Source organism: Monodon monoceros, unplaced genomic scaffold (genome assembly GCF_005190385.1).
Source record: "Monodon monoceros isolate NGI ecotype Baffin Bay Population unplaced genomic scaffold, NGI_Narwhal_1 Super_Scaffold_18, whole genome shotgun sequence".
Classification (NCBI taxonomy): Eukaryota; Metazoa; Chordata; class Mammalia; order Artiodactyla; family Monodontidae; genus Monodon; species Monodon monoceros.
In genome coordinates this window covers 73209629-73339620 of record NW_021703774.1, presented here as the reverse complement: position 1 = coordinate 73339620, position 129992 = coordinate 73209629, and the positions used below count along the sequence as shown (strand labels likewise).

At 38.7% G+C, this 129992-nt stretch overlaps 4 protein-coding genes across 7 annotated transcripts in view; all 4 read right to left on the bottom strand.

Moving 5' to 3' along the window:
- Positions 1–20984: 20984 nt before the first annotated feature.
- On the bottom strand, positions 20985–27928 carry ENSA (endosulfine alpha). Its single transcript, XM_029230087.1, has 4 exons — positions 27722–27928; positions 25930–26055; positions 24466–24632; positions 20985–21720 (listed from the first exon to the last, which is right to left on the bottom strand). The coding sequence occupies exons 1-4, from the start codon at positions 27776–27778 to the stop codon at positions 21705–21707; spliced, it is 366 nt and encodes a 121-aa protein (XP_029085920.1). The 5' UTR covers positions 27779–27928; the 3' UTR covers positions 20985–21704.
- A 12968-nt stretch (positions 27929–40896) lies between these two features.
- GOLPH3L (golgi phosphoprotein 3 like) lies at positions 40897–78363 on the bottom strand. Of its 2 annotated transcripts, XM_029230545.1 has the most exons (5): positions 78184–78363; positions 75965–76159; positions 54439–54570; positions 52866–52980; positions 42389–43326 (listed from the first exon to the last, which is right to left on the bottom strand). In XM_029230545.1, exons 2-5 carry the CDS (start codon positions 76145–76147, stop codon positions 42899–42901), a joined length of 858 nt encoding a protein of 285 aa, XP_029086378.1. In that variant the 5' UTR covers positions 76148–76159; positions 78184–78363; the 3' UTR covers positions 42389–42898. The 2 variants fall into 2 exon arrangements, with proteins under 2 accessions (XP_029086379.1, XP_029086378.1); XM_029230546.1 differs by lacking the exon at positions 54439–54570 and having other exon boundaries at positions 40897–43326; positions 78184–78355.
- Positions 78364–79220: 857 nt separating this feature from the next.
- HORMAD1 (HORMA domain containing 1) lies at positions 79221–96128 on the bottom strand. Of its 2 annotated transcripts, XM_029229897.1 has the most exons (14): positions 96072–96128; positions 95222–95366; positions 93781–93844; positions 93308–93344; positions 91107–91127; positions 90814–90840; positions 89187–89254; positions 88166–88317; positions 86474–86733; positions 84923–84989; positions 84769–84845; positions 83950–84033; positions 81561–81632; positions 79221–79880 (listed from the first exon to the last, which is right to left on the bottom strand). In XM_029229897.1, exons 1-14 carry the CDS (start codon positions 96102–96104, stop codon positions 79800–79802), a joined length of 1188 nt encoding a protein of 395 aa, XP_029085730.1. In that variant the 5' UTR covers positions 96105–96128; the 3' UTR covers positions 79221–79799. The 2 variants fall into 2 exon arrangements, with proteins under 2 accessions (XP_029085730.1, XP_029085731.1); XM_029229898.1 differs by lacking the exon at positions 91107–91127 and having other exon boundaries at positions 79775–79880; positions 96072–96104.
- An 11498-nt stretch (positions 96129–107626) lies between these two features.
- Positions 107627–129992, bottom strand: part of CTSS (cathepsin S) — a 39973-nt gene continuing 17607 nt past the window's right edge. The window contains exons 6-9 of one of the 2 annotated variants that reach the window (XM_029227913.1): positions 129417–129644; positions 128408–128573; positions 127424–127526; positions 107627–108576 (exon numbers count right to left, since the gene is read on the bottom strand). In XM_029227913.1, coding sequence (XP_029083746.1) covers positions 108477–108576; positions 127424–127526; positions 128408–128573; positions 129417–129644 — 597 coding nt within the window. In that variant the 3' untranslated portion in view covers positions 107627–108476. The remainder of the gene's footprint in view (positions 108577–127423; positions 127527–128407; positions 128574–129416; positions 129645–129992) is intronic. The other variant, XM_029227914.1, reaches the window with a different exon arrangement.

The following is a 129992-nucleotide window of genomic DNA, read 5'->3' as shown; positions in this document are numbered from 1 at the left end:
CTCTCGCGGCCGGTTACGTAACGGCGGCTCAGGCGCTTGGGCTGGTGGGTACGCTCTCTTGCCGCGCGCTCACCTGGGCCTGCTAATAATGGCTCTCTCTGGGCTTCCCTGAACCCTGATTTGCGAGCCCCTGCTGTTGTTTTTGTGCCAGAGGTTTTTTTCCCACACCAAAGTCTTAACCATCTAGTCTCTCAGACTTTGAGGAAAGGGAATGAGTAAATTCTGCCACGGATGGGGAACAACAGTCTTAGATAATACGGATAAATAAGAGGGCACTGTTTGGGACCTGTAGTTATTTTGCACATCTTCAGCTCTTTGGAAATGGGGACGCTCCATGGACTGCCCTATAGAATCATTTTATGTAAGTTGAAAAAACGAAATTGTTCTACTCCACCTAAATTTTATTCTTGTCTCCCTGTTTGCTTTCTCCCATTCCCCATCTCTACCCTCTGGGGCTATTTAATACAAGCCTTGCTCTGTCAGCACCTCTTCTGAGACATTTGACTCTAGCGGTCAATCCCTTGAGGACAAGGATCCTGGTATATACCGTATGTATGAATTAACATTAATTGAAGCAACCTCTTTTTGTTAAAAGACCTGTAAAAATAATAATAGCTAAAATTCAAGAGCAAAATATTTGAGGGACATAAGCAGGAAAGGTGAGCAAGGTTCCTATTCCTGAAAATATCAATTTAGTAAGGAAATAGGGCATCCATACCACACAATTATGTATTTGGGCAAGACCTAGAACCATGGAGATTTATATGTGGCAGAGAGGATGGAGAGAAACATCTTGTGGCTGTAGTGAATAAGAAATGGTTTCTCTATTTAAGGAATTTCCAGTCTTGCACAGCAACTAACCATAATGTGAGATGGAATTTATGCTCTATAGGAGGCATCAACAACTTAATATTGGAGTTGAGAGGTTGGAAAATTCACTTTGGGCTAGGAGAGCTAGAGGAAGAAGACTATGGAAGAGGTAGCTTTTTCTGCTTTGCTTTCTAGAATGCGATTTTATCAAGGGGAGAGAGGTTGAGCAAATTTGCATGCAAAAGCATTTTCTTCTTCAGAGGCTGAAAAAAGAAATGCGTTGCAGGTTTCACCTTAATTATAGCCAGAAATCTCAAGTGCTCAGTAATCCTAGTGCATTTCCTTAATCAACTCACTCTCCTGTGATCCAAGGTGGCTAGTGCACATCATCTCTTCTATCCTTAAGCCTCCATAATTCCCTCCTCCCTTCCTCACTCTCAGCTGTTAACTTACTTCACTGAGAAAATGGAAGCAATCAGAAGAGAAAAACTTCACTTCTCACCACCAAATCTACTAATTTACTCCTTCTGTTTCCATCCTTTCTGCTATTCCTGCAGTTAAAATGATTGAACCTTCTCTGCTATCTCAGATCAACCTCTTGTGCACTGGATCCCATCTTCTTTGCCTACTCAAGTACTGGCAGTTATCCCTTGCATCATCACTTTCTCCCTATGGAATCATGTCATCAATCAGCATACAAACTTGATATTCTCTCTCACATCTTTAGAAAGCCTTCCCTAGAACCTAAATTCTTTTTTTTCTTTCCGGCCGCACTGCACGGCATGCGGGACCTTAGTTCCCCAACCAGGGATCGAACCTGTGCCCCCTGCAGTAGAAGCGCAGATTCTTAACCCCTGGACCTCCAGGAAAGTCCCTAGAACCTAAATTCTTGATGTTCTCCTTTGTAGCAAAAATCTTCAGCCTCCTTACTTTCTTTTCTCTCTTGAACCCACCCCAATCAAGCTTTCATTCCCCCCACTCCACTGAAACCATTCTTGTCAGTGTCAGCAATGACCTCCACATGACTAAACTCCAGTGGTTAATTTGCAGTCCTCATTTTACTTGACCTCTCAGCAGTATTTAACATGTATTTAATCATTCCCTTCTTGAAACACTTTCTTTATGTGCCTTTTAGGGAACAATACTCTCCTGGTTTTCCTTCTTCCACGTGGGCTTCTCTTCAGTTTTATTCTTTTCCACTGGCTGTCCACTTGATGAGGACACTTATCGTGTTTCCCTTTGTAATCCTAGCTATGCCTGACCCATGGCAAACACTCCATTGTTGAATGGATAAATCTGAATATTTACTAATATGGGATATACAAAAGCTAGAAAAGCAGGATGGGGTCATATTATTGAGGGCTTTGAAAGCCAGTTGAAGAGCTTAGAACTTTTCTGGGCAGTTGGGAACCTCTAAGAACTAGAGTACCATGATATATGCTCTAATTTAGGTTCATTACTCTAATTGTTTTAGAATGGATCGAGAGAGAAAGGATCGGAAGTAAATAAATTAGGAGGCTACTGCAATGTGATAGGCAAGAATTAGGGACTTCCCTGGTGGCGCAGTGGATAAGACTCCACTCCCAATGCAGGGGGCCTGGGTTCATCCCTGGTCAGGGAACTAGATCCCACATGCATGCCGCAACTAAGAGTTAGCATGCCACAACTAAGGAACCCGCCTGCTGCAACTAAGATCTGGCGCAACCGAATAAATAAATAAATATTCTTTAAAAAAAGAATTAGTGGTGACCTGAACTCAGGTGGTGGTAGTGGAAATGGAAAAAATAACATGACACTGTGGAGGCAGAGTCTACAGGGCTTGATGACTAAGAGGATGAAAGAACAGAGTGTGACATTATCATAAAACAGGCATCCATATTATACACGATCAACAGGTAGACCACCTTCTAGACTACTATGGACTGCCCTAGAAAGCCACTACTCTTACCAGTGGGGGAAAGGATATATGCAGCTTAGAGGCAAGGAGTCAGCATGTTTCCAGGAGTCTGGGAGGTCCTGTCCTCAGCAAATTTTACTTCACTTAGAAGGTCTTCTGATCCGTAACATTATTCAGAGTCACAGGAGCCTCTGGATTTGTACACACTGCATATCAAGAATGGCTCTTGTTCTTAGGATAACTATATTGGCCACAATCCTGAACCGGAAAAGGAAAGCATTGTTGACATCTTGATTATGTCATTCTTTTTTGTAGGCATGAATCCTTTGAAATGTCCCCAAATTGTGAGCACATTTCCTCCTTAAAATGTGCCTTTGTTTCAGAGAATTCATTTACATAATTTCTTTCAAAATAGACAAAGAAAAGGTCTTAATATAGGATCTAAGATGTACTCCAATAGTCTTTTTTTTTTTGCCGCACCATGGGGTATGTGGGATCGATTATTTATTTATGTATTTTTGGCTGCGTTGGGTCTTCGTTGCTGCACATGGCCTCTCTCTAATTGTGGCAAGTGGGGGGCTACTCTTTGTTGCAGTGCGCGGGCTTCTCATTGCAGTGGCTTCTCTTGTTGCGGAGCACGGGCTTAGTTGCTCTGTGGCATGTGGGATCTTCCGGGACCAGGGATCCAACCTATGTCCCCTGCATTGGCAGGCGGATTCTTAACCACTGCGCCACCAGAGAAGTCCCGGCATATGAGATCTTAGTTCTCCGATCAGGGATCAAACCTGCCCCCTGCAGTGGAAGCACGGAGTCTTAACCACTGGACAGCCAGGGAAGTCCACTCTAATAGTCTTGTTCTCCACTCTTTGGGGCCTGAAATTGGGCATACGTAATATCTCATGTTGCCTTCCCTCCTAATTAAAAATCTCTTGCTCTTGGGCTTCCCTGGTGGTGCAGTGGTTAAGAATCTGCCTGCCAATGCAGGGCACATGGGTTCGAGCCCTGGTCCTGGAAGAGCCCACATGCCGCGGAGCAACTAAGCCTGCGAGCCACAACTACTGAGCCCATGTGCCACAACTAGTGAAGCCCACGTGCTTAGAGCTTGTGCTCTGCAATAAGAGAAGCCGCTGCAATGAGAAGCCTGTGCACTGCAACGAAGAGTAGCCCCTGCTCACTGCAGCTAGAGAAAGACCACGCCTGGCAACGAAGACCCAATGCAGCCAAAAATAAATGATAATAAATAAAATAAATATTTAAAAATCTTAAAAAAAAACTCTTGCTCTTATCCTTACCGTCTCTCTTAATTACTCAACCCTTTTATTCCTCAGCCTAATAAAGCAGTGTTTTTGTTTTTCTTTTGTTTTGTTTTGAGGCCCTATATGTAACCCAAGTTTGGGGAGACTCTCTACTCAACTGATAGAAATTTCCAGAACTACTGGAGCACCTTGTTCTCTTTCTCTAAATTGAGGCTTATAAACTATTTTGCTTATAAACTATTTCTAAGGCTTCTTCATACCGTACTCAATCACATTATCCTCTAATTTTTGAGGGTTGTAAAACTCCTGGGTGCTAATCAAATAAAATCACATTCACCAAGGTAATCTAGTAACCCTCAGGTGGACTTATTTGAAAATGCTCTAACATGATATTAAAAGATCATGTAGTCATCTTTTTGCCTTATTTCTGAAATGTACACAATTTTTTCCCAAACATTCCTCCCTGTGACCATAAATAATTTCTAAAGATTATTCTTGATCACACACTAAAAAGTTGATCTCATGTTTTTATGTCAAAATCATTAATTGAACTTCTTGCTTAGTTGGACATTTCTTACACTTCTTACTGAATACCATACTCTTTCATACTGTGCCTTCAGTATCAGTATCTTCCTACCTTGTCATCACAACACTGTAATCTATCATCTTTGCCTATAAGATTATAATTTCGGGCCCTAGTCTCCACAGGTAACACTAGCATAAAACCTAGGGTTCAGTAGCGTTTCATAAGGTGTGACAGACATTGCTAGTTGCCTTATCCAATATTCATTCTTATTCCTTTCTGACAAACCCAGAGTTGGCATAGTGGTTCCATAATGATCGGGAACTCATACTTCCTTCTGTTGTGTTGTTCTGCTATCCTCATACATACTTTTCTACCTCATGGTCCAAGACGGCTAGCTTTACCCATCTTATCTGCATTCCAACCAGCAGGAAATACAATAGAAAAGGGAAGGCAAAGGGTATCTAGCTTTCTTTCTTTATTTTTTTATTTTTTTTGCGGTACGCGGGCCTCTCACTGTTGTGGCCTCTCCCGTTGCGGAGCACAGGCTCCAGACGCGCAGGCTCAGCGGCCATGACTCACAGGCCCAGCCCCTCCGCGGCATGTGGGATCTTCCCGAACCGGGAGCACGAACCCGTGTCCCCTGCATCGGCAGGCGGACTCTCAACCACTGCGCCACCAGGGAAGCCCTAGCTTTCTTTATTGACACTTCCCTGAAGTTGCATACCTTTTTTTTGTTAATATCCTGTGAGCTAGAAATTAGTTACATGGTCTTCTACCTGCAAGGGAGTCTTTATTCTAAGAATACAGTCTTTATTCTGAGTGTCTGTGTGCCCAGCTAAAAACTGAGGATTCTGTTACTGTAGAAGAAAGGAAGCATAACCAACAGTCTCTACCACTATGTGTAAAGATATATGGAGAATGTTATAAAATTCTATTGAAATACATTAAGCAAAACCCAATAGAGACACAAACCATATTCACATATAGGAAGACTCAATTGTAAAAATGTCAGTTCTCCTTCAAAATGATGTATAGACTAAATGCAGTTCTAGATAAGGAAATTGATAAGTTGATCCTAAACCTTACATGTAAGACCAAAGGGCCAAGACTAGCCAAGAGGCTCTTGAAAGAAAGAAAAAAAAAAAAAAAAAAGGAACAACAATGAGGGGACTAGCCATGAAAGGGGTAGTAAACTTGGTTTACTACTCAATTTTAATTTTTCTCCTCTTGGCCTGGGATATGTAACTCAGACTTCTCCTCTGTGAAGTCTGACAGTGGAGCCTGCAATTGTTCAATTCAATTTTCTGTGAAACATTGTAATAGCAAAAAACTGGAAACAATCTATATGTCCAACAACAGAATGGTTAGATAAATTGTGATACATTCATACTATGGGATCCTTACTATAGCAGCTACAAAGAGTGAGATAGCTTTATATGTGCAGATATGAAAAGGTCTCTGAATCATGTTAAGTGAAGAAAGAAGACGTAGAATAACACAAACCATCTGATACCATTTATGTTTTAAAAATCCTGTACAACTACGTATTTCTACATGTAACTGTATATCCATGTAAATACATAGAAAAAAGTCTGGAAGGGTACATAACTAGAGGACCAGGATTTGGGGTAATGATCAAGGAAGACTTTGCCTTTGTCTGTAGTTTTTTTGAATGAAGGTTTTAATCTCTATTATTTACAAGTTTTATAAAGGAATTGTATTCATACATTATTTATAAAATCAAAATAAATCAAAACAACCCTATCTCATCCCCAAAATTACGTCTCTAGGTTTTAGTTAGTTTTAATGAGTCAATAGTGTGATAGGGTTAGTACTGAACAAAATCTAAGGGGACCTAAGGCTCTCTCACAGTCCAAGTCTACAACCAGGAGGTGATGATTTATTTCTACTTGATTCAGGTCACATCTGGACCAGACTTAGAGAGGTACATTGACACAATTTGAGCTCATCTAGAAAATAAGGAGATGCCAGGAGTCCATACCATGTCAAGGAGCAATAACTGAAGGAAGGGAGAATGTTTAGACTAGTGAAATGAGATGTAGAGAAAAGTGGTCCTCAAATGAAGAGTGTTTTTTTTTTTTTTTTTTTTTTTGCCAGGGTGAGGCTTTCTCTAGTTGCTGCTGCTTTCTAGTGGGGGCTACTCTTCGTTGCAGTGCATGGGCGTCTCATTGCGATGGCTTCTCTTGTGCAGAGCATGGGCTCTAGGCGCACGGGCCTCAGTAGTTGCAGCACACGGGCCCTAGAGCGTGCGGGCTTCAGTAGTTGTGGAGCGCAGGCTCAGTAGTTGTGGCGCACGGGCTTAGATACTCCACAGCATGTGGGATCTTCCTGGACCAGGGCTCGAACTCGTGTCCCCTGCATTGGCAGGCAGATTCTTAACCACTGCGCCACCAGGGAAGTCCCTGTTTTGTTTTTTATAATGAGGGTTGATTGATGTATTCTTTTATTTTTTAAAATTATTTGGCTGTGCTGGGTCTTAGTTGCGGCATGTGGGATCTTCGTTGTGGCATGTGGGATCTAGTTCCCTGACCAAGGATGGAACCTCGGGCCCCTGCATTGGGAGCGCGGAGACTTAGCCACTGGACCACCAGGGAAGTCCCTCGAAGAGTTTTAATGAGGGTGAAGATAGTAGTAAATTCTAAGACACTGGAGTTATTCAAGAAAAAACTAAATGATCACTTGTCAGGGATGCTCTGGAAAAGATTAATTCAGGAGGAATTAGAACTAGATGATCTTCAAGGTTCCAACTAACTCTAAGAGTCTACTTTAAATTCCCTTGGTCTCAGCCAGATTTACCAAACCCCAAATCCCTAAAACTCCCTTGTTTTGAGTTGTTTTATGGTGGAGAGCATCTTAGCCTTTCAAAGGCTCTTTGGACTACAAACTGGAAATCTCATTCCATGAGTGCCAATTAAATGCCTCAGAGAATATAAAGATGATAGTTGGAATGTTTAACAAGGACCAATTGAAGGGATGTAGTAAAAATTAAAGTTTAATTTTGTCTCCTGCCACTGAAAAATTTATTTCAGTAGGAGATGTTTCCCTCTGACCTGGACGAAAATTCCAGCATCCCCCCCTAACATTTCTTCACCTTTGGGTAACAGTCTTGCGATCACTTTAAGTAGCAGAACAGACTCTTCACCCCACAGCTAGGATTGGTATAGCCTGCAAGCTTGCCTTTGTGGAATAGTGGTAGTTGGCTTCTCCTCTACTTCCTAGATGCTGACACTGACACCTAGAATGGGGCAGAAGGAAGAGGGAGAAATATTCTTGGTGGCTTCATGCTCTCCTCATGCTGATGTTGAAAGCTGACTGTCTCATGGGCATTTGTGTGGATCCATCAGAGGCTTCCCTGCTGGGCCTTTCAATGGCAATATCAGCTTCCCTTAAGTGACATGATGCATTGTATGTCTATGGCCACCACTACCCCCTCATCTTTCTGTTTTCCAGAGGTCCATTCTACATGGAATCTTTTGTAAAGAGTCCCACTATGTGTCCAGGAAGTTCTCTTGAGCAGGATTTACCCTGGCTTCATACTTGGTTCCCAGGATTCATGTATATTTGACCCTTTGTCAGAAGGAAGTGCAGTTGATTCCAAGATGTAGCTGTCCCATAAGACCCCTCCTTCTAGGCTTGAGAAGAGGGAAGTACTCCCCACACCCTCTCCTCCAGATTGGATGTGGATCACAACACAGTAGTAGCTCTCTCCAAAGAAATCTCATTTGTAAACCCTATCCCCACTTTTTATACTCTTGAAATGAGGATTCAAGACTTGTGGAACTGGTCCTTGTTAATTTCCTTTAAACCTTTGCATTTCTGTCTGGTATCTCCCTTTGGAATTTCATATCTATTATATCTTGGTACCCCAGCTGAAACATCCAGTTAAAATCTTAAGTGTAAAACATAATCTCCTTTATCAACCTGCTTTACATCCTTCCCCATTCCCTACCTTCGAGTCTATGTGATTTAGTCATACTTCACAGGCCAAGTCACAGGGTAGTCATCAAGTTGGTCAGACATGGTTTGGTTACGCCTCCCTTTAGTGATAAAGCTAATGTCTAGGGCCCACTACAATGATCCCACTGCCCATGAGAGGGAAAGCTCAGGACTCCCTCTTGGCTCCAAACCTGGTTCTCCATGAGGGTGTACCTAGGACATTGTTGTTTGGGGGGGCAGCCATGGACCCTGGAGTCTGTCAATTACCAAATGACCTTAGATAAATTACCTTTTCTGAGCTTCATTAAACGTCTGTAAAATAGTCTTACCTTCTAATTCAAAATTTAATTTTAATCACATAATTAATGCATAAATACTCTCCTTATAAAAAAAGCAAACCATTAAGACGAGACTAACTTTCCTTTGGTTATCACCTTCAATCCCATTCCCCTAACTCCCTTCCAGATGTAACCACAATTCTTAGTTTATAAAGTATCTTTCCTTTTTCAATCAAATCTGTTTTAACCTGTAAAAATAGGATAGTGATATCTATTCTGTGAAATAGGACAGAGGTGAAAATGCAAGGCGCATAATGTTTTCTTCTATTTTCTCAGTGTGTTGGGAGGAACTGAGACCTCTTGCAGGAACATAGCTGTACACTAAATTCAAGCTGAAGAAGAGAAATCTTACCTATTTTCAGGGTTGGAAATACCTGCCCTTTATCTGATATTAGAAAGTTCCAGGTTTTTTTGTTTATTTTTTTTTTCGGAAAAAATTCAATAGACGTCATGCACAGAATCTACAGTAGGAATAAGCCCCAGCCTGTTACACCAACACAGGCAGCCTGCTCTTGGATAGGGGTCTGCTGGAGAAGGGTAACCAGGGCCAAAGGCCCAGAGAGCACTCTGCCTCCATTATACTCTTCCATTTCAGCCAGGCAATGATTTTGTGTATTGTGTCTTTTCTTTCATCTCAAACTACAGAAAGGAAGAGATCATATACCCAGATTTTCCTTCCCAAAACAGCTTTCCATCTGAGTACAACAAAGGCAAAACACAAAGCAATCTTCCCACACAATTCTGCTCTTCCATCATTCTACAGGACAAGGGACACTCCCACAATAGCTTTTTTCTACTATCAGAGAGGACACACAAGCCAAGATTTCCAAAGGCACCTGTGGTTGGTTCCCAGGTGCCCCCGAGCAGGCTTTTATTTTAGCATAAGAACAAATTCCATTTATTGAGCACGTACTTTGCCAGCCATGATACAAATTTCTTTACATATATCCAATTTAATTCTAACAAAATCCATATAAGGTTTGTATTATAATTATCCTCATATTACAGATTAAGGGACTGAAGTTCAAAAAGGTTAAGTAATTCTGTTTTTAAACTGTGACTTCCTGAGGCAAGGGAGATGTTTAAGAACAATACTCGTCCGTGGGAAGTGTCATCTGGGAGCAGGAATGAGAAGCATGAAAATGTGGGGAGAAAAGAAGAGGTAGGACAATAGCAAATTAAGAGAAAGAAAAAATGCATGTCCCAGTAAGAAGTGCCATTCATCTCCACTGCTCAGCCTGGGCCGTACCCTAGGGTGTGTGTTTGTGTGTAAACCTTCATAGCAACCAGCTGGTTTATGTCTCTCTATGACAACATAGGTTTGCAGTGTGTAAATATGGGCACTGGTGAGGATGAGTGTGGGCTGGGGAGGGGAAGTAGGACCGCTGAGTCAAGGGGAAATTGTGCAGAAAGGGCAGATTCCTTTATGCTCTCATCTCTCCCTCCCAGCCCACCCTCAAGATAGGAAAGGGGCTTAAAGCCCTGCCCTCTCCTTGATTCACAGCAGTTACAGGTAAGAGCTAAGCCTTGCATACATGTTGTCTTATTTTAACCAATTATGTAAATTCCTATCCAGCGAGGGGGATCCCCTTGGTGCAAGAGGGGAAGGGTAGAAACTTTTGTTTCCCATTTTCACCCCAGGTGCCACTTTCAGGGCCACTGAGGGTAGAGAGAGGTCGGAGGATCCCATCTGATGAAGGCATGGTGGCCCCAGAGGGAAAGGTGAGGGAGAAACCAGGCAAAAGGGTGTAGGAATAAGAATAGACACTGCTGAGAGGATTACATAGCCCCAGGCTTGAGTTACAAGAACCTCTTCCTTTAGTCAGAACAGTGGTTCCCAACCACGGGATCCCAGGGAACATGTGGCAATGTCTGGGGACTTTTTTGATTGTCCTGACTGAGCATCTAGTGGGTAGAGCACAGAGATGCTGTTAACATCCTAAAATACACAGGACAGCTCCCATAACAAAATATCTAGTTCAAAATGTCAATAGTCCCAAGGTTGAAAGTTAGAATATTCTGGTCCTACATGAGTCCTCTCCTCGGTCCATTGCAGGAGCACCAGTGATAGGTCAAATTACTTGAAGGGAATACCATGGGATGCCAGCTTGTTACCCTGGGCCCTGAGTTCCTCTCAAACTTCCAACTCAAGTATTTTCTTTGTTTACTCCTAACAAAAACAAACTTAAGCTGGAGTCCCAAATTTGCTGTAAAGTCAGCTTCTAGAGAAGAGGGCCTTCGGTATCGGAAAAGCTGCCTGACAGAGGCTGTGCGACTGGACAAAAGGCATGATCTCTTGGCCAGTGTTTCACTGAACTCAGTGATCTCAAATGTTTCTTTAGTTCTAAACTCTGTACTTTTGGATAGTTCTTGCATGTAGCTGTACACAATTTGGGTCAATGGACAAGGCAATGACTCAGAAATGCAATGGAGAGAAGTCTGAGGGTGTTTTCAGACTTTCCTAATCATAAAAGTTGCTTCAGACATGGACTTTACCAGTTTTTTTTTTTTTTTTAGTCTATTTTCGGCTGCGTTGGGTCTTCGTTGCTGCACACGGGCTTTCTCTAGTTGCTGGGAGCGGGGGCTACTCTTCGTTGCAGTGCGTGGGCCTCTCATTGCAGTGGCTTCTCTTGTTGCAGAGCACCGGCTCTAGGCACGCAGGCTTCAGTAGTTGCAGCATGCGGGCTCAGTAGTAGTGGCTTGCGGGCTCTAGAGCGCATGCTTAGTAGTTGTGGTGCACGGGCTTAGTTGCTCTGCGGCATGTGGGATCTTCCCGGACCAGGGCTCGAAGCCATGTCCCCTGCATTGGCAGGCGGATTCTTAACCACTGCACCACTGGGGAAGTCCCAGACCTGGACTTTAGTGTCAAACCAGGACTCATGATCGCTGAATGATTCCAGGTCTTTCCTTTGTATATTTGAGTAGGTGGTATCTACGTGGGGTGATTAATGGTGCTGGTGAAAGACAGTTCAAGGAATCCACCTGATTCAGACTGGGTAAGAAGATAGATTAAGTTGTCTCTACCCGCCCCCCAACCTCCCCCCAACAAAATTTCCCCCATAGGTCTGATTATGTTCAAATTTCTACCATGAGAGTTTTATATGCAGTTAAAAATATAAATATTTTAGCGTAAGTATCAGTTTGACGTTACTAATTGGGTTTGGGACTGTAAGGTAGGTAGGTGGCTGGCACTTGATCAAGAATGATGCTTCTTGATGGGTATGTAGCTCTAGCAGTTAATGAATAACTTGAGAAAAGTTCTTGTACTGTGTAAATTCTATTCAGTTCAATCTTTTCAATCTAAATATAATAATAAAGATTTAATAACTAAGAGTTCATATTTTGCATTAATCTCTAATATCCACCCATGATAAATATATGTCAAAAGAAGGTTCAAAAAAAGTCCATCTAAAAACACTAAGTGCCTCTGTCAGTAAACTTCCGTTTATACCAGAACTTTTCTTTTACCTGAAGAGGCCACTTTACCACAATGTTGTTATCAGTATTTAGTGCTCTCTTCCTGTCATAAGTTAGTGTTTTACAGAAAAGCTATCCTTGGTTGACCTTCTGAGCACTCGGCCTTTGCCTGTACTTTCTTAGTCATGTGGCTCATCTAGAAGTTTTCCAAAAGAGAGACCCAGCTTTGTGTGGGGAGTACCCTTCCAACATTGTTCTCTCATTTACAAGTCTCATTTCCCTGCTTATCCACTACTGCTGCCATTCAGAGACTGCTGAAAGAGGTCAAACTCTTTTTATTGTTTTCTGAATACTTATAGATTAATCTGAACATGTTAGTGAACAATTTATTCCTTCAACAAATACTTATTGAACACATATGTGCCAAACACTTGATGCTGGGGATATAGCAATGAACAAGACAAAGCCCTGGTAGGAGTTCAATAAATACTTGATAAAGGTGTGAATGAAGGACCCTCCTCCAGTTGTTCACTTTAGTCTAGCTTCTTGTTCCTCTTTGTAATCATTGTTCAAGCTACTGTTCCATTCTCTTTCTCCTAGAATGTCTTCTCAGAGGTGGAATGCTTGATCTTCCCCTCAGAACCCTGAGAGGGAGGCCTGAGGAGACTGGATTCCATAGCCCTGTGGGGCCTTCAGTCAAGACTGGTACCAAACAACTTTTGAACCAAAATTGGGAACCTTAGGCTAATTCACTGCACAAGTGGTTCCCATCTCTATAATCTTTGGACCCTGCCCCAAATACAGATCTCTCCTACTTATACTTTCATCCCTGGTCCCCTCATTTCTCTGATGCCTCACACAGAAACTCCTCTTTAGAGAATTTCCCTCAACCCACTCATTCAAATTACACTGAGGTTATCCCCAAACACAGCTTTATTTGCAGACCTAGAGGGTTTTTCCCTCCTATATCAGAAAGTGGGGGAACAGAGATACTCCTGGTTCCCTAATGTCATTTTCAGGCCCTTATTTTTCCAAGATTATTTGCATGCTACCCCTCCTGCTTTGGAGTTCATCCCATCAAGCTAAACTCTCCTTCATATTCTCTGCTGTTCCTGGTCACTCCTACACCAGGACTGGCAGCTGGCTTCATCTTCTCCTCCCCAGGCTTGCATAATTCTGGATTCATTTAAACACCTTGATTTACTGACCCAACACTCTAAGCCCATAATTCTTTTATTGTTGCTGTTGTCATTTACTAAGCTAGACACTTCCATTTTCCTTTTATTAAAAAAAATACAGTTGGGTCTAATAAGAGATAACAGTACAAAATCTCAAACACATGAGCCACCTACCCTGGCAGTTGGATATGGAAACTCCCTTAGTTCTTTAACTCTCCAATGATCTTTATCTTTACTCCACTTAAAACACCCATTCCTATTGCCCTTGCATTATATGGAAGAGTTCCAACTCTGAAATCATAAACTCCAACATCATTCTGACACCATGTGCTGCCTGGGCTTCCAGTTTTACCACTTTCACTTCTAAATCACCTGCTCTTTGACCTTATCAAGGCTTCTCTTGACCGGAGTTTAACGTACCTCGCCAGTCTGAATTGGGTGGCTTCCATCTTTCACCAGCACCTTCAATCGCCTTGTTCCTTTGTCAATCCTCTTCATCTGTCTACAAATCATGATCCAGGATCTATACGATAATATGTCTTCTCTGCTCTTGTACCCAGGCAGCTGGGTGTTGCTAGAGAAGACAGCAGAAATATATGGATTGATACCATTCCAATGGATGATGCATTCCAAGGATGACACATTCATGGTTTCTGTTATACCCTCAACATTGTTTCCTAACTCTTTTAGTTTTTTCTTTTTTTAATTATTTTATTTTTGGCTGTGTTGTATCTTCGTTACTGCACACGGGCTTTTCTCTGGATGCGGCGAGCGGGGTCTACTGTTCGTTGTGGTGCGCGGGCTTCTCATAATACTATTTTTATCATCGCTCTTTCATCCTCCTCCCTTTCATCCTCTCTCCAACACTATGGCCACTCTTCTTAAGCCCCCTAACTCCCACTTCCCTCTCAAGTATCAACCTCACATCCTATTCCACAAAGAACAAGGAAGCTGTCAGACGAGGACTCCCATCAATTACCTACCCCTATTCACAAACAGCTGTGAGTTTACCCTTTGTTACATCTTCACCTTGAGTCTCATGCAGGATAAGGTATATATCCTCCTGCTTTAGACCAATTCCTAACTGAGCTGTCTTGCTAACTCAGCACCTCACCTTGTACAGTGGCTGGCACATAGTAAGTGCTCAATAAATGTTTGCTGAACTCTTGTTTAATTAACCACATCCACCTGAGCTCCTTCTTGCCCCCCAACTCCCCGTTTCTTTTTGGAACCCTGCTTTTTGGTTATCATCATTCTTTATTGAGCTTCTACTTTTACTTGTTCCTTTCACTTGGTAAATATACATGCCTATCATTACCATCCTAAAACAACAACAGCAAGCAACAAAACCTTCGCACACCACTCAGTTTTACAAGCAAGATTCTACCTCTACCAATCCATGGAAACTGGTTTCAAAAAGGTTACTAACTGGCAAATCAAATGGACACCCTTTAATTGATTTTTTTTTTTTTTTTTTTGGCTGTGTTGGGTCTTCGTTGCTGCGCGCAGGCTTCTCATTGCGGTGGATTCTCTTGTTGCAGAGCATGGGTTCTAGGCGTGCGGGCTTCAGTAGTTGCAGCACACGGGCTCAGTAGTTGTGGCGTACGGGCTTAGTTGCTCCGTGGCATGTGGGATCCTGCCGGACCAGGGCTCGAACCCGTGTCCCCTGCATTGGCAGGCGGATTCTTAACCACGGCACCACCAGGGAAGCCCCTTTTAGTCCATTTAAAAGAAACATTTTGTGATTTTATTCTTGTGATTTTATTTTTATTCTAGAATTAAAATAGAATTAAAATTACCTCTAGTGGTCAAATACATGCTCACTGCCAAAACCCTGAAAAGTACAGATAGTGGACACGCACACATACACACCTTAGACCATAATCCTGGCAAACAGTTATTCACGATTTTGGCACACTGCTTTCCTGAAATTTGGGGGCACTTTTTATTACATAGGTGAGATAGTCTCGTTTTTAAACTTAACTTCTAATAGCATTTTACACTATTGACTGAGTTTCTCCATTAAACTCTGTCCTTGGGCATGACATCTTCCTGATTCTCCTATTTTGTTGGGCCCTTTTCTCTATTCCTTTCAGATGTCAGCCTTCATCAGGATCAGTTCTTCAGTCTTTCTGCTCTCTATATTTTCACGGCCATGGCTTTACTAGTACATCTTAAAGTCTACAGAATCTGTATCTCCTATTCTGACTTTTTATCCAACCTCTAGACTCATAAATCCAGTAACTTTCTAGTCATCTACTCTTGGATGTTCTATAGGCACCTCATATCAACTCTTCGGCAAAACTGAACTCATTGTCTTCCTTGCTAAACTTGCTCTTCCAGCTGTATTCTCTCTCTGGATTATGGCATCATCATTTACCCAGCAACTCAGGCCGGAAAACTCGGAATTTTTTATTGGAGTCCTGTCTCTTCCCGAGTCCCACCCCCATGAAGTTCTGTTGATTGTACTTCTCATATATCTCTTGAATCTGTTCACTCTTCTTCATCCTCACTATCACTACCTTCTTTATTTCCCAGTCATATCTAGCCTACAGTACTGTAGCAACATACAGTCTGTCTCACTCATAACTCAACTAACCCATGGTAACAGTTTACTAAGTGTAGTACAGAATTCTCCACTTAGATGTTTCATTGTTACTTTAAACTTATTATGTCTCAAATTGAATTCATCATCTTCCTCTTCACAATAGCCTTAACCCTTCCCAACTTTTCCATCCCATTAATAGCGTCTCTAATACATCCATTATACCCTCTCCGATCTCTTCCTGACACTGCAATCAGAAAGATTATTCTAAGGAGCCAATCTGATCATGTCATTTCCTTGCTCAAAACCTTTATTCAGCAGCTTCACATTGCCTCCAGAATAAAGCCTAAAGGGTCCTTTGTGATCTAACCCTTGCTTCCCTCCACCGACATCTGGCCTCATTCCTTGCATGCTATGCTACAGCTACTCTCAATTAAGTTTCCAGAATGTAATACCTCTACATCTTTTCACATACTGTTTCTTCCACCTGGAAGACCTTTCCCAATCTAATCCCTTTACCTAAGTCCTACTACTCCATCATATTTCAGCTTAGACGCTACCTTCTGTGAAGGGATTTTTCCTGACTGTTCTTCTCCCACCTGCCCAAATTAGGTGTGTATTCTGTGCTTCCAGAGCATTTTGTGCTTATCCCTATCTTAGCACCAAATCCTTGTATTCTAATAATTGTCAGTCTACCTGTCTTTATTATATCCCCCAGTAGTCTTTAAGCTCCCTGGGGGCAGGAACCATATCTTAGGCACTGTTGTAGTCCCTGAAGTAAGGGCTTTTCATGCTTTATCTTGTTTAATCATCACAACAGTCATTTGTGGTGGGTACTACATCATTCCTATTTTACAAAATAAGTAAACTGAAGCAAAGAGAGTTTAAGAAACTTGTCCCAAATTATCAAAACCAGGAAACCTGACACTAGAACCAGTCCATCACTAAATCTATTACCTTTAAATCCCTTCTCCACACAATTTTGCAGTGACCTGTCTAAAACATAGAACTGACAAGATTTCTTCTTTGTAATCCCCTCAGTGGTTCCTATGCCTGCCTGCAAGTCATATCCTTGTCTACCTTCCTGGCCTGGTCTCCAGTGCCTCCCCAGGACTCACTTGATACTGCTACTGCAGAATCACCAGATTCCACAGTTTCATCCTTCTCTAAGTGTTGGTCCCTGTACAAAAATGCCCTTTCTCACCTTACCTTTCTGGAGAAATCCTGTTCCTCCTTCAGAATTTGCTCCATGAAATCTTTCCTGATCACTTTTTCTTTAAAAAGATTTATTAATTCATTTATTTATTTTTGGCTGCATCGGGTCTTCGTTGTGGTGCGCGGGCTCTTCGTTGTGGTATGACGGCTTCTCTCTAGTTGTGGCATGCGAGCTCAGTGGTTGTGGCACACAGGCTTAGTTGCTCCGCGGCATATGGGATCTTAGTTCCCTGACCAGGGATCGAACCCATGTCCCCTGCATCCACTGGACCACCAGGGAAGTCCCCAGATCACTCTTTTTTTGTTTTTATGGCTGCACTACGCAGCCTGTGAGATCTTAGTTCCCCGACCAGGGATTGAACCGGCCCGGCAGTGGAAGTGCTTCCTGATCACTCTTTTCCCCATCCCATTGCAGGCAGTGGAATCCTGCCTCCACTCTCGGAAGCTATGTGACTTGGCCAAGTTACTGATTTAGTTTTCTCATTTGTATAATGGCAAGACTAAGACTACCTACTTTGTAGAATTGTTGTGAGGACTAAATGAGATGATGTCAATTGAGTACTTAGCAATGGGCTAGGTGCAATTACTATTAAATACTTGTTCCTATTCCTCTATGTAGCTGGGCTTCTACTGCTGCAAGTTTAACACTGCATATGATTTCCTCATGTGTAGTTTCCCCACCAGAGTGGAATCGCCTTGAAAGAAGCACCCACATATCATTTATATTTTAGCACAATGCCTGGCATATTACAGGCACTTATTAACTGATAATTGAACTAGACAATTTAATACTACCCATCTTTCAAGGCCCAGTTCAATCTCCATTTCTTCCACTAATATTTACCTAATGATTCCAGCCCTCTGAATTTCCCCTTCTCAGAATTCTTTTACCACTGACATGTATTATATGTAGAAGTGTTGTCTCAATGAGGCTTCAAGTTCTTTCAGGGCAGACACCATTTCTTATACTGTTTATCTGCCCAACAACTGCTAATATTTCCAATCGCAAAGAGTTCAACAATTATTGGGGTTGGCCAAAAAGTTCGTTTGGGTTTTTCCAAAAGAGCTTATGGGAAAACCCGAACGAACTTTTTGGCCAATCCAATACTTGTGAATTAAAATATTGCTGCCCAAGCATGGGCAGCCTCATCTTATCTTTATTAGTAAGTCACCCATCTCTAAGAAAATTCAGCTAACAACTCATCTCCTGATCCTCCTTCTCTTAGCTTGTGGGAATTCTGCTTAGAACTGCATTAATTTGGAGACTTCCCTGGAGGTCCAGTGGTTAAGACTCTGTGCTTCCGCTGCAGGGGACATGGGTTCAATCCTTGGTCAGGGAACTAAGATGCCGCATGCCACGTGGGATCTTATTTATTTAGTTGCACCGGGTCTTAGTTGCCGGAGGCAGGCTCCTTAGTTGTGGCTCGCCGGCTCCTTAGTTGCGGCAATGCAAACTCTTATTGTGGGCATGCGAGTTGCGGCATGCAATGTGGGATCTAGTTTCCTGACCAGGGATCGAACCTGGGCCCCCTGCCTTGGGAGCACGGAGTCTCATCCACTGCGCCACCATGGAAACTCCCGCCACTCGGGATCTTACATTAATTTGCTTTTATTTGTATGCCACTGTCAGGTCTTAGCTTCCAAGGGAAGAGATCTTCCCTTTCCTTGTTAACCTCCCTCAAGGCCCAGTAGAGGGCACTATACACACAAGGGCTGCTAGTGTGGGTGCCACTGGCTGACTGTAGATATCGTCAATGGCAATTCTACGGGCTATTTTTCTTTTGCCTGTGTTTTCCATGCTAGGGCCACAACAGCTTAAAATAAATGCTGCTGGACAATAAAAATGGTGACTTCATCCCTGCCACCCTGCATATCAGATGGCTCAACTGAGACGCTTGTCAGCACAATTATCACTCAACCATGTTGGAGTAGAAGAACCCTTGAATCCACTCTCTGGAATAAAGATTTTAGAAAACACCAAGCTAAAATAATGGGCAGGAACAGCTATTTGAAGCACTGCAGAATCAGTCTTCCCTGACTGCCTAGCCCTATAGTATGGGAGTGAAGGAAAAGAAATGGCACGTTTTAAACTGAAACAGAAATAGGAACAAACATTTCTTGGCACCCCAGGATCCCTAATGCTATGCTTAAACCTAAGGGCCAGGGAAGCCAAGAATAATGGAAAAATCATATAAAAGCCTAGATACTAACTCAAGCTCTTCAGTAAACTAGCACTGCCACCTTGTAAGTAACTTATTTCTGTATGTCAACTTCCATTACCTGTGTATTAACTTCCGTTACCTGTATATTAAATGAAACTGCACTAACTAGATGATTCCACATCTTGAGACTTGCTGGCCTCATTCCCCAGCTGTAGCCACCTGGCAAACATAAAACTAGGGACAACATGCTCAAAAAGAAGTCATGGGACTGGTTTAAGGGGAATAAGGATGAAAAGGCTCAGAAACCCCACCACAATAAACATTCATATATCTCCTAGCTTTAAGATATAAAGTTTAGGGAAGCCCCTGGCAGTCCAGTGGTTAAGACTCCGTGTTTCCAATGCAGGGGGCGTGGGTTTGATCCCTGGTCGGGGAGCTAAGATCCCATGTGCTGCGTGACCAAAAAAAAAAAAAAAGAAATGAAGACGTATCTAAAAACAACCCCAAAACGTGGAGACCTTTAGAGAAAAATGGCTCTAATCGCTAAGTAAAAATTTTAAATGTTCTCTGTATAAAAAAAAAGATATAAAGTTTATACCTTTTGAAGTATATGAACTTTTTCATATATTTTCTTCCAGTTAGACAATAAACCCCACAAAGGTAGGGAATGCCTTTAATATATTTCTCCAAACCAGCTGGCTCACTTAGTGTCTAGCATGCTGTTCAGAAAGGCTGATGGTTAGGAGGCATCACAATCCGCTGGCTAAATCAGGAGAGAGCAAGTCAGCATAACATCCCGAGTAGCTGAAAACTTATTGGGAAAGTTTCTGATTAAGAAGAATGAGTTAGATACTGAGAACAACATTCCTTCTCTAGTTTAGAAGTACTCCTCCCCCTCAATATGATAGAGATTTCTCTGGAATATCTATGTCTCGTGGACCCTGTTTATCTTCCTTGATGCACACTCATTTGAGAAGCCAATCACATTTGGGAAAATACCATGATAAATTCTCCTAATCAAACTTGGGCAAATGGGCAAGTTTCAATCTTCACACATGGTAGATTGGTGTGAGAGGAGACAAGTGAGTTTGTTTCTCCTTGGGTAACATTTCTTTTGTATATTACACTCACAAGTAGTTTTAAACTTTTTTCAGTGGCAGGATTCCAGTGACGGTTAGGACATCATGAGGAAAGAAGTGACTCTGCCCCCTGCTGGCCACTAGCAGAAAGGCTTGAAATCCTTTTGGCTTATTACTAGAGGTCACATTTCTCCTTCACAGACATGAGAGCTTGTGAAGGAATGGAAGACTGAAAGGGAAAAGGAAAAGCAGGCTTCCTTTTTTGCTTAGCCTGTACTGAGCTTTAGGTGTCAATAAACCATTTAGATCAAATACCGCAAACCCCTTATTTTGTGAGTCAAAACCTGAGGTGGCTGCATCTTCTGCATTAGCTACACAAACAGTAGCTTGGACAGGAGTCAGGAAAAGTCCTGGTCTATATGCCAACGTCCCTGCTCCCTCTCCGTAAATTAGGGAAACGGGGAACCCAGACACATCCCACATGAAGGACCCCTGTTCCTTAGAAACTCAGGCTCCACACTGGCTTCTCCCCTTGAATGGTGTCTTCAGTATTGTTTTCTTCCCTTTCCCCAAACCCCAATAAAACACACCAACTGCTTCAGAGTATTTCTGGGTTGGGTTTTTTTTGTGGGTCTTCTTTTGTTTTTTATTTCAAACTGAAAAAGTCCCCTGGGCTCTGTGGAGCTCCCCACGCTCATGGCCCCCTTCTCCCACGCTCACTGCCCTTCTTCCCGCAGCAAATCTATTTCAAGGACAGCACTTTTTTTTTTTTAATGAATAATTGAGTTCTCAGCTTGCTCTGCAGAACCAGAGGAGCTGTCTGCATCTTTCATATTTAGATGGTCAGTTTCTTTTATCTGACACCAGGTCCCCAGCCACATCCAAGCAAACAAGGCATTCTTCTACAGAGCTGAATTAGAGCCTCTCATCTTTTGTCCATTTTACTTCCTCCTCCTCACACCCACCCACCAGCCACATGGTTAAGGAGGATAGTCAAGAATGTTTTTATCAACTCCAAGCCCTAATTCATATTCCCCCAAATCTCCCACTCCACCCTCCCAACCCCCCACCCCAACCCCAGGATTTCACCGAGATGTCTCCCAACAATTATTTGGAGAAAAAGGAAAAACAAAAAAGGTTCAAGGTCTTGGTGCTCAGCCCAAGGGGCTCCATGCGCTGGGACACCGACGGGCAGGGGCTTCTGCCTCTCCAGCCCGCACCCGAGCCACCTCCTGACCCCTGGCTGCAAAAGCAGGGAGGGGCAGGAGCCAGCACAGGACCCAGGGGGGCAGCGTCTCAGGATCTGGCGGAGCCCCGGGCAGCATCATTCAACTTGGCCACTGCAGATGAACACAGAAGAAAAAGAAAACACTGTCAAGCAGTAAGGGAAAGAACCCTAAGTTCCACCCCAGTCTCTACCCCATCACTCTTCCACACTTAACAATCATTAGGGCTACCTGGCACATGTCTCAATCCTATCCAGCGAGTTGTTTAAAAAAAAAAAAAAAAAAAGAATTTCAGTCTTTTCCTGTCTTCAAAACAAAATGTTCTCTGTCTTTTTGGAGATACCCATGAAAACAAAAACAAAAACAAATTCTTTAGACAAGATCAAAATAACTGGAGGTTTTCAGGGGTGTAAGCTGCCTGGCTCAGAGCAGGCTTGGTTTCAGAGGCATGGCCAGAGCCACTTGCAGCAGCAGAGACGGACTGGGAGCACACAGTGATCAGGTGGTAACTGCACGGAGGTCAGGGCCAGACAGCACACATGTTGTTCTGAGTGGACTTAATAATCTAGGTTTAATCAAAGCAATTTGGATTTGGATTTTGAAATGACCCTTCTTTGCCATGGAAGCTATGTACTTCACGCTGTGGAAACAGGTGGCATATACAGAACGTAGCTTGCTTCTTTGTTTTCTTAGCCTTGAAGATGACCAGGTGGAGAGAGAGACCAACAGTTTTTCTGATTTCCCTATTTCTTCTATTCCTTCCTAAAAACCAGACTCACTGTGGCCTCAGTCTTGAGGAGTCATACTGACCGACAGAGAAAGCAGCTCAGACAGAAAAGAAAATACAAAATTTGAGAAGATCGGAGGTGAAGAAAACGTACAAAATTATATATATATTTATATATATAATAACATGACATATCTATGTACAACATGTCTGGGACAGTTGAGGAAACTATACAAGGATGTTCAGCATTTTCCCCTTCCCACATGGACTTTAGACTAAGGAAGACAGCATGAGGAAATGGAGCAAGAAACACAAAAATTATATACAATTACAAGTGACAGCCAAGGAGTTTGGGGGCCAGGGAATCACAGGATCCTGCTCTCTCCATTCCCTCCTCACCAACTTTTTCCTATCCAATCTGAATGATGGCCTGAAAAGTGAATGGCTGGTCAGGAAAGAAGTAGAGACACACCCTAAACCACCCCCCGCAACGTGCATTAGCAAGTTCACCAGTCGTCCTCATCAGGTCAGATGTGTGGTACATCAGAACTGGTGAGCTGAGAGGGCAAGAGAGGATTATAGAATCTTCCCCTCCTGAACGGCTAGTTCGCACCCTGCTCTCTCTGTGATAACTAGCAGGCTGCTGCATTCAGGCCAAGCCAGTGATAACTAGACTGATGATGCTGGCCACCTGCAGCCCCGTTCCCCCACCTGGTTCACGATCAGCATTGCTACTTCTCAGAGCACAGGAGCTGGGTTACTGGGCTCTAGGAAGGCAGAGATTTCTCAGTGCTCCTTCTCCTTCTCCCTAACCACCTTCCCCAGCTTCCTCCAAGGTGATTCATCTCCTGAGAACCTGCTGCTCCAGCCCTGCAGTAGCACGAAGCCCTGGAGGCTCGCTCAGTTCATCCCTTTTCTTCTTGTCTCCCTAACAATACACCTGGCAGCTGATAACATCTGAAATATGGGACTCCAAATGTGCATGACTGAGCATGTTTCTTCAGGCCCACAGCTTGGCTGCCAGAGCAGCTTTTTAGCAGCAAGGGCCCAGATTGTAGGAAAGCAGGTGAGGGCAGAGGCAAGAGCTTTCACGGCTAGCTTCTTAGAATTTTTTTTCTTGACCCTCAAGACCATGATACTTATGAGGCCCTCTTGCCTGAATTTATAACCCCCAAACCTCAACTTCTCTCCCCGTGTAGTCTTCAAATAGTTCCCCTCTGTAGGCTCACCTATAGGCCTTCCTCACTTTTGGCATTACAATGAACAGCAGTTTTTTTCAGGATTTTAGAATCAGAATCAATCTTATCTATATTCAACTGTTTTACAGAGGCGGAAATAGAAATCCAGAGAGGTTAAATGCCTTGACCAAGGTTACATGTCAATTCTGCCTAGACTGAGTGGGACTAGAACCCAGATACCTTGACTCTTAACCCAGTGTTCTTTCCACTATCCCACGATACTTTCAAAAAGCAACATGCTGGAAGAGAGAGAGAAGGTGCCCATTTTATGTGAATTATATCCTCCAATCTTTACATTATTTAAGAACCAGGGTAAACTGTAAAAGACACTGACTGAGTAAAGGAGGTTAAGTGGGCATTATAGTTTTAGGCAAGCAAATCAGTTTTTCCTTTTGAGGCTTCTCTACACCTGCCATAATGGAAACATGAAGCAGTAGCAGCCCAAGGGACAAAACATTTAAAGCACAGAAAACAGATCCCATTCAATCTATCTTTCCCAACCATGTCAGGTTAGCCTTGGGATGTTAAACCTGTCATATTATTCCCAAGGCCTAGCCTAACCAATTTTGGGATATTCTCTTCCAAAAGGAGAAGTCACATCTCCCCAGTTTTTTGTACAAAAGAAAAAGAGTTTGCAGCATTATCCAATCCTAGTCTCCTATTTCTGAGCCCCTACCTGGGCTACATGAGGGTGTGGAAATCTCAATTTATCCAAAGAAATGAACTCAGAGCCTCTCTTCAGCCCACATTACCTTCTCAGCAGCCCCCAGGAGAATCACAGTCATTTCTGGCTAGCAAGCTGAGAAGATATAACTAGGTGCCCATTCCATCCCTGCCTATGATATACAAAAGTCCAGTGGGTGAGGAAGGGGAGCAGAAGGGGGCCCCGGTTACCCCGCAAGCTTGCTGGTGACGAGTGAGGACTTTCTCTGGGGCAGATCCTGTGGGGTGGGGATGTGGTCACCAGTCACCAGGTTCTTGTCTGGTCCTGCACTTGGCAGCTGCTTATTCTTCATCTTGGCTTTGGCCATGTTGTAGTCTCCTGAGTCAAAGTACTTTTGCTAAGAGATAAGAGGGAGGTTTAGGTGAGTGAGGAGCTCTGGTCTTCCTCAAAAACAAGGAGACTCACATCCACTATAAACCTTCATCCACGCTCAGACCTTTCAAGTCTCTTTTGGATTAGTCTCATGCATACAGAACTTAGCATTAATTACATTTACTTACGTCTTCTCCCCAGTGTGTTCTGACTTTTTCAGGTATGGAAGCAGTTTCCCAACTAGGGTGTTATTTTTGGAGTTAAGAGATAGCTCCTACATCCTCTGTACCCACATCTTTTGTAGCCCCATGAGTACAGGATGGTTCAACCAAATTACTGACTTTATTCACTAAGGCTTATAAGGACCTATTAGCCTCCAATGGGCTTGGTGCTGGGGAAACAGAAATGAATAAGATACAGAGAAGGGTCGATCCGGGGCTATCAGCAGGAGATCAACCTCAAGCTAACAACCTCAAAATTAAAAAATATTCTCTCAGACTATGAATAGAAACTGGGCTTGTTCATGAGAATGTACTTTCCTCTAACTGCAAGCACTCCCACACACGTTCCATGGCTCTGACAGCCTGCCCACGCCTGCCTTGCTTACAGCAAGGTAAACTGCAAATCAGCATCACATCATCATCTGTGACTAAGACTCAGTAACCGGGATTCTCCACAGGAATCTGCTTCCCTCTCCATTTCATCCACATAGATAAACACACTCCAGGTTAATGACATACAATCCCTCAGTCAGCTTTCAGTACCTCTGAGGACTGAGAAACCTGATCAGGAGCTAGATGGCTATGAAGGTAAGACTCTGCCTTGGGAGAAGGACCATTCTGGACAGGAAAAATAAGTCTCTTCAGGGAGCATAGGTAGTAGTTGGTGCTAACTTCAGGGGTCTAAAGACATCTACTATTCAAGTTGAGGAAATCTGTAGGACAGATGGGCTGATCTTTTTCTGAAATGACACACCCCAAAATTTAGCTCTAATCCTAAATGTGCAATCCTAAAACTCCCACCATCCAAACAGGCAAATGCCTGGTGACTGTCAGCATTCCAGACTCTAACATCCTTCCCTCACTCCCCCAACCCCATACCCAAATGCCCCTACATTAAGCCTTAATATCCTACGTGGGAAATCAGAAGATAACTGATACCATTTCAGGGATTTACAATATTTGCCTTGCTTTTTACAAGTTTCTAATTTTTCTCTACTACTGCCCCACAACAAAACCTTCATATTGGTGTTCAGTAGAACTTCCACAGATCTCATCCCTAAGGCCCCCTTTGGCTCCGAAGTAAGAGATTGTGCCCCGTACCCCTTTCTGGAGTCTCTTCATGAGGAAGTCGGAGCCTCCAGGCTTTTGTCCTAGGCTTGGATATTTGGCCTTTAGCTTTGCCTCCTCGGCTCTCTCAGGGAGCATACCTTCTTTCTCCTGTGTGTCCTGGAGGAAACAAACGGGCCAACAAAATTAAACAATAAGAAGCAACTGCTTCTAATATCTGATAACTTTTATACTATCACCTTTTCCTGGAGGTCTACCTGTTAGTAAACATGCTATTTCCACTCTGTTCTTAAATAAAGCTAGACCTTTGTTCAGATCCCTAAAGCTCAAGATGACTGTACTGTGAGAAGAAAAGATAACTTGCTTCTCACACGAAACCCAGGGAACCACCCCAGTGACCTGTGAGTGACCTATACCTAAACCTAAACACAATACTTCACTCAAAGAGCAAGCGATATCTCACTCAGAACAGAAGCTAGGAAAGACAGTGAAAAGAGCTAACAGGGCTTCTGGTGATACAAAATTAGTACGAAAGTTTCCTAGCTGTCCCTAAAACACAGTACAGGTCAAATGGGAAATCAAGGGGGATAACTGCTGAGATGTACCCTCCTAAGCTAGTCAGCAGATAAGTCTCTCTACGGAGGAGGCTAGCTATGTAGCCATCTCCAGACATCTCCACCTTAGTAATGGGACAGCATTGCTTCCATAAACACTGTAGTAGGAAGGTGACAGGTAAACAAGAGATTAAAATGACACTTTTTAACCTCAAGAAAATTAAGGTACAGTAGGTTCACTAGTATTTACCTACCAGCTTTGCCAAAAAATCAACACCTTCCCTAGTGACGGAAGTTTGGGGAACATGCCAAGAGCTCAATTAGCTTGTGGGGGCTCTTACTGTTGCTGTTACTCCCTGCTTGCTTTTTGTAGGCCCTGCAGCACTTTTCTTTACTGACTTTTTAAAAAAGGACACGAAGCCAATTTGTGGCTCTTCTTAGTGGAATTACATTCCCTTCCCTTGAAAACCTGGCACAGACATAACACCGGGTGTATTTCATGAACCCGAATCCAGTACTAAATGTTATAAGTCAAATACAAACCCCCAAAGAGGGTGGCGTGTTTTCATCACAGAATTGCGGGTTAACTAAGTCTCACTACCTTGGAAGTCTGGGGGGAATATGGTGGCGTCTTTCTTGTCACGACTCTGTCGCCGTCTTTTCTAGGTTTAACCTCCATTATTCTGTTTGGAGCTCTAGTCCTCTTCAATTTTGTAAGGTCCTCTTTGAAGGTGGGCAACAGACCATCTCCAGCGGTCAAAACAGGTCTCTCTGAGAAAGTTGCCGCCTTAAACTAGCCATGATAATAATTACTCTTCTCCCTTCCCCCAGTGCTGGTCCTTTTTAAACGTCTTTACCTCTACTTGTATCTTTCTGGGGATTTAGAATGCAAGCCCCAGCCTAGTGGTTGGGTCATTTTACCCCTACTAACCAGTAACACACATCTCATCCCGGGACCACCAACCCCTTTCATTCACCCGTCTTTCTAAACACCCGCCCCGCACCCAGGCTCGGCCAATTATAGCACAACTTCAATGAGTTGAGCGGTAGGTCTACTGGCCAATCAAGAAGAGAACCGCATTGATTGACAATCCACCCAGCTAACCAGCGCCAAAGCAGCCCTCCGTACTGAAGCTCACCCTGCATGACGCAAGAAGTGGCCAACCCCTGCAGAGCCCGAGACCATGGCGACCAATCCGCACTGGTGGGAGACCGTCTCCCGCCCCATCACGGTCGACCCCAGCTCGCCCACCGCACCCCCTCCATTTCACCTGCTTCTCCTCGCCGGTCTCCTCCGCAGGGTTCTCCTCCTCTTGTTTCTGGGACATGGCGGGACCGGGACTGTGGAGTGTAGGGGACTCAGGAAGTCACCCGGAGAAGGGAAGGGGGAGGGGAAACGGGACAACCTGCGCTGCTTCTTCGGCTCCTGTCACTAGGGTTGCTCAGTCAAAATGGCGGCTCTTGCCTGTGACGTTGCGGCCGCCCCTTCCTATGGGAGCCAATGGGAGCGGGGTAGATAGGGCAATGACGTAACGACCTACCAATAGTTGCTGGCTAAATGTGGGTTCTATGGAGGCGACGGGCAAGCTGGAAGGCCAACCTGGAAAGAGAGTGACCCACAAGGACCAATTGGAAGCCCTTGGGAGATGTGAGGGGGTGGTGCTGGTAGCTCTGGCATTTTGCTCCTTTGATGGAGTCAGACTTCCTTCGGCTCCACCGCCCCGCGCCCAGGAGGCTTTGCTGAGCTTCAAATTGGAGAGCGAAATGATGGAAACCTTTTATTTCCAGGTGAAGAGGATTAAGCTTTACGCAGTGTTAGCAGAAAATTATCAATCACCAGAAAATAATTAAGAGGTCAGACACACTATTCCAATGTGTCACTTGGGGTCTGGAATGGAGAGACTGAGTCATCTTGCGGAACACAAATGGCTTACGTTTCATGATTTAACTCATGTACAGTTTTTTACTTGTTCACAGTCATCCCATGGAGACTTGAGCTCTTTGAAACAGTACAGGTCTAGGTACCTGGTAAACATTTAGCAAATACTTGCTAACGTATCCTGAGTCACAGTTCAACAATATTTTTTGAGCGTCTATTTGAAGACGGTACTGTTTTAGTTTTAAAGGGGATACATATGTAGTAAGGCAGTCTCTGCCATAGAAAGTTTAGTGGGCTTGTAAAGTTTAGTGGGCTTGTGGGGAGGGTTTTCACAGTGTGCCAGGTGTACCTTAAATCCTCAAGATTAAATAGACACGTCTTCCTAGAGTGTTAGTCAAAAAGCACTACATTTTTATATTAAAACAGTCTAATACTAATAACACTGAAAAATTCATATTAAATTTTAATTTTCCAGGCAGCCTGTTGTGACAGATAGCCTTGGGGCTGTTCATTTTCCTGTATAATTAGGTACACTTCTAATGGAAAAGTTTGAGAAGCATAGAATACACAGATTATTATCATACAAGGCAAAATCTGGTCAGCATTGAAGTAAAAGTATTAATAAAGTGGTATAGGGGTTCAAATGAAGGTTCATATTCAGTTTAGGGTCCCCCCCACAAAAATAGACTTTGTGATGGAGGTGGGTATTTGAAATCAGCTTTAAAGAATTTAGGAGTTTGCCAGGTAAAGGTGAAGGAAGGGTATTCTAGGTGATGGGGTCAGCATGAAGGCTAGAAAAATACAACTGAGTCCAGAACATGGAGGACTCTGAATGCCAGGATAAGGAACTAGTGAATAATTTAGTTATCCAGGGGAGACATTTAAGGATTTTAGGCCAGAGAGTGGCAGATCAGAACTGTTCATTAGGAAGATTAATCTAGTGGTAATGAATAAAAATCATTCAGAATTCCAAGCAGAAAGATAGTGGGGGTGGACAGTCTAGCCAGGAGTCCACTGCAATACTCTGGGTAGGAGATAATTAGGATTTAAACTAGAAACGTGATAGTTTAGAATGGAAAACAGTGAACCTAATTGAGTCTGTGGCAATGTAATCTACTAGATTAGCAGCTGACTGAATATAGGGAATGAGGAGACCATGTGCCTCAAGGTGACTATTTGTAGAAACAAATTCAAGAAGAGGAGTCGATTTGGAAATGGAATTGGAAGCAGACAGAAAATGAGGTGTTCAGTTTTGAAATCATTGACTTTTTAAAAGCCAGTGAGCCATTTGGTGGAGATATCCAGGCAATGAAGATTTAGGTTAAATGACCTCTGAGGTCTCCATAGCTGAAATTTTAGCATTCTAGGAAATATAGATCTGGAGTTTGGAATAAAAGTAGTAGCCAAATATGAATGAAATTTGGACTTCTTCACATAATTATAAGTAAAGTTGTGGAATTAGATGGGATCAACAAAGGAGAAAGTAGAAAAAAAAAAAAAAAAGTCCCAAGACAGAAACCTGGGGAAAAGTTGGCAAGGGACACAGAGACAAATGATCAGAGTGGTAAGAAGAGAGAAGTAACAGAGAAGTTAAAGTTGAAGGGGGCAAAAGCTAATTGCAAGTGGTTAAAGAGTGAAGAGGTGGTAGCAATATTTAACAATAAAGCAAAGAAAGGAATGAGGACAATGAACAGAAGAGGAAGCAGCAGAGGACTTTCTTTTTTTGGAGAGTAGGAAAGATTTAAGCAAGTTTTAGAAAAGGGGAAGGGCTAATTGAGAGAAAAACTAAAAATATAATTAACTACTTTAAAGAGGAGATAAATAATTAAAGTCTCATAGAAAACAAACTTACGGTTACCTAAGAGGAAAGAGGGGGGAGGGATAAATTAGGAGTTTGGGACTAACATATACACACTACTATGTACAAAATAGATAATCAACAAGGACCTACTGTATAGCACAGGGAACTATACTCAATAGTTTGTAATAACCTATAAGGGAAAAGAATCTGAAAAAGAATATATATATATATATATATATATATATATATACACACACACACACACATGCATAACTGAATCACTCTGCTGTATACCTGAAACTAACACAACATGGTAAATCAACTATACTTCAATTTAAAAAAAAGTTAAAGTCTCAGAGGAGATCATTAGATCAGGAGAGAGAGAGGCAGACAGGTTGGCTTTGGCCACTGAAAAGGAAGAACGGGAAGGGAAATGTACACAGAGATTCTGAGGTGGCTAAACATTTAGAGAAGTCATATTGAATGGACTTGCTTTTCTGAGGTTAATCTTTTGAGAATAAAAAGGATGATGGGTGGGATAGAGGATCTAGGAAAAATGGGGTAGAAACTCTGCCATAGAAAATGGCAGTGATGCAAAACAGCAAGAAAGATCTACCTGAGATTAGATAAGAGTGAATGTGTAGTAGTCCTAATCAGCATGGCTTTGTGACTTTGGTCAGTAATTCCTGGCTGCCTTGGGATGGAGAAAACAGACAGCCTGAGTTAATTAACCAGGACGGAGGACTGGTAAAGAAGGAACAGTGGAGGGAGGACAATGAGGAAGTCTAGAATGGTTTGCCAGTTTGTTAAAATAGCTGACTGTGGCATCTAGGCTCTTTAGGAAAGACAGAATGAGATTGATGAACTGGGAGGAGTAGAAAAGAGTTGAAGAACTGGTTATGAGACAGATGAAGCTCAGATTTGGTGGGAATGACTGAGAGGCAGAGGAATAGGAAGTTGCAGTGAGAGGGAAATTTCAGTTTGTATCTGGGAAGGTGGAGACATTGTAAGTTATGGTGAGCTCTAGCCTATAATAATTATAATTGGTGCCAGATATGGCTATAGTAGTCACTGTTGATACAATCAAGCAAATGTGAAGTCACAAAATTTGAAGTTCCAGAGCATGATAGGGAAGGTGGTTAGGACAGGGTGTCTGCGACCCATATGTTGGAATGAGCTATAGGTCACCAACACGTGTATTTAAGTATATAAGGTACCACATTGTGTGGAAGTAACTATAATATTAGGTAATGTATGACACTTACCAAATGAGTTGTATTTATAAGTGTTTCAAAGATCATTTCTGGCTGAGCTGGCCAAGGAATGTTTTAGATGTTAGAGAACCTAAACTGGGACTATGAGGATGAGTAGGAAAATTGGAGATTAGCAGGAGGGAGGAGGAAAGGAAGACAGTTTAGAGGACCACTCTATCTTATAAAAGTTTAGAGGGTGACTGACCCCTGACTGAGGAGAAAGTATCTATAGCAAGAGTTTCTAGAGGGAGTGAGATCCTGCTAGCCCAGCAAGACTCCCCTTTCATCCAACAAATTTCATTGAGCACCCATTACGTGTTATGTATTGTGCTGGGCATGTTACCGAACAAAACTTGGGTCTGCTGTGCTTTGGGATGCACAGCACAGCCTATATACTGACACTGGGTTGTGATGAAGAAAAGAACAGTGTTTATTGCAGTGCACCACACAGGAGAATGTGTAGTTAGTGTCCAAAGGACCCAAACCTCCCTACCCCCCATGGCTTTCAGAGAAGAGTTTTAATGCCAGTGTGAGGGAGAGGGTCATAGGTTGTGTGATCAGCTCCTACACAATTCTCTAATTGGTGATGGTGAGGTAACATGGTGATGTTTTGTGAATCTCAGTCATCAACCTTCTGGTTCCAACTGGTCTGGGGTCTGTGTGCTGGTGGTCAGCATGCAGTTAACTTTCTCTGCCTGGTGGGGATTTTAATATCTGAAAAAGAACTCAAGGATATGGCTCAGGATATTATCTACAGCCCTTGAGGAGGAACTAAAGGTCCTTGACTTTATGGCTAAACTATTATTTTGTCTTGCTTGACTGATTTCCTTTGTTTCTGCATTTCTCACTTTTCTTGATTAAATTTGCTCTTTGGAACTTGGGGAAGGCCTAGGAGGCTAAAGCTTTTCTATAAACAAGAGGTGAGGGACACAGTGGGATCTGTCCCTGAGAAGGCCCTGCAAGTTCCTGCTCGATTTCAGGCACCATGGATGGATGCAAAGATAAAGGTCAGTCCCTGCCTTCAAGCTGTTCACAGATGACTAAGAAGATAAGAGATGAAGATGGTTTATACCGGCGAAGACTATTAAAAGCAGTTTCTTGGAGGAGATGACATTTAAGGAAGTATAGGAATACTCAAGGTAAAAAAAAAGGGAGTGTGGAGAAGACCTTTTCAAGCAGAAGGAGCCTCATGTGAAAAGACATAGAGCCATAAGAAACTCCATGTTCTGGATCCTTGGTTCTCAGACTCGGTTGATTAGAAGTTCCCAGAGAACTTTATAAAAATACAGATTTCCTCAGCCCTCTTTCACCCCAGTTGAATCAGCATCTCTGGGCTGGGGCCTGGAAATCTATACTTTTAAAAAGCTCCCTAAGGAGAGACTGCAAATAAGGCTGATTTGGAACCCCTGTGGAGCAGCAAGACATGACACTGTTCAGGTTGCTGGGGTCCTGGGAAGACTTGTAAGTCATGCTAAAGTGTTGGGGTTTCATGAAGCCAAAGGGGGAACCTCTGATTTCAAGCAGGGAAATGGTATTGTTAGACTTGGGATTTGGAAAGATATAACTGTGGTAGTGTTGCAGCAAGAAGAGAAATGAGACTTTTCTGATAAACAAAGAAAACAAGAGGGGACTTTCCTGGTGGTCCAGTGGTTGAGAATCTGCCTTCCAGTGCAGGGGACACGGGTTCGATCCCTGGCCTGGGAACTAAGATCCCACATGCCGCGGAGCAACTAAGCCCGTGTGCCGCAACTACTGAGCCTGCTTGCTCTGGATCCTGCGTGCCACAACAAAGAGCCCGTGCGCCGTAACTAAGACCCGATGCAGCCAGATTAATTAATTAATTAAAAAAAAAAAGAAAACAAGGGAACAGTGAACAGGCTAGAGAAGAAACAAACTGGCCTGAGTCAATCACTCCTAGTTTTATTTTAACTGTTACTAATCTATAGTGTCTGTAACTAGATTTGTACTTCATGAAGCTAACCTATCACTCCTTAACACTATGTGAATTACACCCTGCACTCCCCTGTAGCAAATCACTCCTTGTAGCATTTGCATTTCAGAAAGAAGGTTGCAGGCGGATAACCCAGAGACAAACGGACCCAATTACCGGGCTTGCCTGAGCCAGCTGTGACTGTTTTGAACTAACTCAGGAAGAAGAATACAAGAGCTTCATTACTAGAGCCTTATCACCTACCATAGACTATGAGCCTTGGCTATATAACCTCTCTCAGTTCCCCAGGGAGGGGGGCACAGTTCTTGAGGCGCTAGCCTGATCTGTCTTCCCTTTGCATGGCAGAGGAATAAAGCCTTCAAAGCCTTACCCTTCAAAATCTCTACCTCCGTATTTCTGTTCAGCGTCGGTGCACAGAGAGCCAAGGTTTTTTGACAACAGTAGCCATGTGGAGATTGGACTGAAATGGAGAGGGAGACTCCAGGATTGCAGTAATCCAGGCAAGACTTGAAAGGCCTGATCAAAGGCAGGGCCGTGTGAATGAAGAGAAGCTGAAGAGACAAATGATATTGGATGTAGGGAATGAAGGTGACGGAGAATTAAGGATGAATCCCAAATTCCTGAGTAAATGGTGGTGCCATTTACCAAAAAGCAAATACAGGGAGAAGAGCAGATTGGAGGGGGGAAAGTGAGGAGAGAAGAGGACCTGAACTTCTTGTTTATTCCTAGTCTGTTGGTCTTTTTTCTTGTTTATGTTTGAATTTTTCAGGGGAAGACCTAAATCTTTTCAGAGTATGAGAGATGAGATATCTTGGAATAACACTGTAAAATTCATCAGTGCTTAAGCAAGGTTCTACAGAAGAATGGAATATAAAAAGAATATAAAAAGTGAAACTGGGGACTTCCCTGGTGGTCCACTGGATAAGACTCCATGCTTCCAATGCAGGGGCATGGGTTCCATCCCTCGTCGATCCCTGGTTGGGGAACTAAGATCCCACATGCCGCACAGCGTGGCCAGAAAACTGCAGAAATATCTGGGTTTAAGACACATGCCATTAGCAGTCTCTGATGGGCCAGACTTAGAATACCAGGGAATTAACCAAGCTCAATCCTCTCCTTGTCTCTTTTAGAAATGTATACTCTTAGGGCTGGCCTTAAGTGTAGCCTAAGAAAAGTAGCTAAATGATCAGAATAACACAGTGTTAAAGATAATTTTCAAAAAAGTAAAATCATAACTCATACAAATGAGGGAACTAGTAAGATGTTAAACTGGTTCAAAAGAGAATCTGAAGACAGACACATATATAGGCAATTAAGAATGCTGAAATTGCTAATAGATATAAAATTTGCCAATATCTACAGGGCATAAAATATTATGTTTGGAGTTATCTTTTTCACAGGGTGTTAATTGTATCTCACTGGCCAAAATTCATTTGTCTCTCTATGTATAAGAATCATTTGCACTGCCATCAGTTTTCTCAATTTACAAATTGTAAAGTAGTTCAAAGACAATGAAAGCCATAGATCGATTATGCCAAAGACTCCTCTCTAGACAATACCCAATAATGTTTTTTCCCATTTCAAAGTTTTAAAAATGATTTCCCCCCTGAGAACAGAAAAGCCTCTCTTATCATAAATATCTCACCTCTGCCGTACACTGCATTGAAGTGGAAGCAGCAGCAGGACACCAATTAGGAGAGATGACAGTGGTTTGGACTAGGAGGTAGTAGCTACAGAGAAGGTTGAAAATGGCTGGATGTGGAGTTTTGAAGGTACAACCAACAGAATTTGCTGTTATGAGAATCCAGGATAACTTCAAAGCTTTTGGCCTGAGCAGCTAGGTGAATGATGGCACCATTTACTAATATGGGGAAATATGAAAGTAGGAGGTTTAGGAGAAGAAATATAGATTTTGTTTTGGACACATTATGTTCTCTAAAGACATCATTTAAAATGTGGTATTTCTTTTTTTTTAAGAGGTTTTTTTTTTTTTTTAAATATCCACATTGCTTTATTTATTTATTTTTTGACACACTGGTGAGGAGAGCACTTTTGTTTTGGAGGCATCATACGGACTGTGGAACTTCCCCGACCAGGGATTGAACCCATGGCCCCTGCAGTGGAAGCATGGAGTCTCAACCACTGGACCACCAGGGAAGTCCAAAAATGTGGTATTTCTATACAGTGTAATATTATTTGCCAATAAAAATAAATGAAGCACTGATACATACTACAACATGGATGAACCTTGAAAACATTATGCTAAGTGAAAGAAGCAGTCACAAAAGACACATATTGTATGATTCCATTTATATGAAATGTCCAGAATAGGCAAATCTGCAGAGACAGAAAGTACATTAGTGTTTGCCTAGGACTGAGGGAAATGGGGAATGACTGCTAATGGGTATGTGTTTTTTTCTAGGGTGATGACATGTTCTAAAATTGATTGTGGTGATAGCATGATGCTGTGAATATACTAAAAAACCATCAAATTATTCACTTTAAGTAGGTATGTTATATGGTATGTGCATTTTATATCAATAAAGCTGTTATAAAAATAGTTATCAGGGGCTTCCCTGGTGGCACAGTGGTTGAGAGTCCGCCTGCCGACGCAGGGGACACGGGTTCGTGCCCCGGTCCGGGAAGATCCCACATGCCGCGGAGCGGCTGGGCCCGTGAGCCATGGCCGCTGAGCCTGCGCGTCCGGGGCCTGTGATCTGCAACGGGAGAGGCCGCAACAGTAAGAGGCCCAAGTACCGCAAAAAAAAAAAAAAAGGTTTCAAAATATGTAGTTATCAAAACATTATGAAGCTATTTTAATAAAGGATTTTAACCTGCTAAAAATAAAAGGAAAATTAAGTGGTCAAGGGTGCTAATCCTTCTCTGTTAACCACAGGAAACCTGCCTATTCAGACTGTCTATGTCAATGCACCATAACCAACGTAGAACAGTTTGCTAATAGCAAGCAAATAGCTTCTTTTTTTTCTTTTTGCGGGCCTCTCACTGTTGTGGCCTCTCCCGTTGCAGAGCACAGGCTCCGGACGCGCAGGCTCAGCGGTCATGGCTCACAGGCCGAGCCGCTCCGCAGCATGTGGGATCTTCCCGGACCGGGTCACGAGCCCGTGTCCCCTGCATCGGCAGGCGGACTCTCAACCACTGCGCCACTAGGGAAGCTCGCAAATAGCTTCTTGATTGCTGGGCTCCCATAAAGCAATCATTCTTAACGTGTGTGTGTGTGTGTGTGTGTGTGTGTGTGTGTGTGTGTGAAGGATTGGATTATGATTAGCTTTAGTATACACAGCCACCAGTTTTCCAAAGTATGGAAAATCTGATCTTTGAGAATCTAATACAAGCTGTGTTTCTTCTCTCCTCAAAGTGCATGTATACACACATGCATACATGCAAAAATATTGTATATATTTTCAGGGTGTACAGAGACCCACTGAAGCCCACCAGAGAAGTTGTTTCCATAAATTAAAGCATTGTCACAGGAATTTACAGTGACCTTCATTTATTCAGATTTGTGTTCAGTTATGTGCCCCAAATTTATGATTTGACAATTTAAAAGCTCTGTAGTATGGTTGGTGGGAGTGTAAATTGGTACAACCATACTTGGGAAAACTGGTGGCACTATATACTAAAGCTAAATGTAATTGAAACCCTATAGTCCAACAATTCCACTCCTAGGTACATATATCCAACTGAAATGCATTCTCATGTTCACCAAAACAAGTATTCACAGCAGCTCTATTTATAATTGCTCCAAACTAGAACAACCCAAATGTTCAAAATAAAATAATCAACCGTCACAAAAAAATACATATTGGATGATTTCATTTATATAACGTTCAAAAGCAAAACCAATCTATTGTATTAAAAGTCAGGATTGTAGTTAGCTTGAAGGAGGGATATAGTGACTGGGAGAGGGCATGAAGGGGGCTTTTGGCGAGCTGGTAATGTTTTGTTTCTTGACTGGGGTGCTGGTTACATAGGAATGCTCACTATTCATTACTGAGTCATACATTTTTATTTATTTTGATTAAAGCAATTTTCTCTGGTTATGATTCCATAAAAAGTTTTAAAAGGTATCTAATGTGAAGAGTAAGATGGAGGAGAGAAATGAAAGACTGAATTAGGTCATCTAATTTTTAAAACATGAACATTTTAAAATAAAAAGTGTTTGTTCAGTCTTTTAAATGTTCATAATGTTAAGAATCTAGTCAACTATTCTGTGACCTTCTCTAGTCTTCCCCTCTTTGATCATAAACATCTCTTCCTCCCTGCTCTCAGATGAAAGGAATCCAATTTAGTTTAATATAAATCAGTTTAAACTAAGTTATCTAAGACCCTTCTGGCCTCCACTTGGGAGTTCAAGAAAGGCTGGGGTGACAGAGCTAGGGGAAAAAGTTTTTTTAAAAAATTATTATTAAGGCTAACCCATAAGTATTTTGAGGTGTTGTATTATGGCTTTAAATGTCCAGAAATCTTTGGAGAAGTACTCATCTTTAGATTGGGAGTGGGATCTCAGCATCTCTGAAATATATGAGAAAAACTTTGGCTTTGAATTTCTTCCCATCAAATCAGGAGAATAACATACATCTATTGGGCTTGCATATGGGGCAGAAACATGGCGATTTGGTCAAGCAGTCCTTCTGACGGGGCAGAAGCCTCTAGATTCCTAGCTGAGTTTCTAAAGTAAGTTCAGATAAAATATGCTATTATTCTTGGGGATGTTCACTTAGTTGAGAAAAACAAAGTGGTGGGCAGAGTACTGATATTCAGGGAACAAAAATCTACACAAAACACATCTATCTGAAGAGTTCTTATGGAGTATTTGCTCCCCACCTTCCACCCAAATTGAATCTACTTTTTTACAATCTGGAATGTAAAGAAAAACTAACAGCAGTGAGTGGGGCTGCTAGAAAAAGATTTCTGCCAGGAAGTGACCCTTGCTTTTCTGACTTGCATTCCGTAGAATTTTATTGCTTTCTGGGAGGGACGGCTCCCTTTCTCACTTATCAATAAGAAGTCATGTCTAGTCTGTCTCTTTCCAAATTATGTACACACCTGGAACTCACTGAGGAGAAAAGGAAGGCAGACCAAGGCCTTGAGAAGAACTGGGGACACAGGAACAAAGATTCATGTACACATGTAATAGGTAATAGGAAAATATAAAAAATCCATTCTACTTAACTTATTTCAGCATTAAAGCAATTATTTTTATTCTTTAGGGAGTAAAACACATTCTTAGAAATTATATGAATATATAATCTGTGCATTTTAGCTGTATGGAAAAGGTAAAGAACATTTAAAAAATCTTTCAATTAGAATTCTCCTTATAGTTTTGTTAAAAATTTTTTAAATTAATTTATTTACTTTTGGCTGTGTTGGGTCTTCGTTTCTGTGCGAGGGCTTTCTCTAGTTGGGGCAAACGGGGGCCACTCTTCATTGCGGTGTGCGGGCCTCTCACTATCGCAGCCTCTCTTGTTGCAGAGCACAGGCTCCAGACGCGCAGGCTCAGTAGTTGTTGCTCACAGGCCTAGCTGCTCCGCGGCATGTGGGATCTTCCCAGACCAGGGCTCAAACCCGTGTCCCCTGCATTGGCAGGCAGATTCTCAACCACTGCGCCACCAGGGAAGCCCAGTTTTGTTAAAATTTGATATCAGAAAACACTCATGCAAGAAGTGAGTACAGTGAAATATTTAAAGTGTTGGGGACTTCCCTGGTGGTCCAGTGGTTAAGATTCTGCACTCCCAATGCAGGAGGCCTGGGTTCGATCCCTGGTCAGGGAACTAGATTTTGCATGCCGCAACTAAAAATCCCTCATCTGGCATGCTACAATGAACACCCGGCACAGCCAAATAAATAAATACATATTTAAAAAAATAAAAAATAAAATAGTATTGTAAAACAAAAACAAAAAAACACCCAGCAATCTAGAATTCTATATCCAGTAAAATTACCCTTCAAAAGCGAAGGATAAATACTTTCTCAGATAAAAACTGAGGGAATTTATGTCCAGCACACTTGCCCTGTAAGAAGTGTTAAAAGAAGTTAAGGGAGAAGGAAAATGATATGCCAGAAAAGTTTTATATAAGAAAAGCATCAGAGAAGGAATAAATGAAGGTAAACAAAAACAGATAATTTGCTAGTTCCAAAAACCCTTCTTTAGTCTACAACTTGGATATACTCTCTTAGAACAATCTCTTTTGAGAGATAGATATGTGAAAAGCACACACATTCATGAAATTCTAGCACATAACAAATTACTTTGTACATTCTGTATTTTGTTTCCCTAGCCCAGCATAGTCTTGGCTCTTCCTTTTCAACCTGAGAAGATTCTTCAAGATTGAGCTTAAATGAAGGCAGGAGAGAGTAGTGGTTAAAAGCCTGTGTTTGAACTCAAGCTCTGCACAGTGTCCTTAGGTAAGCCTCACTACCTCTCTGAATTTTCTTTAAAATAATCTTCTATGGTTTTTTAGTGTTGAGGACTAAATGAGAAAATATATGAAGTGGTTAGAATAGTACCTCACAAGAAAAGTACTCAATACATGAAAGCCACTATAATAAATAACCTCTTCTAAGTCTTTCCTAGTGTTCCCAGGAAGAATGCTACTTCTTTGTGCTTCTAAAAATTAAGTTTGGGCTTCCCTGGTAGCGCAGTGGTTGAGAGTCCGCCTGCTGATGCAGGGGACACAGGTTCGTGCCCCGGTCTGGGAAGATCCCACATGCCGTGGAGTGGCTGGGCCCGTGAGCCATGGCCGCTGAGCCTGCACGTCCGGAGCATGTGCTCCGCAACGGGAGAGGCCACAACAGTGAGAGGCCTGCGTACCGCAAAAAAAAAAAAAAAAAAAATTAAGTTTCTACTTCCACATGAGTATTTATCACAAAGTATCTTATCTGCCCACTTAAATGTGAGTTCTTGGGGGCCGAAATTGTGTCCTACACAATTTTTTATTGTCACACCTAGCAAGTGCCATTTAATTTGTAAGTACTCAATATTTTTTTGGATGAATGAATTATAGGCAATAAAATATAAAGCAGTGTTCCCAAATTTTAACGTGTAAGCTTTTAGAGACTATGTTTAAAATGCAGCTTCCTAAGCCCCCAACCCCAGAGACTGATTTACTAGGAACCTGTATTTTGGCAAAGTACTCACCCCCACAAAGGTTATTTTGATGCACCACATTTTGAGAAACATTGTTACAAAGGATGACTTATGGGAAAACAATACTTTTTCTGAAATAAAAATAACAAGTATAAACAATCCTAGTAAATACATTTCTTATTGTCCTTTATGCTGTAGACATTATAAAAGAAGAACAATAAGCCAATTACAAGCTCAATTATCTTTCTTTTCATACATTGTTAACTCTGTTATAGTTAGGTATGTTACCTACACTTGCAACCTAAGACTTTCAGCTCTTCAGTAAGTTCAGGTGTCACGTGCAAGTAGTTATTAATAGGATAGAATATACTCATTTTCATGGTAATAATGGTGTAATTGGGTAACTTATTTTGCTCGAGATGGAGACACTATTCAGACTTTACATTAGCTGGTGTTCGGGTTAGACTTAACATGCCCTGCCCTCCAGTATATATATGTTACAATTGTAATATTTGTGTATGCCTAATTTTCCACACAGGATGAAACAGAGGCTAGTATCCTAGTGTAAACCGGGAGTGTTACTGGCCTTGTGTGAAAAGTTCTCATTTCCAGTTAAAATAACTGAAGTTGTAAAACTGCACAGAGATACCAGAGACAATAATTGATCTTTATTATACAGAAATGTGAAGGCCATATGCATTAAATGAAAAGGTGTTTTGCAATGAACATTATGCAGATTCAAACTGAAGACATCTTCATCTTATTGAGATACAATATAAAAATAAACACTGACCAAGAGTTGCTAGAAAGAACTCAACTTCTACTCTCCCAATCAAGCTGAAACTTTCCACAGGAAAACCTGGTTTCAATTCATGCTGAATTGTTTTCATATGGAAAGAAAAAACTAAGTCAGGTAGAGGCAACCAGGGACTGGTTTTTATACTTTTAGAGAGCCAGACTGAAGCTCTACTCAGTTTCACATTTAAGAATTTGTTTCACTTTAAAATTTATATCTCTAGTCACCTAAGTGATACCTAAAAGTGAAAAAAGAAAGTTAATTGAGTTGGGAATTTTGTGGAGCTAGACAGGTTTAGGGGAGAAGATGAAAGTTACAATCATTCATTTAATTACTTCTGATCAGGAAGATTTGATGTCAGGTCTGGATCGTCTGTATTAGACCTTTGATAGCCCGTCTCTCTGTAGCTGTCAAGAGGCAAGATCCATTAAAAGTATCAGCATAACAAATGCTTGACATTAGCACAGTTTGGTGCCTGTCCTCTTTATATTCCCAAATACTGGACTTTATATCAGGATGCTTTTAAGATCAAATTGCCCTTCTAAACAGGATTTTTCTTAATAAGCTTCTGTTTGCATTCACTACTGAATTAAAAAATGTTTTAGCGATTTGGTTAGACAGATGGTTGTGTTGAGACAAGACTAATGACTAGAAGGGTATCTGTGGATTAAATATAGATAAAACTACCTCCAGAACCCTTAAATATAGACAGAATCTATAAATTTATGTAGGAAGCCAAAATAGGGAACAAGAAGATCTAGAGTTTAGATATATTGTCTGGACTCAGGATGCTGCTTTCTGCAATTGAAATTTACAACTCCCTAAATTCAATCAGAGTAGGGACATTTAAAGTAGTCAGGAGGAATCAGGATAGTCATGTGCTAAAGAGAGGAAATTCTGATGCCACCTCCCTTTGCAAATTGTATTGCTGACTGCTTGAAGGAGGTGGTTGAGAGATACATTTTTTTCATTTAGACTTCTGTTCTAATGAATGATGGAGTAGGATAATGCTGAGAGAGAGTAGAGAATGTATTTCTGGTTCTAGGACTGTGAGAACCAGGTAATCACATTTGGAATATTCTCATTAGGTTAGAAAAGGAAAAATGAGAAAACCACTAGCGGGACACGCATTTATATCCCAGAGACCATATGCTCCAAAAATTAGTTTTGTTTCCATTGCCCCTTATTCAAAGAGATGGTTACTTCAACAAGCTACATTACTTAGCAGAGCCTGAGAGACAGACTGAAAACATATATTTAAAATGGAAAATAAAATTTTAAAAATATGATAAATGGTTTGCTCTACATCTCATTCACATTCTGTGGCTAGAGAAATCCAAATCTCACTTAGATATTCCTGCTAATGCAAAAGCACACTAGATGGAAGTAAACCAAGAAATGAGAGAAAATGTTTATTTATTGGGTGTGTGTTGGTTCACCCAGTTTATTCACCTCTGGAGTGGAAGTATAGGGAAAAATAAAGTCTGCTTATAAGAGTCAAGGTCTATACAGGAGCCTTGAAGTTGCTCTCCCAAATAACGAGTTTGATTCAAGAGAAGGAAAAAACATGATGGAAAACATCTCATCACACAAAGCTTGCTGATGGTGTCTCTGACAGTCACTGGCCAGTAAGGGAAAAGGAGAAACCCACCTGCTGGCTTTAGGATTTATTGAAGGCTGCCAGCACGGCCCAGATCATCTCTGTGGCACTGTGCTTTGTCCCCTCTATCTCAGGGTCCAGTTCCACTAGGTCCTTGGCCCGATTCATTGCCACATCATACTTGTCATCTGTCAGAGAGGAGAAGACATTCTCTAGCACGTCAGAGGAGTGGGCTAGCACCAGTAGTGCTAGTGTTCGCTTGTCCATACGCTGAGGGTCATTTACCCACCGCTCTAGGACACTGTCTTGAAGCTTTTTCACTAGTCGCTGCTTCTCTGTTGTATTGGTCACTGGGTGAGTAGTCATGTCAAATAGGAGGAAATTCTGCTTCTCAGTGGTTAGAATACCCTTCTCTACTAGGTTCTTTGCAATTCTCTCTCTTACATTTCTCAGCTGGTACTGTAATTTGAAAGGGTTCCAGGTCTCACCTATGGGAAAAATAAATAGAAGGCTTGAACAACATTATAAGCCAACTAGACCTAAGAAGACATCTATAGAATATTCTACCCTATAACAGTAGAATGTACATTCTTCTTAAGTGCACATGAAACATTCTCCAGGATAGACCATATGCCAGGCCATAAAACAAACCTTAATAAATTTAAAAGGACTGAAAACATACGAAGTATGCTATCCAATCACAATGGAATTAAACTAGAAATTAGTAACAGAAGGAAATTTGGGAAATTAAAAAATATGTGGAAATTACGCAACACAATCTGAAATAACCAATGAGTCAAAGAAGAAATCACAAGGAAAATTTAAAAAATACTTTTGAGTTGAATGAAAGAAACCCCACAACATACCAGAACTTATGGGATGCAGCTTAAAGCAGTACGAAGAGGGAAATTTATGATCCAAATGCTATATTAGAAAAGGAGATGTCAAATCAATAACCTAACATTCTATCTTAAAAAACTAGAAAAAGAAGATCATACTAAACCCAAAGCAAGCAGGAGAAAGTAAATAATAAAGATTAGAGAGGAAACAGAGAAAATCAAATCAAAACTTGGTTCAATGAAAAGATAAAAAAAAGGACAAACCTAGAGTGACTAAGGAAAAAAGAGAGAAGACTCAAAATTACTAAAATTAGGAATGAAAGAGGAGACATCACTACTGACCTTACAAAAATAAAAAGAATTATAAGGAAATACTATGAAAAACAGGATGCCAACAAATTAGACAACCTAGAAGAATGGACAAATTCTTTGAAATACAGAAATTACCTAAACCAACTCAACAAGAAAGAGAGAGTTTGAATATATAACAAGTAAATAGATTGAATAGTAACTTTAAAACTTCCCACAAAGAAAAGTGTGGTCAAGATGGCTTTACTGGTAATTCTACCAAACGTTAATGAAGAATTAATGCCAATCCTTCACAAATGCTTAAAAAAAAGAAGAGGAAGAGGAGGGAACACTTCCTTAGTCTACACAGTATTACTCTGATAGTAAAAGGAGACAGACTTCACAAGAAAACTATAGACCAATATCCCTTATGAATATAGGTACAAAAATGCTCAACAAAATACTATCAAACAAATCTAGCAACATATAATAAACACTATGTAGGGAATTTCCTGGTGGTCCAGTGGTTAGGACTCTGTGCTTTCACTGCCAAGGGTGTGGGTTCAATCCCTGGTCAGGGAACTAAGATCCTGAAAGCTGTGTGGCGAGGCTGAAGGAAAAAACAAACAAAAAACAGAAAAAATGGGACTTCCCTGGTGGCGCAGTGGTTAAGAATCCGCCTGCCAATGCAGGGGACACAGGTTCATGCCCTGGTCTGGGAAAATCCCACATGCTGTGGAGCAACTAAGCCCGTGTGCCTCAACTACTGAGCCTGCACTCTAGAGCCTGCGAGCCACAACTACTGAGCCCGTGTGCCACAACTATTGAAGCCCGTGGGCCTAGAGCCCATGCTCCACAAGAGAAGCCACTGCAATGAGAAGCTCGTGTGCCACAACGAAGAGTAGCCCCCACTCCACAACTAAAGAAAGCCTGTGTGCAGCAATGAAGACCAAATGCAGCCAAAAATAAAATAAATAAAAAAATTAAAAAAAATTTTTAATTAAAAAAAGAAAACAAATAGCAAAATGGCAGAATTGACTGTCTCCTTATCAGTAATTACTTTAAATGTAAATGGATTAAACTACTTAATAATAAGAAAAAATTGGCAGAATGGGTTAAAAAATATAATCCAATTATATGCTGTCTATGTGTCCTATGAAGGACACAGATAGGCTGAAAGTGAATGGATGGAAAAAGATATTCCATTCAAATAGTAACCAAAAAAGACAGCAGGGGTGGCTATACTAATTTTGGACAAAATAGATTTAAAATTATGTAAGGTAAGAGAGACAGAGAAAGATATTATATATTAATAAAACGTTCAGTACAAGAAGATATAACAAGTATAAATATTTACACTCCTAAGAACAGGCTCAAAATATATGAAGCAAAATGGGCAGAACAGTCAGAAGTAGACAGTTTTATAACACCCCATTTTCAATGAGACTTAGATCAAGTAGACTGAAAATAATTAAAAAATAGAAGATTCAACAACATAATAAACTCACTAAGCCTAACAGACATATACAGAACACTCCACCTAACAGCAGAATACACATTCTTCTCAAGTGTACATGGCACATTCTCCAGGACAGACCACTTGTTAGGCCATAAAATAAATCTCAATAGATTTCAAAAGATACATACAAAGTATCTTCTCTGACAACAATGGGATGAAATTAGAAATAAGTAAAAGAAGGAAAATGAAAATTTGCCTATATGTGTAAATTAAACAAGCTTAAACAACCAATGGGTCAAAGAAGAAATTACAAGGGAAATTAAAAAATACTTAGAAATGGATGAAAACACAATGCACTAAAATGTATGGGATATAGTGAAAGCAGTGCTCAGAGGGAAATTTATAGCTGTAAATGCCTAAATTAAAAAAGTAAGTCTCAAATCAATCACCTAACTTTACACTTTAATGGACTAGAAAAAGAAGAGCAAAGTAAACCCAAAGCTAACAGAAGGAACGAAATAAAGATTAGAGAAGAGATGAACAAAAAGAGAAATCAGAAAAACAACAAAGAAGACCAAAGAAACAAAGAGTTGGTTTTTTGAAAAGATCAACAAAATTCACAAACTTTTAGGTAGACTGCCAAAGAAAAAGAGAAAAGATACAAACAACTAAAATGAGAAATTAAAGTGGGGACATTACAACTGACCTTGCAAAGATTAAAAAAAGGATTATAAGAGAATACTATGAATAATGGTAAGCCAACAAATTATATAACCTAGAAGAAATGGACAAATTCCCTGAAACACTCAAATTATCTAAACTGACTGATGAAGACATAGAAAATTTCAACAGATTTATAGCAAGTAAAAAGATGAAATCAGGGCTTCCCTGGTGGTGCAGTGGTTGAGAGTCCGCCTGCTGATGCAGGGGACATGGGTTCGTGCCCCGGTCCGGGAAGATCCCACGTGCCACGGAGCGGCTAGGCCCGTAAGCCATGGCCGCTGAGCCTGCGCATCCGGAGCCTGTGCTCCTCAACGGGAGAGGCCACAACAGTGAGAGGCCCACATACCGCAAAAAAAAAAAAAAAAAGATGAAATCAGTAATCAAAAACCTCCCCAAAAAGAAAAGTCCTGGACCAGATGGCTTCATCAGTGAATTCTACCTAACATTTAAACAAGAATTAACACAAATCCTTCTCAAAGTCTTCCAAAAAACTGAAGAGGGAACGCCTCCTAATTCATTCTGTGAGGCAAGGATTATCCTGATACTAAAGCCAGATAAAGACATCACAAGAGTACTTCACTGGTGGCACAGTGGTTAAGAATCTGCCTGTCAATGCAGGGGGACATGGGTTTGAGCCCTGGTCTGGGAAGATTCCACGTGCGGCGGAGCAACTAAGCCCAGCTCGTGAGCCACAACTACCGAGTCCGTGTGCCACAACTACTGAAGCCTGTGCGCCTAGAGCCTGTGCTCCATAACAAGAGAAGCCACCGCAATGAGAAGCCTGTGAATCGCAATGAAGAGTAGCCCCCACTCGACATAACTAGAGAAAGCCCGCGCGCAGCAACAAAGACCCAATGCAGCCAAAAAATAATAATAAATTAATAAATTAAAAAAATACATCACAAGAAAAGAAAGTTACAGACTAATAAGTCCTATGAATATAGATGCAAAATTCTTAATAAAATATTAGCAAATTGAATCCAACAGCATAATAAAATGATTATTCACCTTGATTAAGTAAAATTTATCCCAGGAATGTAACAGAAAATCAAATGGGCTGAGGACCTGAATAGACATTTTTCTAAAGAAGACATACAAATGGCCAAAAGACACATGAAAATGCGCTCAACATCACTAATCATCAAGGAAATGCAAATCAAAACCATAGTGTGATATCATTCCACATTTGTTAAGATGGCTAATATTAAAAAGACCAAGAATAACAACTGTTGGTGAGGATATAGAGAAAAGGGAACCCTTGTGTACTGTTAGTGAAAATGTAAATTGGCCCAGTCACTACAGAAAACAGTATAGGACTTCCCTGGTGGTGCAGTGGTTGAGAATCCACCTGCCAATGCAGGGGACATGGTTTAATCCCTGGTCTGGGAAGATCTCACATGCTGCAGAGCACCTAAGCCCATGCGCCACAACTACTGAGCCTGTGCTCTACAGCCCATGAGCCACAATTACTGAGCCCGCATGCCACAACTACTGAAGCCTGCGCGCCTAGAGCCCGTGCTCCACAAGAGAAGCCACTGCAATGAGAAGTCCACGCACTGCAATGAAAAGTAGCCCCCACTCACCACAACTAGAGAAAGCCCACGTGCAGCAATGAAGACCCAATGTAGCCAAAAAAATAAATAAAATTAAAAAAAAATTTTTAATTAAAAAAAAAGAAAACAGTATAGAGGTTTCTCAAAAACTTAAAATTACAACTATCATATAATCTAGTAATTCTACTTCTGAGTAGAATTGAAAAGATATATGCACCCCATGTTCACTGCAGCATTATTTATAATAGCCAAGACATGGAAGCAACTTAAATATCAATTATGGATGAATGGATAAAGAAAATGTGGTATATGTATATACACACACCACACACATACATATATGCACACATATACATACAACAGAATATTATTCAACCATAAAAAACAGGAAATCTTGCCATTCATGACAACCTGGATGGACCTTGAGGGCATTATGCTAAGTGAAGTAAGTCAGACAGAGGGACTTCCCTGGTGGTACAGTGGTGAAGACTCCGTGCTCCCAACGCAGGGGGCCTGGGTTCAATCCCTGGTCAGGGAACTAGATCCCACATGCATGCCACAACTAAGAGTTACATGCTGCAACTAAGGAGCCCTTGAGCTGCAACTAAGGAGCCTGCCTGCCACAACTAATGAGCCTGCGAGCTGCAACTAAGGAGTCCTCCTGCTGCAACTAAGGAGGCTGCGAGCTGCAACTAAGGAGCCTGCCTGCTGCAACAAAGACCCGGCACAACCAAATATATAAATAAATATTTTTTAAAAAATAAAATAAAATAAAATAAATAAGTGAGGCTGAGTGCCCGCATAAATCTATAAAAAAAAAAGTCAGACAGAGAAAGACAAATACTATTATGATCTCACTTGTATGTGGAATGTAAAACAAAAACAAAAAATTCCAAAATCATAGATACAGAGAACAGATTGGTAGTTGCTAGGGGCAGGGAGGGGGAGAATGCCAGAATGGCTGAAGGAGATCAAAAGATACAAAATTCTAGTTATAAAATAAATAAATCCTGGGGATGTAATGTACAGCATGGTGACTATAGTTAATGACACTGTATTATATATTTGAAAGTTCCAAGAAAACAGATCTTAAAAGTTCTCAGGACTTCCCTGGTGGTCCAGTGGTTAAGACTCCATGCTCCCAACACAGGGGGCCCAGGTTCGATCCCCGGTTGGAGAACTAGATCCCACATGCCACAGCTAAGAGCTCACATGCCACAACTAAAGATCCTACTTGCCACAACTAAAAGGTCCTGTATGCCGCAATGAAGATCCTGCATGCAGCAATGAAGATCCTGCGTGCTGCAACTAAGACCCGGTGCAGCGAAATAAATAAATATATTTTTTAAAAAGTTCTCACACAAGAAAAAAAAACCTACCTATGTGTGATGATGGATACTAACTAGAATTATTGTGGTGATCATTTCATAATATGTACAAATATTGAATCAATATGATGTACACCTGAAATTAATATAATGTTTATGCCAATTTTAACTCAATAAAAAGTCAAACAATGTAATACATCATTTAACAGAATGAAGAAAACCCCCACATGATCATCTCACTTGACTCAGAAAAGCAACTTGAGAAAAACAAACACCATTTCGTGATAAAAACTTCTAGGAAACTAGGAGTAAAAGAAAAATTCCTCAACATGATAAAGAGTATTTATGAAAACCTCAAAGCTAATTGTAAAAGATCCCCCAAAGGTCAAGGAACAAGAAAGACAAGGATGCCTGCTTTCACCACTGCTATTCAACAATTTACTGGAAGTTCTGGCCAGAGCTAGTAGACAAGAAAGAAAAAATTAAAGGCATCTAAATTGTAAAGGAAAAACTAAAACTATCTCTGTTTGCAGATAGAAAATCCCCCAAAGTACACAAAAAGCTACTAGAGCTAATAAACTCAGCTAAGTTGCAGGGTACAAGATGAACACACAAAAAATCAGTTGTTTCTATATATCAGAAATGAATAATCTGAAAATGAAATTAAGAAAGCAATCTCATTTATAATAGTGTCTAAGAAAATTAAATATTTAGGAATAAGTCTAACCAGGGAGGTGGAAGATTTGTACACTGAAAACTATAAAACACTGCTGAAAGAAATTAAAGAACACATAAATAATGGAAAGACAGACTGAGCTTCTTTTAATGGACAGGAAGACTTAACACTGTTAAAATGGCAATACCACCTGAAGAGATCTAGAGGTTCAACACAATCCCTATCAAATTCTAACAGTCTTTTCCACAGAAGTGGAAAAGCTGATCCTCAAATTCATATGGAATTGCAAGGGACCCAGAACAGCCAAAATAACTTGAAAAAGAAGAATAAAGTTAGTGGACTCATACTTTCCCAACTTCAAAACTTACTACCAAGCTACAGTAAGTAAAACAGTATGGTACTGGCACAAGGACAAACATACAGATTAATGCAATAGAACAGAGAGCCCAGAAATAAACCCTCACAGATATGGTCAACTGATTTTTCAACAAGGCTGCCAACACCATTCAAGGGGGAAAGAATAGTATTTTTAACAAATGGTTCTGAGAAACTGCATATCCACATGCAAAAGAATGAAGCTGAACCTTTACCTTACATCATATACAAAAATTAAGTAAAAATGGATCAAAGAACCAAATTTAAGAACTAAAACTATAAAACTCTTAGAATAAAGCACTGGGGAAAATCTTTATGACATCAGATTTGGCAAAGATTTCATGGATATGACACCAAAAGTACAGGCAACAAGTAGATAAGTTGGACTTCTTGAAATTTTGTACATCAAGAGTTATTATCAATAAAACGAAGAAATAACAGAATGAGAGAAAATATTTGCAAATCATATATCTGATAAGGGATTACTATCTAGAATATAGAAAGAGCTTCTAAAACTCAAAAACAACAACAGAAGCCAATTCAAAAATGGGCAAAGTACTTGAATAGACATTTCTCCAAAGAAGATATATAAATGGTCCATGAAAAGATGCTCAACATCATTAATCATTAGGGAAATGCAAATCAAAACCACAGTGAGATACCACTTCACACCTACTAGGATGGCTATAATTAAAAACAAAACAAAACAAAACAAAAATTAGAATATAAAAAGTGCTGATGAGGATGTGGAGAAACTGCAACCTTCACACTTGGCTGGTAAGAATGTAAAAGAGTGCAGCCTCTGTAGAAAAAGTTTGGTGGTTTCTCAAAACATTGAACTATCACATACCCAGTAATTCTACTCCAAGATATACATCCAAAAGAATGGAAAGCAGTGACTTGAACAGATATATGTACGAAAATGTTCCCAGGAGCATTATCCACAATAGCCAAAAGATGGAAACACCCAAGTGTACATCAACAGATGAAATGAACAAAATGTGGTATACACATACAGTGGAAATTCAACCATAAAAAGGAATGAGATTTTGATGTATGCTACAAAATGAATGGATCTTGAAAACATGCTTAGTGAAATAAGCCAGACATAGAAGGAGAATATTATATGATTCCACTTATATGAGTTACTTAGTACAGGCAAATTCAGAGACAGAAAGTAGATGGAATGAGGGGAGGGAGGAAGAGGGGTGTTTGCAATGATGTGAAAGCTTTGAGTGTAGAGAGAAGTGATGGTTATATAACACTGTGCCTGTATTTAATGTCACTGAATTGTACACTTATGATTAAGATAATAAATATGTATATTTTACCACAATAAAAAGTTAACTATATACCCCCCCAAAGTTAAAACATGTCCACACAAAAACCTGTCTATGAATGTTCATAGCAGCACTATTCATAATAGCCAAAAAGTGGAAATAACTCAAATGTCCATCAACTGATGAATAAGTAATTAAAGTTGTATAACCATACAATGAAACATTATTTGGCAATAAAAAGGAGTCAAATTAAAACGGGAAATTCTTGGGACTTCCCTGGTGGTCCGGTGGTTAAGACTCTGCACTTCCATTGCAGGGGGCACAAGTTTGATCCTTGGTTGGGGAACTAAGATTCTGCATGCTATGCAGTGTGGCCAAAAAAAAAAAGGGGGGGGGAAATTCTAATAAGATTGGTGGATTGTATCAATTTCAGTATCCTGGTTGTCATATTTTAAAATTTTGAGAAATGTTACCAGTGGGGGATTCTGGACAAAGCATATAAAGGGATCTTTCTGTATTATTTCTTGCAACTGCATGTGAATATACAAATGTCTCAATAAAAACTTCAGTTAAAAAAATTGTTCCAGGTCTTCCCTGGTGGCACAGTGGTTGAGAGTCCGCCTGCTGATGCAGGGGACACGGGTTCGTGCCCCGGTCCGGGAAGATCCCACATGCCGCGGAGCGGCTGGGCCTGTGAGCCATGGCCACTGAGCCTGTGCATCTGGAGCCTGTGCTCTGCAACGGGAGAGGCCGTGGCAGTGAGAGGCCCGTGTACCGCAAAAAAAAAAAAAAAAAAAAAAAACTGGTCCAGAAGGTGACACTGGCTGTGATCTCAAAGTGCCCTGTGGAATATTCTCCTAAAATATTATGCCTTAGGCTTGATTATTCATATTAAATTTTTTGAACTTGCCCTTGAGAAAAAAAGGAATGAAGTGCTAATACATGCCACAACATGGATGAACCTTGAAAATATTATCCTCAGAAGTTAGTCACAAAAAACCATAAGTTGTAAGATTTCATTTATATGGAATATCCAGAATAGGCAAATCTACAGAGATAGAACGTAGATTAGTGGTTGCCTGTAGCTGGGCAGGAGGGTTGGGGAAATGTGGGGAAAACTGCTAATGAGTATGGGGTTTATTTTGGGGATGATGAAAATGTTCTAAACTTAGGTTGTGATGATGGTTGCACAATTGTGTGAATATACTAAAATCCATTTAATTGTATACTTTAAATGGGTCATCTGTATGGGATGTGAATTATACATCAACATGGTTGTTAAAAAATTTCTTGTGAGCTTATGAGGTGGACAGAGGTAAGATGAAGCTCTGGAAAACTTTACGTACTGATTAATCATGTCTTTTTTGTCCCTCATTAGTACAGTTAAACAGTGAAGCATATATATCTTACGCAGCACCCTGATCTTCTATACTTCTTCTCCCAACCTTAAGAGTAGGATAAAAATTATAAAATGTGGGATTTTTAAATCATTCTGAGTCATCTTACCAGTGAGTAGCTCTATCCATGTTTGGACAGTTTCTGTGGGTTCAGTTGCTTTGATGTGTTTGAGAGTTTCATCCAGTAAAACATCACCCGTTGGGCTGTCTGACTTTAGTAGTACCTTTCAGAAAAGAAGAAACAAAAGACCCTGGTTGATATACTTCATTCAAATTAAAGTTATTCAATATGCTATACATATATTATTGGTTAAGTCATAGGAAATGCAAAGCAGCATAACATATTTTCTCTGTCCTCAGAAATTTAAAATCTAGTATGGGGTGATAATAGGGAGATAAAAAAACATTTGAAGTGGGCCCCAATGACAAACTGGATATAAATGATAATGGAGAAAAGATTCAATAACTCTTTGAGCCTGGAAAACCAACTTGTGAAACAATTAATAAAGATAGGAAAGTCAGGAAAAGTTGATGAAGTTTGGTTTTAACTGATATGGGATAGCCAAGTTGAAATGTCTGGACAATACTTAACTATGTTCCTGGGGGTGGAAAAAGAAGACAGGCCTAGAAATTTGGGAGTTAATATATCATGGGGGTGATAGATGAAGCTGTAAAAGTAAATGATATCTCCAAAAGTTATACAAAGTGATACAAACTGAGACTTAGATGTTAAGGAATGGAAAAGTAAAGGAAATAGGGTACAGCCAGAGAAGCAAGAGGATGTAATATAACAAAGGTCAAGAACAGATGGGACTTTCCTAGCGGTCCAGTGGTTAAGAATCTACCTTCCAATGCAGGGGATGCAGGTTTGATCCCCGGTCGTGGAACTAAGATCCCACATACTGTGGGGCAATTAAGCCCGTGCACTGCAACTACTGAGCCCACATGCCACAACTAGAGAGAAGCCCATGCGCCACAACTAGAGAAGCCCACATGCTGCAATGAGGATCCAGCATGCTGCAACTAAGACCCGACGCAGCCAAATAAAAATAAATAAATAAATATTTTTTTAAAAGAACAGAAAGTTTCAAGTAAGAGGTAGTCAAAAGTGTTGAACACCACATATAGGTTAAAAGAGAAAAATAAATTGAAGCCTGAAAATTAGCTGGTGACACCTAAGAATGTAGTTTCAGTAGACTGCTGAGTATGACAGTGAAGTTGTGAGTGGAAAAAATGAGTAGTAAGAAAATGGAGAAAGCGGTATACCTCATAGGCTAGAGAGAACTTGCAAAATGCTTGGAAGGAGGGAAATTGAATGGTTATCTGAGGATGACCAGAGTTAAGTAAAGACTGCACCTGACGCACATGTTTGCCTCTTCATATACAATACTCTATTTCATAATATTATAGGTACAGATATATAGAGAAAAATAATCAACACCATCCTAAATGTGATTTTTCTGCATAAAAATGGAAGACAAAATCATGAATTTCTTATAACTCTTTTGACCATGGATACTTGGATTTCTTTCCCTGCTACAGGATAATTAAACCTGCTAGACAATGGGACAACTGAATAAGTAATATTTATATTGTCTCACTACTCAAATCTTCCTATTCATCCAAAATGGACTGTTGCTATCTGCCCTTTCATAAGAGGATGTTCGCAGAGGACGCTCTACCTTTCTGTCTAGTAGTCGCTTCTTACGCATGGTGGGGGGTTCTAGATAGATTCGACCTCGCATGGCCAGCTCTATCAGGATGCCCCCTCGCAGGCCAGATGATATGCAGTCATTCCAGAAAGATGTGTAACCCTAGGAAAGGGGAAAAGAGAAGAGAAAGAATGTTCTGAAAGGGATATGGACTTGCGGTAAGCACCCAAAGAATGGTCCACTTTGTTGTGTGATTCATTTCACTTCACATTACATGAACTCAAGGCAACGTATAAAATAAATGAAAAATATCTTTTTAAGTCCCTTAATCTAACCCCCCTACCCCAAAGTATGACTTTCTGTCTAACTTCAAGGTCTTCGTGAATTCCTGTAGTTTGGCTGTTAGTTAACAATTGGCATGCCAAATTTTAATTTTTGAGAAGACTTTTGGTTTCTTTGAAATCTGTTTCCATGACACTCTAAATTTCAGAGTGGGATACAAATAGGTCAAGTAGAAAAATGTATAAATCATTTGAGCCTTTTACGCCTCCAAGACATGTATTATTTGCAAGCTATTTTGATGGGTGGTGTAGTCAGCTCTGCCACTGACTAGTTAAATGCCGTGGGTATGTTACTTAGCCTTTCTCAAGTGCAATGTCCTCATCTGTAAAATGGGGGCACTGATATCTATCTTTATAAGTTTATTGTGAGGAATAAGTGAGATATATACAAGAAACCATTTAGTATAGTACCTGGCATATCATAGGCACTTAAATGTTAGTTTCTCTTCCCTAGGAACTACAGGGAATACAAAGGTATATAGTTAATAGCCACTGTCTTAAGGAGCTGAAAATGTAGCTGGAAAGACCATGCAAACTCCAGGAAAATTTTCTGTGATAATATAAAATTTAAATAAAAGCTCAATCAAAAATGGAGAAGAGACAGGCATAAATCACTATAGGAAATTTGGCTTGTTTGTTTATTTATTTTTAATTAATCAATCTATTTATTTATTTATTTATTGGTGGCATTGGGTCTTCGTTGCTGCGCGCAGGCTTTCTCTAGTTGCAGCAAGCGGGGGCTGCTCTTCGTTGTGGTGTGTGGGCTTGTCATTGCAGTGGCTTCTCTTGCTGTGAAGCATGGGCTCTAGGCATGTGGGCTTCAGTAGTTGCGGCACGCAGGCTCAGTAGTTGTGGCTTGCGGGCTCTAGAATGCAGACTCAGTAGTTGTGGCTTGCAGGCTCTAGAGTGCAGACTCAGTAGTTGTGGCGCACGGGTTTAGTTGCTCCAAAGCATGTGGAATCTTCCCTGACCAGGGCTCGAACCCGTGTCCCCTGCACTGGCAGGTGGATTCTTAACCGCTGCACCACCAGGGAAGTCCCGGAAGTTTGGTTTAGATGATAGTTTTTCAAATTATAAATCACTTTTGGGCTAGAGTAGTCAGAAACTCTTATGGGACTTGAGCTAGGGTTTGAAGAATAGGTTGAATTTAGCAGAGAAGGTGGATTTTCCAGATGAAGGAAGTCATCCAAATTTTACCTATTCTTCAAAAGGGCGTTCCAAGTAAAAGTGTCAAGGAAGGAGACCTCAAATATGTTTACAGATTTAACTCAAGAACTTAAAGAGAACTCATGAGATCAAGTTGGTTGGGCTAGGCTGTGGAAAGCCTTGATGCTCTGAACTTTTTATTGAAAGGCAATATTAAATTCTGAAGGTTCTGAACGAGGAGCTATGATTAACACAAGGAAGACCCATCAGTGTTATCAGAACTGTTTAACACTCTTTAGCTATCTTTGTGTGTAGCGTTCCCTCTCATTGGAGAGAAGGTGGGTGTTATGTTGGCAGATTCTAGCATGGCTTTAAAGCATCACCAAGACTAAGTCACTAGTAATAACAGTAATGTCTAATATTTATTGAACACTTATTATGCAGTAGATTTGTGCTAAGCTTTTTTGCATGCATTATATGATTACATCTTCACAACAATCTTATAAGGGAGGTATTACTATTATCCACATTTTAAAGATGAGGAAATTAAGGCTTATGGAGGTTATGTAATCTGATAGAGGTCACAAAGCTAAGTGGTGGCAAAGAATTAAAAAACATCGTTTAAAAATTCCAGTTTTCCACTTTATTGATTTGGAAGTTGTACATTCACTTTTCTTTAGGAAGTTATTTTTGAAATTTTAACATGCATGATCATTTAAAATTCATACAAGATCGAATTTATTTTTAAAACAAATCAATATATTAATCACTCTCCTAGTTTGCCAATATTTTATCTTTTTTTTAACCTCACAAATTAGACATCATTATTAGCATCATCGTTATTTTATACAGGTAGCCCTTGTTCAGATTTACTCGGTTGCTTACCAAATTCTTTGCTGACCATTCCTTTGTGCATCTCAGACCTCCTTTCTGGTACCATTTTCCTTCCTCCTAAAGTAGAATTTCCTTAAATGGAAGTCTGTTGGAGGCAAACTCTGTTTTGTGTATATGAAATGTCTTTATTTTACCATTGTTTTTAAAATACTGCTTCTCTGGACATAAAATTCTAGGTTGATAGTTTTCTCTTTATCACATTGAAGATATTATGCCCTCCTAAATTCCACTGTTACAGTGAGAAATCTATCACTCTTATTGATTGTGGTAGGCGATTTGTCTTTTTTCTTTGGTCCTTTAAGGTCTTCTCTCTTGGTGTTTTGCAGTTTGACTACAACAAGACTGTGTGTGAACTTACACATCCTATTTGGTAATATGCTTCCTGTGTCTGTACGTTCATTTTTTTTTTTTGCGGTACGCGGGGCTCTCACTGTTGTGGCCTCTCCCGTTGCGGAGCACAGGCTCCGGACGCGCAGGCCTAGCGGCCATGGCTCACGGGCCCAGCCGCTCCGCGGCATGTGGGATCCTCCCAGACCGGGGCACAAACCCGTGTCCCCTGCATCGGCAGGCGGACTCTCAACCACTGCGCCACCAGGGAAGCCCTGTACGTTCATTTTTTACTTCTCAAAAATTCTCAATTGTTCTAAGAATTTTGGCTTTCCTTCATTTCCTTTTTCCTTTCTTTCAATCTTTCTTATTCTAACCTCCATGTCTTTTAATCTCTCCTTTATATTTTCCATTTCCTTTGTCTCTAAATTGATTTCACAAGAGTTAGTTCATATCTGGCTTCCAATTTACTCTCTCCACTTATATTTAATATGTTAAACTATCCCTGAGATTTTGATTTCAACTATTTTTCATCTCTAAAAGTTTTATTTAGTTATTTTTCACATTTGCCTGGTCATTTGTGATCATTTCTTCTTGTTCATTTTGTGATTCTTATATTTCTTTAAAAATATCATAGATACTTCATATTGGTTGATCATTTTAATATCTAAGGTCCTTTATTATTTGTTATTTCTGCTGATTCTTTCTCACGTGTATTTTTCTTTGTATGTTTGATGATATTTGATTAAGAGGTCCATATTTAATTTTTTTTGAATCTACGAGATTCTGGAGGCCTAAATTGAGGATATTTTCCTCTAGAGAGGAAGATCTGCACTTGCTTCTGCTGAGAGTAAGGCATGGTGGACTGGGAGACTGCCACACAACAGGGACCACATTTAAACCTAGCTTCTACATTTTATTTCAACCCAAAAGTTTATTCCTGACCACCTAATTCCTGAATCTCTGTACTGATCTGGTAATTTGCCCCAGAGCAATCTGGTTTTCATGTTTGTTTTTTGCTCAAGTCTAGGATTTTAATTTTGGTGTTTGTTTGGGGGCTCTGAAGATTTCCTTTCCATTCCAAAGGCCCAACAATACATTAAAAATTAAGTCTTACCACTATACTGCCAGAAGTAGAGGTCTTCTAATTCCATTTTCCCCACAGCCAGGATGATCTTTAAGCTCAAAGCTAATCATATAACTCCCTTCCCTTCTGCTTAAAAATCTTTCAAATGCTCCTCCCAGTCAAATCCAAATTTTTAAGTAATAGCTCTTAAATCAGGAGGCTGCTTACTAGTCTCTCTCTGGCTTCTTTCCCCTAGAACACTATGCCCCAGCTTTCTGGAACCATTTTAAGTACTCTTAATGCATCATTTTTGCCTACTGGCCTTTGCACACACAGTTCTCTCTGTCTAGAAGAACCAATACTCTTCTTTACTTAACTCCTCCTTGTTCTTAAGGATTGAGTACATCTTCCATGTCACCTTCTCCAACATTATCTTTCCCTCCACTCCATCCTTTGGGTTAGATTCCTCACCTGGGTGTATGTGTGTGTGTGTCTACTTCTCCCCTATCATTTATTATATCACACTGCAACCAACTGCTTGTCCTCAGTAGACTATAAATTCCTTAGGGAGAGAGTATATGACTGATATACAGTATTTCTCAATAAATGTTTTTTGAAAGCATAAATTTATGATTGAGAGTAAATATGTTAACCTGGCAGAAGGTCAGCTTGAATCATAAGCATCCCTAGACATATCCAAATTTCCTGAGGGCCTGATCTTAGACTAAAACCTGGGATTAATTCTCTCCACTGCCCGCCTCGTGGCTACTTCAGGAGTAATACTTGTAACTCCTCTTTAAGGAGGGAGTAAGCCTTTTATTTCCCAATTAATACTTGGTTTATACAAGTTAGCTGCCTCATTAAGGTTAAACTATAACTTTACTTTATAATATATAATATACTTAGGCATAACTTTTATATAATCCTGATGACTTTATGAATCTCAACAGGTGTGCAAACATTTCAGCCAGTATTAAAGCAATTAGAGGAAAGTTTTTCTTGTTTTTTCATTTCTGCCTGACCATATAACTTGTTTCAGTAACAATGATGTCAGGTTGTCAACAGAACCATAAATGAGAATCCCTGAGCCCGTGTGCCACAACTACTGAAGCCCGCACGCCTAGAGCCTGTGCTCTGCAACAAGAGAAGCCACCACAATGAGAAGCCGGCGCACTGCTAGGAAGAGTAGCCCCCACCTGCTGCAACTAGAGAAAGCCCGTGTGCAGCAATGAAGACCCAAGGCAGCCAAAAATGAATTAAAAAAAAAAAAAAAGAAGCAATGGAGACCAGGATGTATAAACTGTATGTTTTTCAATAACACCCTTTCCCATAATAGTATCTCATATTATATAAAACTCTTCAAATGTTTTTTAACTTTCTTTTTATTGAATCATATGCCATAATAGAAAAAAGTATAAAAATACACATGAAGAGTTTTAAAAATGATTATAACTGTAAGTCCATTTTGCTCTAAATATATGGAGCTGTCCTGGTAAATTCTCAAACCATCTATAATAAAGATGCTGTGTTAAAGGGCCACTGCTTTAGTATGCAGGATGATCTAGCACATGTATACTGAAATTCACCATTCAGTCATTAGATTTAATTACCAAAGGCTATATACATGAGGGAAAAGAGAAAAAGAAAAATTTTAGGATCTACTAAAAATACCAAAATTGCACACTACTTCATGACCAACAGAGACTATTGGAGGATTGGCAGAATGAGATCTTTGGATAGTAGATTTTTTGTCTTGATTATAAATGTAATAGATGATTGTCAAAAAAAAAAAGAAAAGATCATATTTTAGAAATGTATAATTTAGAAAGTAAAAGTCTCCTAAAATCTTATCACCTCCACATAACAGTTTAGTGGATATCTTCTAGATTTTACATACATAGTCTATTATATATTTGTTAATATTACATACAGAAATAAGATCATATTGAGTGGCAACTTTTCCACTTAGTCATTATTTTGGATATCTTTCCACAACACTAAACACAGAGCTACGTCAATCATTGTTATGACTGCACAGTATTGCATTTTAATTTTTATTTTTTTTAACTTTTTAAATTTTTTTTGCGGTACGCGGGCCTCTCACTGTTGTGGCCTCTCCCGCTGCGGAGCACAGGCTCCAGACGCGCAGGCTCAGCGGCCATGGCTCACGGGCCCAGCCACTCCGCGGCATGTGGGATCTTCCCAGACCAGGGCACGAACCTGTGTCCCCTGCATTGGCAGGCGGACTCTCTACCACTGCGCCACCAGGGAAGCCCAGTACTGCATTTTAGATGCACTATAGTTTTTTGTTTTTGTTTTTTTTAGTAAATTTATTTATTTATTTTTGGCTACGTTGGGTCTTTGTTGCTGCCTCTGGGCTTTCTCTAGTTGCGGTGAGCGGGGGCTACTCTTCGTTGCGGTGCGTGGGCTTCTCATTGTGGTGGCTTCTCCTGTTGGGGAGCACGGGCTCAAGGCGCACGGACTTCAGCAGTTGTGGCTCGCAGGCTCTAGAGCGCAGGCTCAGCAGTTGTGGCGCACGGGCTTAGTTGCTCCATGGTATGTGGGATCTTCCTGGACCATGGCTTGAACCTGTGTCCCCTTCATTGGCAGGCAGATTCTCAAAAACTGCTCCACGAGGGAAGCCCCTAAATGCACTATAGTTTATCTACCCAAGTCCTTACTGATGTATGTATCGGTTGTTTACAATTTTTTGCCATTATAAAAAAAATGCTATAAAGAAATTCATTTGTATGTATATTTCTGTTGAATAAATTCCTAGAAGAAATTTTTGAGTCAAGGATTATACATATAGAAATTTTTGATAATGCTATTTTATTCTTGTAAAAGGTTGGACAATAAGATTTCAATAAATTCAGACAGTCAACACTTTGCACTGAATTTCTGCCTAGTGAAGTATTCAAACCTCTTTATAGACACACCTTAAAACAACAATGAAGGTTAAAGATCTTAAAATTGCCTGCTTGGGGTAAAAAGAGGAAAGAAAGCAAAGAAACTTAAAGCATCATTAAAAGGAGTTTTAAAAAATATAGTTCGAAAATCCTTATGATAAATTTGAATGAAAAACAGGCAAATACATAATTGTATATTCAGGATTATCACAATTATGTAAAATAATGTCTACAAACCAACCAAAAAAGTGGTTTTCTAATTTTTCCAAATTATCTACACTGAAAAAAAAATCTTTCTCCCCGACCAAATCTGAAGATTCAACATAAAAATTGCTTCACTTTCCACGAGAGAAAGAATTTTACTGTGTCTTCTTGAAGCCTTTTCTATATGCGCAGTTCCAAAGCCCAATGTCTGCATGATGATCTCCAGTGTTATCAAAAATTATACAAGAAAAAAAAAAGTTTTACAAGCAAAATGAATTTTATTTCATTTTTTTCCTCTAAAAAATTCCTTTAAGAAGAGTTAATTTACTATTTTCCTTTGAAGTGCTCTATAAAAAGAGTGGCTTCCAGGATTTGATCTAAATTCCTCTTTTATAAATTAATGTGATTCATTCTAACTCCAATTAATATTTCTATGTCCACAGAGCCAAAAGAGACATTTTATTTATTTATTTTTATTGGAGTATAGTTGCTTTACAATATTGTATTAGCTTATACTGTTCAGCAAAGTGAATCAGCTATACGTATACATATATCCCCTCTTTTTTTTTGGATTTCCTTCTCATTTAGGTCACCACAGAGCACTGAGTAGAGTTCCCTGTGCTACACTATATGTCAATCCCAATCTCCCAATTCATCCCCCCACCTTCCACCTTGGTATCCATACATTTGTTCTCTAGGTCTGTGTCTCTATTTCTGCTTTGTAAATAAGATCATCTATACCACTTTTTTCAGATTCCAAATACATGCATTAATATATGATATTTGTTTTTCTCTTTCTGACTTACTTCACTGTGTATGACAGTCACTAGGTCCATCCATGTCAAAAGAGACATTTTAGAAAAGAGATTAAGCATTAATAAAAGCTCACTCTGCTTAATCATAATGGAGAATAAGGAACTGTGACCTGGGTGTTATTCTGGTTAACAGATGATTTCAGCATGATTGGGAAGAATGGATTATAAACCTAGACAAATGGATACAATTTCTCAAGCTGCGAAAGCCAGGAATCCTAATCACTAGGCCATCAGGGAACTCTCCCTGCGCCCTTTTTAAAATAAAAACCACTATCAAAAGTTCAGAAAATAAAAACAACATGGAAATGCCTTGTCAGTGAAAAGGAAATACAAAACAAAGGAAAGCAACTGGTAATCTTTGAATATTCCTACATAAGCTTTAAATCTCATTTTGGCCAGTAAAACTGTCCTCAATTTTTTATTCTAAAAAATGTTTAAATGATTGTTAGCACCAAAAACAGTAACAGTAACTTACATGCCTTTCTTTTCCCACAATCTGTTACTTATGAGAAAATGGAATTTTCATTGCTACACACCATCCAAAGAAAGTTGAAAAGGGGGAGTAAAAAATCTGAAAATGTGTCTAAGGTGCTAAATCTACTTCCCTACAACTCCTCAAATGATTTAAAATAGATTTAGAAACACATAAAGGCATTTATGGTATGTTCAAACCTCAGAAGAGCCAAGCTAGGTAAATGCAGATATATCTTTTGTCTTCAAATAGATCTTTTCTCCCTGATTAAAAAGTAATATACATATATTTTAGAAAATATGGAAAGAAAAAAATCATAAAAAATAAAATAAAAATTGCTCATAATTCTATCATCCTATTATCATTTTGGTATATGTAAAACCAGATTTTTCTTTATATATGCAATACACATATCTTCTCTCATACCCACCAATTTTCCCATCTGCTTCTCCCCCCACCCCAGTTGTGGGGCTTCCCTTCATAGAACAGCTTTGTGTAAATTATGGAACAGAACATATACATTATAAATTTTCATAAAATATTGGGAAGTAGAAGTAAAAGAAACTGTGAGAGAGGTAATTTCTTAATCTTTCATAACAGGGAGTCAATAGGATATTGCCTAAATTGGAATCATGTGGTTTAAGAAAACATGACCCCAACACCATTTTCTAAACACATTTTTGGTTTAACATTTCCAAACATACACAAACTATAGAGATTATTAACCTCTATGTATCCATCATCTAGCTTCAATAGCTACCAGTACAATCTTTCATCTATACCTCTCACCCCAACTCCAGATTATTTCAGTGCAAATCCCAGCTGCTGTAACATATCATCCATAAAATATTACAATACTTTCCCCAAGAGATGAAGGGAAAAAAATGCAATACTTCACACCTAAAAAAAATTAATAGGGGCTTCCCTGGTGGCGCAGTGGTTGAGAGTCCGCCTGCCGATGCAGGGGACACGGGTTTGTGCCCCGGTCCGGGAAGATCCCACATGCCGCGGAGCGGCTGGGCCCGTGAGCCATGGCCGCTGAGCCTGCGCATCTGGGGCCTGTGCTCCGCAACGGGAGAGGCCACAACAGTGAGAGGCCCATGTACCGCCAAAAAAAAAAAAAAAAACTTATAATTCCTTAATATTATCAAGTATTCAGTAAGCATTCAAATTCCATCAATTATTTAATGCATTTTTAGAATACCTGGTTTGTTTGAACTAGGAGCCAAACAAGGTCCACACATAGTCTTATTTTTTTCATAAGCTCTTTTTTAACCTTAGTGGGGCCTTTTAGTAAATGATATCTTGTTTTGAAGAAAAGCAATATTCAGTTTAGCCTCAATTTCCCTTTTATGTCAAATTCAAGTAACATTACACTCAACATTTTTAAAAAATGGAGTAAATCATACTACATGTGCTATTTTTTTTTTTTTTTTTGCGATACGCAGGCCTCTCACTGTTGTGGCTTCTCCCGTTGCAGAGCACAGGCTCCAGACGCACAGGCTCAGCGGCCATGGCTCACGGGCCCAGCCACTCCGAGGCACGTGGGATTCTCCCGCACCGGGGCACGAACCCGCGTCCCCTGCATCAGCAGGCGGACTCCCAACCACTGCGCCACCAGGGAAGCCCTACATGTGCTATTTTTAAAGTAAAATGTAATAAATATAATTTTACTTAAATTTAACATAAAAAGAAAATGAACTGAAACTGAAGGAATTACTGAACTTCAAACATTTCCTTATTACATGAGATTTTCCTAAAAGACTCATTTCTAAGGTTAAGAAAATAGATTAAGAGGTTGAGTTTTTTGTTTAAAGTAAATGTTTCAATATTAGACAACATCTAATTGACTTCTCACTATAAAAAATAAAAGTTAATATTTCTCCTATGCTTTCTCCCATCTTTATTCCTTTACTTCCCAATTTTTAAATTATAAATTTATATGGCTATTATTATTTTTTATTGATATAATTGACATATAACTTCATATTAGTTTCAGGTGTACAACATGATTCTATATATGTATATATTGTGAAATGATCCTCACAATAAATCTACTTAACATCCATCATCAAACATAGTTAATTACAAATTTTTTCTTGTGATGAGAACTTTTAATATCTACTCTCTCAGCAACTTTAATATATACAATACAGTATTATTAACTATAGGTATCATGCCAAAGATTACATCTCCAGGACTTATTTATTTTATAACTGGAAGCTTGTACCTTTTTGATTACCTTCATTCATTTCACCTACCCACCCCCATCCCTACCTCTGGCAACCATCAATCTGTGCTATGTGTCTATGTGTTGTTTTTTTTAATTCTTCATATAAGTGAGATCATACAGTATCTTTTGACTGACTTATTTCAATTCAGTTTGGTTATTATTTATTGAGTATTTATATGTGTCAGGCTGATTTAAACATTTTATAGAAGTCATTTAATTCTTACAATAGCACCATGAAGTCAATATTATTATCTCTATAAAATGAGTATAAGGAAATAATGTGGAAACCGAGGCCAAGTCAAATATTTAGTAAGTGGTAGACTTTGCATTTTAATGTAGCTATGTCTGCTTCCAAAGCCTGTGTTTTGTTTTTTTTTTTAAATAAATTTATTTATTTATTTTTGGCCACATTGGGTCTTCGTTGCTGCATGCAGGCTTTCTCTAGTTGCAGCGAGTGGGGGCTACTACTCTTCGTTGTGGTGCATGGGCTTCTCATTGAAGTGGCTTCTCTTGCTGTGGAGCACAGGCTCCAGGCATGCGGGCTCAGTAGTTGTGGTGTGTGGGCTCAGTAGTTGTGGCTCGTGGGCTCTAGAGCACAGGCTCAGTAGTTGTAGCGCACGGGCTTAGTTGCCCCGCGGCATGTGGGATCTTCCCGGACCAGGGCTCGAACCCCTGTCCCCTGCACTGGCAGGCGGATTCTTAACCACTGCACCACCAGGGAAGCCCCCAAAGCCTGTGTCTTTAAACACTGCCTATAAGAAAATTAGAAAATGCAGTAACTAAGCACATTGAGATGTATGATAAATGCAAGGGAATTTAGAGAATGCAAAGATCACTTTGATTTGTGATAGGCTTTGAAAGGAAATGTAGAATTTAAATTAAAACAAACTATGGGGATGGTAACATGGTAGGAATATATAAAAAACAAATGTGGGGATTCTGGGAAGTTGCAGAGTAGGAAGCACCAGAAATTTGTCTTCCCACCTAGACAACAACTGTATCAGTAGACTCTGTCTGACATAACTATTTCGGAACTCTGGAGGCTATTGAAGGCTTGCAACTTCCAGGGGAAGACGTGGATCATAAATTACAGTTAATTCCAATTTCAAATCTTAGTTTAGCAGAGGCTACCCATCTCCCATTCCCTCACCCCATGGCAGGCAGCCATGCATGTGTTCTTAGAGCAGCTTACATGCCCCTTACTAGGAGTTAGCGTGGGCAATAAGGACTCTGTCCTCCAAATATCAGATATCAGGGATCTGCATTCTGATCATGGAGGTACAGACACAGAGGCCATTATTGTAACCTCCCTGGTTTGCTGCAAGCCTTTCCCCTTCTGGTGACTTCCAGGTGATTTAAAGGGCTTATGCCTTTTCCCTCCTCTTCATTTTCCTTTCCCCTCTTTTTGGAGCCAGATACCAAAGACTAGGACATTCAAAAGTAACTACATACACAGGGGAAATTAGAAGGTTATTGTAGATGCCCAAGGAAAGGCACAGGCTCAGAAAAGACTTGAGAAGACCTTAATTTTACACTTTAGGCTGATCCTCAGCACAAAAATAGCCTACAACAATTAAAAAAAAAAAAAAGCATTACACCACACACAAAAATCAACTCAAAATGGATTAAAGACTTGACCGTAACTTCTCAAACAGTAAAACTACAAGAAGAAAGCAGAGGGTAAGCTCCTTGACATTGGTCTTGGCAATGTTTTTTTTGGACTTGACACCAAAAGTACAAGCAACAAAAGCAAAAAAATCAACAAGTAGAACTACATCAAACTAAAAAGCTTCTGCACAGCAAAGGAAACCATCAATAAAATGAAAAAGCAACACATGGAATGGGAGAAAATATTTACAAACCACATATCCAATAAGTGATTAATATCTAAAATACACAAGGAACACACATATTAATAACTCAACAGCAAAAAACCAAATACCCAATTTAAAAATGGGCAAAGGACCGGAACAGACATTTTTCCAAAGAAAACATATAAGTGACCAACAGGTATAGGAAAAGGTGCTCAACATCACTAATCATCAGGGAAATACAAATCAAAACCACAATAAGATAATGCTTCATACCTGTTAGGATGGTATTATCAAAAAGATAAGAGATAACAAATGCTAGCAAGAATGTGGATAAAAGGGAAACTTTGTACACTTGGTGGGAATGTAAACTGGTATAGCCACTATGGAAAACAATATGGAGGTTTCTCAAGAAATTAAAAATAGAACTACCATATGATCTAACAACCCCGTTTCTGGGTGTACATCCAAAGGAAAAAAATCATTATTTCAAAGAGATATCTGTATTGTCATGTTTATTGCAGCACTTTTCACAGTAGCCAAAGTATAGAAACAATATAAGTATCCATCAATGGATAAATGGATCAAGAAAAAAAATTTTACTCAGTCTTTAAAAAGACAGAAATCCTGTCATTGTGACAACATGGAAGAATCTGGAGGGCATTATGCACTGGAGATATTTCACCTGGAGGTGAAATAAGCCAGAAAGAAAGACAAACATTGCATAGTATCACTTAATGTAAAATCTAAAAAAACTGAGCTCCTAGAAACAGAAAGTAGAAAAATGTTTGCTAGGGACTGGGGGGTGGGAGGAAATAGGGAGAGGTTGGTAAAAGGGTACAAACTTTCAGTTACACGATGAATAAGGTTTGAGGGTCTAATGTACAACGTGGTGACGATAGTTGATAACCCTGTATTGCTACCTACTTTTTTTTTTTTTAAGTAGAGTTGATTTACAATATTGTGTTAGTTTCAGGTATACAACAAAGTGATTCGGTTAGATAGATTGATATAGGTAGATATATTCTTTTTTTCTGATTCTTTCCTATTATAGGTTATTACAGATGCTGAATATAGTTCCCTGCACTGTTACAGTAAATACTTGTTTATTTTATATATGGTGATGTGTATCTGATAACACTGTATTGTACAATTGAAATCTGCTAAGAGAATAGATCATAAATGTTCTCTCTCACACACACACAAAGGTAAATATATGTTAGGTGATGGATGTGTTAATTAACATGATGGGGGGAATCTTATCGCAGTGTATACATATATCAAATCATCATGTTGTATACTTTAAATATTTTACAATTTTGTCAGTTATACCTAAATAAATCTGAAGAAATAAAAAAACCCAGCAAACTCTGGGTAAGGGGCATAATCTGATTTCCAGAGTTACCATATCATTAGATTCAAATGTCTAATTTTCAGTCAAAAAAATCATAAGACGGGCTTCCCTGGTGGCACAGTGGTTGAGAGCCCCCCTGCCGATGCAGAGGACGCGGGTTTGTGCCCCGGTTCGGGAGGATCCTGCATGCCACGGAGCGGCTGGGCCTGTGAGCCATGGCCGCTGGGCCTGCGCGTCCGGGGCCTGTGCTCCGCAACAGGAGAGGCCACAGTGGTGAGAGGCCCGCGTACCGCAAAAAAAAAAAAAAAAAAACATAAGACATATAAACAGTTCAGTATGCTGACTCAAAGGAAAAAAAAAAAGACAGAAACTGCCCAGAAAGACCAGATGGCAGACCTAGTAGACAAAGACTTTAAAACAACTATCTTAAAGATTCCCAAAGAACTAAAGGAAGATGTGGAGAAAGTCAGGAAAATGATGTATGAACAAAATGGAAATATCAGTAAAGAGGTTGAAAACTTAAAAAGAAATCAAAAAGGAATTCTAGAGCTGAAAGTATAATAACTGAAATTAAAAAATTTACTAGAGGGATTCAAAGGCAGATTTGAGCAGACAAAAGAATTAACAAACTTGGAGACAGGACAAATTGAAATTATTGAGTCTGAGGAACAGAAAGAAAAAAGATTGAAGAATAATGAACAGATCCTAGGGAACTGTGGGATATCAACAAAAGTGAAACAACGTATCCATTTTGGGCCTTCCAGAAGAGAAAGCAAAAGGGGCAGAGAGATTATTTGAAGAAATAATGGCCAAAAACTTCCCAAGTTTGATGAAAGATATACATATAAATATCCAAAAGCTCAATGAACTCCAAATAGGATGAACTCAAAGACACACACACTGAGTCACATTAAAATCAAACTGTTGAAAGTCAAAGACAAAGAGAGACCTTGAAAGCAACAGAAGATAAGCCACTTGTCCCATATGAGAGATGCTCAATAAGATTATCAACAAATTTCTCATCAGAAACGTTGGAGGCCAGAAGACAATGAGCTGATATATTCAAAGTGCTAAAAGAAAAAAAAACAACAAACCTGTCAACCATGAATTCTATATCTGGCAAAACTATCTTTCAAAAGTGAAGGAGAAATTAAGACATTCCCAGATAAACAAAAGCTCAGGGAGTCTTTACCACTAGGCCTGTCCTGCAAGAAATGCTAAAGAGAGTCCTACAGGTAGAAATGAAAGGACACTGGACAGTAACCCAAAGAAGTATGAAGAAATAAAGATGTCAGTAAAGGTAAACATATGGGCAATTACAAAAGCTAATATTATAGTAAAAATGGTTTGTACTCCATTTTTTGTTTTCTACATGATTTAAGAGACTAATACACTTTATTATTTTTTTTCCCAATGAGGTATATACTTTCTTTTTTTTGAGACTAATACACTTTCAAACATTAGTCTAAAAATGAGTATTAGTGTAACTTTGGTTTGTTACTCTACATTCTGTTTTGTACATAATTTAAGAGACTAATGCATCATAATTAGTTTAACTTTTGGGGCACAAAATGTATAAAGATGTAATTCTGTAACATCAAGAACTAAAAGGGGTGGGATAGAGCTATACAGAAGCAGAGTTTTCCTATTTTATTCAAGTTAAGTTGGTATAAATTCAAATTAAAGTGTTATAACTTTAGGATGTTAAATGTAGTCCCCATGGCAACAACAAAGAAAATAGTTACAGAATATACAGAAAAGGAAATGAGAAGAGAATTAAAACATTTCAGTATATTTATGTTTGGTTTGAACATAAATTCCACAATTTATTGGCCAGTTTAACTTTGACTCCCATAAAGAGAGGATAATATTTGCCTTACAGGATCAAGCAAGAGAAAGTGCAAAATGTTTTGAAAGCTTTATGTTATACTAATAAAATATGAAGAGGGAGACAAAAGAGATGAAATGGCTCCCATCAAGTTTACAGAGTCAGTGGTTACTGCCAGAAGTCCAAATTTAAGTGGGTGGGTTTTGTCTTAATATCAATACCAGATATTTTAGAAGACAACAGTGTGCCACTGGTGGTTGGGGGAGCATAGAGAGAGGCAGGCTCTCAATGAAAACAGCTTAAACTATATTTTCCTACTGTTAAAATAGGACATTGGTCTCCCAGTTTATTTCCTTTTGTACCAAAAGTAAATAATTCTTTGTGGTTATATGACTAGATATAATTTTTAAAAAGCAAAACAAAAGTTTTTCTTTTTTAATAACAGCCTGTGTTAATAAAAACCACAAAACCTGACAAACGAGTCTTTCTGATACACTTGCCCTATTCACAATGGCAATACTAGTGACGAGATTTATTGTTCATTTTGTGCTATCAGGAAACTAAAAGACCAGGTCGTGACCTAAATTATAAATTACACTTTTAATCTTTTGATTTTAATAAAATGTTTTAGAACTGAGCAACTTTCAAAGAGGAGCAATTTTCTCCCTCTATAGCCATTCATCCACAAGTTGTTTACTGACTTATTGTGACTGATTTTTTTTAACTTACTGATTGTTCACTGAGATTTTTTTACCAGCTTTAAAAATGTTTGCACTTCCAATCTCCCATTGCTAATAAATTACAATGAGTAAATTATAACTGATGAAGGATCATTAGTAAGCTTGAAAAGCTTAGCATTAACATATTTTATAATTTAAAATGAAAGTTTTATTCAGTTTATCATTTTTATATACGTATGAAGAGTGACATTGTTTGAAAGAACATAATTAGTAAGTACAAGAATATTGTTAGCAGCACTATTCATAATGGACTCCTGAATGTCCATCTACCAGTAGAATGAATGGTCATATATTCATATAATGAAATACTATCTTGCAATAAACTGAATTAAATTATATGCAACAACATGGATGAATTTCAAACATATTGGACAAAAGACTACATGACAGTAGTAATCCCAAAACATAAAGTTTAAAAACAGGCAAAACTAAAATATATTGTTTAGGGATATATACACATGTTAAAACTACAGGGAGGTAGGACAGCATGTGATTAGGGAAGGGCACAAGATGATGCCTCCAGGATTCTTTTAATGTTCTATTGATGGTGGTTCCACGAGTGTTTGCTTTAAAATTCCTTGTAAAATTTTACATATGTGTTTTATACACTTTTTTGAATGTGCTATATTTCACAATTTTTGAAAAGTTAAACAATAAAACACAAAACTGGATGTCCAGCTCTGGTACTTGTTTCAAAACATCTGAGTTCATTTAAAGGAGATGGGATTTTTTTCAAATATTTGTGATTTTTCTAGCTGCAAACCACTGAAATTATTACAAACATCCAGCTCATGTTCTTTTTTCCTAGAAACTGTCTCTCTTCACAGACTAACTCTTGCTTATCTTCAGAATTCAGGTTAAGAGTTATCCCCTCCCAGAAGTCTTTCCCAGTATATCTTCTCCTTCCCTCTCCCACCTACTACTTTCTACACCCATCCAAGTTAGATGTCTTTCTTTGTTCCCTCAGTACTCAGAACATAGTTATGCATATATCGCACTGTACTCCAACAGTCCACTGACTTTCCTGACCCCCTCCTAACTTCTCCAGCCATCCCCAGGCAACTAGACTATAAGTAATCTCAAAAGCAGGGACTATTGTTTTTGTTCTCTTCTAATATTCAGCACTTGACATATATGAGGCATTCAATAAATTTTTGGTGACTAAACGAATGAAAATATATTTCCCTAATACCAATGAACAATACTTCTTGTCGATTTTTACTCCAGTGACATGAGAAATATGGTGAAAAGCTTTTATGTCACAGTGCTTAGTAAGCACTCAATAAATGGCATTATTAAGCAAGAGCTTTGCAAGGAAGGGAAGAGGGTTAAAAAACACTATCCAAATTTAAAAGATTATGGCCAAAAGTCAAAAGTATTAGTAGGTTCACTCCTCTTACAGGTAACTTAATTATAAAGATTTTCATAAAGAAGTTTTAAATATATTAGTAATTTAATTAAAGCATTAACTGTCCATGAATCAATACAAATATCTATATCAAAACTCTTAACAAAGGCAATAATGACAAATAAACAGGATCTTGATTTCAACAGGAAATAAATCTATTTTATTTTGGTCAGGCTGGTGGTCAAGTTTAATTTTCTCAGTTGAGGTCAGTGTTATTGAACTGAGGTAACATCTAATTTTAAACGTATTTGAAAGGTTAGACTCTTCAACATAAAAATTTCTTGATTATTTCACAAGACAATGAAGCTTAATATTTTAAACTAGTCTGTGGCAGCTACTACTCAGAAGACTCTTAAGAAAGGATGACAGTAATATTTCACAAGCAATCTGACTATATGACCTGCTGTCATTTTTTTCTAGGTCTACAATTCTTGAAATATTAGTCTCATTATGTTATTTTTTACATATAGGCTTTTTAAAACATAATTTAAAAAATTATAGCATTAGGTTCTATACTTTAAACTTTACGAAACTCTTCAGCAAAAGTTAACTTTGAGACATTGGGATGCAAAGTTTAACATCTGGCAATTTTTTTTTTGACATGTCACAAATAAACCATGAAAAAACAAGAAATTACATACATACCAAAACATATACTCACAAAGAACACAGAGCAAAAATATCCTTCAATTGTACACAAAAATGAAATGGACGTTGCTGTTTTCATCAGGCTGATCCTCTTTTACTTAAAGGAAAGAGTCTAAGTCTCGCCTGGCACTTAAAATCATTCCTACTCTGATCTGAGTCTAATTTGTCAATTCTGAATCTCATGGTTTTCTAAAAACACCATCTACTTCAGTCATACTGGTACTCAATTATCTCCCAAATTCATCAAGCTCATGAAACCTTTGCTCACTCATCCAGAATGTGTTCCCTTCCCTTCTTCCATTTATGTAAATCCTATCCATTCTTACAGGCCCAGCTGGTTTTACTGCCTTCTGTTCTTCCCCAGATTATTTCCACTTATGATGATCTCTCCTCTCTCCAACTTCCTCTGCTCTCACTGTTCTAACTTGGAAACACTTGCTGTTTTTTAGTTGTCGTTTACTTCTTTAAAAATCTTTTGAATTGTGAAATATAATGCACACACAGAAGAGTACACAAAAGTGAAAAGCTCAGTGATTTATCCCCAAGTGCATATCCATGAAACGTTCCCCAAGTAGAGAAATAGAAAACTGTTAGCACCCAGAAACCCCTTCATGCTCTTGTCTAATCACTAAAACTCCCCTCCTCCCCTGCTCCTCACTACCCTAACAACTATGGTAATCCCCTTCTTGCTTTTCTGTATGTTTTACCACCTAAATATGCAATCCCAGATACCATAGTTTAGTTTTTTGAATTTTATATACACATAATCATACAATATGTATTCTTTTGTGTCTGGCTTCCTTTGTTGAACATATATGAGAATCATACATGTTTTGTAACAATGTTCATTTTCATTCTATATAAAAATATATTTATACTCATTTAAATAAATGAATGATTCATTTTTATCCACTCTTCTGTTGATGGAGTTTTGGGTTACTTATTTTTTTTTTTTTGGGTTACTTAATTTTTAAAAAGACGTATTATTTGTTTCCCCAGCTAGAATGCAAGTTTCTTGAGGACAGGGACAATATATTATACTATTTTATATTTACCTTAGTATTTGTATAATGCTAAGCACATTAAACATTGATTAAATAAATCAACAAGTGGTTTGAGAGATAAGAAGAAAATAAGTTGAGCTGGAAATCAATGTAGTATTTTTTAGAGAAAGTTATGTAGCTGGCATTTTGGAACAACTATTACTACTTTAATAAATCAGAAGGTTTGACCTCTCCTATTTATGTACGCCTAAGGATTTATCATTTCTCATTCTTTCTGAGCCAACTGAAAGTTAAAAACTTAATTTATCAGCTATCCAAAAATAAAATTCAAACAATTCAAAAGGTGGATATTATCTGCCCATCTTTATACAGTATTTCACCAATATGTTGAATATGCACTATGATCATAGCGCTAAACAAGCTCCTTTATTTTTTTATCCTATTTCCTTAAGTTTATATTAACTATTGTAAATTTAGAAACACACAAAGACAAGTCCAAAGGCAGTTTTGCTACAGAACAGAAGCAAAAATTCTAGTACCTAGGTTCAGCAGGAAATTAATCATTCCTATTCAAAACTAAAACAAACAAAACAGCTTTTTAGATCTAATATGCTCTTCTGTTTTAGTGATTGAATGTTTCCTAGGCACCGTGTAAACATCTCAAAATAGTATTTATACCACCTAATCTTCAGACCTACTCTGACTTTCTCTTAGAGAGTCAGTTTTGCTTTTTCATTTATTTGACTTTTATAAAACTAGACCCTCACCAACTTTCTCAGCAAACAGGAATATATTCTTCCGGGCAAGATTTTATGATATATTTGCATCTTGGCCAAGTACACATGGGCATGTCTCTAACGTTAGTTTTAATAATACACAGGCTATAACAAGTCTTTTAATTTCTGTTCAAGTTGGTAATTTGACATGACAAAAATCAGAGAAGGGAAAAGTGGTAAAGAAAAACTAAACTAAACTAAAATAAGGGTATTCTCAAGTTGAGGAGTCAATGTAGAAAAGAACAGATATTACTAGATGTATGTAACCAATTCATTTCTAAGAACAACAATCAAAGCCACATTTAGTATTTTTTTAATATAAAGTAACATTTTAATTTGATAAGTTTTCAAAACTGAGGCCAATAATAAATATGCCTCTTTTTGTACTCACCAAAGTCTTCTTAACAAGGAAGTAGATTATTTAAAATATTATTTGTATATCCTTTTTTTTTTTTGGCTGCACTGCACAGCATGTGAGATCTTAGTTCCCCAACCAGGGATCAAACCCTCGCCCCCTACTTTGGAAGCGCGGAGTCTTAACCACTGGACCACCAGGGAAGCCTCTATTTGTATATTTTTATAACCTCTTCATTAGCGAAGAAAGTGATGGGAAAACACAATAAAAAGTTAAATTACAAGTGAAGGATAATGTATACTACTAATAGAAAAGCCAAGAAAATATTTGGTTGTATCACAAGATTTGCTATCTCGACTAATTTCATTATAAAATAGATGTTCTGTTAATAAGGGAAAAATTAGAAAAAAGGGAAAGCTGTAATTAATTTTAAAACATTTTCTAAAATAATCCTCATCAATTGTTGATATTTAACTTCTAAAAATCCACAGAATAGAGGGACTTCCCTGGTGGTCCAGTGGTTAAGACTCCTTGCTCCCAGTGCAAGGGGTCCAGGTTCCTGGTCAGAGAACTAGATCCCACAGGCCACAACTAAGGTTTTCATGCTGCAATTAAAGATCCCACGTGCCATCAACTAAAGATCCTGCACGCGGCAACAAAGATCCCACATGCTGCAGCTAAGACCCGGCGCAGCCAAATAAATAAATAAATATTTTTTTAAAAAATAGCTGTTCTGCTTGTCCAAAACCACTAATAAAAATAAAGATACACAGAATAGAAGTTATTCTTCTGTATTATAAGAAACCAACCCCTGTTTATTTTTGTAAGACAGCTAATCATACATGTTCCTTGTCTTCTCATTTAAAAGACTTTTCTCCCCAAAGCTCAAGAAGACTTCAATGTGTGAGCCCTCTTTCTTAGTTTAATAAGAGGTTATTTCACCATCAATCTCACTTGGGAAACTACAAGTACAAACACTTTATACTGTGTTACATCTTCTAAAATTCTGGAGTAATTTTTTAATTAAATTATACTTCAAGAATTATACTTCTGGCTTTTACCCTCCAAGTATCAACCATCCTCCCAAACTCCCCCATCCCCCAGATGGCTGAAGCACAATTCTAAGGCCAATTTAGTATTAATGAAAATATTTTATCAGATTACTTCCTAAAAACATTCCAATATTTAAGTCTTTGAGACAGCCTAGCAAATCCAATTGCATTACCTCTTTATCTTTTAGTCCCAGGAGCAATACTTCTTCCATAAGCGTGAGGCGGATATCCTTAGAGTCTTCAGTGTCCTCATTGTCTTGACTTCTGTCTTGATTAGTGTCTTCCTCACTTTCCACCTTCTTTTCAGAGTTCTTCCCTCCTTCTGTACGACGGGCCCGGTGAGTTAAAGTGGTCATTCTTACCTGTCTCTGGAGGGGGTGATGAAAAAATATCTATATGTGTGCTTATGTAAATAAACATCTAGATATTCATACATGCATACTAAAAATATATACAGGTAAGAAATATTTACAAACTTAAATAAAGAAAGGAAAGAGTAATTACCAGAAAAAATTAGGTGGATAACAATATCTTTTCCAAAGTACAATAGGTTGAACTCCACTGGAGGCATTGACAAGAAATCAAATCATTAATTCTAAAGACCAGTAGAAAGGACCAACTTTTTTTTTTCTTTTTTTGTGGTACGCGGGCCTCTCACTGTTGTGGCCTCTCCCGTTGCGGAGCACAGGCTCCGGATGCACAGGCTCAGCGGCCATGGCTCACGGGCCCAGCCGCTCCACGGCATGTGGGATCTTCCCGGACCGGGGCACGAACCCGTGTCCCCTGCATCGGCAGGTGGACTCTCAACCACTGCGCCGCAAGGGAAGCCCAGGACCGACTTTTAAGCCTGCTGATTTCTTGTGCATAACCTAATCACATAATCATTGTGATTCCTTTCACAAAATGGATTCTCCCCAAGTTAAATAATATGGAACAGCAAAAAATTGTGAGCATCCAGCTCCGAAGAGCACACAGTAATTTATGTGCAATTTCTATAAATATTCAACAGTTCATTATAAAACACACAAAAAAATAGTAAAAAAAAAATTAAGAAAAACTAAATAGAAATATATGTTCTAATATTTCCTTCCCAAACCCTAATGACTCATTTCATGCATTCACTTTGGAGATTACCAGTCTAGAGAATAACACTCAGAAGATCATGTGTAGTAGTTCCATATGGCTAGAAAACTTTCATCTCTATCCCTAGGCTAGCCACCTTGCAAATACACAAACAGCTGACAACAAAAAGCACTGGCAAGAGAATGTTAAAAGATTAGCAGATTCTTTCTCAAGTACAAAAAAAATCAGAGCACAAGCCCTTTTATACCATGCACTATAGTTGTTTTAAAAATCTACAGTCAAGAGAAATTGCACTACCATGTGTGATAAAGTTTAAAGTTAGCATACTTTAGATATATCTAAATGTCAGTTTTTAAGATGAAATACAATAAATATTTTAAATCAGCAATTACTGAAAATAGCTTTTTCAAGATCAAAAGAATGCATTCAAGAGACTGGATCCCATTCTATCTTCTAGCAATATCTTCCATTACTCCCAATTATGTACTGTTAAACCATTTCTCAAACATGTCCATGCCTTCCACCTCTCTCCTTTGTACAGGCTGGAGTTCTCTCCCTTTTCCCTTCCTTTCTAAATTCTACACATTCTTCAAAGTCCTATTGAGGACCCACTGTAAAGCCTTCAGTGAATCTGCTTCTCCATTACCCCTATGTCCCATAGCCAGAATAGGTCTCTCCTCAGCTGTACTTTCACACAACTTTATTTATACTTACTTCCTTTAAAGTATTTATTATAGTCTTTCTTTTGGTATGGCTGTCTCTCAACTGTAAACTTCTTGAGGGCAGGGATATTGTCTTCTTGGGTTTTTATATTCTCCATAGCAACTAGCACAATGTCTTTAACGTTGTAACTGCTCGATAAATATATACTGATTAAAATGAATACTCAGAAATGCATGTAAACGTTTAAAAAAGAAATACAAATGAAGTGACTTACAAAAGATTCTTTGTACAAGGCTATATTTCAAATAATTCTTGGCGGGAGGTGGGAAGAAGAGTGAAAGAAGAAGAGAAGCATGAAATAAATGCTTAAAGGCACTAACCCTATCTGGCACGGTGAATAGAGCTCATATCCTAATCCAATCCAAGAAACTTTAAATCTTCAGGGCAAAAAAATAATGGGGCATTTTCTTTGAAAAATTAATCGCCCTTGGACATTTACTAGTTAAAGACCCTATTTGAAAAAAAAAACCCAAGGGCCCCAAAATTAAATAAATAAAAACCTCCCTCTCCCCACAAAATGAAAAATTTGGAGGTTTTTTTTTTTTTCGACGTTAGAAAATGTATTGATATTTCCCCCGTTGCTTACCTGACGTTATTTCCTGGGTTACGGCCAAACTCAGGCTGCAGCTTGCGCTCTATTTCAGGGGGACACCTGTCCCCACCCCCACCCCCCACCCCCGTCCGAGTAGGTGAAAAACTTCTCAGCCACGCAGAGAGAACAAACTTCCTGATCCTTCGATGCACAGAAGGAATAACACATCAGCTTCCTCAGGATCACTAGGCAACCTACCTTGGTTTCTTCATTGGACCAATCAGAAACCTCCAAGGTTGAGTTCAGCCAATCGGAGCTTACGAGGGGAGGCTCTCCCCCCGCCCGGCTATTGCGTTGCGATCCAGACAAACACCACCAAAAGGAGGCAGGTTTGGGCTCAACCTGACAGCTGGTCAACCCAATGAAGGAACCTTGGTAGAGAAAGGAAAGAGGGCTGCGCTCCCCACCCGCCATTAAACCGGCCAATCAAAGCGTTCGGTGAGCTATCACCAGCTGCCGATCTACAAAGGTTTCTGTTGGTCAACCTCAGTGTAGCAGGTGTGTTACTGTAGCAGTGTATACTGTACTGTGACAATTAGGTGAGATGGGTTGGGATCCAATAAAGCTAAGAATACATAAACATTTAAAAATTGGTTGTTTTCGACAGTTAGCTTATCCCTAACTTTCCTGTTGCAGAAAAAACCGATCTGGGTCAGTTTGTGGACGTTTACTTGGTTTACATTAAACAGAATAGGCACATTTCTACCATAGCATTCATTCTAACATTCGCTATTAGTGCTTGTTACTGGCAAGCCCACGGATAATATATGTTTTTAGAATATGGCTGCTGAAAATGCAAGAGGCAAACAGACCAAGTTTTAAGCTTTTCTTTTCTAGAGCACAGAAAACAGTCAAGTCTGGAACCGGGTCCCAGGTTTCTCACTAAAAGCACAGTATCTTTCACTACCACTCAAAAGTTCTAGAAAGCGTGCTCAACTCTTGCAAAGTAACATCTACTGAAATGATCTCAAAATTAGTGCCTAAAAATTTTCTGCTATTTAAATAAAAATTAGAAGCCATGAAAGAGTCTAGATGCTGAACAATATTTTATTTATGCTGCCAAAAATGGCAGACTTTAAAATCATTTTGTCTTGTAGTAAAAAATGTTAAAAAAGTTAAAGCACCGATTTTTAATTGTACATTATATATTATCATGTTAATACACTATATCAAAGTACTGAAGAACATTGTTTTAATAACATGACAGACATAGCCAGTTAAATTGTATAGTTTTAACACAAGTAAAAAGTGAATTACTATCAAAATTTAATACCAAAATAAACATTATTTACTTCAAAAAATGGCTTTAGAGGACCTTAATATATGTTAAAAGAAAGTGTCCACCAAAATGGAAGATAGATCAATATTGAGTAGATAATTAACATAACAAATTATGACACTGGTACTTTTTATTCAAAAGTTCTCCTGAGTTTGTCTCAGATAAGATTAAGGATCACAATAGGATAGTCAGCTAAGGATTAATTTTAGTGTACTAACTGCTTAAGACTACATGTAAGTTTTCAGAGGTAGGGCAAACACACCTTAAAACAGTAATATAATGTCCTTTAAATGTTGTGAAGAACTTTGCAAACATGCAGAAAAAATTTTTTTTATGTATTTTTCTTTGGTTCACTAAGCTTTCTTCTTTTTGGCACTGACTCTTGACTAGAAGAATCAAGGTGATGAAGGACCTGTCAAAAGAAAACAACTACTAAGAATAGATACTTTCCAGTTTAAATGTCTTTAAGTTTTGAGCTTTTTCATGCCTCTGAGGTCCCTTCCTTCCTTCCTTCTTTCCCTTCTTCTTTTAAAAAATTGTAACTAACATACCATTTCCTAAGATAGGATAGCTGGGTTCTCTAAAAGTAGGTAAATTTTATTATTGACATATTTATATATCCTGATGGCTGCTGAAAGTATAGCCTTACAAAGTATAAGGTTTTCATTAGGGATGTTGGAGTAGTTAGAAAGATAGATTTGACATTATGTTCTCAAAATAGTAAAATATTTTGAGGGGAATGAGGGGGGAGAGATTAAAAAATGAGCTGCAAATAGAGAAACATTCCACTTTGGCATCATGTAAGATTTAAATCATGTTTTGTTTTTGTATATGGTGCTTAGCAGTGCCTGACAGATTTTAGAAATTCATTGCACCCTTGAATGAATGGGAGGGTGAATTAGGAAAATTGCTAACAAGATTCTGAGTTATCAAACTTTTATTTTTCTGGTAAAACTCACTAATGATACAAATTGGATTATGATTTTGCAGAAAAAATTAAGGCTTAATACACTGGGGGAAAAATTAAAGAACCTAATATATAAGGTTATTCCATTCCCTTCTTAAGATATATAAATTGAAAACAGTATTAACCAACTAGTATATTTTTGAGATTACCCCTTTAACACTTGATTTCTAAAAAGAATCTTAAGTTTTCAGTTATCTAATTTTAACCTACTACTAATAATAAAAATTCTGGTTGAAAAAGTATAAATATTTATCTCAGAAATGACAAATACATTACCTGATTTGGTAAAATAAGGTTCCAAATATAAGACAACTGTTACAAGATTTAGGTCAGGAAAATTTTCTTTCTTCTAAGGTACTAGGAGGAGATGCTATATTTTTAGAGAACATGTGGATTTGGTAACTTACCTTGTTTCTACTTTCTCTAGAAAGCTCAGATCAAACCTGTGGCCCAATTCTAATTCTATATAAATAAAATGGCCTGAATATTCTTGTACTCTCATTTTCTCATTCTATTCATATTTTTCCTGACATAGATCTTTTAAATTTTTATTTTATTTTAATTTATTTTTGGCTGCATTGGGTCTTTGTTGCTGCGCGTAGGCTTTCTCTAGTTGCGGTGTGCGGGCTTCTCACTGCAGTGGCTTCTCTTGTTGCAGAGCATGGGCTCTAGGCGCGCGGGCTTCAGTAGTTGTGGCACGCGGGCTCTAGAGTGCAGGCTCAGTAGTTGTGGTGCACGGACCTAGTTGGTCCGCGGCATGTGGGATCTTCCCGGACCAGGGATCAAACCTGTGTCCCCTGCATTGGCAGGTGGATTCTTAACCACTGTGCCACCAGGGAAGTTCCCTGACGTTGATTTTTATTTTATAAATTCCTCCAACTATTTCAGATCATTCATGGAATAAGACAGTAAATGTTTACATGGAAAAATTAATAAACCACATAGCATATTTTATTTAAAAATCACCCCATTTTTTAGAATCAAATATACTTAAACAAGATTTAGATACCAGAGCTCTGAGGTATATCCAGGAATATAGTCATATTTATCATTAAATTTAATCTATAGTAATGATATTCTGAGACTTGCTATTTTATTCAGCCTATATATTATTATAAGACTTACCGTTTTCGCAGATTCAAGCTGACTTCTCTTCCGATTTTCCTTAGAAGATTTTACTTGTTGATTTCCATTAGCCTCCACAAAGATAGAATAATTACTAACTGGTTATTTCTCAAAGAACAACAAACATGCTTTTTCAACCGCAGGCAGCTATATGCGGTTTTTAAAAGAACAACTTTACTGCGATATAATTCAGATACCATACAATTCATCCATTTAAAAGTGTACAAAATTAAGTGATTTTAAGTATATTCACAGAGTTGTGCAACCATCACCACAGTCAATTTTACAGCACTTTCATCCTCCAAAAAGAAATCCTGTACCCTTATAGCTATCACTCCCCTATTCCCCCATCCTCCCGCCAGCATTAAGACTTTCTGTTTCTATACAAATCCCTATTCTGGGCTTTCATATAAAGGGAACCATATAATATATATGTATATATATGTGTATATATAGTGTGTGTGTGTGTGTGTGTGTGTGTGTGTGTGTGAGAGAGACTGGGTTCTTTCACTTAACATAATGATTTAAGGTTCATCCAAGTTGTAGCACGTACTGGTACTTCATTCCTTTTTATGGCTGAATAATAATAGTCTACTGTATGAATACCACATTTTGGGGCTTCCCTGGTGGCGTAGTGGTTGAGAGTCCGCCTGCCGATGCAGGGGACACGGGTTCGTGCCCCGGTCTGGGAAGATCCCACATGCCGCGGAGCGGCTGGGCCCATGAGCCATGGCCACTGAGCCCGCGCGTCCAGAGCCTGTGCTCCGCAACGGGAGAGGCCACAACAGTGAGAGGCCCGCGTACAGAAAAAAAAAAACAAAAAAAAAACAGAATACCACATTTTGTTTATCCATTCATCTGTTACATTTAGGTTTTTTCCCCCACCTTTTGGCTATTGTGAATAATGCTACATATGCAGTTTTTAAAATGAATATTAGATGGTGACAAATTATTAGCTGCCATAGTATTATTCTCTAAAAGTACATACTTATTTTCTGATGCTTGCAATGTCCTTTTCAATGATAACTTCCTTAGTATATATATTATTAAATATTTTCATTTCCTGCCCTTTTCTAACCATAATTCAGTCATTATTCTCAAATACAGGAGTACTTTGGTGGAGTAAAGGATAGTAAAGGATACTCATCCTAAACAGAAGCTGCCTAGGAAGAACATTTTGCTGCTAGAGGTAGTAATTTTTGAAATTCTTTTATCTCTTGCTTTTCTCAGCACACTAGTTTGAACGCTGCCTTCTACCAATTCTTAACTTCCCATCGAGAATGTGGAAAAAAAGGATACCTAAAAATGGCACTATCATCAGTGGTGTTCTGGTAAATGTTTAACAACCAGTTCTCTGGGAGAAAGAAATCCTGAGTTGAGGCATTTGCTGATTTCCATGCCATGAATACTCTCATCATGTCCAGTTTCAAGCTGTCAACATGATGTCACTGAATAAAGAGTTGGAAACAAATGCTCCAGCATACCACTGTTAGAGTGTGCTATTTGTTTCCTTACATTTTACAGAATGCTTTTTCTTCACCTCTGAACCTTTGAGAGTAACTTAAGGGTCTAAATAAATACAAATTTCTATTCAGTACAACTCATAAAACAGTCATTTTTAATGTCTTATTAACACGATAGTCCATTTACAAGATAGAACATGGGAACAGTTTGGTGTTCTAGGAAATTTCCTTGGGAGTCTGGATGATAGCATCACTTCTCAAAGCCTTTCCTGGATTCCCCTTTCTATTTTTTTTTAAATAAATTTATTTATTTTTGGCTGCGTTGGGTCTTCATTGCTGCACACGGCCTTTCTCTAGTTGGGGCAAGTGGGGGCTACTCTTCGTTGCGGCATGCAGGCTTTTCATTATTAGGGTGGCTTCTCTTGTTGCAGAGCACGGGTTCTAGGCACGCGGGCTTCAGTAGTTGTGGCACGAAGGCTCTGTAGTTGTGGCTCGCGGGCTGTAGAGCACAGGCTCAGTAGTTGTGGTGCACGGGCTTAGCTGCTCCAGGGCATGTGGGATCTTCCTGGACCAGGGCTCGAACCTGTGTCCCCTGCATTGGCAGGCGGATTCTTAGCCACTGCGCCACCAGGGAAGTCCCTCCTCTCTCTACTGTACCTTCAGTAAAATTAACCATTCTTTCCTTTGTGCCTCTATGTAGCCTATTCAGACTGTTACTATGGCCCTGTATCACTGCTTGTTGACCTCCAATTACTACATTTTCATCTAAGAACAAGTTATACCTCCAGCACCTAGTAAAGTACCTGAAACATAGTATGTGCTTACCAAACGTTGGTCCAATAAATGAAGTATTAAAAGCAAAATAAATATGGGGGGAAATTACAAGGTTAGAATGGAAAACAAATCTAAAGAGATGCTTTTACTACCATTTTATTCTGAAAGATTTTTCCACTTCTTGTTTTGCTTTGAGACACATCAAGTTCAGATGTTTTACTGACTAACTGCTCAACCTAGAAAAGAAAATAATTACACAAAACCACATAAAATCATATAATAAAAGTTTTTCATAACAATAATAGGGGTCAAAAATTCAATCACATAAAATTTAGGGTCTTGCTATGTTGAGTTAATGAAAACCAATAATTTTGTGTTGGTTCTTACTGTCATAAAAAGTGCAAAGGTAAAGATAGTGAAACTGACACTGTACGCAATTGACCATTCACTGAATTCAGAAAGTCCCAAATTATCACTAGGCACCACTCTTCCAGAAGATAAGAACTTCAGCCCACCCCCATTGAAGAAGGGCCGCGCAAAGGAAGGCAGACAATCATCAGTCCCATTATTTTCATGTTGATTTTATCTAAATGTTATTTCAGGATTTTACTGTGTGTAGATAACAAAATTAAACATGTTCTGCTCCAAGGCAACAAAAATGTATTATATAGTCCATATGTAAATACAAAGGGTTGTGGAGTTAATAATTGCTTAAGATTTTATTTAGCTCTGAAATTCTGAGATTCTCTGAACAGTATTTAGGTTCATTACTAAACAAATCAACCAATAAAATACTCAAAACTTTTCAATGTATAATTCTCGAATTTTATTAATAAGCATTCTTAATACCTAATTTTCTTCTAAAAGACCTAGAATATAAGAAAATCTGAGAAATAACTAAATAAGCATATAAGCACCTGTCTTTTGAAAAAAATAAAATTAGAAGTGAGATAGAACTGTCAAATTTATACCTGAGAATGAGAAATTGAAAGATCTGGACTTTCTTTAGACCTCACAGTTTCATCTTCTTCACAAACTACACCTGGTTCTGTTAAAAAAAAATAGTTAAAATGGTATAAAATTGAATTGGAAGTGAATTAATTTACATTTTCATTAACTCCTTACCTCCAAGTTCAGAAGATCCAGGGTTTTTTTCCTGCTCTTCCATTTTAGTTTCAATGTCAAAATCATTCTACATAATTACATGAAGGAAAAAATGGACATATTTCAAAAAGAAACTAAAACAACTGGGTAGAATATTTATAAACAAATTTGTTTTATGTGAAGGTTAAATATAACATAACACTACAACGACCTTACACTTGCTAGAAATATAGTGGCCCTATAATTACTATAATAAGGCAACTTATTTATTCAAAGTATAAAATCCTATTTTTTTTTTTACTTTGCAGGGTTGCTTTAAGGCAGATGATAAAAATATACAACTTTCTCAAAAATGTATGATGGTTCTAAGAACACTTAGATCTTACTATTGTTTGAGAACACTGAATTAGACATGGTCACACAACAAGCTACTGCTTCTGTAGCTCTGGAATTTCTGTATAGATATTAGCATAAACTCTGAATATGACCCAACCCTCTTCAGGGAGTTGGGGAAGGATAAGCACAGTTATGGTATGGTAGAAATAGCAAAGGTTTAATGTCTATAATTATTATTCCCTTTGTGACATTTGTCAAAGAGCTTTAAATATTTTAAAGAACGCTTCATAAATCCCAGCCATATTTGTTTATAAGGCAAGACTGGGATTTAGGTTTTAGGAAGAAAATTCCTTATTCTTTGACTGAAATGGTTAAAAACTGAATTTTCTACTTGTAAGGATGTGGCCACAGAACCTAAATCAGAATAGTCAATCTCTATACATAAGAACTGTGGTCATAATTTAGAATAAAATGAGACAGGAGAAGACAACAAAGATGAGATTAAAGAATAATTATATTAATGATGAAAGATTTTCTGGGAGTGAGGCTATAACAAAAAAAGCTTTTTTTATACTTCAATTCATCCATTCATTCAACCAATACTGAGAATGCATTCCGTAAATCTAAGTGTTAGGGACAGGAGGATTAAAAAGATAAGACACTTTTCCTGCCTTCCAGGAACTTCCAGGCTGCTTCAGGACACTGAATTTCCAGGCCCTGAAGAAATTCAAGCATGAGCACTTAGTAGGGGTGTTGTATGGTAGAAAAGATTCCAGCATTCGTTGGGGGATTAGAGTAGTTCAGTGGTCTTCTTTTCTTTTTTTTTTGGCCGTGCCGCAGGATCTTAGCTCCCCAACCAGGGACTGAACCCAGGCCCTGGCAGTGAAAGCGCTGAGTCCTAAACACTGGAGCACTAGGGAATTCTGTGGTTTTCAAATTACACTCCAGACCAAGGGGTTTCCTCAGAGTCCACCATGAGGGTAGATGAGGTGGTGAGTGGCTGGGCATCCAGGACCATTCCCTACTTCATTCACAGTAGTTGTGCTTTTAAATTTCTGAGAATAATGTTGTTTGCATCCAGGTAAAAAGTTTTAAAACCACAAACCTTAACCTTCTTTAAGGTCCCTTCCAAACTTGAGTTTATGATTGTAATAAATATTTATAGCTATTAAAGTCCTCAGAATTGAATCAAACATTCATTACTCTTGTTCTTCATAACTCTTTGAATATACTTACACTTATGTAATGCTCCTGTTCATCTTTGAAATCATCTTTGTCCATAAGAATTTTTTGAAGTGGTGTTCTTAATTGTTTTGGTGATAATACAGATGAATCAATATTTTCTATTCGTTCTTTCTCAGTGGTCACTTTTACTTTGAAGGTGTGAAAAGGTGTTGGGATTTCTCCCACATTTAAGTACATAGGCTCCCCTTCAAATATCACTCCTTCATAATTACCATCCTTAAAACCAGGAGGCTGGTAACCTGGGGGTGTAACTGCAGAAAAGTAAGTATAAACTGTGCTGTTCATGAAACTGAAGAAAATACATTAATTTTTATTATTATAAAATATATGCAGATTAAAGAAATTTCAAATAGTATAGAAGAACATATAATAAAAAGTAAAAATCACTCTCCTACTATCTCCAAGTTCCTATTTTATTCCTTAAAGGTAAACTTTTTTCCCTACACTTGACTGACTACGTGACCTTGAGGAAACTACTTGTCATCCTTGATTTGGTTTCCTCATCTGTCAAGTGGGGTAAATACTGGTACCTACCTCATAGGGTCACTGTGGTATTAAAGTCTGTAAAATGCTCAGAACAGAACTGGCACAGAGTTAAGTATTCAATAAATGTTAGTTATTACTGTTGATGCTTTATGTTCTTCTAGAAGATATGATGCATGTAAAGTATAAATTTTATATATTTATATAATAAATATAATATATAATATTTAAATTATATAATAAATACATGTATATCTCTTTAAAAAATACAAATGAGGTCATACTCTTCTGTACCTAGCTGTTTTTAACATCACCTTTTTTTAAAAATTTATTTAATTTATTTTTATTTTTGGCTGCGTTGGGTCTTCGTTGCAGTGCGTGGGCTTCTCATTGCAGTGGCTTCTCTCATTGTGGAGCACGGCACGTGGGCTTCAGTAGTTGTGGCGCATGGGCTTAGTTGCTCCACGGCATGTGGGCCAGGGCTCGAACCCATGTCCCCTGCATTGGCAGGTGGATTCTTAACCACTGCGCCACCAGGGAAGCCCTTTAACATCACCTTTTAATCTGTTTTTAATATTTTTTGGATAACAATTTATCAGCACATTCTTTTAAATAGCTTGCACAGCACTACTATATAGATGCACCATAATTTATTTACTCAGTCCTCCAATAAACAACTCAAGGTTGTTTCCAGTTTGTTCCTGGTTTAACCAATACATTATGAAAATCCTCATAAACATATAACCTTGCAAGGTTGTCTAAGTATATTCCCAAGGTACTCTTCTAGCTACAGAATTTCTGGATTAAAGAGAATGTGCCAAATTTTGATACTGCCAAACTGTCCTCTTAAAATGTTACATGGCACCTATATACATTCCCTCAAGAGTATACAAAAGTACCTGCTTACTCCCACACCCTTGCCAACAATGATTTTACAAGTTTTACTGATCTGATAACTGAAAAATGGTATCTCATTGCTTCACTTCCTTAGTTATGAATGAGGTTGAACTTCACATGGACATGTTCAGACCACTGGAGAAGTTGTGTATATTTTTTCAAATACTGATATTAAATATAAATTTTATAATTTCAAAAAATATATAACAATTTAGGTGCTTACAAACATTTGGGATGGAAACTGTTTCAATGACAAGAAAATATACAGATACCAACTGAAACAGGATGAACTGGAAATAGTACCTTCATCGTAGTAAAAAAGTTTCATGGTCAAACAAACATCATTAGGTAAAGGTCCCAGATTTTGCATTAGAACATAAATCTTGCGAATGAGAAGAATACTTGCTTTCTTGGTGTCAGCAGATGACATACTAGATTCACTGCTTTGGTTTTTACTGGAAGAGAATCACACATTAATTTCTTTTATAGCACCCATGGCTTCTAATAACATAACTTCCCATTTTACTACTTGAGATTCTTATTCCCATTAAAGCATTAAGTTGTTAAGTTAAAAATTGTGATATAATGTGTTTTAATCCCACTATTATAAAAATTAATATCACTGTTAATATTATTATTATAAACTATTTTACATATATTAAATTAATATGCATTTTATACAAGATGTTTAAAGGAAACGAATGATGGACTTTTATTGTATTTCTTTTATTTTAATTTTTAAAAATTTATTTATTTTATTTTTGGCTGCACTGGGTCTTCATTGCTGTGCACGGGCTTTTCTCTGGTTGCAGCGAGCAGGGGGCTACTCTTCGTTGTTGTGCGTGGGCTTCTCATTGCAGTGGCTTCTCTTGTGGAACACGGGCTCTAGCCATGCAGGCTTCAGTAGTTGTGGCAGGCGGGCTCAGTAGTTGTTGCCCACAGGCTCTAGAAAGCAGGCTCAGTAGTTGTGGCGCACGGGCTTAGTTGCTCCGTGGCACGTGGGATCTTCCTGGACCAGGGATCGAACCTGTGTCCCCTGCATTGTCAGGCGGATTCTTAAGCACTGTGCCACCAGGGAAGCCCTTTATTGTATTTCTAATAACTTAAGCATACAGTGGCTTTCCTACTCTTTGGCTCTGTTTCACAATCAAAACAGTATATAATTAGCCACAGAATTCTGGCTTGCAGCCACTCCAAGAATATTTTGTATCCTTGATGGTTAATTGGGGATGTCTGAGAAGTTTCAGAATTATTCCTGAAGTTTAGCTATATAGTATTAATAAGTGGTAATCTGTAATACAAAAAGAAAACTATAGAACAATACCTTATGAAGTCCATGATTGGTCCATTACTGGTGTACTTGAATTTAAACTGGTAACATTCTGAAATTGTCTTAAATAGAAAATACTGCAGTTATGAATCTGATATACAGTACTGGTGGCCAAGTAGCTATATATAGCTTTTGTATGACTCACCATTTATTTAATAATTTTTTCTGCATGTTAATCCCTATTCGTCCATTGAAACTTTCCAGTCCTAATAGTCAATTCCCAGGGTCTGGGATTCGGGGCTTCAGTGTTGGAGAGATACTTATTCCCTCGGTCATTGCAATGTATGTTTTACATACCAGAGGGAAGGAACTCCTTAGCAGGCAGGTGAGGGAGGCAGCACATCTCTTCCTCTAACAGAATGACTAAGCACAGGGCTTCAATCCTTGGTAACCACAAGCAAGTCATTTAAGCCCCCTAAGTCTCAGTTTCCCCAGCTAATAAAAGGGGTTGAAAATAGTACCTATCTCATTGGTGCCTATGAATATTTATCAAATGGGATAATTTATATAGAGCCCTTAATAAAGTATCTGGCACACTAAGCATTCAATAAATATTAGTGCATCAGCAATGTTGCTCTTTTACTGAAAGAAAAAATGTGCAACTATAAAACATCTTCAGATGTACATTTTCTGTACATTTTCTGAACAGTTAGTTTCTGAGCAATCAAATAATTCATAGCCTTTGCCCATATGATTTCGTCACCATGGGCATATATTAAGCATTAATTGTAGGCTTAATTTATAGTATCAAAGAAAAGACATTCCTAGCTCTCTTGAAGCTCTAATACTGTTATTGCTTTCTTTATATTCCATTGCTCACTTAGGGATGGGGTTAGCTTTCTCTTTCTTTTTTAAAAATCTGCTTCTCCATGAGTGAAGGAAACACGATATTGTAACAGCTATAGTGTAATGGGTAAGCACTCAGATCATGAACTGGCCTTCTTAGGTCCAAATTCTGGTTCTGCCACTATGACCTTACACAAGAAACCTTGTGTCTAGGTTTCCTCATCTATAGAGTGGAGATGATAATGATATATTACCTCATGATGGTTATAATGAATAAATGAGATAATGCATATGAAACCCCAAAGAACAGAGCCTAGGAATAGTAAGCACTCAGTAGATCTTTCCCCTTTGTTTCTTGTCTTCTGGTTTTCCCTTTCATTTATTATAACCCTTTCTTTCCTTTAATTGTCAGATGAACAGGTAGATGTGACTGGATTGGGGTGAATATTCAAAGATTAAGGATGAGTATCTTATTTTTCTCAAACTCAAACATTTTATAATTCTAAAAAAAGAATATAATTAAAAAATATTGCAAAGAACCAGAAGTCAGGAGATTTAGGTTATTTCTAGTGGTTTGTCTTTGTGGCCTAGGCTCAGTCACGTAATCTCTCTTGTAGTAAGTGTATTAATCTGTTTAAATATAACAATACAAGCCCTGTCTTACCTCAAAAAAGTCTTTATGAGCTTCAAATTTTGAAAATATATGTGAAAGTGCATTGATAAAAGCACAGTTAAAAGCACTGGATATTATTATATTTTTATGTTACTTATAGATATTAGAGGCATTATGGGGGTTTTTTGGCATTATTTTTTTTAATAACTTAAGCATACTTACCTGAGGGTCTTCTGGATTAGTATATACCTATTTAAAAATAATTTACAATTTAGTAAATTGTAGAGGCTAAGTATTCAAGGAGAACTAAATTGGATGTTTAGACTAAAATATTAAATGAATTCAGTAAAACAAAATACAAAACGACCCCCTCAAAATATTAGCTACTTTTCCATTGAATAGATCAGTAGTTTGTATCAAGTGACATGATCAATAGGTGGTTTTAATGTTATTTAATTAAGCAAGGCTGAATTTGACAGTCTTTAAAAAATAATATACAATTTAAAAATACTTACAGCTAGAACAACCAACCTTAGCTGAAACAAAACAAAGAACAAAAATCTTATTTTTTTAATTAATTAAATTTTTATTATCACAGTTTAAATATTATATGTTTCAGGTGTACAACATAGTGACTCACAATTTTTAAAGGTTATACTCCATTTAGTTATTATAAAATATTGGCTATATTCCCTGTGCTATACAATATATCCTTACAGCTTATTTATTTTATACATAGTAGTTTATAAAAATCTTATTTTTATTCTATAAAATATTTGTGCATGATGGACCATAAGAATTCTTTGTCCTATTTCAACATTTATTCCTAATAAAAATAATCTTACATTAAATAGACTTCATATGATGCACGTAAAGCAATACCTCAGATATCCTTCTCTATTCCCCCAAATATCTATTTCTAGTTGACTTACTGAAAGTTGAAATTCATATCACTAACTTAAGCAAACAGGGGCATTACTGCCAGTTACAAGGAAAATATGTATTGTGAAATAACACATTAAATATTACCAATATGAGAACTGATTCTGAAAAGAGAAAAAGAGAGTTCAGAGCCCTCCTCATTTAGTAAAGGGAAGAGGCTTTGGAGACTATAGGAAAAGAGAATCACAGGAAATCATTCACTCAAGTAATCTGCCAAAATCTGAGTCATCCTTGATTTGGATCTTTTCCTTATACTCCAGAACCAAACGTCAACAAGTCCACTCAGTTCTGCCAGGTATATCCTGAATCTTCTCATTTTTCTCCTTTGCCATCCTGGTCTAAGCCACCATTATTTTTTATCAGTACTGTAGTAATGGATTAAGTGTCATTCTCCTTAATTCCAATCTTATTCTCCTTCTACAGTACATTCTCTAAATAGCAGTTCAGAGTGATTTTTCTTTTAATTTAGAATATAAATCAAATGATGTTACATTTCTACTCAAAACCTTCAAATGGCTTTTATTTACACCTAAAATAAAATCCAAACTCTTTTTTTTTAAAGACTTTTTTTTCTTTTTTTGATGTGGACCATTTTTAAACTCTTTATTGAATTTGTTACAATATTGCTTCTGTTTTATGTTTTGGTTTTTTGGCCCTGAGGCACGTGGGATCTTAGCTCCCTGATCAGGGATTGAACCCGCACCCGCTGCATTGGAAAGCGAAGTCTTAACCACAACCACTGGACCTCCAGGGAAGTCCCAAAATCCAAACTCTTTACCTACACAGCTCTGAATGCTCTGGCCCTGTCCATCTCCACAGGTTTATCTCCTGCTGCTCTCTTGCACTGCTCACTACACTCTAATCATTCTGGCCTTCTGTTTGTTCCTTGAACTCTCCAAACTCCCCTCCAACTCTTTGCATTTGCTGCTCTGTCAGGAATATTCTCCCAAAATCAGTGCCTAGCTGGTTTCTTCTAATTCAAGTCTCAGCTTAAATATCACCCCCTCAGAGAAGCTCCTCAGACTACCCTATCTAAAGTTACCCCATCTCTCCATTTGCCACATACTTTTTCTTAAAATGTTAATGGCAGTTAACACTATTGGATGTTATCTAATTTCCTTGTTTTATTGACTATTTTCCCATTATAGAAGGGACCCTCTTTGTCTTGTTGACCACTGTTAGCTTACCCAGCTCCTACCTAGAATACGTGCCTAGCACAGAGCAGGCACTCAATATTTAATGAATATTAAATACATTATGTCTTAATGAGGGAGGTTGGTGACCATGGATAAAATTTTATCTTTTTCATAATTTTTTTTAGAGTTGGACTTCTTTGTATATATTGATACAAACATAAGCTAAGTAACTATACAAAAAGGCTTGTCACAATTTAACCTAGACTACATGTAAATTTATTTCTGAACTCTCATGAAGAAATAACTTATTAAATTATTAGTATAAACATGATTATGGAAGGGATGTGAAACTAATGAATAAACTATTTTAAAAGACTTTTTAATTCATTAAGTTTTTGTAAGTTAATATGTGTTATTAATACAAATGAGTGTTAACAACCAAAACTTGGCAAAATTCGTTAAGTACTAATTCTGTTTGCTTTAATGAGTTGAAAATCAGTCTTTAAAATATTCAAATTTTCAGCTTTGGACTGGCCTATGCCCAAGTTAGTTTAAGTTAATCTTTTACTACATGTAACGGCTGTTACATTTGTAGAATATAAACTGTAGAAAAAAAGGATAAAGAGATACCGACTTACATATTTTTTCTGTAAAGCATCATAGCATCCGGACATCCTAAAAAATAATCAAGGATTCATTTTTAGACTGAATGCACTTCCAGAAAATAGTTCTTTTAATAAGTCTCCATATTATCTCATTACTAAATAATACACGGTTTTATTATTAAAGCTTCCTTCTTACTAACTAGCTTAAAATAATAAAACAAAACAATGTGGCAGAAATATAAAATGTCAATAGCGGATGGAAGGAAAGGAAGATAGAAAATATCTGGCAGCTATTTGTGAGGAACAATAATAGGAAAGTGAAGCCTGCTCACATGGAGCATGAAATAAAGTAAAATTTTAATGCAAAAATCCAAAGACCTGCAAAAATGGTATACAGAGTTAAAGAGGGAATCACTAAAACTGGGTTAAACACTTAAAGGTATCCAAGGCACAAAAAAATGTGATTTAAGAAAAAATAATTTTCTTTCATTAGGTATTTCACTTACCACTTCAATAACTGTGTAGATCCTGGACAATTCTTCTGTTCTCTCAGAATTTTGACACACATATCTAAATGCAAAAATAATGATATAAATATAGAGCTACTTAAGATTAGCAAACAAGTAGAAATTTAAATGAAGATTATTTTCTTCAGCTGTGTATTACAGGTTTATTATTAATGGTAATTAACTTCCAGATGATTGATGTTAATATAATTAAAGGAAGAAAGTTTACATGGAAATAAATAATCTTTTTATCCTTTTTATAAAATTGCATCATAATGATTAGGATGTATGTTGATGGGTAGAAAAATTTTTCCATTTTCAAAGCTATAGAAACTTAGATATAACACTTTCATGCCATTGTCATCCAAGAGTCTTAGCATATTTGCTATGGACTCTTATCCCAGTAAAATACTTGTAAAAGGCCAAGAAGTTAACAGGCTATCAGATAGAGCCCTGTAAGGAAGCAATAAGTAATACAGTGGAAAGGATGAGGTCTCTCAGTCTCAGGTTCCTTATCAGAAAAGTAGGAATAATATCTAACTCATAGGTCTGTAATGTGAACTAACAAGATATCATACATAACATGGTGCTTAACATATTGCCCACAGAGTTGGTGTACAATGTTAGGTATACATTATGTGCTAGGCAATAAGTTATTATTATAGTATAAACTGGCTCTATTTTACTTCTTTAAAATAACACAAGAACATACACTACCACTGTAGGAGGCTATAAATAGGATGTTTTTGCTATTTACTTCATCATTATAAGAATAATGTCAGGTGATATTATACTTGAGAGATTAAGGGAAATTTTTATGATTAAGTGCTTTCAAAGGTATTGAATATACTTAAAAAAAATCACTTAGATGTCCACACAAAAACTTGTACAGGAATGTGGCATTATTTATAATAGCCAAAAAGTGGAAACAACCCAATGTTCATCAACTGATGAGTGGATAAATAAAATGTGGTATATTCATATAATGGAATATTATTTGACCATAAAAAATGAAGTACTAATCCATGCTACAAAATGGATGAACCTTAAAAACAATATGCCAAGTGAAAGAAGCCAGTCACAAAGGACCACATATTGTATGATTTCATTTATTTGAAATGGCTAGAATAGGCAAATCCATAAAGACAGAAAGTAGATCGGTGGTTGCCTAGGACTGGGAAGTGGGGGAAGTGGAGAGTGACTTAATGGGTATGGGGTTTCCTTTTAAGGTGATGAAATGTTCTAAAACTGACTGTGGTGAATATACCCAAAATCAATGAATTGTGCACTTTAAATGAGTGAATTGTTAGATATGCGAATCATATCTCAATAAAGCTGTCATTATAAAAACAAAATCTCTAAGTCAAAAATTATCATTTTAGAGCAAGCCAAAATAAAAATAACATCTTTAAAGAAAGTCTTTAAATAAACATTATATTACCATATAGATATCTTGTTCCATAAGCACATTCTGGGAATATTCCTCTCAAATACGTGATGCAGGATATTGAAACTGCTAGAAGCCTCTTCACTAACACTAAAGACTGCTGCTCAGTTGATATCTTACTGGGAAGTACAAACGCACTCTAAATTCAAGGGAAATTAAAACATTTTATTTAGATTTACTAAAAATACAGTCTTCCTGAACTTAAAAGTAGATCTAATTTTTTGCATAAGCATGGTACTTTCCCAAAGAATTCTTAACCATAGCAGTTAGTAATCCCCCCAAAATCAGAGTGGCTTCTAAAATGTGAGGGTGTTTGCAGGGTAGCAGCCTAAAGGTAACATGCAAAAAGTGCTTAAGAATCGTGTTAGAAATCCCTTGCACGTTAACTGTCTGTAACTGCATAATACGTGGATAGATAACACTGATTTTTCTCTTTAGTCACTGACTGGGTTTAACACAGGTAACTGTAATGCAAGATCTGTGAAGGGAAGACAATTTTATCTTTGTGGGGCATAAAAATTCATTTTCTAGAAGCGGACTGCTATTAGTGATAATTTCATCAAAGGAACCTAATAGCATTCATTGATACCTAATGTGAACTTAATTTGAACCAGCAATTTAATACAATGCATCAAGCATCCAATAGAATTCTCCATTAATTCAACTTAGTTTAGCAAATATCTTCATGCTTAAAACATTGAGTTTACTGATATCATTAAACCCTCAAAGAGTTGACTCTAACTTTCAAACATAAAAATAGGTGAGACTTCAAGAAACAATAAAATTAGCTAAATTATAATATATATAAATACAAGATCATAAAAAAAAATACAAGAAATCATACCATGGAGGTTCTCTGCAATTGTGCAGTGGCCATCCTCTGATAAAGTATTTTCTTTAATTCAACCTTGTGACACAAATACAAGCTTTAACTTCAGATCTTATTTTTATCACTAATTTGGTTTACTATATGTAAAGTCAGAAAGAATTTTATGTGACTAAATGACAGGATTTTTTTTAACTTAAAATAGAATCTTCGAAAACATTCATTTTTCTATAGAACTCTTTTGAGTAAAGTGCTAATTTTAAACCATTTGACTAGCAACCCTCACATAAAAGGGTTATTAATAAAGCTCTTTAGAGCTTCCCTGGTGGCACAGTGGTTGAGAGTCCGCCTATCGATGCAGGGGACACGGGTTCGTGCCCCGGCCCGCGAAGATCCCACATGCCGCGGAGCGGCTGGGCCGTGAGCCATGACCACTAAGCCTGCACGTCCGGAGCCTGTGCTCCGCAAGGGAGAGGCCACAACGGTGAGAGGCCCGCGTACTGCAAAAAAAAAAAGAAAGCTCTTTAAGAGACCTTTTTTTTGTGTGTGTGTGTGTGTGTGTGGTACGCGGGCCTCTCACCGTTGTGGCCTCTCCCGTGGGAGGTGGGAGGTGGGAGGTAACAGGAAAAGACATTAAAAAGCAAAAGAATAAAAGAAAAGGGAAAGAAAGGAAACAAAGAAAACAAAAACAAAACAAACATGTATTACGTAAGGTCTGAGGGTCTGGCGGCAGCGACCAGAAGAGAGGCATGACGTGGCATGCGCTTTGCCCGATGCGCTTGCGCCTTCCTTCTACGGTAGCCGGCAGAGGCGACTCAGTAGCCTTTTGACCTTTGGTCGGGGTCACCTTTCCCGCCAAGAGCAGCGCAAGGTGCGCTGGGAACACCGAGAGCCTGAAGGACTCCTCTCAAACAGAAAAGTCGCACGTCAGCGGGGGAAGGTTAACAGCATGTGCTAAGAATTCCCGATATACATAGCCGTCTTACAGTGACCAACGTGTTCTCAACGGCCATTTAATTAGTCAAATTAATTTCTGATTGTTTTCTAACTTTTGATTTTGTTATTGGATGTACCACATACTGCTTTCACGCTTTACAGTTCCTGTGTCTTCAGGAAACCAGCTGCCCCTAGCAGTCTCCTACCTAGATGTTTCCACTGTGCTATGTCTGTGGGGACAGTGTTAGCTTTACTGTAATTAATGTCTCATTTAGAAGCAAAATAAAACTCAGAGCTGGTAGGTAGTTGGAGATTGTTTAGTAATACAAACTTCTTAGTTTGCAGATTGTTATACATGCAAATAAGTTGTGTTAGTAGTGTAGATATATATTAATTTTTCATAAACTTTGGTATGTCTGCATTACCAGTTAGAAAACAGCCACCCCAGATATGAAAATATTTTTGCAGAGTCAATTAGGAGAGGAATGAAGACCAGAACCCTGTTTTCAGGGTCAAAAGTAGTGAAAATCCCCTGGTCTATTTATTTTGCTTCATATTTCCCTTACACTTAAAGTTTTGTAAATAATTAAACAGAAACCTCAATTAAATAGAGTTGGGAGATCAGAATGGGGAGTTCTCATGCCCTGAGAGGGAGCAGAGTCCAATAGGAAGGACTCCAAAGAGTACTTCCCAAGACTTCTGCTGCCAGTGTCCTTGTCCCCATGGTGAGCCACAGCCACCCTCTGCCTCTGCAGGACACCCCCCAACACTAGCAGGTAGGTATGGTTCAGTCTCCTATGGGGTCACTGCTCCTTCCCCTGGGTCCTGATGCACACACTACTTTGTCTGTGCCCTCCAAGAGTGGAGTCTCTGTTTCCCCCAGTCTTGTCCAAGTCCTGCAGTCAAATCCCACTAGGCTTCAAAGTCTGATTCTTTAGGAATTCCTCCTCCCGTTGCCGGACCCCCAGGTTGGGAAGCCTGACGTGGGGCTCAGAACCTTCACTCCAGTGGGTGGACTTCTGTGGTATAATTGTTCTCCAGTTAGTGAGTCACCCACCCAGTGGTTATGGGATTTGATTTTATTGTGATTGCGTCCCTCCTACCGTTTCATTGTGGCTTCTCCTTTGTCTTTGGATGTGGGGATCTTTTTTGGTGAGTTCCAGTGTCTTCCTGTGGATGACTGTTCAGCAGTTAGTTGTGATTCTGGTGTTCTCGCAAGAGGGAGTCTCATATGTTTTTTTTTTTTAATTTAATTTTATTTATTTTTTTATACAGCAGGTTTTTTAAAAATTTAATTTTATTTATTTTTTTTGTACAGCAGGTCCCTATTAGTCATCAATTTTATACACATCAGTGTATACATGTCAATCCCAATCTCCCAATTTATCACACCCCCACCCCCATGCCCCACGGCTTTCCCCCCTTGGAGTCCATACATTTGTTCTCTACATCTGTGTCTCAATTTCTGCCCTGCAAACCGGTTCATCTGTACCATTTTTCTAGGTTCCACATATATGTGTTAATATATGATATTTGTTTTTCTCTTTCTGATTTACTTCACTCTGCATGACAGTCTCTACAAATGACCCAATTTCATTCCTTTTTATGGCTGAGTAATATTCTATTGTATATATGTACCACATCTTCTTTATCCATTCGTCTGTTGATGGGCATTTAGGTTGCTTCCATGACCTGGCTATTGTAAATAGTGCTGCAATGAACATTGGGGTGCATGTGTCTTTTTGAATTATGGTTTTCTCAGGGTATATGCCCAGTAGTGGGATTGCTGGGTCACATGGTAGTTCTATTTTTAGTTTTTTAAGGAACCTCCATACTGTTCTCCACAGTGGCTGTATCAATTTACATTCCCACCAACAGTGCAAGAGGGTTCTCTTTTCTCCACACCCTCTCCAGCATTTATTGTTTGTAGATTTTCTGATGATGCCCATTCTAACTGGTGTGAGGTGATACCTCATTGTGGTTTTGATTTGCATTTCTCTAATAATTACTGATGTTGAGCAGTTTTTCATGTGCTTACTGGACATCTGTATGTCTTCTTTGGAGAAATGTCTATTTAACTCTTCTGCCCATTTTTGGACTGGGTTGTCTGTTTTTTTAATATTGAGCTGCACGAACTGTTTATATATTTTGGAGATTAATCCTTTGTTTATTCGTTTGCAAATATTTTCTCCCATTCTGAGGGTTGTCTTTTCCTCTTGTTTGTAGTTTCCTTTGCTTTGCAAAAGCTTTTAAGTTTCATTAGGTCCCATTTGTTTATTTTTGTTTTTATTTCCATTATTCTAGGAGGTGGATCAAAAAAGATCTTGCTGTGATTTATGTCAAAGAGTGTTCTTCCTATGTTTTCCTCTAAGAGTTTTATAGTGTCCGGTCTTAAATTTACATCTTAATCCATTTTGAGTTTATTTTTGTGTATGGTGTTAGGGAGTGTCCTAATTTCATTCTTTTACATGTAGCTGTCCAGTTTCCCCAGCACCACTTATTGAAGAGACTGTCTTTTCTCCATTGTATATCCTTGCCTCCTTTGTCATAGATTAGTTGACCATAGGTGCATGGGCTTATCTCTGGGCTTTCTATCCTGTTCCATTGATCTATATTTCTGTTTTTGTGCCAGTACCATATTGCCTTGGTTACTGTAGCTTTGTAGTATAGTCTGAAGTCAGGGAGTCTGATTCCTCCAGCTCCTTTTTTTCCCCTCAAGACTGCTTTGGCTATTCGGAGTCTGAATAGCCCCAAAGAGTCGTATATATTTTTAATGGCATTGTCCAGTGGACTCCTAGCTCTGGAATGTTTAAGTCCTCTTGTTTCTTTACTTTTTTTTATCCAGTTAAAAGTTTTGTCAACTTCTATGGTGTCTCCCAGACTTGCTCTTTGTTTTTGATTTGTTTGTAATTTTTTTCCTTTATTCAGTTACAAATTTTGTCCAGAGTTTTAGCACCACACATATACTTGCTGTAGTACCTTCAAGCTAGTATTCTTTTTATTTTCTTCAAATCATCCTATATACAGTTTCCAGAGTAAGACTTTTTTTTAATTTCTTTTTTGATTTAACATTTTTATTTTATTTTATTTTTTGTGTAAACTATTTTATTTTTAAAAAAAGGCTTTTTATTTCTGTAAGTTTGAAATTACTTATGGCTAAAAATTTCTCCTTATATTAGACATACAATAAAGATTTTTGTTAAATATTTCATTATTCTACTTACTAGTTCAGAGGTTCTTCACCTGGGATCCATGGATTCCTAAAGGATCCATGGATAGAATTCAGAAAATCTGTGGATTTTTATGGGGAAAACAATAACATCTTTATTTTCATCAACCTCTAACTGAAAGCATTTCCCTCAATTCTGAACATAGTTCATAAAACACAGTAATATTAGCAATACTTGTAATTCTATCACCCAAAGAAAACTCAGATATTTTTGTATCAAATTACAGTTTTTTCAGGTATCTTCAAATATCATTTATACTTGTCACTCTTTTAAATTTAAGATAGTTATTAACTCTTGTTATTTAATGCATTTTTAAAGAAGCATGTTTATGGTGAACTTCCTAGGATCCTTCTCAGTGATGTAAGTTGCTGAGCCAAGTGTTATTTTAGCCATGATTGTGCCTCCGGTTTATGTAAAACACACACACGTCACTTAACCCTGTTTGTATGAAATGTCTATATCTTGAGTATATCAAGAAAAATAAAGGTGAAAGCATTCTTGAAAAAAAAAAAGAAACATGTTTATTACTATAGCACAAAGTTATATTTAAAATTTTTAATAACTGTATTTCAATATAATCAGCATCCTTTGTAATTCTATGTATTTTATTTTATGGATTTAAAAACATTATTCTGAGAAGGTGTCCATAGGCTTAATGAGACTGACAAAGGTTAAGAACCTATGTTTTTGTTCCATTTACAGTGCTTGAAAAATTGTGGGCAAAATAAAAATTAAAGAATAATCAACTAAACACTTTTTATTTTAATTTAATTTTATTTATTTATTTTGTCTGCATTGGGTCTTCGCTGCGGTGCACGGGCTTTCTCTAGTTGTGGCTAGTGGGGGCTACTCTTCGTTGTGGTGTGTGGGCTTCTCATTGCAGTGGCTTCTCTTGTTGCGGGGCATGGGCTGTAGGTGCAACGAGCTTCAGTAGTTGCGGCACGTGGCCTCAGTAGTTGTGGCACACAGGCTTGGTTGCTCTGCGGCATGTGGGATCTTCCCAGACCAGGGATCGAACCCGTGTGCTCTGCGTTGGCAGGCAGATTCTTAACCACTGTGCCACCAGGGAAGTCCAACTAAATACTTTTTAACTACAATATTTCTCTACACTTTTGATAATATTCATATATTATTACCATGTTTTTATAGTGAGCAATTCTTGTTCTTTAAAATGTACTTTGTGGAAAGGGAACCAAAGATAGTAAAATTAGTTTAAGTTCAGTTTAATATATATTAATGACATCATCCCATACATTTTTCATGTCATAGACATGAACTTATAAAATTTAAAATTCCTGCTACCTCTTCAGAACCTGTCTACTAATCTAGAGCAGCAATCTAATTACTCATAAAAATGTGAGTAATGGAATATTTTTAAAGAAATGCAGTTTGGTTATTTTTTCAGGATGACTAATAATTTGTCCCCAGAAGATACTGGCCCATTGCTAATGACTAGGTAAAAATAATTTGAATTAGTATAACTGTTGATCATTAAAATAATTATTACAAAACGCTTGAAAATAGATTGTCTCTTTAGCATGTGTCTACTTTGACATTATTTATTTTAAACATTTACTGAATCCTTTTATGTGAAAAGATACAATCTCAGGACATGAAGAACTTAATAGTTTCTTCCATTAAACTTGCCATAGTGCGCAGTGGTTAAGAATCCACCTGCCAATGCAGGGGACATGGGTTCAAGCCCTGGGATGGGAAGATCCCACGTGCCACGGAGCAACTAAGCCCGTGTGCCACAACTACTGAGCCTATGTGCCTACAGCCCATGCTCCGCAACAAAGAGAAGCCACCGCAATGGGAAGCCCACGCACTGCAATGAAGAGTAGCCCCCGCTTGCCAAAACTAGAGAAAGCCTGCGTGCAGCAACAAAGACCCAATGCAGTCAAAAATAAATAAATAAATGTATTTTTTTTTAAAGTTGCCATAGCATGTGATGTATCACATTGATTGATTTGTGTATATTGAAGAATCCTTGCATCCCTGGGATAAATCTCACTTGATCATGGTATATGATCGTTTTAATGTGTTCTTGGATTCTGTTTGCTAGTATTTTGTTCAGGATTTTTGCATCTGTGTTCATCAGTTATACTGGTCTATAATTTTCTTTTTTTGTGATGTCTTTTTCTGGTTTTGGTATCAGGGTGATGGTGGCTTTGTAGAATGACTTTGGGAGTGTTTCTCCCTCTGCAATTTTTTGGAAGAGTTTGAGAAGGATCAGTGTTAACTCTTCTCTAAATGTTTGGTAGAATTCGCCTGTGAAGCCATCTGGTCCTGGAATTTTGTTTGTTGGAAGATTTTTAATCACAGTTTCAATTTCGTTACTTGTGATAGGTCTGTTTATATATATATATATTTTAAGATATATAGATATTTTTAATGCTTTTCTTTTTTAAAAAAATTTCTTTTATTTATTTATTTGGCTGCATTGGCTCTTTGTTGTTGCGCGCAGGCCCTCCCCAGTTGTGGCGAGCGGGGGCCATTCCTCCCTGCGGTGGGTGGCCCCCCCATTGCAGTGGCCTCCCCCTTTGCAGAGTACAGGCTCCAGGCACATGGGCCTCAGTAGTTGTGTCACGCAGGCTCAGTAGTTGTGACGCACAGGCCTAGCCACTCCGCGGCATGTGGGATCTTCCCGGACCAGGGCTCAAACCTGTGTCCCCTGCATTAGCAGGCGGACTCTTAACTACTGCACCACCGGGGAAGCCCTGTTTATATTTTCTAATTTTTCCTGGTTCAGTCTTGGAAAACTGTACCTTTCCGAGAATTTGTCCATTTCTTCATGGTTGTCCATTTTATTGGCATATAGTTGTTTGTAGTAGTCTCTTATAATCCTTTGTATTTCTGCAGTGTCAGCTGTGATTTCTTTTCTTTTTTTTTTTTTTGCGGGGAGAGGGGTACGCGGGCCTCTCACTGTTGTGGCCTCTCCCGTTGCGGAGCACAGGCTCTGGACGCGCAGGCTCAGCGATCATGGCTCACGGGCCTAGCCGCTCCGCGGCATGTGGGATCTTCCCGGACTGGGACACGAACCCATGTCCCCTGCATTGGCAGGTGGACTCTCAACCACTGCGCCACCAGGGAAGCCCCTATCCTTGCTGCTTTTAATATTTTTTTGAATTTAATTTTTATTAGTTTGATTAATGTGTGTCTTGGTGTGTTTTTCCTAGGGTTTATCCTGTATGGGATTCTCTGTGCTTCCTGGACTTGGGTAACTATTTCCTTTCCCAGGTTAGGGAAGTTTTTGCCTATAATTTCTTGAAATATTTTTCAGACCCTTTCTTTTTCTCTTCTTCTTCTGGGACCCCTATAATTCGAATGTTGGTGCGTTTAGTATTGTCCCAGAGGTCTCTGAGATTTTCAATTCTTTTCATTATTTTTTCTTTATTTTGCTCCTCAGCAGTTATTTCCTCCATTTTGTCTTTCAGCTCACTTATTCATTCTTCTGCCTCAGTTATTCTATTATTGATTCCTTCTAATGTATTTTTTGTTTCAGTTATTGTGTTGTTCATCTCAGTTTGTTTGTTCTTTAGTTCTTCTAGATGTTTGTTAAACATTTCTTGTATTTTCTCAATCTGTGCCTCCATTTTATTTCTGAGATTCTGGGTCATCTTTACTATCATTACTCTGAATTCTTTTTCAGGTAGATTGCCTATTTCCTCTTCATTTATTTGGTCTTGTAGGTTTTTACCTTGCTCCTTCATCTGTAACATATTTTTTTTTTGCTCTCTCATTTTTCTTTCTTTCTTTTTTTTTTCTTTTATGAGTGGGATTGTGTTCCTTTCTTCCTGGTTGTTTGGCCTGAGGCTTCCAACACTGGAGTTTGTAAGCTGTTGGGTAGAGCTGGGTCTTGGTGCTGAGGTGAGGACCTCCATGAGACCTCACTCTGATGAATAGTCCCTGGGATCTGAAGTTCTCTGTTAGTCCAGTGTTTTGGACACAGAGCTCCCACCACAGGAGCTTCGGCCCCACCCCCAGCTCATGAACCAAGATCCTGCAAGCCGTGTGGGGCAGCAAAAAAAAAAAAAAAAAAAGAGAACAATACCAAAGTAAAAAATAAAATTAGACTAGGAAACTAACAGATATGTTAGAAACAATATAAAGATAAAAATATAGATGAATCAAAAACCAGAAGGTAAAACAGTACCACAATAGTAAAAAAGAGGAGGAGGGGAAAAAAAAAAAGGTGGGGGGAAGGCTTGGCTGTGGAGGGCAGGGCCTAAGCAAGGGTGAGGTTTGGGTGGTGGGTGGGGCCTATGCTTGGGATCCACAAGGCTGGAAAAGGCGCTGGGGGCTGTGGGGGATAGGGCATAGGCTCAACAGGAACAGAAGGGGCCCAGGTGTACCCCCCACCCCTGGTCTCAGAGGGTGGAGGAACCTCACCTGGGAGCCCAGCAGGCTTCCTGGGCTCGAGTGGGCGGGGCAAACACCATCTACTCCTCTCCTGCTCCTCCCAAAGGGCCCCTTCTGCCTGCCTCTCCTGATCTCCTCAGCCTCCCTCTTATGCCCCCAGGACCCATGCGGCCTGGAGGAGGTTTTGGAGAGAAGACCGATATCACTCATGAATATAGATGCAAAAATCCTCAACAAAATACTAACAAACAGAATCCAGCAACACATTAAAAGGATCATACACCATGATCAAGTGGGATTTATCCCAGGGATGCAAGGATTCTTCAATATATGCAAATCAATCAATATGATACACCACACTAACAAATTAAGGAATAGAAACCATATGATCATCTCAATAGATGCAGAAAAAGCTTCTGACAAAATTCAACACGCATTTATGATAAAAACTCTCCAGAAAATGGGCATAGAGGGAACCCACCTCAACATAATAAAGGCCATATATGACAAACCCACAGCAAGCATCATACTCAATGGTGAAAAACTGAAAGCATTTCCACTAAAATCAGGAACAAGACAAGGATGTCCACTCTCACCACTCTTATTCAGCAGAGTTTTGGAAGTCCTAGCCACGGCAATCAGAGAAGAAAAAGAAATAAAAGGAATACAAATTGGAAAAGAAATAAAACTGTCACTGGTTGCAGATGACATGATACTATACGTAGAAAATCCTAAAGATGCCACCAGAAAACTACTAGAGCTAATCAATGAATTTGGTAAGGTTTCATGATACAAAATTAATGCACAGAAATCTCTTGTATTCCTATACACTAATGATGAAAAATCTGAAAGAGAAATTAAGGAAACAATCCCATTTACCATCGCAACAAAAAGAATAAAATACCTAGGAATAAACCCACCTAAGGAAGTGAAAGACTTGTTCTCAGAAAACTATAAAACACTGATGAAAGAAATCAAAGATGACCTAAACGGATGGAGAAATATACCATGTTCTTGGATTGGAAGAGTCAGTATTGTGAAAATGACTATACTACCCAATGCAATCCCTATCAAACCATGGCATGCTTCACAGAATTCTTTAGTATTCTTCATAGAATTAGAACAAAAAATTTTACAACTCGTATGGAAACAAAAAAGACCCCGAATAGCCAAAGCAATCTTGAGAAAGAAAAACGGAATTGGAGGAATCAGGCTCCCCAACTTCAAACTAGACCACAAAGCTACAGTAATCAAGACAGTATGGTACTGGTACAGAAACAGAAATATAGATCAATGGTACAGGGTAGAATGTCCAGAGATAAACCCATGCACATATGGTCACCTAATTTACGACAAAGGAGGCACGAACATACAATGGAGAAAAGATAGCCTCTTCAATAAGTGGTGCTGGGAAAACTGGACAGCTACATGTAAAAGAATGAAATTAGAACACTTCCTAACACCATACACAAAAATAAACTCAAAATGGATTAAAGGCCTAAACGTAAGACTGGACACTATAAAACTTAGAGGAAAACATAGAAAAAACACTCTTTGACATAAATCACAGCAAGATCTTTTTTGACCCACCTCCTAGAGTAATGGAAATAAAAACAAAAAATAAACGAATGGGACCTCATGAAACTTAAAAGCTTTTGCACAGCAAAGGAAACCATAAACAAGACAAAAGACAACCCTCAGAATGGGAGAAAATATTTGCAAATGAAACAACAGACAAAGGATTAATCTCCAAAATATACAAACAGCTCATGGAGCTCAATATCAAAAAAACAAACAATCCAATTAAAAAATGGGCAGAAGACCTAAATAGACATTTCACCAAGGAAGACATACAGATGGCCAAGAGGCACATGAAAAGATGCTCAGCATCACTAATTATTAGAGAATGCAATTCAAAACTGCAATGAGGTATCACCTCACGCCGGTCAGATGGCCATTATCAAAAAATCTAGAAACAATAAATGCTGGAAAGGGTGTGGTGAAAAGGGAATCCTCCTGCACTGTTGGTGAGAATGTAAATTGATACAACCGCTATGGAAAACAGTATGGAGCTTCCTTTAAAAACTAAAAATAGAACTACCATATGACCCAGCAATCCCACTACTGGGCATATACCCAGAGAAAACCATAATTCAAAAAGATACATGCACCCCGATGTTCATTGCAGCACTATTTACAATAGCCAGGACATGGAACTAACCTAAATGTCCATCAACAGATGAATGGATAAAGAAGATGTGGCGCATATATACAATGGAATATTACTCAGCCATAAAAAGAAATGAAATTGAGTTATTTGTAGTGAGGTGGATGGACCTAGAGTCTGTCATACAGAGTGAAGTAAATCAGAAAGAGAAAAACAAATACCATATGCTAATGCATATATATGGAATATAAAAAAAAAAAGGTACTGATGAACCTAGTTGCAGGGCAGGAATAAAGATGTAGACATTGATAATGGACTTGAGGACACGGGGTGGGAGGGGGAAGCTGGGGCGAAGTGAGAGTAGCATCTACATATATACACTACGAAATGTAAAAGTTAGCTAGTGGGAAGAAGCAGCATAGCACAGGGAGATCAGCTCAGTGCTTTGCAATGTCCTAGAGGGGTGGGATAGGGAGGGTGGGAAGGAGGTTCAAGAGAGTGGGAATATGGGGACATATGTATGCATATGGCTGATTCATTTTGGTGTACAACAGAAACTAACACAGTATTGTGAAGCAATTATACTCCGTTAAAGATCTATTAAAAGAAAAAAAGTTGTCATAGCATATCACCAGCATACTACAATTTATATTCTCATGATAGATTATAATAGTTACCTACGAATAAGAAAAGAATGGTATGTGGTTGATCTTGGGTGGCCTCGGCCTGCAGCAGCTTGATGCAGGGTTTTGGTTCCAGGCCAGTGTTTGAGGTCAGGTCGCGGCGGTGAGAGCACCGAATCCTAGGCACTAGATCAGTGGTCAGTGAAAGGCCCGGGCCCTGCGCCGTTGCAGAAAAGGAATTCCCACAAAGATGGAAAGTAGTGAAACAAGTATTTATTTGCAGAAAAAAGTGCAGTACGTGTGGATAGACACACGAGCGGGCTCTGAAAGAGTCGTGCCCTGGTGGCAGTTTAAATCACTTATATGGGGCATTTTTTCCAGGTTTCCTTAGGCCAATCATTTTGATTTGCCTGATTCAAAGTCTGAATTTGGTATAGCTCAGGATTTTCCCATGTGTGCATGCACATCTCTTAGCCAAGATGGATTCTACCGAAGAGGCCTATGGGTAGATTTGGCCACTTGGCATCACTCTCCTTTTGACCTCCAAGGAGCCTTTCTGCGCATGTGTAGTCCGGGGTGGGTGTCTCCTGACTTCAGGAATGAGAAATATGTGGTCTCTTATCTTCTATCTGGGCAGGGCCCAGACTCCTCTCTCAATTGTCCTGTTATTCCCATGTCGGAGTATCAGTCCACAAGGAAAGAACTCAAACTATTTGCCCCGGGGGCCCATCTGTCTCCTGCCTCATGGTAATGATACAAAGTTGAAAAGACAGTTATTTATTAAGAATCTATATGCCATTGAGGTTCAGCAGGATATCAGGGGACTTAAAAGGACAAATAAAATAAGACAATGAAAAACATGACAGATTATCTCAGGTTGACCAATTTTCATACAGTTATATCTATAGTACATTATTAATTTACTTAGCAAACTTTTCCCCAAGATCTGCAAAGTTAAAAAAGTAGATGAATCAAACTATATTTTCTGTTAGTACAGTAAATATACATTGATCATGACACACATTTCTACTGGTTACAGCAGGTAAAATTAAATTGTGAGAAAGTGTTTCTTCTTTCTTGAATTGTTATAAAACAAAGAGGTCCTCTAGATTTCCGGGTAAGAGGGATAACTAGCAATCCCACAGTGATTTCCACTATTTCTTGCCATCCGTATATATCCTTGGTCACCAAAGTTGAGGCCCCAGCTTTAGAAAAAGAAGTAACACAAAATTACAAATGAATATAATCAAATCACATTATCAACTTTTTATCTCTTAGATTGCTTTTCTCCTAAAGAGATTATATATGAAAAGCTGTAAAACAAAGTTAGAACAAAATAATATAATAATTTCCCCAGGGCTTTTAGGCAATTTTCAAAGGATGGTTTGGTAGGTTTTAATGCTATATTAATGAATAGATTTAATACCTAAGGAAAACAATATAAGCTCCATCCTAAACCTTTAAATCCTCCTACTTCTGCAGGGAAAGAGTTTTATTATCCTTTCCAAGACCCCATCTTTAAGTGTTTTTGCATAATAGGATCATAGGTGATGATTCCCTGTCAAACTTCAATTTCTTTAGAGAGTGTCAATTAAGAAAGATTTTTGAGAGACCACTATGGAAAAGGCACAGGGCAGGGGATTCTCAAAAAGAGAGCTCTCAAACACCTTTTTGACCTGGAAGTGGAGCTGAGATAAGGTAAGACTTGCTCATAGTTAAAGCTGTAAAAAATGGAATATGCTACCTTGGGAAAAGATGAGCTCCGTGGCACTGGAAGTGTTCAATTAGAGATGTACATAATTTGTCAGAGATGTTGCAGGGGGAATTCATGGGTCAGATAAGGGTTAGAGGAGATCAGTGGTTCCTCACTTTTTCATTTCATGGACTTTGAGAATTTCAAAAAATTTTGCAGATTGACATAAAGTTACCAGTTTTTAAGTTAGCAAGTACAGACATTAAAGAAACAAAAACCCTTTATTATCACCATCAAATTGTAAAAGAAAGGACATGTTAACACCAAAAACAAAACTTAAGAGGACATAACCTCTAATTTAAGTATAGTCCTTTGAGACAAATAAATTTAGATTTATGAAAGATTTACCAAAATATTCTTTTTTCTCCCTTTTTCACATACTAGTGAAAAAATTGACAAAATAAGAGAAATGACTTGTAAAGTTTTTTATGACTCTGAGATTTTATAATTGTAAGTGTACAAATAATTATAATATGAGGCAGAATTCATATTCTGTATGAATTGTGCTATAACTAGTATACAAATAAAAGCATGAAATACTGTGTTTGTATTTGGAGAGCAGCAGGAAATTTAGTTGAAGGGAAAACAACATCTTTAGGGGAGTAGTGTGAAAAGAAGATAGAAAGTTGGTTTGGGGCCGTATTGTGCGGAGCTTAGAACAGCAGACTGAGGAACTTGTTTAAGTCCATAGGCAGAGGGAAGCCATTGCAAACTTTTGCTCAGGACTCAAAGGAAGGTTGTGTTTTTGCATGCAGTGGAGAGACTAAGAAATGCTGGACTATTGGAAGAAGACAAGTGGCATAATTTAAAATAACTGTGCTTCAATAGGCCTTAAATGTTCTATGTATCAGCCATTCACTGGACTCTTCCGGTCTTATTTGTCTCTCTCTTGTACCATTTAACACAGTTGTCTACTCTCACCTCACTTCTCTCTTGGCTTTAAGATACTACTGTGTCCTGATTTTCTCTTCTCTCTATGGTCACTCTTTCTTAAACTCTCTTATGGGCTCCTTCTTTTTCTTTTTTTGGCCGCACCAAGCATCTTATGGGATTGACCAGCAATTGAACCAGGGCCCTCAGCAGTGAAAGTGCCAAGTCCTAACCGCTGGACCTCCAGGGAATTCCCTGGGCTCCTTTTTTTGATTCCTTTCATTTATTGCCACTCCCCTGCTCAAAATCCTTTAATGCCTCACCAACACCTTGAGAATCAAATCCAAACTCTGCTGTCACCTCTCATCAGTAGATGTGCAGTGCTTTTTTAGTATCCAGTTTGATAAGCAAAAGCAATAATAAATTCTGGCTAAGCTATTATTATTAATATCAATAGCCACCACTTATTGAGCACTTACTCTGTGCTAAGCAGCTTAACATATATTATCTCATTTAATCATCATCCTGTGAGGTAGGTATTATCTTCATTTTACTAAAGAGAAAAACTGGCAGAGGTAAAGTGGCTTGCCCAAAGTCACACAGATGGTTAATTGTGAATCAAGGGTTCAAATCTAGGGTTGTTTTATTCCAAAGCCTACTCTAACTTTTATACTCTCTTCCTGTGAGAGAGGTAGTATGGGGAATGAAATTCAAACTAGAACATCCAGGATCTTATATAATTAGTATATTGCTATATCTTACTATATAGTTATTTCACTGCCTAAAAACAAGGTAAAAAATTTTAGATAAGCTGAGTTTAGACTTAAGTTCTGGTAATGAAAGTTGAATTGAGGCTCTTAGGAGTAGTAATATGAACTCAGTCAGTGAGAGCTAGGAGTCCCAGATCCCACTCAGTATCTGGACAAGATCAACTGTCCCAAACTTTGTAGATCCCAGACTTCTTTTTTGGCGGAGTACTGCTAACCCTCCTTTTAAAAATACAGCTGAGGGCTTCCCTGGTGGCGCAGTGGTTGAGAGTCCGCCTGCCGATGCAGGGGACACGGGTTCGTGCCATGGTCCGGGAAGATCCCACATGCCGCAGAGCGGCTGGGCCCGTGAGCCATGGCCGCTGAGCCTGTGCGTCCGGAGCCTGTGCTCCGCAACGGGAGAGGCCACAACAGTGAGAGGCCCGCGTACCGAAAAAAAAAAAAAATACAGCTGATTAAAAATCTCAAGCTAAATAAATATTTGAGGACAAATTCTTGTCTTCAGAACTGTTCAAGGTCAGTTCCAAATGCTCATTCCAGTCCTTACCAAGTTGTTTATTTTTATCAACTCTATAGCCCTTTCACTCAAACTGTTCAATTCTGGGCAAGTTTCTTAACTCTCTCAGTATCAGGAGTTTCCTATTCTGTGTTATGGGGATAAAATGCCTATCTCATAGATTACCTTAAAAATTAAATGAGAAAATGTATTTAAAGTGCTTGCACAGTGTCTGTAGGAAGTGCTCAACAAGTAGAGGTAGCTATTTTTGTTCTTATCCGAGTATAAGTCCATCTGATTTGACTCAAGTAGAGTCCATCCCCTTTAAAAGTATGTAGTGTTTTTCTAGGGTGACCAACAGTTCCACTTTCCCTAGGATTGTCCTGGTTTTAAAAATAAAGTCCTATGGCCTGGGAAACCCCTTAGTCAGTGACAAAGCAAGATGGTTTGTCCCCCTACCTTCTCCCTGCATATTATAGACTACTAACTTATTAGATATTCCTTCTAAAATATATGCCAATTTCCTTTGTAATAAATTGCAGCCTTGAACTTCTTAGGCTGTGCCAGACACTATTCTAGGCGTTAGGATTATGGAAGTAAACAAGGTAGACAAAGTCTTTTTAAAGCCTATGCATTCTATATGGGAAACATATAATAAACAAAGAAATACATAATATGATATGATATGATATGATATGATATGATATGATAAGTACTATAAAGAAAAATAAAGAGTAAGGGGATACAGAGTGTTGGGAATCCAGGCTACACTTTTAAAAAATTTTTTTATTTATTTTATTTTATTTTACTATTTGGCCAATGCCGTGTGGCTTGCAGGATCTTAGTTCCCCAACCAGGGATCGAACCAGGGCCCAGCAGTGAAAGCGCAGAGTTCAAACCACTGGACCGCTAGGGAAGTCCCCAGGGCTACATTTTAGATGATGTAGTCAGGGGATGCTTATCTGAGGAAATATTTGAGCAAAGACCTAAGTAAACTGAAGGTACAAGTGATGCAAAAATCTGGGAAAAGAGCTGGGAATCAGCTTGGTGTGTCTGGGAAACAACAACAAGGCTAGTGTACCTAGATATCAGTGAGAGAGGGGAAAGCAATTGGAGAGGTGGTTGGAGAGGCAGGCTGAAACCAGATAATGTCCCACTTTTAACAGACATGGGTCTTATTCTGAGTGTGAAGGAAAGCCATTAGAGGGTTTGGAGTAGGAGAGTAATAACATCTGCTTTCTGATTTTAAAAAGCTCATTCTGGCTACAGTGTAGAGGATTGACTACAGGCAAACAAGACGGAAAGTGATTACCAGTTAGGAGATATACTGCAATAGACAAAGAGAGATGGACAGTGGCTTGAACTAGAGTGGTAACAGTAGAGATATTGAGAAGTGATAAGGTTTGGGATAATTTAATGATGGTAGAAATGACAGGATTTGCTGATGGTTTAGATGTAGGGTATCATATGAAGAAAGAAGAGATGGCTCCAATGTTTTTTGGCCTGGGGTAAGTGCTGTTGGCATTTACTAAGATGGGGAAAATTGGGGCAGTAGCAGGGAGTCAAGAGTTCTATTTTGAACATGTTAAGTTAAAGAGACCTATAGACACACAGCTGGTAGACTGCTGGACATGGAATCTGGAGCTCAGGGGAGAGATTAGGGCTAAAGATACAAAGGTGAGAGTCATCAGCACATACCTGGTGTTTAAAACCATGAGGCTAAATGAGATTACTTAAGGAGTGAGCCTAGAGAGAGGGGGAACTGAGGCCTGGGGAAGTCTAATATTTATAAGCAAGAAGTAATAAAAGGAACTAAGGAACTCAGGAGACTGAGAAGTAAGTAGAGCAGGAAGAAAACCAGGAGAATGTGGTCCCCTGAAAGTCGAATAAAGAGTGTTTCTGAAAGGAGAGAGTAATTATATATCAAATGTTAAGAGGACAGGTAAGGTGAGACTTTGAAAACTGTTTAATGAGGCAAGATGGAAGTGAGTGGCAATCTAGGCAAGAGTGATTTCAGTGAAGTGGTGTAATAAATACCTGTTCTGAGTTATAAACCAATATGCACATTCTTAATCTCTTTATAGAGAAATCTCTAAGGAAAACCACTAGGCTATAACTTTTTTCTTTTTACATCATTTTTTCAGCCTTAGATTCCATGGAGAAGAGGCAGTATGTATTAATTTAATATAAATTCCTACAATGTTTAGTATAAAACATTTACCCTAACTCTACTTTAGGATCAGGCTCAGGCTTCTCTTGTGGCACAGTGGTTAAGAATCCACCTGTCAGACTCTGGGAGGGCTCACGCCAAGGAGTACTTCCCAGAACTTCTGCTGCCAGTGTCCTTGTCCCTGCGGTGAGCCACAGCCACCCCCTGCCTCTGCAGGAGACCCTCCAACACTAGTAGACTACAGGGCGAGCAGAAGCAAGAAGAACTACAATCCTGCAGCCTGTGGAACAAAAACCACATTCACAGAAAGATAGACAAGATGAAAAGGCAGAGGGCTATGTACCAGACGAAGAAACAAGATAAAACCCCAGAAAAACAACTAAATGAAGTGGAGATAGGAAACCTTCCAGAAAAAGAATTCAGAACAATGATAGTGAAGATGATCCAGGACCTTGGAAACAGAATGGAGGCAAATATCGAGAAGATGGAAGAAATGTTTAACAAAGACCTAGAAGAATTAAAGAACAAACAAACAGAGATGAACAATACAATAACTGAAATGAAAACTACACTAGAAGGTATCAATAGCAGAATAACTGAGGCAGAAGAGCGGATAAGTGACCTGGAAGACAGAATGGTGGAATTCACTGCTGCGGAACAGAATAAAGAAAAAAGAATGAAAAGAAATGAAGACAGCCTAAGAGACCTCTGGGAAAACATTAAATGCAACAACATTCACATTATAGGGGTCCCAGAAGGAGAAGAAAGAGAGAAAGGACCCAAGAAAATATTTGAAGAGATTATAGTCGAAAACTTCCCTAACATGGGAAAGGAAATAGCCAGCCAAGTCCAGGAAGTGCAGTGAGTCCCATACAGGATAAACCCAAGGAGAAACATGCCGAGACACATAGTAATCAAATTGGCAAAAATTAAAGACAAAGAAAAATTATTGAAAGCAGCAAGGGAAAAACGACAAATAACATACAAGGGAACTCCCATAAGGTTAACAGCTGATTTCTCAGCAGAAACTCTACAAGCCAGAAGGGAGTGGCATGACATATTTAAAGTGATGAAAGGGAAGAAACTACAACCAAGATTACTCTACCTGGCAAGGATCTTATTCAGATTCGATGGAGAAATCAAAAGCTTCACAGACAAGCAAAAGCTAAGAGAATTCAGCACCACCAAACCAGCTCTACAACAAATGCTAAAGGAACTTCTCGAAGTGGGAAACACAAGAAAAGAAAAGGACCTACAAAAACAAACCCAAAACAATTAAGAAAATGGTCATAGGAACATACCTATCAATAATTACCTTAAACGTGAATGGATTAAATGCTCCAACCAAAAGACACAGGCTTGCTGAATGGATACAAAAACAAGACCCATCTATATGCTGTCTACAAGAGACCCATTTCAGACCTAGGGACACATACAGACTGAAAGTGAAGGAATGGAAAAAGATATTCCATGCAAATGGAAATCAAAAGAAAGCTAGAGTAGCAATACTCATATCAGATAAAATAGACTTTAAAATAATGAATGTTACAAGAGACAAGGAAGGACACTACATAATGATCAAGGGATCAATCCAAAAACAAGATATAACAATTATAAATACATATGCACCCAACATAGGAGCACCTCAATACATAAGGCAACTGCTAACAGCTCTAAAAGAGGAAATCAACAGTAACACAATAATAGTGGGGGACTTGAACACCTCACTTACACCAATGGACAGATCATCCAAAATGAAAATAAATAAGGAAACAGAAGCTTTAAATGACACAGTAGACCAGATAGATTTAATTGATATTTATAGGACATTCCATTCAAAAACAGCAGATTACACTTTCTTCTCAAGTGTGCATGGAACATTCTCCAGGATAGATCACATCTTGGGTCACAAATCAAGCCTCAGTAAATTTAAGAAAATTGAAATCATATCAAGCATCTTTTCTGACCACAACACTATGAGATTAGAAATGAATTACAGGGAGAAAAACGTAAAAAACACAAACACATGGAGGCTAGACAATACGTTCCTAAATAACCAAGAGATCACTGAAGAAATCAAAGAGGAAATCAAAAAATACCTAGAGACAACTGACAATGAAAACACGATGATCCAAAACCTATGGGATGTGGCAAGAGCAGTTCTAAGAGGAAAATTTATAGCTATAAAAGCCTACCTCAAGAAACAAGAAAAACATCAAATAAACAATCTAACCTTACACCTAAAGGAACTAGAGAGAGAAGAACAAACAAAATCCAAAGTTAGCAGAAGGAAAGAAATCATAAAGATCAGAGCAGAATAAATGAAATAGAAACAAAGAAAACAATAGCAAAGATCAATAAAACTAAAAACTGGTTCTTTGAAAAGATAAACAAAATTGATAAACTATTAGCCAGACTCATCAAGAAAAAGAGGGAGAGGACTCAAATCAATAAAATTAGAAATGAAAAAGGAGAAATTACAACAGACACCGCAGAAATACAAAGCATCCTAAGAGACTACTACAAGCAACTCTATGCCAATAAAATGGACAACCTGAAAGAAATGGACAAATTCTTAGAAAGGTATAACCTTCCTAGACTGAACCAGAATAAACAGAAAATATGAACAGACCAATTACAAGTAATGAAATTGAAACTGTGATTAAAAATCTTCCAACAAAGAAAAGTCCAGGACCAGATGGTTTCACAGGTGAATTCTATCAAACATTTAGAGAAGAGCTAACACCCATCCTTCTCAAACTCTTCCAAAAAATTGCAGAGGAAGGCACACTCCCAAACACATTCTATGAGGCCACCATCACCCTGATACCAAAAGCAGACAAAGATACTACAAAAAAAGAAAATTACAGACCAATATCACTGATGAATATAGATGCAAAAATCCTCAACAAAATACTAGCAAACAGAATCCAACAACACATTAAAAGGATCATACACCATGATCAAGTGGGATTTATCCCAGGGATGCAAGGATTCTTCAATATACACAAATCAATCAATGTGATACACCATATTAACAAATTGAAGAATAAAAACCATATGATCGGGCTTCCCTGGTGGTGCAGTGGTTGAGAGTCCGCCTGCTCATGCTGGGGACACGGGTTCTGCCCCGGTCCGGGAAGATCCCACATGCCGCAGAGCGGCTGGGCCCGTGAGCCATGGCCGCTGAGCCTGTGCGTCCGGAGCCTGTGCTCCGCAACAGGAGAGGCCGCAACAGTGAGAGGCCCATGTACCACACACACACAAAAAAAACAACTTATGATCATCTCAATAGATGCAGAAAAAGCTTTTGACAAAATTCAACACTGATTTATGAAAAAAACTCTCCAGAAAGTGGGCATAGAGGGAACCTATTCCAACATAATAAAGGGCATATATGACAAACCCACAGCAAACATCATTCTCAATGGTGAAAAACTGAAAGCATTTCCTCTAAGACCAGGAACGAGACAAGGATGTCCACTCTCACCACTATTATTCAACATAGTTTTGGAAGTCCTAGCCACGGCAATCAGAGAAGAAAAAGAAACAAAAGGAATACAAATTGGAAAAGAAGAAGTAAAACTGTCACTGTTTGCAGATGATATGATACTATACATAGAGAATCCTTAAGATGCCACCAGAAAACTACTACAGCTAATCAATGAATTTGGTAAAGTTGCAGGATACAAAATTAATGCACAGAAATCTCTTGCATTCCTATACACTAATGATGAAAAATCTGAAAGAGAAATTAAGGAAACACTCTCATTTACCATTGCAACAATAAGAATAAAATACTTAGGAATAAACCTACCTAGGGAGACAAAAGACCTCTATGCAGAAAACTATAAGACACTGATGAAAGAAATTAAAGATGATACCAACAGATGGAGAGATATATACCATGTTCTTGGATTGGAAGAATCAATATTGTGAAAATGACTATACTACCCAAAGCAATCTACAGATTCAATGCAATCCCTATCAAATTACCAATGGCATTTTTTACGGAACTAGAACAAAAAATCTTAAAATTTGTATGGAGACACAAAAGACCCCAAATAGACAAAGCAGTCTTGAGGGAAAAAAATGGAGCTGGAGGAATCACACTCCCTGACTTCAGACCATACTACAAAGCTACAGTAATCAAGACAATATGGTATTGGCACAAAAACAGAAACATATATCAATGGAACAAGATAGAAAGCCCAGAGATAAACCCATGCACCTATGGTCAATTAATCTATGACAAAGGAGGCAAGGATATACAATGGAGAAAAGACAGTCTCTTCAATAAGTGGTGCTGGGAAAACTGGACAGCTACATGTAAAGAATGAAATTAGGACACTCCCTAACACCATACACAAAAATAAACTCAAAATGGATTAGAGACCTAAATGTAAGACTGGACACTATAAAACTCTTAGAGGAAAACATAGGAAGAACATTCTTTGACATAAATCACAGCAAGATCTTTTTTTGGTCCACCTCCTAGAGTAATGGAAATAAAAACAAAAATAAACAAATGAGACCTAATGAAACTTAAAAGCTTTTGCACTGGGGCTTCCCTCCTGGCGCAGTGGTTGAGAGTCTGCCTGCTAATGCAGGGGACATGGGTTCGAGCCCTGGTCTGGGAGGATCCCACATGCCGCGGAGCAACTAGGCCTGTGAGCCACAACTACTGAGCCTGCGTGTCAGGAGCCTGTGCTCTGCAACAAGAGAGGCTGCGATAGTGAGAGGCCCGCGCACCGCGATGAAGAGTGGCCCCCACTTGCCACAACTAGAGAAAGCCCTCACACAGAAATGAAGACTGAACACAGCAAATATAAATAAATAAATTAATAAACTCCTACCCCCAACATCTTCTTAAAAAAAACAACAACAAAAGAAACAAAAAAACCCTGCTGTGTCCATACAGCGTGATTCACTTTAAAAAAAAAAAAAAGAAAAAAAGCTTTTGCACAGCAAAGGAAACCATAAACAAGACGAAAAGACAACCCTCAGAATGGGAGAAAATATTTGCAAACGAATCAATGGACAAAGCATTTATCTCCAAAATATATAAACAGTTTGTGCAGCTCAATATTAAAAAAACAAACAACCCAATCCAAAAATGGGCAGAAGAGCTAAATAGACATTTCACCAAAGAAGACATACAGATGGCCAAGAAGCACATGAAAAGCTGCCCAACATCACTAATTATTAGAGAAATTCAAATCAAAACTACAATGAGGTATCACCTCACACCAGTTAGAATGGGCATCATCAGAAAATCTACAAACAACAAATGCTGGAGAGGGTGTGGAGAAAAGGGAACCCTCTTGCACTGTTGGTGGGAATGTAAATTGATACAGCCACTCTGGAGAACAGCATGGAGGTTCCTTAAAAAACTAAAAATAGAATTATCGTATGATCCAGCAATCCCACTACTGGGCATATACCCAGAGAAAACCACAATTCAAAAAGACACATGCACCCCAATGTTCATTGCAGCACTGTTTACAATAGCCAGGTCATGGAAGCAACCTAGATGCCCATCAACAGATGCATGGATAAAGAAGATGTGGTACATATATACAATGGAATATTACTCAGTCATAAAAAGGAACGAAATTGAGTCATTTGTTTAGACGTGGATGGATGTAGAGACTGTCATACAGAGTGAAGTAAGTCAGAAAGAGAAAAACAAATACTGTATATTAACGCATGTATGTGTAACCTAGAAAAATGGTACAGATGAACTGGTTTGCAGGGCAGAAGTTGAGACACAGATGTAGAGAACAAATGTATGGACACCAAAGGGGGAAAGCGGCGGGTGGTGGTGGTGGTGGTGTGATGAATTGGGCGATTGGGATCGACATGTATACACTGATGTGTATAAAACTGATGACTAATAAGAACCTGCTGTATAAAAAAATAAATACAATTAGATTTAAAAATTAAAAAAAAAAAGAAGAATCCACCTGCCAATGCAGGGGACACAGGTGCCAGCCCTGGTCCGAGAAGATCCCACATGCCGCTGAGCAACTAAGCCTGTGCGCCACAACTACTGAGCCTGCACTCTAGAGCCTGTGAACCACAACTACTGAGCCCACGTGCCGCAACTACTGAAGCCCGCGCACCTAGAGCCTGTGCTCCGCAACAAGAGAAGCCACTGCAATGAGAAGCCCGCTCACCCCAGCGAAGAGTAGCCCCCGCTTGCCACAACTAGAGAAAAGGCTGCGTACAGCAACAAAGACCCAACGCAGCCAAAAAAAAAAAAAAAAAAAAAAAATCAGGCTCTCTTGAAAGATCATTCAACAGTTTTCAGTGAAGGAAAATGGAATATGTTCTTTCTTCTAACATATTTTAATAACTTAATGCCACTTATGGATGAAGAAGAGTCATTTCTGTACCCACCCCCAACTCAATCCATCAACTCACCGCATGACCTAGAGGCCCATCTATTTTGCAGCTGTTTATTTTAGAGAGTTCACCAGATATTGCTTAAAGGTGTCCTGGGTGCTTACTTAGTTTTTTGGTGTGTGTGTTTGCATGCATGAGTGTGTATTTGTGTGTGCATGTATGTGTGTGTGTGTGTGTGTGTGTGTGTGTGTGTGTGTTTAAGGTTCTAATGGGCACATAGTTAATACCTTTAATATTTTTTCCTCAGGCCAATGTTGTCTCATGCCCAGTAACTGTGGAGCCTTCATTACTCATTGATCTGTATGTTAAATTAAACTCCTCCCTTTTTTTTGCAAAGACAATCTTGGCCCATCTTGTGGGCAGTCCCTTAGACTGGGGTGGCCTTCTGACCAAGTTTAGGCTCCTAAACTTTTCTAAGTACATAGCAGTTGTATCTCTAGCTCAGCTAGCTTTCTAAATTTATAGATCTGCCCATCACTGAAACATAGACTATCCAAATACTTAAGGATCTTCTCAGATAGTTTAACCTCAAAATCTCTACTGCCTAATATTTAGGGAGATGTCCCTGAAAAATATGTAGTTCATCATTCCTCACTTAGATGCTCTAGTTTTATTCCTGAATTAAGTCAAACCATCAGAGGGTTGTATAATAAGGTATTTTGCATTATTTTGGTCCCCATAAAATAATTTTTACTCAGTTATGCTTGGTATTAAGTCATTTGCCTATGTGCTAGACATTCTGAAAGCATTCTGTAAAACTTCTAGCTGCACTTATTGTTGGGGTATTACTAAGGGCATAGTTTTCTGCATTAGATTGTATTCTCTTTATAGAGCTTCAAAGGAGGAATAATAATAAAAATAATAACTATGATTTATTGGACATATTATGTGCCAGACACTATGTGCTAAGTGTTTTACATACATTATCTTGCTAAATCCTTATAGTAATATTGAAACTATTATTCCCATTTTACAAATGGGAAAATTGAAAGTTAAAGATATTAAATAACCTGCCTAAGGTCACATGGACAGTAAAGGAGCTAGGATTCTAAGCAAGTTCTGCCTGGCTTCAAAGTAAATGCTTTTACTTGCTATGCTATACTGCATTATAAAAAGAAGCTAAATACCCATGTCCAGAAAGGGAGAAAAATTCAGGGACATTGGGTCATTGTTATATATATACCAAAAAGATTAAGTGTAAACAAAAGGAAGATAAAAAAGAAGAGGCCAAATAGAGGAAGACTCCACATTCTTTTACTTAAGGTTAACTTGGTAGCACTGGAATGACATAGAATCTAACCTTTTAAGAGATCATTAAGAACAAGTTTGATAATATAAGAGGATTTTGCTTGAGTCAACCTCTGTGGAGCCTGGAATTCATGACCATATCCAATCTGTCCTTGCTGGGATTTAGTGCCAGGATCACTGTGGTCGTTCATAATTTGTTCCCTTCCTATCCCACATCTCTCTCTAACAGGCTTCTTATACTACTACCTTTATAAAAGAACATGCAGTTCCCTTAACTCATTTACTTTCTCTCAGTTCTAGACTTTGTCACATTTACCTTCCTCTGTTCTGATTGCCCTTTTTTGTCTGGTTATTTCTTTCTCATCCTTCAAGATTCAATCAAATAATCTGGCTAAAATGCCCTCCCAGACTCCCCAGGCTATGCCAGGTACTCTTATTCTGTGCTTCCACTGCAATGGATGCATACCTCCATCTTAGCATTTATTACATTCTATTGCAATGGTCTGTACATGCACACACCTGTTTCCTTGACTCTACGTACTAAACTGTGAGTATCTTGAAGGATGATAGGAAGGCTGTAGTTTTCATTGCCTGGCACTGTGCTTGACACATGGTAGGTACTAATATATGTTTGTTGAATCAATGTATGAACAAAGATACAAAAGTGAACAAGAGACTGTTCTACCTTTGAGGAGTTTATATTTTAGTGAATGGAACATGATTTATAGAAATAGCTATAGAAGGTACAATTTGTTAAATGCTATAATAGAATTTATAAAGCATTGCTAAAGCTTAGAAGTTAGAGAAACAATTCTGAGTAAATGAATGTGGTATGGAAGAGACAGCATTTGAGGTAGGTATTTTTTTGAAGAATGAATAGGATTTTAATGATATTTTAAGGATTTTTAAGTTTTTTTTTCATTTTAAAAGTAATAAGTGGTTTGTTACAGACAATTTTGAAAATACGTATAGGCAGACAAAGACAACCTTTGTTTTTTTGTTTTGTTTTTTCTTGCTGTGCCGCGGGGCAGGTGGGATCCTAGATTTTTTTTTTTTGGCCAAGCTGTGGCATGTGGGATCTTAGTTCCCTGACCAGGGATCAAACCCATGCCCCCTGCAGTGGAAGTGCGGAGTCTTAACCACTGGACTAACAGGGAGGTCCCAAAGACAACCATTATTAACATTTGGTATAATTCCTTCTGGTCCTTTAGTATAACATATATCAGAGAAATGATGTATACTATTTTAAACTTAATACTTATATGTTGTATTTATATGTATTTTTTCATTTAAACATATATTCCAAGTATTTTATTAGGTTATTAATAATGGTCTGAATAAATATAATTTCTAACACAAGGAATGATTATGTCATAATTTATTTAACACTATTTCTATTGTTAGGCATTTTTGGTTGCTTACTAGTTTTCACTATTAAAGGAGAAGAATGCTATACAATTTACATAAGTCAGGTGTGAAGTTTGCCCCAAATTAGGATTATTTTCTTCATATAGATTCCAAGAAATGGAAATAATTGGATGAAGAATATGAACACTTAAAAAGTTCTTGATTCATATTATCAAACTGCTTTCAAGAAGGATTGTAAAACTTTACTCTTCCACCAGAATGTATAAGGGTGCCCATTTCATCACAGACAGTGGGGTTTCTGTAGGCAGCAATGGGCTTTAAGGGCATTTCAGAAAGATGAAATGGCACAAGTAACAAATTAGAAATAGCTAAGTAGGGCTTTCCTGGTGGTGAAATGCCTGTCAATGCAGGGGACACGGGTTCGAGCCCTGGTCTGGGAAGATCCCACATGCCTTGGAGCAACTAAGCCCGTGCACCACAATTACTGAACCTGTGCTCTAGAGCCCACGAGCCACAACTACTGAGCCCTTGTGCCACAACTACTGAAGCCTGCACCTAGAGTCCATGCTCCACAACAAGAGAAGCCACCACAGTGAGAAGCCCGTGCACCACAACGAAGAGTAGCCCCTGCTCGCCGCAACTAGAGAAAGCCCGTGCACAGCAACGAAGACCCAATGCAGCCAAAAATTAATTAAGTAAATAAATAAAATATCATTAGAAAAAAATAGAAGAAAAAAGAAATAGCTAAGTGTCTCTAAACTTAAAGAATGATGAGAAAGTAGTTTGCTGTGGCCAGAGTGTGAGTATGGGTACATGAGAATATGGTGGAAGAAAAGTGTAAAAGGCTATGTTGGAAGCTACCTAGTGGAGACCCTTGAATGCCTGGCCAGGAGTTTGGACTTTATTTTGACGAAAATGGTAGACTGTTTAGAATTTTGACCTTGGGTTTGGATGATACATATTTTAAGAAGATACTTCCATAGCTGGGTGAGGAGAGAATCTGAATTAATGTCATTAGGAATGGAAAAGAGAAAATACATATAAAGTATGATTCAGAGGCCTAAAGGACAGGGCTGTGTGGGTTTAGGGAGAGAAGGAAAAGCCCAAGATGATACCAAGGCTTTGATGATCTGAAGATGATGATGTATTACTCAAAATAGAGAATAATTTTTCCTTGAACTTACTCTAAAATCATTTTCGTGGATGGGGGATTTAGGGCAAGTTGGGATAGGGAGAGGGGGAATTTGATTTTAGATTTGTTGAGTGAGACAGAGAGAGAATGTGTGTGTGTGTGTGTGTGTGAGTGTGTGTGTTGTAAGTGGAAGTAGGGCAGGTGGGTGGGGAATTTTGATTTTTAAAGAAGAGCTAAAGTTGGAAGTTGGACATAGAAGTCTGTTGCTTAGTAGAAAGGTAATTTTTAGAAATTGTGAACTGGGTATAATGCACATAATGGTGATAGATGAAGCTCAAGGATCAGAGGAGTTTGCTTTGGCATGGCTAGAGCTAGAGTGTAAGGGACAGGTGGAAGAAAATAACCTAAGAAATGAGGCCAAAGCTGATATAGCAAAACAGGCCAGGAAAGTGATATGTCATAGATGTCATAGAACTAAATGCAGTAGAGAGTTTATAAAGCAGAGAAGTCTCTCACATTTCTGTGCCATTGCATATCCTTTTTGGGTCATTGGGCAACTTACTTCCCTCCTCCAACACATGAGCAGTTCCATTCATCTGAAAACTTGGTGCAAGTAGTGCCTTCTCTCTGGAGCTTTAGGCAGTTAGGCATCTCCTCTATGGCCCCATAGCCATTTAGACATATTATACCATGATGTGTTGTATTCTATTGCTTAAAGATATCTAATTCCCAAGTGGACTGTGAGCCCTTACAGGATAGGATGATTTCTCATTAATTTTTGTATTTCCAAGGCCTAGATAATGTCTGTCACATTGTAGATGCCTAGAAAATGCTTGTTAAATTAGTAAGTGCTAAGAAGAGGTTTTGAATTAAAACCCTAAAAGATATATAATCTTCAAGAAGAAACTTCAGTAGAGAAGAGGATTTACAATACCTACTGTAGGGAGTAAACAAGATATATATATAAGTGAAAGTATTGCTCCATTTTAAAAAGTTATCACCGGTCTAGACCCAAGCTGATCAGTACTGTGAATGGGTTATAAATGAACCAAGATATTAATCACCTCAACTACTTTCCCAATGGGCCATGCAAATATTATCATCTTTGTGGGCCACAACATGAAAAAGATAGGAAAGTACCTTTTTGTTTGTTTATTTATGATTTGTAGACTAGGTACTTCCAGTAAAGATTTGAGGGGGGTTATGGGTTGAATTGTGTCCCTTCCAAATTAATATGTTGGAACCCTAACCCCCAGTACTTCAGAATGTGACCTTATTTGGAAATAGAAGCATTGCAGATATAATTAGCCAAGAACAGGTCATTAGGGTGGGCCCTAATCCAATGTGACCAGTCTTATAAAAAGAGAACATTGGACAGAAATACACATGCACCAGGGAGAATGTCATGTGGAAATGAAGGCAGAGATCAGGTGATGCTTCTACAAGCCAAGGAAAGCCAAAGATTGCCAGCAAAACTTCAGAAGCTAGAGGAAAGTCACAGCCCTTCTGACTTCTAGCCTCTAGAACTGTGAGACAATAAATTTCTGTTGTTTAAGCCACTCAGTTTGTGATATTTTATTATGGGAGCCCTGGAAAACTAATACAAGGAGAAACTTGGAAACTAATACAAGGAGACACGTTTAAGTCTCAACTCTTCATATTTCCTCTTTTTTTCCCTCTGAAAGCTACATTACTTTTGTTTGTGGGTTTTATGGATGTCAGCTAATTCATGTATTGAGGGGCTGTTAGGTGCCCACATACTGTGCTGAGGATTCAAAGACAAGACATAATCTCTGCCCCAAAGGCACATACAGAATATTGGAGTGACAGTTAGGTGAACATACAATTTAAATATAATGTGTAAAATATTCCAGTATGCATAGGATATTTTAGGAGCATAGAAAAAAAGACATTTTGCCTAGCCCAAGAATTTAGGGAAAACTTTCTGGTATAGATAATGCCTGAGCTGGTTTTGAAGGGAAAGGAGGAATAAACCAAGTGAGGAGAAAGGATGTTTCAGGCAGAGGGGCCAGCATAACCAAGATATGAAGATATTAAAGGTAAAATGATATGTATGGGAACTATAACTGTGTATGTTTCAATATAACTAGAATGAAAAATGTGAGACAAGTGCCAGGAATTGAGGCTGGCAAGACAGGTAGGGACCAGACATAGGCGACTCATTTTTTCTACTAGGGAACATTCATCTCACAATGAATGGTACTAAGTATAAGAGGTATAAGCCCAGACTTATATTTTAGACAAACCAGATTGGAAGCAGTATAAAAGACAGATTTAAGAGTAAAGGAGGGCTTCCCTGGTGGCGCAGCGGTTGAGAATCCGCCTGCCGATGCAGGGGACACGGGTTTGTGCCCCGGTCCGGGAAGATCCCACATGCCACGGAGCGGCTGGGCCCGTGAACCAGGGCCGCTGAGCCTGCGCGTCCGGAGCCTGTGCTCCGCAACGGGAGAGGCTACAACAGTGAGAGGCCCGCGTACTGTAAAAAAAAAACAAACAAAGAGTAAAGGAGACCTGGGTATATATCCAAAAAAAACCCAAAAACATGAATTCAAAAAGATACATGTACCTGAATGTTCATAGCAGCATTATTTATAACAGCCAAGATATGGAAACAACCTAAGTGTCCATCAACAGATGAATGGATAAAGAAGATGTGGTATATATATATAATGGAATACCACTCAGCCATAAAAAAGAATGAAAATTATGCCATTTGCAGCAACGTGGATGGACTTGGAGGACATTATGCTAAATGAAATAAGGCAGACAGAAAAATAAATACTGTATGATATTGCTTATATGTAGAATCTAAAAAATACAATAAACTAGTGAGTATAACATAAAAGAAGCAGACTCATAGATATAGAGAACAAAGTAGTGGTTACCAGTGGCAGGGTGGGGGAGTGGGCAGTACTAAGTATTGGGTGTAAGATAGGCTCAAGGGTGTATTGTACAAGCCAGGGAATATAGCCAATATTTTGTAATAACTGTAAATGGAAAGTAACCTTTAAAAATTGTGTAAAATAATTAAATATTTTTTTAATTAAAAAGAAAAAGAAAGAGTAAAGGAGACCAGTTAGATGGCTACAGGGAGAGTCCAGGCAAGAGATGTCTCAACTAGAGCGATAATAGAAGAAATGGAGAGGGGGCAGAATCAAGGACAGATATGAGGTAAAATTAGTTTGACTTGTTGCTTGATTGGATCTGGAGGATCTAAGACAAATCCATAGTATCTAATTGGGTAACTATGTTGTGTGGTGTTGCCTTTTAGTGAGATGGGAAGTTCTGAGAAGGAACGAAATGGTAGGGAGGGCACTGGGTTCCCTGGACATGCTGAGTTTGGAGAAACTAAGATATGTGGAAGTGCATGTGTCCAGATAAATAAGTCTGAAGTTCAGGGCAGAGGTCAGAGCTAGAGCTAGAGATTTGAAATCCATCAGCATATAGTTATAGCTGAAATCATAAGAACGGAATGATTGTATCCAAGAAAGATGTAGAATAAGAAGAGTAATGGGCAGAGGATGGAGCCCTGGAGGAAAGACCAACAACTGGGGGCTAAGCAGAGGAATGGGTATTCATAAAGGAGACCAACAAGGAATGATCAGAGAAGTACTGTAGAAGATAAATCATGAAAACCAAGAGCTGACTGCAGAATAGGAAGTGAAGATTCTGAGTAATTTAAAATGTCACTTTATAAGAAGCTATAAATATTCACCATTTTCAATATCACGATGATCATCATCATAATCACAAGAAAGCATTGGTTGAGGTTCCCTCAAATTCCTGATTTTACTTAAATATACATTAAAGTGTGAGTACCTGTTTTTCACAAGCCAGTAGTCTCTCCCGTTAAGGTTACCATATCCAATCACCAGTACACCATGATTCACAGTCTGAGTACACAAGGGGTCATAGTAGACACCTGAGAATAAAATATGGGTAGAGAACAAGAGTAAGTGATGTGTGGCAATGAAGGACATTTGAAAATGCTATTTTATTAGACTGTTTTGGGTATATGTCAGGAACATACACTCTCACATTTAAACTATTTAGAGTTCATGATTCTTTGCCATCAATGCTGTATTTGTCAGGGTTTTGTTGTTGTTGTTGCTTTGTTTGTCTGTTTGTTTGTTTAGCCAAGTTTGGCATCAGTCTAATCACGGCTCCCTCAGAAATCTTCTTTGATGAACTGCCACCTTTTCCTAATTATTTTTTAACTTATATTGTTGTATTTCTATGTATATATTCCTAAATTGTTTGTTCTATACATTGTCATCCTTTACTAAATTAAATGATCTTTAAGGTGAGGTTTAAAAAAAAAAAAAAAGATGATAACCTTCTAGTTTGTCTAATACAATGCTCTACCCTTAGTGGGCACCCTCCTTGTACACTGTGTTGTACCTACACTCCACAGCGGCTACAGCAGCTAGGAGCTCAAGCTCTGGAGTCAGGCAGCACGGTTTCTAATTCCAACTAACGGCTTGCAGACTGTATGACTTTAGGCAAGTTAACCTAAGACTTAATTTTTTCATCTGTAAAATAGGGCTATTTTAAGGATTAAATGAGATAATGCACAGAAAGAATTTAGCATAGTACCTGGCCTGTACTCTTAGTAAATTTTGACAACTGTTACTTTACTAATTAGAACTGGGTATAAAAATATGTATATGAAATGATATGAGGTGGTGGATTCCATTTAACCTAATCTAAGCATCCAGAGGCATAGTGATGGGGAAGAAGAATACTCTTTCTTATGGTGCAAGGGCAGTATAAAGCATGAGGATAACATGTCTGGATTTTTACCACTTCTGTAGAGGAAGAAAGAAGAATGGCGTGCATCTACAGCAACAGACACAGGTCCTTTGTTGGCCACAGCTTCTTTTAAGGCATCTTCACTGCCGAAGGGAAGTTCAATATACCTTGAACACGTGGCAGCTCGATTTTTTGCATCATACTGGCACTTTTCATCCTGTGGAAAAAGGATAAATCAGATAAAGAAGTATACTTCAACTTCCTTTATAAATCGACAGTATCCTAAGTCTGGATTTCAAATATGCTTTCTTTCCTTATTTAGTCTTTTCAAGTGTCTAAGGCTCCTTCTTCCTTTTAAAGAAAGAAACATAAAATCTTCCAAACCCTAATAGTTCTATGTTTCACCAATAAAAGAGGAAATACAGAACCGTTCTATTGCTTTAAATTGTATACATCTTCATATGTGCAAATTTGCCAGGGTAATGTCTCTCAGACTCTAAGGTGGATTGTTAGGGGCATACTACATCAAGACTCGAGACTAGAGCTTTAAGATCTTTTTTTTTTTTTTTGGGGGGGGGTACGCGGGCCTCTCACTGTTGTGGCCTCTCCCATTGCGGAGCACAGGCTCCGGACGCGCAGGCTCAGCGGCCATGGCTCACGGGCCTAGCCGCTCCGCGGCATGTGGGATCTTCCCGGACCGGGGCACGAACCCGTGTCCCCTGCATCGGCAGGCGGATTCTCAACCACTGGACCATGGAAGTCCCTGAAAATCTATTTTTAATCATGAACTCTGCTTGCTTGTTTAAAAATCATTGTGCCACTGATAAATTAAGTAGGCTGCTGCATAAGAAAGAGAACTCTTGAGAATTTAAGAATTCTTGATGGAGGTTCATTCTCTCTCTCTCTCTCTCTCTCTCTCATACACACACACACACACACACACACACACCCCAAGCAGCACTGCTTCTCAAGCAATTGGCTTGGTGATAAGTTTAGTACAGTGAGTTGGAGGGATAGCATGAGGTCAAGGGGCGGCACAAAAAGTTTGCTTGTGGCACACCATGGCTTTGTAGGGATAGGAAGCTTCTGAATCGATGCCGTTGTTATCAATGATATATTGGAAAGCCTCTGTCATGAAGCCACCGTTGCAGCCTTTATTCCCATATTTTTCAGTTGAGCAATCCACCAGGTTCTGTGCACTCAGGGACACTAGCTTTCCTGTTTTCAGCTTCACTTGTGCTTCCAGGGCTCCCACAGCACTGAAAGCCCAACAAGCACCACAAGAGCCCTAAAACAGAGACAAAGTCACAAGGGCAATCACAGAGTCAGTAAGGATGACTTCCATAACACAAACTGGGCAACTCCCAACATGTCAGCACTTTCAGCAGATCCAGGAAGAGCTCCCCCCACTACAGTTTCCTCTTCCCTTAGGCCATGGCAATGAAGACCAAATACTTGATTGTTCTCTGGGCAAGGTCTAACCTTAATAAATATTTACGAATGGCTGAGCTCAGAGCATAATTGCCATATTCAAATATATTAAGAAACAGTACTTACTGAGCATGTACCAAATCCCAGCTATTTTCACCCCATAGTAAGGGAGATAAATGCTAAGAGTAAAGTGATTTTTGAGAGG

Bases quoted from the DNA above. Each gene is read 5' to 3' on its own strand.
- ENSA (XM_029230087.1), bottom strand. From the start codon at position 27,778: ATGTCCCAGAAACAAGAGGAGGAGAACCCTGCGGAGGAGACCGGCGAG. The intron at 26,056-27,721 runs GTGAAATGGAGG...TGTTTCCTCCAG, and splicing joins AGACCGGCGAGGAGAAGCAG to GACACACAGGAGAAAGAAGG. The intron at 24,633-25,929 runs GTACGGGGCACA...CTTATCTCTTAG, and splicing joins TGAAGAGACTCCAGAAAGGG to CAAAAGTACTTTGACTCAGG.
- GOLPH3L (XM_029230545.1), bottom strand. From the start codon at position 76,147: ATGACCACTTTAACTCACCGGGCCCGTCGTACAGAAGGAGGGAAGAAC. The intron at 52,981-54,438 runs GTAGAGCGTCCT...CTTTTCTGAAAG, and splicing joins AGCGACTACTAGACAGAAAG to GTACTACTAAAGTCAGACAG. The intron at 43,327-52,865 runs GTAAGATGACTC...TTTTTCCCATAG, and splicing joins ATGGATAGAGCTACTCACTG to GTGAGACCTGGAACCCTTTC.
- HORMAD1 (XM_029229897.1), bottom strand. From the start codon at position 96,104: ATGGCCACTGCACAATTGCAGAGAACCTCCATG. The intron at 93,345-93,780 runs GTAAGTGAAATA...ATTATTTTTTAG, and splicing joins TCTACACAGTTATTGAAGTG to GATGTCCGGATGCTATGATG. The intron at 90,841-91,106 runs GTAAGTATTTTT...ATTTTTAAATAG, and splicing joins TAAGGTTGGTTGTTCTAGCT to GTATATACTAATCCAGAAGA.